This window comes from Carica papaya, chromosome 1 (genome assembly GCF_054855325.1).
Source record: "Carica papaya isolate Zhongbai chromosome 1, ASM5485532v1, whole genome shotgun sequence".
Classification (NCBI taxonomy): domain Eukaryota; kingdom Viridiplantae; phylum Streptophyta; class Magnoliopsida; order Brassicales; family Caricaceae; genus Carica; species Carica papaya.
Window position 1 is genome coordinate 11,470,618 of NC_142309.1, and position 136,108 is coordinate 11,606,725.

The 136,108-nt window shown below is 34.4% G+C and overlaps 4 protein-coding genes across 9 annotated transcripts; 2 read left to right on the top strand and 2 right to left on the bottom strand.

The window, feature by feature from the left end:
• The first annotated feature begins 237 nt into the window (after nucleotides 1-237).
• On the top strand, nucleotides 238-36,096 carry LOC110807142 (cytidine/deoxycytidylate deaminase family protein). Of its 3 annotated transcripts, XM_088219557.1 has the most exons (10): nucleotides 238-660; nucleotides 5,253-5,387; nucleotides 5,989-6,088; nucleotides 6,247-6,372; nucleotides 6,509-6,822; nucleotides 14,184-14,303; nucleotides 16,404-16,649; nucleotides 16,724-16,849; nucleotides 34,716-34,773; nucleotides 35,606-35,738. In XM_088219557.1, the coding sequence occupies exons 1-9, from the start codon at nucleotides 310-312 to the stop codon at nucleotides 34,767-34,769; spliced, it is 1,572 nt and encodes a 523-aa protein (XP_088075683.1). In that variant the 5' UTR covers nucleotides 238-309; the 3' UTR covers nucleotides 34,770-34,773; nucleotides 35,606-35,738. The 3 variants fall into 3 exon arrangements, with proteins under 3 accessions (XP_088075683.1, XP_088075680.1, XP_088075676.1); XM_088219550.1 differs by lacking the exon at nucleotides 34,716-34,773 and having other exon boundaries at nucleotides 239-660; nucleotides 35,606-36,096; XM_088219554.1 differs by lacking the exons at nucleotides 14,184-14,303; nucleotides 34,716-34,773 and having other exon boundaries at nucleotides 35,606-36,096.
• A 12,817-nt stretch (nucleotides 36,097-48,913) lies between these two features.
• LOC110816323 (Protein phosphatase 2C family protein) lies at nucleotides 48,914-55,940 on the top strand. 4 transcript variants are annotated; one of them, XM_088219572.1, is made up of 6 exons: nucleotides 48,916-50,311; nucleotides 51,772-52,161; nucleotides 52,266-52,383; nucleotides 54,058-54,281; nucleotides 54,693-55,184; nucleotides 55,618-55,940. In XM_088219572.1, exons 1-5 carry the CDS (start codon nucleotides 50,057-50,059, stop codon nucleotides 55,176-55,178), a joined length of 1,473 nt encoding a protein of 490 aa, XP_088075698.1. In that variant the 5' UTR covers nucleotides 48,916-50,056; the 3' UTR covers nucleotides 55,179-55,184; nucleotides 55,618-55,940. The 4 variants fall into 4 exon arrangements, with proteins under 4 accessions (XP_088075709.1, XP_088075698.1, XP_088075704.1 ...); XM_088219578.1 differs by having other exon boundaries at nucleotides 55,621-55,940; XM_088219583.1 differs by lacking the exon at nucleotides 55,618-55,940 and having other exon boundaries at nucleotides 48,914-50,311; nucleotides 54,067-54,281; nucleotides 54,693-55,576.
• Nucleotides 55,941-64,151: 8,211 nt separating this feature from the next.
• Nucleotides 64,152-78,460, bottom strand: LOC110816304 (thioredoxin F1, chloroplastic). The gene is made up of 3 exons (XM_022044445.2): nucleotides 78,036-78,460; nucleotides 64,765-64,864; nucleotides 64,152-64,532 (listed from the first exon to the last, which is right to left on the bottom strand). Exons 1-3 carry the CDS (start codon nucleotides 78,320-78,322, stop codon nucleotides 64,398-64,400), a joined length of 522 nt encoding a protein of 173 aa, XP_021900137.1. The 5' UTR covers nucleotides 78,323-78,460; the 3' UTR covers nucleotides 64,152-64,397.
• A 9,013-nt stretch (nucleotides 78,461-87,473) lies between these two features.
• Nucleotides 87,474-115,932, bottom strand: GFAT (putative glucosamine-fructose-6-phosphate aminotransferase). The gene is made up of 11 exons (XM_088219597.1): nucleotides 115,605-115,932; nucleotides 113,946-114,118; nucleotides 110,481-110,589; nucleotides 103,125-103,270; nucleotides 95,721-95,885; nucleotides 90,250-90,607; nucleotides 89,918-90,168; nucleotides 89,719-89,833; nucleotides 88,425-88,680; nucleotides 88,166-88,334; nucleotides 87,474-87,732 (listed from the first exon to the last, which is right to left on the bottom strand). The coding sequence occupies exons 1-11, from the start codon at nucleotides 115,852-115,854 to the stop codon at nucleotides 87,649-87,651; spliced, it is 2,076 nt and encodes a 691-aa protein (XP_088075723.1). The 5' UTR covers nucleotides 115,855-115,932; the 3' UTR covers nucleotides 87,474-87,648.
• Nucleotides 115,933-136,108: the final 20,176 nt, after the last annotated feature.

Consider the following 136,108-nt stretch of genomic DNA (forward strand, 5'->3'; position numbering starts at 1 on the left):
ATACTGTACTTCAATTTTTTTTAAAAATAAATCCTCATAACGCACGATCGTTTGAAAGCGATTAAAACTGTGGATACATAATTGAAAACATTTTATATTATTGCAAAATATTTCTTAACATGGCTTTTATATATAATAGGCCTTTTATTTATTTTAATGTAATTTATATATATATTTATTTATAAACTAATATTTAAATTATTTAAAAAATAAAAAAAATTCCCTTAAAAGTGTTCAAACTCAATCTCCTCTCTTTACGAGCATTTCCTTCCTCCCTAATCTCACTGCAAATTTTCAACAAGTGATCAGATGCTGCCCTCTTTACGAGCATTATCGGCTCCATTTTCTTGCAGGGCCTCGGTTAATGACAACTTTAATTCCCATTCTCATAGCCAGGATGCCGCGTTCATCCGACGCGCAGCACAGATTGCCGACAAATCCGCCGGTTTTACATCTCCTCATCCCAACTTCGGCTGCGTCATAGCCACCAGTGCCGGAAAAGTCGCCGGAGAGGGCTATCTCTATGCGCAGGGAACCAAACCAGCGGAGGTCCTAGCTACTGAGGCCGCCGGTGCGTCTTGCCATGGCGCAACAGCTTATCTTAACATGGAGCCTGGAGACTGCCATGGTGACCACACTGCTGTGTCTGCTCTTGTTCAGGTTTGCTTTTTATTTCTTATCTCTGGTTAATTTATGCCTTTTTTTTTTCTTTTTGTTCTTTCGAGTTTTCTGTCTCACAGGAACAAAATGTTATTTTCAGTTATTGCCTACTTTTGTTGTACTACTTTGGTTTTTTAATCACTCTTCAATTTTTGAAGTCATATTTTGCTCTCGATGTGCGGAGTGTGGAACTTGTATGTGTGTATTTTTCTTTTTATGAATCGTCACTGTTGCAACAAGTTTGTTGTTTTGTTTTTTCTTGAATTTGTTTATATATACTTGGTCAGTTGTTATAGAGAGAACCGGGAACAAAACTCCTGAAGTTACTAAATATATAATAATTATTCTTAAAAGAATAATAATTGTTTTACATTTAAAAGAATCATAATTTTTAATCTATTTAGATATAGCTACTCCATTCTGCATCATTCTCCCATGGTTGGAGAAAACTCAATCGCAAATTTTGAAGTAGTAGTGAATGATATAAAACTTTGATCTTTGAACTTCTCATGAAAACTTGGCAATTTTTTTTATGCATTGTTGTTCTTTTTTATGCCTAAAATAATAGAACTCACAATTGTTTAAGAGTGATCTTGATGGAGGATGAAATTAACATATTAGCCAATTGGTGTGTCAAATTCCTCATTGCATGAAACTTTTTAGAGTTGTCCCTTAAGGAAAGATCTTGACTAATAGAGAACGCTCAATGATTCTTCTTGGTCTTCCACTTTGGAGTTTGATGATATACACCTTAACAAAAGAAAGTTATTCTTCTTTGTGCATTCACAACTCATGTGTCTACTCTGTCCTCATCTAAAGAAAGCAATTTCCTCTCCTTTAGGAGTTTTTGGAATTGATGTTGATCTATTCTTCAGTTCACTTTTTGATTCAAATGTATTCTTAGGAGTGGATTTTTTAATTGGGAACGCAATGCTTCTTATAATTGAATCATTCAAATTTTTGTCCACATCAAGGGCAGCTTGGTAAGTTTGTGCTATGGTCCCAAAGGCTGTCGAATTAATTCTCTTTTTAAATCAACTCTTAACCCTACTTGAATTGAGTTGCTTCTTGCCTATCATCTTCTATTAATTGCTCCAAAATTTTAATTTTTTAAACTTCTGTGCATATTCAACTACTGGCATGTTGAACTAGACTAAAGTATAAGTTTAGTTACAAAGTTTGTCAAAGTAGTTGGGAGGTAAATATTTTTCTCGTAGAATGACTTTCATCTCTTCCTTTCATGTAGAATGACTTTCATCTCTTCACATGTTTCATTTGTTAGTTGCTCCTTGTTATGCTCTCATCAACAGTGTACCAACATATTTTTCATATCCAACGGACTTCATCGTGGCAAATTGAACTCTCTGTGCATCCCACCCGTCATACCAATTGAAGATACCAGTTAAAATATTCTTCAATTGAATTGAGCCAATTGAGGAAGGGATTGGGATCTCTTCTTCCATCAAAATTGGGATCTCTTGTTCCATCAAAATTAAAAGCTTCCACATTTAGCCTCTTGGTAATGTCTCCAACATTAACTTTAATGTTCTTTTATTGGCAGCTTGTGCAACTTGTAAATTTTGGATGGTAGCATGACTTGTGCAGTGCGCAAATATCGAATTGCTTTGTTTGTGTTTTGCATTGTCTTGAATGTTGCATTAACTTCCGCTTCACATGCATCTTGCTTAGCTTTTAGTTCAATGTCAGTTTTCCTTATTGAAGTTGAAATTTCTCTTGAACTAGCATTAGCTTGGTCTGTGTAAGGCAGAATCAATCAAAGGAGTCGGTATTATCAAACTTGAATCTTAGGGAAGTCAAAATAGAACGAGTTAATCGAGTTATACTCATGGATGTGCATGCATGTGGCTCACGTGCCGGCTCCCGATCGCCTGACAACATTAGGCATTTGGCAGTTGATTCAACTAGACGTGATGGTTGCAAATTAGAGGTTGGTGTTAGACATGGTTGTGCAAAAGTATGGGATCACAAGAAGAAGCAACTGGGAGAGCTTGTGTCAGCAAGTGGTATAGTTTTCAGTTGAGTTTTGCAGTGGGGCTTTGGGAGTATGCCAATCGGGGTCTTCTAAATTCAATGGATGGGGTTGTGTCGATCGTGTCACGGGAGGTGTCTGGCGAACGGAATTGGCAGCCGTTTGCAGTGTTTGGATTTTGTGGTTTTGATTTTTTTGGGCAAATTTTCTTTTGTATATGGATTGGGCTTGTTTGGATGTAGAGTTTGAGATTTTTGGAGTATGGCTTTTTTAGCTCTAAACCCTGACTGATGTAGGACAAATAAGATTGATTTGTTCAATTAGGGATTTGGGGATAAAAACTTATGCTTCACACCAAGGATTTCATATACATCATAACTAAACTTATTAAACATCATTTTTAAGAGTTTGATTGTATCATACAACCAAAAAATTTGAGAAACTCTCAGATATTTATGAAATAATTGAATGTTGTTTGAAGAACTGAAACTACAAAAATATTTTGTATTGCTCTGCTTAGTAATCCTTACTAAATAGATATCAGCTAAGAGATGGTAAAACTAATCTTATTAGGAATACCAATTTTAATAAAATAGGAAACTAATACTAATACTATTAAGAATATCAATCTTGATATAAGTAAGAGAATCAAATACTAATAAAAATAAAATCTTAAAGTTACTAAAACTATAATCATAGACTTCTAAGAATTATAGTTATTTTACATTTAAATATTTTTTGAAATATAAAATATAAAAAGTATAGTACTATAGGCAACAAAGGGGTTCCATCCATGTACAAAAAATTTACATGCCAATCAAATTATTCATAAGGTTCTTTAATTCCTCCATAGAATAAAGAGAATGATCGCGTAACAAAAAACTAAGAGTCTGAAACTATCTATTCTTAAATATATAAGAATTATCAACATCCTCAACCCATCAAAAGCTCTCATATTACTCTCATTCCACACCATCCAAAATATGGTTAGAGGAATAATCTTCACCTGCCTCCTTCGATCATTGATACCTCTCCAAGCCCAAATTTCGCCATTCACAGAACATATCATGACCCAACTGATTCCAAACAGACTGTAACCTATAATCCATAACTTGTGAATTACAGGACACCAAAGTAAAAGATGATTACAAGTCTTCTATGCACTCTTGCAAAAATAACATGCGGTGACCAGTATTTTCTCCTATTTCTCAGGAGGGGTAATATCATTAACTTTTGGGAGGATGAGTAGATTGGGAGGGCTAATCTTAAGGACCAATTCCCAAGGATTTATACTTTACCCATTGTGAAGAATGTGGTGGTGGAGGAGGTTTTTAGGGGGTGGATGGGAGGAGTGGTTGGAACATGAATCTTATTAGAAATCTTAACGATTAGGAGATTGATGAATTTACTAGGCTCCTTCAAGTTTTAGCTGATGTGCATTTGGAAACTTATAAGGATAAGACTACGTGGAAGTTCAAAAAAGATGGTAGGTCTTTACAGTTAAGTCCTTCTATGACTATTTGGCCGTTAGTGAGAGCGATGGTGTGAAATTTCCGGATATGCAGATTTGAAAAGTGAAGGCGCTATCGAGAATTGCATTTTTTGCCTGAGAAGTAGGTCAAGAATGCATCCTCACTATTGACAAGTTGGCCACGTTATGGGTAATGGTTGTTATTTTTGCATGGAGGCAGCTGAATCATGCAACCATCTCCTTTTTTGGTGTCCGGTGACTTATTGTTTATGGAATATGCTGTATAATTTACTGGGTATCAATTGGGTGATTGGAGGTTCGGTAAAATGAACTTTGGGCTTGGGATGGGATTAACAAAAAGTCAAAAATTGTCAAACTCGTATTTTTTGGGTGGTGTGGAAAGAGAGAAACAATAGAGCGTTTAATGGTTGTGTAAAAAATATTGGTAGAATTAAAGATAGGTAGTTACATACTTTTAGGACTCTAATTCTGGGTCATGATGTAAATGGGTGGGATGATTTTGGGAAGGTTCTTGATGTTTTAACTGACATGTAAATATTCTGTTTAGGGGCGGCATCCCTTTGGTGCCATATACTTAATATACTTTTTTTGTCTGAAAAAATCTTTCTCCTCTTCCTCAGATTATCAATAGTCAGCAACATTCCCTACAAACCTCCAAAGCAAGTCTTACATTTAAAATGATTATAAATTCTAGTCTATTTAAGTAATCTATAGTTACTTCATTCTACATCAGGCTCTACCATAAGTGTACCTGTTCTACGGGCATGCGTGTCCATGAACCTCTACACTGTGGTAATATTCTCTGTTGGTGACAAAGTGTGAAACTATTGGGATTTGTCTTCAATGTAGCCTATGGGAGCTTTCATTCTTTTTCTGCATGCATTGCCAATACAGCTTTTAAAGGCTTAGTTGTCCTCCCAACTTGTTTTATTCATATCAGAATTGTGATATTTATGATGGTAATATCTCTGAAATCTTTGAAGATAAATTTCATTCTCTCTCTATATCTGCAGTGTTCTATATAACATCTTAAAATGGTGCAACCTTTCCCTAGTTAGGCTAGTTTTACTTCAGTTTCAGCAGATAGGTAATTGACATTCTGTAGATTAGGCAGGAATCAGAAGAGTTGTTGTTGGCATCAGGCACCCTTTGCAGCATCTTAGAGGCACTGCCGTACGTGCATTAAGAAGTCAAGGTCTGCAGGTTGATGTTCTTGGAGAGGATATAAAAAGTAAAGTTCTAGAGGTATGATTTTCTAACTTCATCTGTTTTGTTAAAGTTATAAGTTTCTCGTCTGTTTGTTTCTCTTTTCTTTTTTCCTTTCTTTCTTTTATTTTTATATGGTATAGTTTTACTAAAAAATTAAATATATTTTTCTTACGGGAGGCTGTATTGTTGAGAGGGCTGTACTTGTTGACAAGGGCTCTTTTTTTGTTGGACTCTGGTGGCAACTTATTCAATAAATTATGTGCAACTATACACATGGCACCTTACTGGATAGATGATGATACTGTACATGTGGCATCTCATTGGATGGAACTGCTCCATCAAATAGTGTTACCATAAACTGAATATGTAATTTTTTTGCAGAAAAGTATTTAGAAATTTTCTTAAAAGCCACCAGCATTTTAAATATTCCCAAGAAGATTTTGCACACCAAAAGACACATGCAGAATTCTTTTCTTCTTTTGTATGATATGATTTACGCCTTTTTTCATTCTTTAAAAATTTCTTGTTATCTGTTAAGTCATGCTCTCGGATTATTGTTTTAAGTCTTGGCACATATGCTATCTATGTAAGTGGTCTCTGCTGTATTTATCTAACATTTCTGAATCATATATTATAGGAGGCTCGGAAGTCTTGCCTCCTCGTCAATGCTCCTCTGATTCATAGAGCTATTTGTCGAGTTCCATTCTCTGTTCTCAAGTATGCCATGACCCTTGATGGTTAGTGTTACAACTAAACGGATGTTCCGTTAACTCTCTTTTTTCATTTTATTTCTTCTTGGCGGGGTTGGAGAATAAGATTGAATTAGAATAGACTTCTTCTTAAAGAGCCTCAATCTTTTATGCTTGCTGCTGAAGTCTTTATCGGGTGCTTACAGGTAAAATTGCTGCTAGCAGTGGACATGCAGCATGGATAAGCTGCGAAAAGTCTAGGGATAGAGTGTTTGAATTGCGAGGAAGAAGTGATGCCATTATAGTTGGAGGAAATACTGTGCGCAGAGATAGTAAGTTTGTCCTTTCTTGGCATGTTATGATGTCACTGTTTAAATGTTATGGTTGCCAACTATGGTGAATGCGATCTTATTTATTGTTTCATATATTCTGTTACTATTTACATTAAAAAAAATTCTGTTATTATAGATCCAAAGCTGACTGCAAGACATGGAGGCGGCCATATGCCTATTCGGATTGTAATGACACAAACTCTCAACCTTCCCGAGGAAGCCAGCCTTTGGGATATGTCTGAAGTATCTACTATTGTTGTTACCCAAAGGGGTGCTCGAAAGAGTTTTCAGAAATTTCTTGTGTCTAAAGGAGTTGAAGTAGTGGAGTTCGACATCTTAAACCCTAGAGATATAATGGAATATTTTCATGATCGTGGGTATCTTTCTATTTTGTGGGAGTGTGGAGGGATACTAGCCGCATCTGCTATTTCATCTGGTGTCATACACAAGGTTTACTCTTTCTTATGGTTGTTTGGATTCCTATGTAGGTTACCTCTCTATTGACTATAACTTAAAGAACTGGGTTATATCTATGCTTATTCTTGGAATGACGCTAAAATTTAATTTTGCAATTAATTTTAACCTTCTAACAGACAGAAGTTGCTGATTTTTTTAAAATCATTATACAACATGCAAATGTCTGATAGGCTCTTGGGAGTTCAATTTCAGTACCTTTTTTCTCAGCTCATAAATTATATTTTGAATCTGATGTCCATCATATGTTTAAAACAAGCTTTATGTCTAGAGCTGTTATAACACCATGTTTGCTTATTTGTTTATGCATATGTGCTAGCGAGTGCCATGCACTAAGATTTTGAAATGGTTCTACATGGTTTAGTTTTCAATGAAGTTTATTGTAACTTTCATAGTTCTCTGGTTACGTTTGCCAATGTGTATCTATATATATATATATTATTATTTTTTTTTTGGAGATAAAAGTTAATAGATGTATTAAAAAATGGTACCAAAGGGGTACCGCCCATGTACAAAGTATTACATATTTAGGAGGGTATTGATAACAGCTCTAATGTCATCGAAAGATAATAAGTTACGACCCAAAAGAATGAAGTCAAAACAATGTAACTATTTATCATTAATGTTTACAAAAGTATCTTCATTATCTTTGAAAGTCCTGTTGTTTCTTTCTTTCCAAATGATCCAAAATATAGTAAGGGGAATTAGGCGATTGACGTGATTGCTTGAGTTTAAACCATTTCAAACCAAGAGCTTATCATGAACGGATCTAGCCATTACCCGATTAATACCAATTAAATTAAAGATCATGACCCAAAGTTTAGAAACAAAAGGACATCATAGAAGAATGTGATTGCAGCTTTCGGCGTCACACTTGCAAAGGAAACACCTGTTAACCATAACTTTCCACGCTTCATCAAATTATCTAAAGTCAGAATCTTCTCTTTCCTGGCTTCCCAAGCAAAAAATAATAATTCTAAGAGGAGCGCCGGTTTTCCAGATAGATTTGAAGGGGAAAGGAGAATTGACATTGTTGCACCGGTTACTAGAGTTGGAGAGAATGTTGTAGAAAGACCGGATACTGAAAATGCCATTTTTTTGCCCCTTCCAGATCAAGGTATCAGTTCTGTTCAGAATAATAATACCAGCCATCAGGTTTAAAAACTGCCCATACTCATTCAATTCCTAATCATTTAAGTTTTGGGTAACCAACACGTTACACAAAGCAGAATTGTCAAAAGCGTCACAAACCATCAAATCTTTGTGTTGTGCAATAGAATAAATAGTCGGAAAAACAGATTTAAGGTTGTCATTACTGCACCAACGGTCATTCCAGAAATTCACCCACCCTGCACCCATTGCCAATTTTTCAGTAAGTATTTGACATCATCTTAGCGAACATGGATAAAATTCCCTTCCAAACACTAGTACCGTGAGATCTTTTTGGGAAGATAAAACTGCCATTACTGTCAAAGTTCGTCCACTTGAGGTTCACAATTCTTCTCCATAAACTGTTAACATCATTGAAATATCTCCAAATCCATTTTTTATGAAAAGTCTTGTTGATAGTAGTAATAGACCTTATATGCAGACCACCTATGGTTATCGGAAGCTTGACTTCATCCCAGTTGACCAAATGATATGTTCTTTTATTTTCAGAGATTCCCCAAAGAAACCTATTCTGAATGGTTTTTAATTGTTTAGCCATCCTACTCGAAACTTTGAGAACCGATAGATAATATAAAGGTAAATTAGAGAGGGTACTTTTTATGAGAGTTAATCTTCTACCTTTAGAAAGAAAATCTCTTTTTCATGTCGCAAGTCTTTTTTTAAAAAGATCAATAATTGGTTCCCATCCCTTGTAAACTTTTTTTTTTTTTTTAAGGCCAAGAGGAAAATCAAAGTATTTGATAGGGAGATGTTTTTTTGGCAGCCCAAAACAGTAGCCAATTGGTCCTCTTGATCCATATTTAGACCAATGCCCACCAACTTAGTCTTATTCATGTTTATTTTAAACCCAGAAACAGTCTGGAAATAAAGGAAAATGCATCTCAAGTGTAATAGATATTCGGTTTTAGGCTCACAGAAAATCAAAGAGTCATCAACAAAAAAGATATGTGATAATTCAATTTGCCTATTCTCCTTACCTAGGATGATGCCTTTAATCATATTCAAATCAGTGGCCCTTTGCAACAGCTTACTAAAAGCTTCCATAGCAAAAATGAAGAGTAAAGGGGAGAGCGGATCACCTTGGCGTAAACCTCTATAAGCAGAAAACAAAGAGGAGGGCCTGCCGTTAACCATCACCACAAAACTTGTAGAGGTAATGCAAGCTTTTATCCATTTTCTCCATTTGATACCAAAACCACACCGGAGAAGCATATAATCAATGAAATCTTAGTTGAGGTGATAAAAAGTTTTTTCCATGTCAAGTTTAACGAGAACCCCTTTCTTTTTGTTAGCAATCAGCTCATCAACAAGTTCATTAGCAATCATGAATGCATCAAAAATTTGTTTACCTTTTACAAAGGCATGTTGACTCTCCCTAATAATCAAATGAAGTACTTGAGATAGTCTTTTAGATAGAACTTTGGAAATCAACTTATAGAGGCTGCTAATTAAACTAACAGGCCGGAAATCTTTGAAGTAGTTAGCCCCTTCCTTTTTGGGGATGAGAACAATAAAAAATGGAATTGAAAAATTTTACAAATTCACCATCCCTATGGAACTATTTGAAAACATTAAGAACATCCTCCTTCAAAAGATACCAGAAAGTTTGCATTTATTTAAGGTCGAAACCATCAGGGCCTGGGGACATATCGCCATCACAGCTCTTAAGGGCAGCAACAATTTCATTTTCAGTAAAATCAGTCTCAAGCATCTCTCTGTTAATGCAGTCAAGAGTGTCCAATTGCAAATTATCCAGCAAAGGCCATAGCATGAACTCCTTAGTGTACAAGTTTTGGAAATGCTTTTCGGTTGCTCCTCTAAGGTCTATGTTACCCGAGATCGTCTTCCCCTTAATGCTTAACTCCTCAATATAATTATTTCTCCTCCTGTGATTCACAAGACATTGAAAATATTTGGTGTTTCTGTTACAATTTTTAAACCATTTTTCTCTTGAGGAAATTGCTTCTCTATTCAGTTTTTCAGCCACCTCTTTTTTCAATTGGTCTTTTTTGCAAAACTCATTAGAATTGAGACCGACATCCCCTTCTTTACATTCAATTTTGTTGAGCTCATTCAAAATTTCATTGATTTCAAACTCCTCATTAAGACCAACCTCTTTGGACCAGTGTTTAATCTCATTTTTCAGATTCTTGAATTTGAAAGAAATTTTAAAACTTGCTGTACCTCAGTGGAAGAATTGTTCCAGACATTCTCAACCAACTCTTTAAAGCTATCCAAAGCGAACCATTTGTTTTCAATTCTGAAAGAACAGGACCCCACTGAATCCCATTTTCAGACAAGGAGATCGGATAGTGATCAGACAAGGCCTAGACAATTTAAGCAGAAGAGAAGGATCAACAAGAAATCTGTCAATTCTGGAGAAACTTGGGAAAATTCTGTGATTGCTCCAAGTCTAGGAACCATCAGTCAACAGGATATTAGAAAGTTTTAGTGCCTCAATGTTATCTTTAAACTCCTTAGCAGTAGACACTGAAATGCTCCCCAGAGCGTTCATAACTGTTGAGGATCATGTTGAAATCACCCCCAACAACACCCACTGAACCCCACCTACATTGACAATCGGAGAGTTCTTTCCAGAGAGTGACTCTTTCATCCTTCTTACCCCTGCAATAAACCCCAGTAAAGTACCACTCTAAACCCTGTTGACCCGAAGCAATAGAGCAGAAACAGTGATATTGCCAATGAAAGAACTTTTACAGACCACAGCATCTTTATTCCACAAGAGTAGAATGCGACCGGCTAACCCCCTGGCCGGTCGATGCAGTCAACCAACGTCGCCGATGCATCAAAAGCTTTTAATGAAACAAATATCTATCACTTCCATCTTAGTTTCTTGTAGGCAGATTATGGCCGGATTCCAACGGGTAAGACAACCCATGATGACATTCCTCTTTTTTTTTATTGTTCAGCCCTGCACATTCCATGAAATGATCTTCTCTATCATTGGATTCAGTAGTAACTTCCCCCAACTCCAGCTTCTTCTTGCGTTTGCCATCATAATTTATAGAAGAATGAAGGCGCTTTAGCTCCCTTATCCATGCCTTTTTTTTTTTCGGTGTTCTGGCTGAAACATTTTTATTCATATTCTCACTCATTCTTTTTTCCATCTCTGAAAACAAAAAGTATGCATGCTGTTTCAGCCCCTTCAGTGAAATACCTAATTCAGCACTTATCTATTGGATATTCCGAATAATCCATGAAGAATAAAGTTGTTTTAGAGAGGAGTCGGATGGCTCAAGTCTTCAATTGAGAGTTTTGTACCTGCTTCAGGAACATTCATAATTTCCATACCAAAGTTAGGAATTGACATACCTTGCACCCTCTCACGATGGGCTTCATCCGCGATCACCATGGCAAGCGGAAAGCCTTCGTCTTCTTTGAGCTCGTTATTGTTGGGATTGGGATATTCTGGAGAATCATTTTGGCAAGAGGTGCCACCTCCATATTCGCTGTGCTCTCTGTCCGAGCCCTTAACCAAAAAAATGACCAAATTTTCTCCCTTTTTAGTTTCAGTTTCGTCTTTATATGTAGTGGATGGACCCGACCCCGAATCCACACCTGCAACAACACCGGGTCCACTGAGCTTGATTGGAGAAATTATCTTCTTGGGCCTCCAAAACCGTTTAACTTTTGGACTTCTCTTCTTTTTGATGATTTTACTTGGCCCATGATCAATCCACTTCCCTTTCTCCTCTTTGATGTATTTGAGCTTCCGAGCTGATTCTTGAGGTGGGCCATCTGCAGTAACGTTTGTGCATTTTGAAATTCAAAATTCGCTTTTCGGTTCAAGACCGGGTCGGGTTGTGTCTTCACCACTCGTTTGCGTTTGCTTTTCTTTGACTGAAGCACCTTTGCAAAGGATTTCTTCTTGCCAGATTTCATTTTGATGGTAAAGTCAAACTTGCATTGTGGGCAGCCGAGAGCTGCTGACCAAGTCGGGGCAAATTCTAGTACTGGGGGAACAGAGGCCTGGAAGATAGAGCCTCTTTTATCGGGATGAGCAAGGGGAGTCTCAGGAAGCTCAAAAACGGACTTCATAAACCTCCACCATCCTTCCGCTTGGAAACCTTCTGGAATGAACATCCGTTTGTTGGCCCTATCCTTCTGTTCCGATAACACCAGCACTCTGCCATTCCAGTTCGACACAGGGCCAAAAAAATTGTGCAGTTATAACCCGCAATCTATTTTCCCCAAGTAACACCTCCTTTGTACTAGTAGAAATCGCTGAGTGCATCGATGAGCCATTTTACCTCTGACTTATTCAAAGTAATCGTAACCTTGATCCCTCTGCCGTTCTCACACAGGTATAATCCATCATGATGTTTTCCATTCCAAATCACGTCAAAAGACTTTCTGTCGATGAGGAAATTTTTTCTGTTCGGGTCTGATAACATCGAAACGGAAAACAGTTTTTGCTCGGCCGAAATGTGGTTTTGCTCTTGAGACCCTTGGAGTGTTTACTGAAGGTCGGGTTTAGAAGGGAAAAGGCAATTGGACTGCGGTTAGGGATTCAAGTCGGGGGAGGAAGAGGGAGAGAAGAGAGAACTAGAAGAGATTCTCCCTTGATGTTATTGCAATCACAAAATCTTGACTGGAGAAGTACTTAAACAAGAAGCCATTTTGAACTCTTAAGTGCTCCGTAAGTAATTTTGCAGATCTAAAATCATCTATATTAATCATGGGCCCAGCAAATGGGGTATAGTAAGCTCCGTAAGTATATACATATTTTTAAATAAAAAGTGTAAGGTGCATATTAACATAGTACCAAACGGGGGTATTGCCCATGTGTAGTTTTACGATGTGATTAGAGAGTTAATGACATTCCCAAAATACTTATCATTAACAAAATCATGACCTAACAAATTAATTCCAAAATAATGAAACCATTTATCTCTTAATTTATACAAGTCCAGGTTTATGCTTTCAAAGGTTTTAGCATTCCTCTCTTTCCAAATAACCCAAAAGATGGTCAAAGGAATTAAATTTGCTACTTTTCTGTTGACACCTATCATTTCTCAAGCCCATAACTCCCCACGAACAGTCCTAGAAATTACCCAATTAATTTCCGAAAGTCCATAGATCATGCTCCAAAGTTTGTATGTCACTGGGCACCAAAGAAGTAAGTTGTTATAAGACTCTTCCGCTCTCAAATAGAGGTAACAACAATTTACTATGATTTGACCCTTTTTCCTGAGCTTATCAATGGTGAGTATACTTTCTCTGCAGGCTTCCCACACAAAAAAAATAATTCTCGGGGTCACCCTTGCATTCCAGATCTGTTTAGCCGGGAAGTTATGTAAAACCTCCTCATTGTCACCCACCAGCTGTCTGTAATACGAACTCACAGAAAAATTGTCACTATTTTCCAGCTTCCACACCACCTTATCCTCACAATTTTTTATTTCCTGGGCCTCCAAAAGTGCTAATAATTCAACATACTCATTTATTTCCCAATCATTTAGGTTTCTTGAAACATTAACCAGTCATTCAATATTGTTATTGCTCCTTCAATAAGCTTTATTAACCAGCATCTGTTTTGATTGGGCAATCTCATAAATCCTTCGGAATTTCACCATAAGAGAATCAGTCCCAATCCAAACATAAAGCCAAAAGCAGATTTTGCAACCATTACCAAGTTGCCATTTTATACATTGCCTGAATTTTGGCTACTGCAGCAGGATTTTCTTCCAAAGACCTCTGCTGTGCGGTCTGCTGGTGTGAGTTCTGCTTCTGCCAGAAGGCAAATCTGCAGTAGATAATTCTCCCCATCTTGCAACAACTATGCTCTTCCATAATCGATTACCATCCACCAAAAATTTCCAGAATCATTTCCCTTGTAGGGCGATATTCATGCTAACAATAGATCTTAAGCCCAGACCACCATTTCCCTTTGCCAATGTATATTATCCTACATTTTATTTAATCTTTAAATTCAATTTATCTTGGCTCTTAAGAAACATAATGAATTTATGCATTTAATGTTTTGATGCTTTGTGGTCAAAAGTTTCTTGTGAAACTATGGATTCATCTAAAATTATGCACTGATGATTTGTAGAAAATGTCTATTGATGTAGAGCCACTTTAAGCTTCCATATGTTTTAGAATTCTATCATAATTTGATCTTAGTTGAAATATATGTTCGGCAGGTTTTTGCTTTTGTTGCTCCTAAAATCATTGGGGGAAAGAATGCACCATCTCCTGTGGGTGAACTTGGGATGGTTGAGATGACACAAGCCCTAGATTTAATTGATGTTTGCTATGAACAGGTAGGTCATAATTCTTCAACTTATCCTTTTTGGTGGATTTTTTTTCTTGGTCATAGCTTTACAGGATTCTTCATGGGTGGGTGAAACACTATGTTTTCTGGGGGGGTTCATTTTGAACCTTATTTGAACTAGAAATGTTGGAAATATTACATACTAAGCTTGTTATCATCAGTATGTTTATGTATATGCATGCTATGCGCTTGAGCATCTATAATGTGGAAGCAACAAATGACGTGCCTCTGGATTCTAATGGTGCTGCTATGTGCAAAGTATTTTGTTGTTGCGATGCGGGTTTCATATTATAATGTCACTAAAGTTTTTTTGAGTGAATGAGAAATTTATCGACATGGTGCCAAGGGGGTGCCACCCAAACAAAGAATTACATAGAAGAGGTTGACAAAATATCTATAAGATCACATCAAAATGACCCTTGAACAGAATACAAAAGAGTGATTTTTGAGACAAAATACACAAGATATGGAACCAAAAATCTTGTAAGGAGAGTAGATGCCCTCAAAAGCTCTTTTACCGAGAAGATAGGTGATCTCCTAAAGATTACCCTAGTATGCACACTTGAAACCTTGAATTAGGTGTGCAAATCTTGCCTTCCAAATCAAATGATTAAAAGCTTCCATTGCCAAAATAAGAGGAGAACGAGTATGAAGGGTCACCAATGATCAAAACTATTGAAGGGATTGTGAATTATTTTGTCTTTTCGGTTTGATGAGTCATTATCAGGATGTTTGGTGGATGGCAGATCGCTTAAAATGATCTTCAGGTGTGAAAGCAATATCCATGGTTACTAAAGTGAATGCTTGAAAGTGTTTGACTATGTTATATGGACTTATCGATTGACTTATGTTAAAGAGAGTGTTATCTGGACTTACCGGTTCAGTCAGTTATGATTTTTCAATCAGGTTTTTGAAGCTTTTTAATTGAACTGATCGAACCCGACTGAATGTTCTCCCTTAATTTTTTGCCTAATCTTGTCCTAAATTTGTTGTTTATAATATATTGCAGAAGAAACAAAGACAGTAAGCACAATTTTAAAAAGTTAAATACTTTCTTATGCAAGGATATACTAGCTACTTCCACTTGCCCTCATTGGAATCCTATTACAATCTTGCAAACACCTCTATTTCGTTTGAGAATAGGAATTTGGTAGATACCATAAAGCTTGTTGCTAGTAGCAAAAGATCTATCAAACACCTATTGGATTCCCATCCTCGTCGACGAAGAATCACAAATAGATCCCCAGGAACATCTTACCAATCTCTTATTTTGAGGTAGGTCATTGGAGCCAAAATGAGTGAAAAATTGCAAATCCAACACTACCACAGTTGAGAGTCTACTTTAGTCCTTGTTCATTAAGGATCTATTCCTCCATCTCCGTGAGCAGTGATAGCTAACTCCAAACTTAATCCCGCACCACCATCCACCCTTGAAGAGGTAACCAAAGTATAAGGAAATATGATTCAAATTCCAAAATGTGACATCCACACTAATAAATAATTTCGTAGTGGGTGGATGCTAAAATTCGCAAGTCTTTTAGTTGTTGTAGAGTGCCAAATGAAAATGATTTGAGAGCCCAATATTCTGATTTCCCCTCTTCTCTTATGACCAAAACTGACACCCCTGAGTTTCTAAGGGGAACAATGTAGGAATTGGTCCTTGCTGAATTTCCAAGGGACTTTCAAAACCCTGATGTTTGTAAAGGCATTTAATTGCTTATTATAGCTGATCTTATCGACTCCTTGACTTTGAGAGATATGGAATCCTCTATATTTTGCACATGGTGGCCCCCTTAATACCTGTTTTGTGTGTGTGCATGTTTTCTTTTTTTTTTTTGTTTTCTTTAAAGAAAGTCATTTGTAATTTGTTTTGTTTCTGTACTAGATATTTACATTTGGTCGCCATTTACTGCAATTGATGTTTGTTATTTTTTGTTGTATGGTAAGATTGCTTTTTGAAAGCAACAGATAATCTATTGAGCTGAATAGAGCTCGTCTCTGTTAATTTAGGCAGATTTTGTATTCTAATATTTTTTAAAATGATGATGTTTACCTCTTGATTGGCATTTCACTTCATGTTGAGGTATAGGTTGGACCTGATATGCTTATCAGCGGATTTCTTCAGCCCATACCAGACCTTCTACCTGTTATCCCTTCAGTGGATGAAACTTTTGCTATTGATCCTACTGTTACTCCTTATGAATCTACCATCATATTCTTCTACAAAACATGGGATCCTTATGGTGCTTTCTCAAATTTTTCTCCTCACGCAATTCAAATGCCTGATGACAATGGTGACTATGTGACTTGGTCAAGTGTAGAGCATTATTACCAGGTAAATAACATCTTTGATCTAACTTCTGTTTTCTAACTTTATATTTTGATGCCATAAAACTCTTGATATTTCAGGCACACAAGTTCATTGGAGTTGATGATCCTCTAGCCCAAGATTGTGTGGAAAAAATAAAATTAGTTAGAAGTCCAGAGGAAGCAGCAAGGATAGGAAGATTGCTGCAAAGAAAATTTCCTGATCTGGTTAGATAATCTGATAATTTTGATGGGGTTATAAATTGGTCTCATTTCCATTTTCTTTACCTATTTTTATGAAGCATTAGATTGGTCCTTCCTTGTAATGCAGAATGGAGTATCATGCTTGTGAGAATCTTATCAAAGAAAAATGCGATGCAAATGGAGTAGCTGTAGATTATCTGAATAAATTAAAAATTATAATTCTATTAGATGTAAAACTATTATACTCTCTAGAAGTCTATTATTATATTTTTAATAACTTTAGGATTTTCTTATTAGTATTTTAGTTTTCCTACTTATATTAATAGTATCTTATATTTTTATTGGAGTAGTATTCCTAATCTTATTAATATTTTTTAGTTTAATTCTACTTAGTAAGGTTACTTAGCGAACATTATATTTGACTTCTTGAGATCATTCAATAATTTTAAAAAAAGTACTTTATAAGTTTCTCAATTTTCTAATCGTGTGATACCCTTAAGTGTTATATTTAGACTTATCGTATATGATCTTTAAGAAACTCTCAGTGTAGTGTCTATACTTTTATCCCGAATTCCTAAGTGGACAAATCAACCTTATTTGTCCTGTATTAGTTTGGTACTAGAGATAAAAGACTTCTATATCCAAATTTTCCGAACTCTGCATCCAGAGAACTCTAAATTCATTAAAAAAAGCATACACATAAAATCCTAAAATCACTGTTGGTTCACCCTCTCCCTGCTGTCAGGCGATGATCATTACAGCTGCTGCCACTGGTCCTAGAAGAGGCCGATCGATGATTCATAGAAAACCCATCACGAAACTCCATAAGAAAATGTGTCACTTACTGCTGCAAGATCTTCTGGCCACTGCATGCTGCGATTCTGTACTTCTGCGAGCAGTGTCTCACACTGACCTACAATTTGCAACCTGCTGCCTCCGGTCGAGTATACTAACCAAAGATCATTGTGTTAGGTCCTAGGTTTAACATGTGATTTATCGGATCCAGAACTTAGAAAAAATATTGAAGTTTAAATAATTTTGGATATTTGGAGAAATTTAAAATATTGGAAGCAGAATTAGAATTTAAAGAAATGGTGAGGGCAGAAAAGGAATTTAGAAGAAAAGAGAAGATTCTAGAAAGAAAGAAGAGCAGAAGTTGGGGTGAGAGAAGAAGAGAGTTAGTGAGAGAGAGAGGAAGAAATAGAGAGAAAAAGAGAGAACGCTTTAGAGAGAGACTGTTAGAGAGAGAAGGGGAGAGAAATATAAGGGGAGAGATAAGAGATAGCAAAGAGAAGAGGGAAGAGAGAGATAGAAAGTTAGATAGAGAATAATAAACTGAGATTTTATTTCATAAAATTATATGTCTTGGGTTTAATTTATAACTAATGTTTATAAACATGAAAGGATACATGAGAACTCCTATTAGCAATTTCTACTGTTTGGGTGTATAAGAATCCTTATCAATCATAGCAACTGTTCATGATTTTTTAGGCTCAACAATTCCCTCCCCTTGGACATTAACCTTGTTCCCAAGGTTGAGATTCAGCTTCCAACTTTGATTTCCAAGGATATTACTACTCTTTAATATAATTTTATATATTATTATATATGTAAATATATATATTTCATTCACTATGCTACCGAAGAACTCCATGTGGATCTTTTGCATCTTTTCTTCTTCTCTCGCTTTTTGTTTTGTTTCTCTTCCCCCTTTTTCTTTCTCTGTTTCTTCTTCTGTTTTTTCTTCTTCCACTTCCTCTTCTTCTGCTTCTTCCGTTTCGTTTTCATCAGCAAGAGACCAAGAGAGAACAAACGAATATGAATGACAGAGAGATTGAGTGGTTCGGTTCGGTCAATTGGGGTTTAACCAGTTTGGTTCAATGAACCAATTCAGTATGAACCGGGTTTGGTCTGACCCCATATTGTCTTTGAATCAGTCCGGATGGAACTGGACGACTTTAAGGTTTCTTCAACCAGTTCAGTCATTGAACTGGTTTTAGGATTTTTCTCTTTAAAAACTAATTCACCCCTTTTTTTCATCTTTTTCGTTGTGCTGCAGAGGAAAAAAAAGAGTCTCACTCTGCACTTCGCACACGACTGCAACAACAGCTGTTGGTTTTGCGTCCTCCGGAGAGGTAACATTGCTGCCCAACAATTGGATCATCAGATTGAGTTTTTGCTCTATCCGGTCAAAGAGTTTCGTTGTGCCAGTCATTATCACATCCCATTGGGATTTGGTACACAGTTCTGATACTAAGATTTTAGGATATGGTTTTAATATGTAATTTACCGGACCTAGAATTTGAAAAAAAATATTAAAGTTTTAAATAATTTTGGGTATTTGGAGAAATTTAAAAGATTGGGGAAAGAATTAGAATTTAAAAAAGTAGTGAGGGCAAAAAAGGAAATTAGGATAAAAGAGAGTTCTGGAAAGAGAGAAAAGAGGTAGCTGGGGAGAGAGAAGACGAAAGTTAGTGAGAGAGAGGAGGTTTTAGAGAGAGGAAGAAATAAAGAGAAAAAGAGAGAATGTTTTAGAGAGAGAAGGGGAGAGAAATATAGGGGGAGAGATAAGAGATAACAAAGAGAAGAGAGAAAAGAGAAAAAATTAGAGAGAGAATAATAAACTGAAATATTATTCCATAAAATTACATATCTTAGGTTTGATTTACAACTAATATTTATACACATGAAAGAATACTTAAGAACTTTTATTAACCATTGTAACTGTTCGGGTATATAAGGATCCTTATCAACTATTGAACTGTTCATGATTTTCTAAGATCTCAATACATTGCTGTCTGCTAACCAGAAGCCGGCGCGTGACCCATATGTGTGCCCAACCATGAGAGAGCTCACTAAATTTGCTCTGTTTGGCTTCTTTGAAATCCGAGTTTGATGAGATCAACTCCTTTGATTGGTTCCCGCCTCATATAGACCAGTCTAATGCTAGTTCAAGAGAAATAGCATCAACAATGGTAATTAACATTGAATTAAAAGTTAGGCAAGATGCATAGGAGACCGAAATAAATATAAGATTCAAGACAACAAAAAACATAGTCAATGCAATTTCAAAGCAACCGAGACACTTGTGGCCTGCAAAAGTACTATCAATTTAAAATCTGTAAGCTGTACTAGATATCAGCAAGATGGTAAAGGTTGAAGTTTTTGATTTTGATGGAAGATAAGATCTCGATATCTTCATCAACTGACTTAGTTCAATGGAATAATATTTCAACTGGTATGACATGTCAAGTTCAAGAAGAATTCGATTTGTTCAGATGAAGTTGGTTGGACGCACAAAAATATGGTGGTGTAGCATTGAGGAGAATATAACAAGAAAGAGACAACTAAAAATTGAAACATGGAAAAAGATGGAAGCCAAGTGAAAAATGATATAGGATACAATAGGGTTTATTTGTTCAATTATTGATTCATGGATAAAGAAAACTTAGATATTACAATTAAGGTTTCTTAGACATCACGCTTAAGAAGTCTTAAACACAACACTTAAGGATTTGATTGCATAAATAAGTGAATTAACTATTTTGAGTCTATTTTGGAAATGTTATAAATATACTAATATTATTGTAAATCTTTTGTACATGGGCGGTACCTCCGATTTTGGTACCTTATTAATATATAATTCATACTTTTTATCTAAAAAAAAGGTTTGATTGCATCATACAATCAGAAAACTGAGAAATATTATTAAATAGTTGAATGATCAATAAGTAAAGTTATAAAGCTAGTTATAATAACCTTTAAATGATTTTTCCATCTAGAATTGAATTAGGAAGTAGTAAACTAGTAGAATTAGGAATACTATTCCTAATAAGAATAAAAAACTAATACTAATAGTATTAGGAATGCTAATTCTAGTACTTCTTTTTGAGATAAAAATACTAATTCTAATACTAATAGGGAAATACTAGTAAGGATAGAAATCCTAAATTATGAAAACTATAATAATACTCCTAAATAATATAGATTTTTAAATAGTATAGTAGCTTTACATTTAAAAGAATTATAACTTTGTAACTAACTTTATACTTCAATGCAGAGCGATATGTCAATAATTGAGCACGCACAGAAGTTTAAACAATTAAAAATTCGGAGTCACTAGAATATGATAGGCAAACACATCTGATTCAAGACAGGGTTAAGACTTGATATAAAAAAAGAGTTATTTGACAGTCTCCTGCAACCTCGACACAAACTTACCAAACTCACCTTAGTGTAGAATAATATTTGAAATATCCAACTCCAAGAAACATTTTGTTTTCATCATACAATGCACTCTCAAGAATACCTTTGAATCAAAAGGTGAACTGAAGAATGTATCAAAATCCATTTCTAAAATTTTTCTAAACTTAAGGAAATTGCCCGTTTTAGATGTTGATAAAGTAAATATATGAGTTACACATACCCAAAAAGGAATAACTTGTGGGAATAACACAAAACGAGGAGATGCAAGGAAGAGATGATGATTATCTATCCTTTGAAGATAAATTCCAGAACGTTCAAGATTTATTTTATAGATATCCACTTTTAGAAACATATTATTGTTTCAGGAAGAGGTGAAAACCGGTTAGCACGGATGGGCTGGGTATCAAGTCTCTTGTTGAGATGAATATGGCTCTTCAAGGGAATGGTTGTGGCATTTTCTCACTGAAGAGGATGGGCTGTGGAGAAAAATAATTGTTGCTAGATGGGGGGATGCAAATGGTGAGCTCATTTTTAGTAAACCACTTCGTCCTCACGGTTATGGATTATGGAGAAAAATTATGATTGGTTGGGCCAGATTTAAGGATTGTATTCAGTAGCGTGTTGGCAAAGGTGGCCGAATTAAATTTTGGGAGGATGTGTGGGTGGAGAATACCAGCATTATGAGCAGCTTTCCTAATATCTATGCGATTGCCCATCCAAAAAATATCAAGCTAGAAGAGGCCTATAAGATTATTAATGGCAATGTTACTTGGATGGTCAACGTCAGCAGAAATTTAAATGATTGGGAGGTGAATGAATATGAATCTCTTTTGAACACATTGGAGTCACTGCAGTTCAATACTACTTGTTCTGACAGAATTGAGTGGAAACTGAGTGAGAGGCATGAGTTTCATGTTAAATCATATTATTCTCGCATTATGGGGGCTGACCAGTGCAGGAGTGTCCTCTTCCTGGTGGCCTCTCAAATCTGGAAAAATTCTGCTCCTCCTAGAATGATTTTTTTTTTGCATGGGAAGCTTAAAGAGAAAACATTTTGAATATTGATAATTTGATGAGAAGGGGTATGATTATGGTAAATAGGTGTTATTTATGCATGGCAGATGCAGAATCATGCAACCACATTTTGCTTCGGTGTCCTATTGCTCATAGCCTTTGATGTGTCATTTATGGATTATTAGGCACAAATTGGGTTAGAGCTGGTTCGGTTAGGAATGAGGTGTGAGCTTTTATGTTAAAAAAAAAAAAGTTTGTGTAAATATTATTCCTTTGACTGTTTTTTGGATTTTATGGAAGAAAAGAAATAGTAGGGTCTCTGATGGTAAAAAAGTAGAGAATAGTATGGTTAAAGATTAATAGTTACACTATTTTGGATCTATCTTGTTAGGTCATAACATTGTTAGGATGGAAGATTTCGGGCATGTCATTGACACCTTAATACAATTGTAAATATTTTGTATACGGGTGGTGCCCTTTTTGGTACTTCGTGAATAATATCTTTTTTACCTTTTTATCTCAAAAAAAAAAAGAAACATATTATTGTCTCTTGATATTTATAGTTTCCTTTTATAAAAACCTTGTATAATACATGTAATCAATACAATAATACATGCTGAAACTTATCCTTATCTAGTGTCACAATATGTAATGCCATCATAGTATTGGAGCCTGGTGGGTTTGCTAACACCATTCCGCCTCAGCATGGCGTGTTTTTTGGTTCTAGTTTAGGGGCAGAGAACGTTGAGTGTTTTTTGGTTCTAGTTTCGGGGCAGATAATGTTGATCCTCATTTGCATCTAAGGAGACGACATCCTGGTGATATTCAACAAGTTTGCACAAGTCATCTTCTTTTGTGGACAGAGGCAGTCCAATAATGCCAAGGCCACCTAGGGAATTCTTTTTTGCCTTCTCTTTGGCTGTAAACAGGAAAATAGATGACTGAAGTAGGTGACTAAGGAAGAAGTTGGAGTTGGTAGATTTGGTGCTTTGAAAGAAAATATTTCATTACATATAAGTCTAATGAGCTTGATGGGAAGAAGTATCTTGCTTGGTTGAGATCGTGCTTAATCTTCATTCAAGCCCATGGCTTGTAAAGGTACATTATAGGAATAAACCCAAGCAAGCTGACACCGATCCTATGATAAATAGGAGGGGATCTGAAAATTCATTTGTTGTGTCTTGGTTCATCAATCCTATGCAGCCATACATTTCTTGTAGGTATTTGTTTCTGGATATGGCCCACAATTTTGGGTGCTATGTCTCAGACATATGTTCAGGTTAGCAGTGTTGCACAAATATATAAGCTTCAAAATAAGGTACATGTAACCAGGTAAGGTTAGATGACTATGACCTAGTATTTTGCTGTATTATGTGGTTTATGGTAAGAAATTGACTAACATCAAGATTTTTTTTTTTCGAAATAAAAATGTGGTATGTATTGATATAAGGGTGCTAAGGAAGCACAACCCATTTACAATGTATTTAAACTATTGACGACAAAACTAAGATCATTTAAACAGTCAATGTTATGTCCCAATATAGTGGAACCAAAATATTGAAACCGACTGTCAATGGTTTTGTTAACATCTATTTTTATTCCCTCAAAAGCGTGATTGTTTCTTTCCTTCCAAAAAATCCACATATGGTGAGTGGGATAAGTCTTAAGTTTTTCCTCTTGCTGCAAAAGCCTTCCCATGCAAGAAGTTCAGTTGAAATGATGTTGTTTTCTGCCCAAGACAGTCCCATTAGGCCAAGAATAGTGTTGCAAAGGTGTTGTGAGACTTCACAGCCAAGGAGCAAGTGATTGCAGGTCTCGAAGTTGTTTTTGCACCGGAAACATCTGTTAACAATCGTGGTACCTCTTTTCATTAGGTTGTCAAGGATTAGAATGCGGTTTTTTGTTGCTTCCCAGGCAAAAAAAGAAATTCTTGGGGTTGCACCAGATTTTCAAATTAGCTTGTGAGAAGAAGTGATGTTATTCTGAATGAGATTACTCACCATGGAGTTGTAGAGTGATCTGACAGAGAAGATGCCGTTTTTGGAGGGTACCCATTTAAATTTGTCCTCCCAGTCATGAACCTGAATAGTTGACGGAATCTATAACAAAGCTAGATAGTCCTCTAATTCCCAATCTTATAAATTTCTGGATATAGACACTTGCCAATGACCCGGGCTGTCATGAACTACAGCATCCTTAACCAAAATGTTTTTCTCTTTGGTGGTAGCATGAATAAGGGGGTATCTTGTTTGGAAATTTTTTAAAATAAAAGTAAAGTATTATTATGCACAAGGTATGAAGGGGGTACCGCCCGAATATAAGATAGTTATATGTCAATCAAGTGGTTCATGATAACACCAAAGTTAAACAAGTCTTTAATGTCATGACCCAACAAAATAAAAGTAAAAGTATGAATCCACCTATTTCTAATTTTTGTAAAGGTAGTCTCTATACTCTCAAAAGCTCTCCCATTTATTTCCTTCCACACCACTCAAAATATAGTAAGTGGAATAAAAAACAAATGATGTTTTTTTTTTACAAAAGCCCACCCACACCCACAATTCATTACTTACATTACCAGCCATAACCCAATTTAACCCTAACAGCCCAAAAACAGAGGTCCATACGCTATATGTCACAAGGCAAAATAATAATAAATGGTTGCACGATTCCTCAGCCGCGTGGCATAAGTAGCGTCTATTAACAAGCACATTCTCCTTCCTTTTTAGCATGTCAAAGTCAGAATACATTCATTGGCCGCTTCCCACGCAAAAAAAGTCATTCTAGTGGAGGGGGGGGATTCAGACTTCCATATTTGCTTATAGGGAGCTGACATGCTACAACTATTCTCATTCTTAGTTAAACAATTATACAATGATTTCACTGAGAACCCTTTCTTCTCATCCAGCTTCCATATTCTTTTATCATTTTCTTTATTCAACTTCATGTCATTCAAGGATAAAAGCAGGCTGTTATACTCATCAATTTCCCAATCATGCAGTCTTCTCTTAACCTTTACATTCCACACCCTTCCCACCCCCCGCAATCTCATACATCTCCTCCACCTTTGTGTCCTTATTGCAAGCAATGTCAAAAATTCTTTTGAATCTGTCCTGCAATCTGAAATTCCCCATCCATTCATCATGCCAAAACCTTGCCCCATCACCCTTGCGCACTTGCCAACCCACACAGCCCTCAATGCAGTGGCTGTCAGCCCTCAAAGCCCGTGGGGTTTAAATTTACCCCTTCTCCCATTCTCCCTCTCCAATCACCCCATCTAGCATGCACCACATTCCACTACATTTTTCCCCCCTCCCCAAGATATCTCCACAACCATTTCCCATGGAAAGCACGATTTTAACTCAACGAATGACTTTAAGCTGAGCCCACCCTCCAAAACTGGTTTTTTGACCTTCTCCCATCTAATCAAATGATATTTTCTATTACCATCCTCATCACCCCAAAGAAATCTATTATTGAATATTTTCAAGTCTTTTTGCAATGCTGACCGGAATTGTTCATATGGAGAGATAGTAGATTGATAAGTTAACAAGTGTACTTTTAATTAACAAAAAGTCTCCCTGCTTTAGATAGAAAGTTCCTATTCCATCCCGCCAACCTCCTATTAAACATCTCAATAATAGGCTCTCACGTTCCCACATCTTTATATTTTGCCCCAAGTAGAAGGCTAAGGTACTTTATAGGAGGAGTAGTGACTTTGTAGCCCAAAACCATAGCCAAACTAACTTTATCTCTTCTATCACCAATCCGTACCATTTCCGTATTTTTCAAGTTGATTCTTAGACCGGAGACCATTTGAAAGTATAGTAGGATGCATCTCAAGTGGAGAATGGCATTAACATTTGGTTCACAAAAAATTAAGGCATCATCCGCAAAAATAGGTGAGAAACACTCATTGTCCCCCTCTCACTCCCAATATCCACGCCTTTCAACAAATTCAACTCCATCGCTCTCTCTATCAATCTATTAAATGCCTCCATAACAGTGAGGAAGATACGTGGTGACAAAGGATCCCTTTGGCCAAGGCTTCTAGAAGCCTTGAAGAAAGTTGATGGTCCCCCATTAACAATGACTGCAAAGGACGTAGACGAAATACATTTTCTAATCGATAGTCTCCATTTACTCCCATACCTCATCCTACCAAACATATAGTTCACAAAATCCCAACAAACACATAAGCCTTCTCCATATCGTTTTTGCATATATATCCCTGTTTTTTCTTGTTTGGAAATAGAGGAAACTGATGACTAACATCAAGATTTTTAGGCAGTCATTTCGGTTGATGCCTCCAAAATTAAGAAACTAGTTGAGAAAGAAGGATATATACCCATTACGATCACTTGTCTAACAGGCTTACTCTATGTGTAGTAGTAGGAGAGTGGTAGAAGGAACTAGTTGAGAAAGAAGGATATAGACCCGTTACCATCTCTAAGATAGGCTTACTCTTATGTGTTGTTGCAAGAGAGTGGTAGAGGTGTTATTAATGTAGGACAAAGAGAATTTGAGCATAACTCAATACTTAAATAATAAGGTTGGAGATCTTAGACCTTATTAATCAAATCAGTAACTCATTATTTAGATAATAATTATATGAATAATCTGCTAAATAACTAAGTTACACTCAAATACAATCAAAATAAGAAATTTGTCTACCTAGGAATTCTATTAAATAGAAACTGGATTTTTAGTTAAATAACCTAGAATAGAGAATAGCTGAATAACATCCTAACTAAATAAAAATAGTAAACTTATACAAAAAATAAGCTTATAGCAAGCTTTCCTCATTGGTATTAGCAGCCAAAAAAATTTTTAGGATACTATTTTTGGGTGATGCCTCATTATTCTTAAGATCAACAGGAGTGTTAACATTTTCAACCTCAACAATATTATTGCTTGCAACTAAATCAAGAGATCCATTATTGGGTGACTCAATTTGTGTAATAGAATCTTTTTACAATTACCTCGGTTATCTTAACTATTAACTTGCTAAAAATTAGTTGACTGGTCAATGATGATCTCCTTAATAACCTCATTTATTGATTTGCTCTTACGACTTAGGTCATTAATGATAGTAACTTGATCTTCCTCTATATAAAGAGATAATTTGTGGCATATAGTGGTCAAATTACTATAATTTTGTAGGGGAATGTCTGGCGATTTTATTGTTTGCATCAAGAATAGTTTAAAGCTTAATGGCACAATTTTCCAAATCTCTTCTCACTAACCTATGAGCAATTGGTAAAATTTTTGTATACTGTTGAACACCATGAAGGAGTGGGGAGAGAAACTCTGATGCGGAATCTAGAATCAACCAATATGATAAAAAATCTCAACATACAATTTAACACAAAAACTTTATGTTTAAATAAATCTTCCGTACTTAATCCATAATCAACATGTAATTGCAAACTAAGATAATAAGAATAAATGAATTGTTTAGAACGCCGCAAGAAATATTTTGCTAAGTTAAAATCAACTCAAATGAAATTAATGAGAACATCACAAGTTATCTTAATGAATAGACACCAATTCTCCACTCAAGAAGAAGATTGAAGAGATCTCTTTAAAGAGCAACTTAGCCGATGGCTAACCAAAGCTAAAAAGCTTTAATGTTATTGATCTCAAACATGAACTTGAATTGATGTGTTTACAACTAAAGAAATAAAGCCATTATATAAACATAAATTTTACTAACCCGAGTAGAAATTAAAAACTAAATTTTAGGAGAATTCTAAATACATATTTATCAAGGATTCTAATTAAAAAATTAAATTAAATATTCATAATTAAAGTTGAAGTAAAACTCTTCTCTCTTGAATGGTGTAGGGTTCTTTTAGGGATTGTATCTTGGATTTTGGCTCGGTTTTGGACTCTAATATTTAATGAATTTTTGATGAGGAATATGTGTTGAAGATGGATTAGAATGTATCCAAATTGAAGTAGGAAAACAACTCTTCTTCATGAGAAAGTCTAGGGAGATATTCAGCCATGAGTAGGAATTTCATCTCCTTTGAGCTTCCATTTGTTTAATGTGATTCTAACACCATTTTGGTATGATTTTTTGGAGCAGGAATTCAACTAGGACTCTTGAAAAGATGAAATAGGACTCTTTAACCTTGATTCCCATGAGTCCTACTTGGATTAGGACTCTTGAATGTTCCATCCTGTTTAGGATCACATCAAACTCTATCGAGATATGATCACTGCTTTGTAAAAAGAGTGATCACAACTACTTTCATGTATGAGAGGAACTTCCATTGAGATCTGATAGACTTTAGAAAGTACTTGGATATTTCAATGATTAATTCTTCAAAATCAAGATCTAATATCACTTGATATAGTTTAATTCTTGCAACTATTTTAAGAATTAAGATCTTTGTAACATGTGATTGGCTCATCTAATCACTTAGTAATTTAAATGTACAAAAAATTAGCTCCAGAACCTTTTTGTCTGTGTATCATCATAATATTTTAGTGTTCGAGAAGTTGTTCACTGACTAAGGCTTTTAATAATAGATGAAGTGTATCTTACTTTGACTCAGGTGGCTCTTGATATAATTTTGAGAGACTTAACTTGGTTCAAAAGATGGAGAAGTTTGTTAGCTGAATTAGGAGGCTTAGTAAGCATATAACCGATACCCATAAGATATTATTCAAGTCCTTTACTACATGATGCCATAAAACTACTAAGTTTACGTTCATTTTTTCTTCTATTAATCCAACTAGAATATTTAACATATGTCTTAAATCAAATAATTTTGTTGGAATGTGTGAATAGATATTAACTCACTCATCCAAATTACCAACTTTCCAAAAATGAGTAGAACAGGAATTTGACAAAGCTAACCTCAAAAGTGAATAGCAACCAAAAACCTTAGTAGCAGGTATAGGAATGTTGATAACTGGCATGGAGGTAGCTGAAGTAGACAAATATCTAACTGAATTGGGTCAAGGTGGCTTGAACCGATGGTAGAAGGCTTCAGAATTCTGTAAGAAAAGTGCATTGTGGCATGTAGGAACTGCACGCTGGCTTCTGATGGTCCTTTTGCATTGATTTTTTGGTGAGGGATTTTACTAAAAATCCTGGTTTTTGATATGTTGCTGGTGTCACTCTTCTCAGCTAGGAAGGATGGGTTCTTGAAAGTAGCTGTGGACAACTCAAGCGATGAGCATTGAAACTTGGTGGAGTTGATGAATCCATCTGGAAGCAACAAGAGGGGCAGTGTTGGAAATCTCCCCCTGTGATTGGGTTGAGCTGACAGTGGTTATTCTCACATTGTTGATGGTAGCTGATTTAAGGTTTTTCTTTTCTAATTTTTTGAAGTAGGATTTTATTTTGTGAGGTTGGAATAAGAAAATTAGGATAGTAAATTGAGTTTATGCTTTGATAACAATTAATGTAGGACAAAGAGAACTTGAGCATTAAATTTTGAGAAAATTTGTTAGAAATAAAAAGCAGAGATCTCGGACTGTTACTTTGCAACTAAGATGTACGTAATAGGGAAAAGAGAAGACTTTTTGAAAAGTTGTAAGAATATTCTGTTTATTTTTTCTTGATTTTATTTTATAGAAAAATATTATGTAGAAATATTAGGTAAAGTATGGGTAGTTAGTAGTAAGAAATTAAGGGGTTTAGACAAGGTAGTTATTGAATTCTGAAAATTTAAGTTCCAGATAACTACCATCTAATTGTAATAAAACCGGAATTGCTGTCCTTAAGACATATTATGAGTGAAGAAGAAATTTAAAGTAGAATACTCTTTAACTATAGAGATTGTAGTTCTTCTCTTCTTAACTAACCCTTAATTTCAATTTAAAAGTAGGTAAAGGCAGAAAATCAAACAAGTTTGTTCTTCCTACTGATCTAGGTGTTAATCGTCTCATAACTAAATCCATTATTCAGGATCTTAACAATTTAGTATGAGAATCATTAGTTATGGGGGGATTACAATCCATGTTTGAGAAATTTCTACAGACTTATCAAGAGGATCGAGAACAAGACAAATTAAAGTTTGAATTTTTAGCAGGAAAATTGGAGTTCTTGGGCAGAACTACTCTGAAGGAACCCGATGAAGAAAGCAGCCAGGTGGACCACTAGTAGTCACGCCATCTGGGTGTAGTAGATTCTGCCACGCGCGAATGGATGAGGAAGAAAATTTTCAGTAAGGCCAGAGCCCCTTGCATGCGACAACAGGTGCTGTGTAGGCGTTTCCGCACTTGCAGTGTGATCCTGCCGCCCATGGGTACCACCACCAAATTAGATTTTCCCCAGTTTGATGGTTCTGGAGATGCCTTACCGTGGTTGGATCACTGGGAACATTTTTTCTGGCACCAACTTATGCCAAATGATGCTAAAGTCTCCTTGGCCACCTTTCATCTTGAAGCAGAAGCACAATTTTGGTTTGTGAAACACAACTTACTCTGAGTTTGATATAGAAAGCTAGTAGGGTATGCCTCCTTAATGCAAGACCCTCTCAAATCCTAGTAGCATCTGAGTTGTCAACTTCCTCAATTGGCCTTCTCCGCTAAAGTCTAAGACTAATAAATTTGGCAAGCTCAAATATTATACCTTTCTTGTACATCTAGATCTAGAAATGGATGAGTACAGGGAGTTAAAAGCTGAAGTTGAAAATTTTAAGAGAGGATACTGCAGGATTTTCATGGTATACAACTGTCATCGTGAGTAAAGGGGATGTAGGAAGGATGATAGGCAAGACTCCAAGGATTGGTCTCAGGAGCAATTTAAGCTTCAGCTGGTGGTAGGGGTAATGGACATATGTGGCTGCTTCCTTCACCAACTTTCCGTGTTGGGATGTCACTCTTCCCCAGCAGTTATAAAGCTACTATGGTATGTTACATATTATTCTATGTTGGACTACAAGAAGACTCAGGGTCCCATAATGAGCAATCCACTGTTGTGCAAATTCACTTATACAAGCTGTTCCCTACTTGATTAGGAGTCTAGTAAATTAAATATAAGTTTACTATGATGTATTAGGGACTGATCTAGATTCAATTAAATTTCTAAGATTACCAGGACTTTCACTTCGAAAAATCGACCTTCGTATAAAAAAAATGAAACAGATCTGTAACTCTTTATTTATTAGTTTTGTTGTTATTATATATGGTTTATGACTACATTTATATACATATACACACCCGTTATCTCACTAGTCAAACTAGGTCCTATCTTGACCATTCTTTGGTTGTTATTGTGATGAAGCCATACTAAAAAGGTCTTCCATGGATGCTAGAGACACCAATATCTACTCGATGTCTGGCACCCTCACATGCATCAACACAAATGTCTCATCCCTGCCAAATAGTATTTTTGTTGGTGTCTATTGACTTCCCTCTCAAGGCATTCATTAGACCTTGAATTGACACTATGGCCCTCAAGGCAAAAACTGGGTCTCTTTGCATTGTATTATATGTGTTAAGGCACCTTTACCACAATCGAATGGATATTTGTAGTCCTCTGTTGGGCATAAGATTGGTTTTCATGGGTCATCTTTTCGCCTCTTCAGGTAGCATAGCTTTCCCTTCAACCATTTTGTTTTAGAATGTTCAAACTCAAATAGTGGCTTCAAAGAAAATTACATTAGTTGTATTTCCTGTGTTAGTGAATAGTCTTCTTGCCTAATATTTGGCAACTGTAATTATTACCGCTACTGCAATATTATTGGAAACCTTGCCGCCCGTTTAAAGTCAATATCAGAAAACTCTCGAAAAGTCTGTTATCTCTTCTTTTATATCTTTCTGTTGCTTGGTATACTTTTCCTTCCCAGACATATCTCTAACACTCATTTGAAGAGCTTACACTCAAAGATGGCCCAACAGTTCCCTACTACTGTGTGAGATTTGCTCTACTTCTAGGATCAACCTCTAGATCTTGCCTATCATCATTCCTAGATCCCTTTACTCAAGATAGCATCTAAATGTCATGAGAATACTAAGGGATTCACACTCTTTTGAGGCATAAAAGTAGCCATTAACCAAAGTCCTCCTTCTCATCAAATTGTCTTGCATTAAGATCCTTCCCCAAATTGCTTCTTAGTCACTGAGAGCAATTTAAAGGATAGCCATAGATTTACAGTTTGTTTCCAAAGTAAAAAATTCAATATCAGTTCATTTGCATGAAAAAATATGAAGAAGAAATACTTAATTCAGAAGTTGCAATTCTTTTAGACTTTTAAATAACTCAGTCATCCCTGGGGGGGATGGATTGGAGTTTGACCAGAAAGTGGCCAAAAAAGAAATCCATCCACCAGTCTCCTAGTCATCTAACATTCCACTAGATTCCACCATACACCATAAAACAATCCTTGACCAACGCCTTATTGAACTTAGCAACTGAGAAAGTGAAAGGCAAATGCTACCCACATAATAAGTCACATATGTGACCCACCATGATGGGTCATATCCAGGGTTGCTTTTATGACCTATACTTTTAGGCTACATTTGGTTTGCTCAAAGAATAAGGGTGGGATGGAATAGATATTCAGTTAGAATGGAATAAAGTTGTAACTATAATTGTAATTTGCGTTGTTTGATATATGAGTAAGAATCAAAATTATATTGTTTTGTTGGTAGATTTGAGAAAAGGCAGACCAAGTCATAAGTAACTAAAATATCTTTACATGCTTTATTAATTATAGTTATATTTTTAATTATAAAAATTTATATCTCAATATTTATCATTAAAGATATTTTAAATATTAATAAAATATTAGTTTAGTTAGAAATTGTATAACTATATAATAATTTATGAAATATTAAAGAATATTATAAGATAAGACATTTGATTGCAATTTCTTTAACATAGGATAAGACTTTTCTGCAACAAAAAGAGTCTCTTTTAAAATTGGATAACCTGTTGATTACCGGATACTGATTTTCCTGCCATAGCTTGGGGTGCAGGATGGAGCTTCACAAGAGACCGAACCCCAAAAGCACCCTTGCCTAGAGATTGAGTAACCTTTTTCTAGGTCACCACATGTTACTTCATATAGTCTTCCCAGTTCTGCCACAAGAATTGAATTTGAGAGACTCAATCTTCTTGGCTACACTTGTTTGAATAGAGAACAATAAAGAAAGCAAATTGGGCGATTGGATGCCGCACTCTTGATGAGGAATATCCTGCCTCCTTTTAAAAGGTTTTCGGCCTACTAGCTTCTTTTCATCGTGGACAGAACTTAGTCTCATGTATGTTTCTCCTTTGTATTAGTATTGGGTGACAAACCTAAATATTTGGTAGGCTAAGAAGCAATCCTAGAGCCAAAATTTGCACTATGTCATCAGATATCAATACAAAATTGATTGCCCACTAAGACAAATTTCAATTTCCTCCCAATTCACCTTAATGGGAGGCATCTTTTGGAAGCAAAAAGGATAAATTTAATATTAATGAGGGCCTTCTATCTGGCTGCAAAAGGAGGAGAATGTCATATGCAAACATAAGATGCAACCTCCATTGCAAGGTCCGTCCTGTGCCAATAGTCAACTGTTTTATCTTAGTCAACTTTCCTTCCTTACAGAATAGCCTGTCAAAAGCTGCCATCACTCTAAGTAGAAAGAAAAGACCTCTAAAGAAGAAATCCAAAGGATGTTCTCTTATACACAGGTAATTGTGATCACATCTGTTGGTAAGTGTTTGCGTTTCTGTTACTTTGCTCTTTGTACTCCTATATAAGAAGGGATAATAAAAAGTTTCTTCAGTTGCTTAAATTAGTGGCGGTAGATCTTAAAACATGTGCCATTAAGCTTAAATGATCTACAATCGAGACAATAAAATCTTTGACTGCTCTACTACATGCTTAAGTGATATCAACACTGGCATCTAACAAGAGATATCTCTTTGTATGAAGCAAAATGACATCATTAACATTGATCACGCTTTAAAGGATGTCATGATTCTTGCTGAATAATTTGAGTCATTAAGTGATGGATTGTTTAAGTTTTTCAGTAAGCAAGCATATTCTTAAGGTTGAGGACAATGATAACCAAGTTCATTTGGACTCCATGAAGAAGAAAGAATACCAAATTTTGCTCCTAACAGTGACAAGTAATATTATTTAGCTCTCTATTTTGCATGTCTACTCCTCCAGGATTCAAAATTTTGGAGATATTATATTTTCTCAAGATCATCTAAAGTTTCATGAGTTTTAATTCTTTGGAAGCATTGTCCAATTTTTACATTCTTTCTACTTCCAATGTCTCAAAACAAGAAGTCAAACTAAGTGGAGGAGAATGACTCGAAACAGAATATTCTATAATGTTCATGTCTTAATATTACAAGATATTTATCTAATTATAATCTTTATGTTATTTCTTTGAATGGTTGTGAGCTTACTAGGAATTGTTCAAATAAAGCTATTATTGGTTCTTGTTTAGTTAGAAATCTTATTTTGTATCCATTTTCTTATTTAAGAATTGTAGTCATCAGATCATATGGACATCTTATGAGTACACTAGTGATTCAAGATTATTTATATACTGCATATGAATAAAACTTAGTGATAGTTGAGTGCATTATAATCCTGTGGTTGTAATTGACAACCCAATCTATAGTTGTTGCTAATCCTGGATTCCGTAGATTGGATATTTGTTTCCTTTTTCCAGTGTTCTAAATCCTATTCCACTGTGCTAGATCAATTGTCAAGAGGTGGTAAAGTTCGAAAATAGCCATTTTCTCCCTAGGTGATCAGGTAACTCTTATTCAGTCATGTTTGACTAATGTTTCACTATACTAGTCCCTGTTCAACACCCCTAAGGAAGTGTTAGATAGGATTAAGAAAATTATAAGAGATTTTTTTGTCTCTGAGTTGGTGGAATGTGAGATCACTCGTAAGGTGGAAGGTTTGTGGAAGGCGATCTAGGCCTTGGGAATGTTACCTCAAAGAACATTGATCTTATTGCTAAATGGTTTTGGCCCTTTGCTTGGACATCCTTAACCCGTTGCCCCACACCCCTCAAATTCGAACTTGGCATCTTTAATTACTTTTTAAAGGTAAAGGATATACTTGAGGTTAAAATCTTTGGATGGTGGTATTCAACTGAATTAACAGTAATGATTTGTTACAAACTTAGAGACCAATAGGACTTCTATCTCCTTATCAGTGTGTGATATGTTATTACGTTTAAGCACAGAAGTCATAAATTTCTTTTTTTTTTTTTTTTTCTGATGCAGCATGATTATGGAATACAATTTTTGCTAAACTTGGGGAATCCTTTGTCCCTTTTAGGACTTAAAAAGACTGGTGTGAGGCTTTGCTATTGATGCTTGCAGTTTGTGCTATTCTCTTATTTTGCAATCAAACTGGTAGTTGCTTATACATGTTTAGATAATCTTTCTTTATTATTATTATTATTGTTGTAGTTGTTATTGTTATTTATTCTTCACGGAAGATCTTTGTGTTCTTTTCTCACTAATGCTACCCTCCTAAGTTAATCATATTCTAGGAATAGCATCTCCACTGAAGTGAACTTTTAGAGTTATTCTGAAATTCTTTCTCATCTGATTGGGAGAGTTTGATGCAGGTACGATCTGATTGGGATAACATCAAGATTGATGTCATGTACAGGGCCTTGAAATGCAAGTTCTCAATTTACCCTCATCTGAATTCTTTGCTGCTCTCAACAGCTGGCTCAGTTCTTGTTGAGGCATCACCTCACGATCTCTTCTGGGGTGGAGGCCGAGAAGGAGAAGGCTTGAATTATTTAGGCCGGCTGCTAATGCAGTTACGGTCCGAGTTTCTTGGCGAGAGTGATAGTGCAATCGAGAACAACTGTATAGCCTTATGATAATTTTTCTTTTTTAAATTGTGGTTATTCTTAGATTAGAAATGAACATGATGATATAAAAGAATACAAGGTAATGCTGCACTTGTAAAATGGGTTATACAATTTTGTCTTATCAACTAAAGTTATATCAAAAGCCAAAGTAAATATGTGTAAGAAAACAGTAAAACGATGGTGATAGAAGAGGAAAATGCGATGAGATGTGGATTGACTTTGTGTTTGTCTTTTTCTTTGGTTTTCCTGGTCAAATTTCTCAACAAACAATCTTGACCGAGACACATAATGGCATTAAAATAAAGTGGGCAGGAATTAGATAGGTTGTTAAGAATGACAGAGAAAGTCCACGAGCTCCCAATGTTTTATAAAACAGCAGCAGTTTCAGAGAAAATCCTTTAAAATGAATTTTGAATAAAATACAAAAAAACTGGAATGCTTTCGAGAGCAGAATGTAGGAACGAAGCTTCTTGGAATCCATCGATCCATAACAAGTCGTAAAGAAAGACCGTTCTCTTACTAACTTGAACTCAGGATTTTTCTTTTTAAAGTGATCTAAATATCATGATATCGAGATAGAAAGTCCACGAGGTAAGTAAAATGCTGTATGGTTGATGTATAAAGCAGGAAGTGAACAAAATTTCTCTTTTCATTTGGAATTCAGAATCAGCAGCAGAAAATAAAGCTCCATATCATTACTGTAATTGTCATTTGGCAGATTTTTTGAAATAAAAAAATAAAACTCCACTTGCCAAAAAAAAAATCAGCACAAAACCACAAAGCAAACGTCAACTATCCACCTTGGTCTTTTGAATAAAGATGATAGAGGAGATGAGGTATAGAGAAAATTACACCTAAACTAAATTATTCTTTAATCCAAAAGGTAAGAAGATAATATATATATATATATATAAATATAAATTAAATATATAATAACATTGTTGAATATAGTAAAAAAAAATACATTTAAAAATAACAAATATAAATTGATATTGAATATATTATTGTTTATTTTATTAATCTCAATAACTATTGAGTTTTAGTTTTTATTGGTTTTATTAATTATTTTAATTAAAATATATATTCAAAGAAACAATAAATCAATCCAATTCTGATCAATTTGTTACCTGAAATTAGAGAATAAAAAATTCCCATTACCCTATATCATGCAAGTTCTAAACATTATTATGAAACTGTCATAATATTTGTTAAAAGGGCATTAAAATCAAAATAGAACACAAAATAATGAGTAGTAAATATACTTGTTAGGTTATATACTTAAAATAAACCAACAAAACATGGAGAGAGAGAGAGAGAGAGAGAGAAGGATCTACCTCTAATATTAACAAAAGGGTCTTCATTGTTTTGGAGTTGCACTTGATTTGAACATGACATAATTTTTAGGTTATATTTAAGTCAAGGATTGAAACATATATATTTCGATCCATATTGAACTTTACCCATTTTGATATATTTGGTTTGTTGACATTGTACGAGATCAAATCGAATTACACTTTCTCAATTCTTTTTATATATTTTCTTTAAATTTAAATTAATTTTAATTTATAAATTTTTTTTAGTTATTAAAAATCTAAATAAAAATAAATATTAATAATATTAAATAAAATAACGCATAATTATTTTTATATTATACTTAAAATTAAAATTTCTCAAATTCTAATTTTGCAATTCATTTTTTAATCAATCACCCAAGTTTAGTTTGTACTAGACTAAAATAGAGCCAATGATACAAACACAATACTAAATATTCAGCTATAAGATGTATATTTATATATATATTTTTTAATTTGTTATAAACATGTTTTTAATTTTCTAAAACAGAAATGATTGTCACTAGGAGGAGGATGAAAATAAAGAAAGAGGTTTGAACCTTAAGAGTAAGGTGAAGAACGAAGGACTAAGGGAACACAAAAAACTGTGGATTGAATTTGAAAATGTTCCCAAAAAATAATAATAAAAAAGACTAAGCATATAATTTAATCTTTACCTACTTCGTCCTTTTGTTTAATTAAGGAAGGTGGAAAATGCAAAAACATAGTTAATAAAGTTCATAAATACAAGACAACGAGCAACTTTGTTATGACAATTCTACTAGTTTACATAGTGATGAGATCCCTTAGTTTGATGATATCTCTGGTTCTGGCTAAAGCCAATTAAGATTTTTCTTACAACTTCGAAATACCTTAATAAATACATCTATTTTATTTTTTCTTAATAAAATTAGTCAAATTGATGAATGAAAGACAGAGTAACAAAGAATCTTATAGACAACATCGAAAACAACTAATTTGGTTCCTTGTATTATTATTTGCATACAAAGAATCTCAAATAACACTCAACTAAAATTTCTTATTTGATCGAATCAAATATTACGTTTATCTTTTAATCAATCTCATTAAACTTATTTGATATTAGTAAACTGATAAAATAATGAGATCCTTTGGCACGATGTCTTTAATGGAAGAACATTTAATACGAGAACAATTAACATTAATCAACTCAACTTTGCTTACGGTTCATAATACTTCATAAATACATGAATTGATGCACAAGAGAGAAGAAGTACGCGAAAAATCTCATAGACAAGTCGAAAACAACTCAATTGATTCCCTGTATTATTATTTGCATACAAAGAATCTCAAGTAACACTCAGTTAGAAACTATTATTTGATCAAATCAAATATTACACTTATGTTTTAATTTCATTACAACTTATTTCATCATAGTAAATTAATAAAATGATGACGTACTTTAGTATGACGTACTTTAGTAGAAAAAATCTAATACGAGAACAATTAGCATTAATCAACTTTGACTTTGCTTACGATGCATAATGTAACGGCCCCAGAAATTCAAAATGAAATATGTATATTTAAAAATGTCAAATGCGGAAGCGTAATAAAAATTTGATTAACATCCCTTACACTAAAACCAAAAACGTGCTCAAAGTATAAAAGAACAAACTAACTAAAAGGGAAACTCGAAAATAAAAGCTATAAATATAACTACGGAGTCTTCAGGCGTCCCCTTCGCCGTCTTCCTATGGAACGGGCTCGGGAACAATGTCTTCCTGATCTGAAATGATTAAATAAGGAATGAGCTACACCAGCCCAGTAAAGACATCACACTATCTCACCGTTACGGAGGTAAAGGTGGGTAGAAAACACAAAAAGACCAATGGAGCATAATTTACAACAAATTCTTTTATCAATAATAAAATCCTTTATTATCCACTTACCTCGGTAAAGTTCATAAAACAACATACGAAAGCAATAACATTATTATCATCATGAAATTATATGAACTGTATAACATAATACTTATCACGCCTTTTGCATTTCAATCGTTACACAACATATTTTTCCTCATTTACCAGCCTACTAGTATCCATGGGGATCCATAGGGGTCCCGCTACCCGTGAACCCTTAACACTTGTAATCAGATTCCAGGGCCGTCCCCATACCCCGTCCGGTATGGGCGCCAAAACTATAAACCTCAATACCCCGTCCGGTATGAGGGTGAAACGGGCCGTCCCCATACCCCGTCCGGTATGGGCGCCAAAACACATAAGGTCTCCATACCCCGTCCGGTATGAGAGACTACAATCCCGGTAGGGTTCCCTACGGACCCGGTCCATCTACCATCTCCCAGGATATCTAGTCAGGCTGACCATATTATACAATTATCAATTTACATAACCTTTCATTCCCCTCTTTCCTCAGTCAGCATCATCAAATCACATACAAACAAGCAAACCAGTAATTTATGCCAAACAAGACAACATACAACATCGGGTTCTCAGTCATTCAACCCATAATCAATAAAATAGTGATATATGCACACGAAACTATGAAATGAAAACATCAGACCTCATACTGCATTCAAAAAAACTGTAAAATAGGCCAAACAAACACACTAGACTCGAGCTCCATTAGCGACCTTAAACAATTTCACACATCTATTGATTCATGAAATACCGTTTTATCATTTATGGAACTTTAATACCGTGATAGGAAATAGGGTGAGGGGTCCTTACTTGTTTTTGGGGCCTGAATACGTCTCTACAGTGCGCCTACAAGCTGTCCCTAATTTTTCCTGAATTTTTTCCGGGGAACTGAAACGCACTACTGGTACCTGCACGTGTCCCAAAAAAATCCCAAATTAGACCCGGGGCCCCTTTAAGCCAATATCGCAATTCCGGCACGGCGGCTCCGCTATGCTCCGGCGACGGCGGCTCCGCCGTGCTCCGGCGACGGCGGCTCCGCCGTGCTCCGGCGACGGCGGCTCCGCCGTGCTCCGGCGACGGCGGCTCCGCCGTGCTCCGACGACGGCGGCTCCGCCGTGCTCCGGCGACGGCGGCTCCGCCGTGCTCCGGCGACGGCGGCTCCGCCGTGCTCCGGCGACGGCGGCTCCGCCGTGCTCCGGCGACGGCGGCTCCGCCGTGCTCCGGCGACGGCGGCTCCGCCGTGCTCCGGCGACGGCGGCTCCGCCGTGCTCCGGCGACGGCGCCGCCGCAAGCGGCGGCGATTCACATTGGGTTGGCCGTTTTCGGCTGAATTCGACCACACTTGCATCGGACCCTGCGATAAAACAACCCTAGGGCCCTCGGGGGGCCAAAAAAATTACGAAAAATCGAAGCTTACCGGCGGCGGTGCTCTCGGGTGCGGCGGCTCTTTGGTGAGGTTTGTGTTTTGGTGATTTGGCTCCGATCAACCTGTAGAGAAAAGAATGATGATCACGGTGATATAAAAATTGTATCAAACGGAGGCCGGGAAGGGCCTCATCGGAGGCAAAAATCGAGGAGGGGCGTGGCGGCGTCGCTGAGTTTCGGCCGTGTTTGGCCGGGAGTTTGGCTCCGATTTGGCCACAGGGGAACTCAACATTGAAAAACGAGCCGGGGGTATGAAATTTACTTCGATTGGCGGTCGGAAAACTCTCCGGTGCGGCGGCGGGTGGCGGCAGCTGGCTCCTCCGGCGTCTGGTTCGTCTTCTCCGGTGCGAGCTAGGGTTTTTGTGGTCAGGTGTGGGGGGTTTATTTATACCATTTTCCTTTTAATCACAGCCGTCCATCTTGATTTAATATGGGCCGTTCGATCGTGATTTAATTTGGATTAAATCTGAGCTGTCCATCGCGATTAAATCTGGGCCGTCCGTACTTGATTGAATCTGAGCCGTCCGTGCGCGTGCATCTGGGCCGTCCGTGCGCGTGCATCTGGGCCGTCCGTACACACGCTTGATCTGGGCCGTCCGTGTGCGCGGGGACGCATCTGGGCCGTCCGATCGCGCGCACGCGGATCGCCCACGTGGCCCGTTCCCGGGTCGGCATGGCCTTGCCACGCGGCAGGTTCTAGTTGGCCAGGGCTGCTGACTGGGCCGCTGACGGGGTACAATTTTTCTAAATTACGTTTTGACCCCTAATTTCTGATTTTCTTTTCAAAAATACCCATAGAATCCAAATTTTCACCCATTTTTCTCAAAATCAATTTCAATTAAATCCAAATAATATTTTTACCCAATTTTATCATTATTATTATTTTTATTTTTATTAAATTAAATTAAATAAATCAATTAAAATTCAAAAATTATAAAATAAACTAAATAAAATAAATTAAAAATTAATAATAATAATAATAAAAATGTTAAAATTAGTCGGTGTTACACATAATGCTTTCAAAGTACATATATTTTGTTTTCATTAATAAAACTAGTCAAGTTGATTCATTAATGACAAGTACAAGAGGAAAAATAATTAAAAAGGTAGAAGGTAAGTCAACATGATCCTTGTCATTTGTAAGTACATAGCACCTAGCTCTATGTAATAAAATTTAAAATTTTTTGTCAAATAACATTCAATCATTAAGTAAGATATAAATTTCTTATTTAATCTCATTAGGACTCAAACATATATGTACACTAATACGACCATGCATTTTTTAGATTTGACATATATATAATATAATATTGATAGTGATCGTGATAATTATAATGATAAAATCAATAACAATGATAAAAGTTATAATAACTGTAAAAAAAAAAAAATAACAATAATAATAATAATAGTAACAATAAAAATAGTAATAATATTGACAAAAATAAAATAAATAATAATGATAGTATTATAATTAAGGGATAAAAGTGGATTAGAAATAGAAATAATTATTTAGTTTATATCTCACCCATACACTTTAGCTAAAAATATAGTAGTGAATAGTTTTATTCTTCCTTATTTTACTCTATCCATTATATCAAACATGACCATTAATTCACACTATTTGGTTCAATTTTATTGTATATTCATTATATCTTGGTTGTTCAAAAATTATAAAATTTAAATCATAGTTTATACAACTAATATATAATTAAAGTAATCTTACTTACATCTTTAATTCCACATATGCAGATTTGTATTTCTACCCATCTAATTTGACAATAAATGACTTAAAATTATTAACATTACTTTATTCAAATTTTTGTATGATTTATGTTGTACTTTTATTTTTTTCCCCATAAAATTATATTTTGAACTAAATTTTTTAAATCAAAAATAATTTCTTTAGTTTTATTTAGCAATCACGAAATATTCATACCAACTATAACTAACTTTCTCCAATTCAATTAAATACAGACAACGATAGTACGTGATTTATGAAAAAAAATCATCATAACCTTTATTAGTATGGATTCACGAGAAAAATTATTATAACTTTTAGTAAAATTAAGTTTTAAACCAAATTTCTTAATAAAAAAAGTTTCTTTATTTTTGTTTATCAGTCACGAAATACTCATATAAACTATAATTAACTCTCTTCAATTCAGTCAAATACTGATAATAGAAGTATTAGATTCACGAGAAAAATAATCATAATCTTTGTTAGTATGAATTTACGAGAAAAATTGTAATGGCCCGAAACTTGAAAGAAAATAAATTATAAATTTAGTGCGGAAGCGAAATAATAACATTAGAGTTTATATTCCTTACACAATAATTTAGAATATCCTTTAGGGATACGAGAATGACCATTCTAAAACAATAACTAATAATCAAAAAAATAAATGAAAAGTAAACAAAATGAACGTCCTACTCGTAACTCTCTTGTAGATCGGAATTTGGATTTTGGTCCTCTTGATCTGAAATGTTTAATGAAAGAGTGATCTACACTAACCCAACAAGAATGTCACATTACTCACCGATACAGAAATGAAGGTTGGTAAAAATTATAAAAACAACTAATGGAGCTCTTATTTTAAGTAAATTCATTTATCATAAATAAAATTATTTATTGTACTCTTACTGTAGCGAAATTTTTAAAACTGATCTACAGAGGCAATGACACAAAAAATCTCATAATCTCATGTACAATTAACTAGAACAATAACCTTTCCTTTTTATCTGTCTACTGATATCTACGGAGGTTCATAGGGATGTTCTCACTACACGTGAACCTTTATTCTAAATTTTTCATTAACCAACCGTCCCCATACCTTGTCCGATATAAGTGCCAAAAATATCATCCCTCAATACCCCGTTCGGTATGAGGGTGAAACTAGCCATCTCCATACCCCGTTTGATATGAGCGCCAAAGTATAATCCTCCATACTTTGTCCAGTATGAGGCAACGTTCACGGTAGGATTCTCTATGTACCCGGTCCGTCCACCATCTCCCAAGATATCTAGTAAGGCTATCATTCATTCACTCACTTAATCAAGTAATTTTTTATTTACATTTAATTTTTCATTTCTCAATTTAACTATGAACTATGTAAAATAAGCAATACATACATCAAGGGATACAAACAAATTATCATACCAATTCTAGTATGTTATCATGCGTTCGAAACTGTAAAATTAATCAATCAATTAAAATATGACAATTAGCAATAAATAACCAATTCAGCCTCTATTAGTAATATTTAATTATCGATATTTCTAAATCACAAAAAATACTGTATTGTTTATAATTAGACTTCAATTCCATAATAAAGAATAAGGTGAGAGATTCTTACTCGAATTAATATTCAAAATGCTAAGCTTTCAACTGCGCCTACTGGCAGTCCCCGAGTTCTCTGAATTTTTCTTTAGAGACTAAAATACACTCCAAATATCTAGAAATACCTCTAAAAACTCAAAATCTGTGTAAGAAACCCTTTTTGGCCAATTTTGAAATTCTGGCACGACGACGATTTGCCTTGGACTGGCTGTTTTTGGCAGTTTCGATCGATTTCGATCAGTTTTGCACTCCTCTCTACAAGAAAACACATTAAGAGGTCTCGGTTGGCCGAAAAAAGTAAAAAAATAAAATATAGGCTTACCGGCAGCGGGGTTTCTGGTGCGGCGGTTCCGCCGACTCACCTTCGCGGTTAGGTGTTTTGCTTTGGCCAACCTGTAAAAAAAGGAATGGTGATTACAATAGTGGAAAAATTGCACGAAACGGGAATCAGGAAGGACTTCATCAGATATGATTTTTTAATTTTTCCAGCGGCGCCGCCTTCGAGCTTTACCTACAGTTTCTATATCATCCGCCAGTCTTTTTGCTCTGATTTGGCCATGGAGGTGTTCAAAATCGAATTTTGAGCAAATAAATTTTTTTTGACATCTTTTAGCGGTCGGAGGTGGCTCCAGCACGACGGCGGGAGGCGGTCGGCTCCCTTCCTGACAATAGATTTTTCTTCTCCGGTAGGGGGTTTGGCGGCTAGAGTTAAAGTTTGGTATGAAGTGGGGTATTTATATGCGTCTCCTTTTAATCTGAACTGTCCGTTTGATCTGAACTGTTTGATCGCATTTAAATAAGAAATGAATTTGGACTGTTCATCACGATGTGATCTGGACCATACGATCACGTTTAAAGGGAGAACCGATCCAGACTGTCTATACGCGCGAAAATAAATCCAGATTGTCTGATCGCAGTCATGCAGATTGCCAGCGTGGCCTTTCGCATGGCACCTCACCAGCGTGCTTTACCAAGCGGCGTACTCCGGTTCGCAAGACTGCTGACTGGACGTTATACGTGGCACATTTTTTTTAAATTGCATTTTGACTCTCAGTTTCTGGTGTTTTTTTCAAAAACACCTCCAGAACCTGAATTTTTACCTATTTTTCTCAAAATTATTTTCAATTTCATCCTCCACCTATTTTTCTTTATTTTTACATTGAATAAAAATTCAAAAAATTTAAAAATTATATTTATACGTTAATTTTAAATATATTAAAATTAATTAAGGGTATTATAAAAATTATCATAACTTTCTATAAAATTAAATTTTGAACCAAATTTCTTAAATGAAAAAGAGTTTATTTGTTTTTGTTTATCAATCATAAAATACTCACGCAAACTATAATTAACTGTCTTTAGTTCTGTTCAAATATGAACAAAAAGAGCATGAGATTCACGAAAAAAATTATTATAACTTTTATTAGTATGGATTCGCGAGAAAAGTTATCATATCTTTTCATATAATTAAATTTTAAAACAAATTTATTAAATGAAAAATAGTTTCTTTATTTTTATTTAGCAATCATGAAATACTCAAGTTAGCTATAATTAACTTTCTTTACTTTGGTCAAATACGGACAATGAGATTGTAACGGCCCCGAAAATTTAAAAGGAAATGCATATATAAAATTTAAAGTGTGGAAGCGAAATAAAATATTATGTTTAACATCCCTTACACAATAACCAAAACTTATTAAACGTATGAAAGAATAAGCTAACTAAAGTAAATACTAGAAATAAATACTATAAGAAAAAATATAAAATCTTTTAGGCATCTACTCGCCGTCTTCCTGACCAACGGGCTCGGGAACCAAGTCCTCCTGATATGAAATGGTTAAGTAAGAAATGAGGTACACTAGCCCAGTAAAGATGTCACACTATCTCACTGTCACATAAGTAAAGGTTGGTAGAAATAAAAAACGACCAATGGAGCATAATTTATAACAATTTCATTTATTAATAATAAAACCCTTTTACTGTCCACTTACATCGGTGAGATTCATGAAAACAACTTATGAAAACAATAACATTATAATATCATGAAATCATACGCACCCTGTAATATAATACATGTCATACTTTTAATATGTTAATCATCAGGCAAAAAATTTTCTCTTTTACCAGCCTACTAGTACCTATGGGGATCCATAGGGGTTCCCACCACACGTGAACCATTTATGTTAAAAACTTAATTAGGGCTGTCCCCATATCCCGTTCGGTATGGGCGCCTAAATAATGAACCTCAATACCCCGTCCGGTATGAGGGTGAAGCGAATCGTCCTCATACCCCGTCCGGTATGAGGGTGAAGCGAATCGTCCCCATACCCCGTCCGGTATGAGCGCCAAAACATTTAAAGTCTCCATACCTCGTCCGGTATGAGAGACAATGTTCCCGGTAGGGTTCCCTATGGACCCGGTCCATTCACCATCTCCTAGGATGTCTAGTGAGGCTGTTAACCTATCCATTTATCAACTCAATCCCATTCCTATTTGTTCTTGGTCTCAATTACCTAATCAAATATGAATACGTAAACTAGTAACGAATACCAAACAAGGCAAACATAACATCGGGTTCACAATAATCAAACCTTAATAAATTAAACAGTGAATCATGCATACGAAGCCACAGAATGAACAAATCAGATACTACACTGCATTTAGACTGTAAAATATATCAAATAGGAACTGACCGAAAAATATATAAGATTCGGGCTCCATTAGCAACCTTAATTAATTATACATATCCATGAATTCATAAAATACCGTTTTATCATTTATTAGACTTGAATACCGTGATAGGAAATAGGGTGAGAGATCCTTACTTGATTCGAAGTCTAAGACCGATTTTTTACTGCGCCTACGGGCAGTCCCTAGATTCCCTGAATTTTTTTTCGAGAATTGAAACACATTTTTGGTACCTGCACATGTCTCAAAAAACTCCAAATCAGACCCAGGGCCTCCTCGGCCAATTTCGAAATTCCGGCACGGTAGCTTCGCAATGCTCCGGTGATGGCACCGCCGCCCATGGCAGCGATCTGCCTCGGGTTGGCTATTTTCGGCCGTTTCAGGCCGAATTTAGCCAAACTAGCACCAGTTCCTATGAGAACACACACGCAAGGCCCTCGGTGGGCTTAAAAAACTCAAAAAATTGAGACTTACCGGCAGCAGAGCTCTCGGGTACGGCGGCTCCTCTGGTGCGAGTCGCGATTCGGTGTTTTGTTTCGGTCAACCTGTAGAGGAAAAGACGGTGGTCACAGTGGCATAAAAATTACATCGAACGGGAATCGGGAAGGGCCTCATCGGAGGCAAAAGCTGAGAAAATTCGCAGCAGTGCTGCTGGGCTTTGGCGGTATTTTTCGGCCAATTGGCCGGTGGTTTGGCTCCAATTTGGCGACATGGGGGTTCAGCATCGAAATCCGAGCTAAGGGGAGAAATTTTACCTCGTTTGGCGACCGAAAAGTGCTCTGGTGCGGCGGCGGGTGGCGGCGGTCGGTTCCTCCGGTGGCTGGGCTGTCTTCTCCGACGAGGGCTCTGGTGGCTAGGGTTTGGGGTTGGGTGTGGATGAGATTATTTATAACATTCTCCTTTTAATCTGAGCCGTCCATCACGATTTAATCTGAGCCATCCGATCGCGATTAAATTGAAAATGAATCTAGACCGTCCATCGCGATGTGATCTGGGCCGTCCGTGAGTGATTCAATCTGGACCGTCCGCACGTGTTCAATCTGGACCGTCTGTGCGCGCGTTTGATCTGGGCCGTCCGTGCGTACGTGAACGGATCTCAGTCGTCCGATCGCGCGCACGCGGATCGCTCAAATGGTCCGTTCCGCGTGGCCTTCTCGCATCAGCGTCTCTGTCATGCGGTGTGTCCTGGTTGGCCGGAACTGCTGGCCGGGCTGCTAACGTGACACAATTTTTTTAAATTACATTTTGACCCCCAGTTTCCGATTTTCTTTTCAAAAACACTCACAGAATCTGAATTTTCACCTCTTTTTTCCAAAATTATTTTCAATTAAACCCCAAAAATAATTTCACCCATTTTTATCATTATTATTATTTTTATTTCCCATTAAAATAATTATATTATTACTTAAATAAATAAATAAAAGAAAAATTAAAATAAAATAAAATTATAATAATTCCAATAATAATAATATATTAGGGTGTTAAAGAGATTGCAGGATTTATGAAAAAAAGCATCATAACATTCTTTAATATGGATTTACGAGAAAAATTATCATAAAATTAAGTTTTAAACTAAATTTCTTAGATAAAAAAGAGTTCCTTCGTTTTTATTTAATAGTCACAAAATACTCATGCCAACTATAATTAACTCTTCAATTTAGTCAAATATGGATAGAGGAATTACGAGATTCACAAAAAAAAATTATCATAACTTTTATTAGTATGGATTCATGATAAAAATCATCATAACTTTACTTAAAATTAAGTTTTAAACCAAAATTTTTAAACAGAAAAGAATCTTTTTATTTTTGTTTAGCAGCCACAAAATAATCAAGCCAACTAACATAACGTTTTAAATTGAATTTCAAAACTAACATAGTATTTTTAAAATAATTTTTAATTATATAAATTAAGATATAAGATTTACGATAAAAATTATCATAATGTGAATTCACAAGAAAAATTATCATAATGTTTACGCAAAAAAAATTAAATTCTAAAACTGACGGAATTTTAAAATAATTTTTAGTGATATAATTTTAACATAAAAAAATTATTATAACTTTTATTAATATGAGTTTATGAAAAAAATTATCATAACTCTCGTATGAAGAAATAAAATTTCAAAATTGATATATTATTTTAAAAATAATTTTTATTAATATTATTTGAACATAAATCAATATAAAACTATTTTTTTTATTTAAAAAATAATTTTTAAATAAAAAAAAAAAAAAAAGAGTTGACAAAAAAGTATTATCTGTCTTCTGTGATTAAAAATAAGGAATGCAGGAAAATTAAAATATAAAAAAAGGAAATTTATCATAACTACGTTATTTAATACCCACAAATTTATCCAAATCTTGCTCTGAAGCTCTCTCTCTCTCTCTCGTTGTCGAAAGTGACCGGTTCCCATTCTACAGCAATCAATTTCCTCTCTCCCTCGTTAACCCACGCACTTCTTCCAATCTCTGAAGAGTGTGTTTCTCTGTAGGATATTAGAGAGAGAAAATCAAAGAGCGGGTTTGTTGTTGGTGGTTGCGGTTATTTCTCGAAGCAATTCGGATTTTGAACAACCCGTCTCTTCATTTTCTCTCTCTTGATTGTCCAATCACTCGACATTTCTTTCTTCTTCTTCTTCTTCTTCTTCTTCTTCTTCTTCTTTTCCCCAACTTTGTTTTCTTCTTCCTCGTGCCCACTTCTCCAACACTGTCGCTTTCTGCTGCGTGATTGGCTGAGGATTTTTGGTGCCTTCTTTCCTGCTCAGTTTTGATTTGATCTGATAGGAATTTGCAACTTCAATTTCTTTGTCGAAGATTCGGACTCTCTTCGGTTCCGGTGGCTATCTTGTTATTTGGTGATGAATAATCGTGGCCTGGTGGTGCCTTTTTAGGTTTCTTCCTTTTTGGGTATTTAGGACTTCGCCTCTGTAGAAAAGGGGCTTTGTGCGAAGGAGAATTGGATATAATTGTTTTATGCAATAGATTGTTCTGCGTAGATCTGCTTTCTTTTTGCTCTGCGTACATCCCCTTTTAGCTTTTATTTTTAATTATTTATTTACATTAAAGAAAAAAAAAAAAGAAGACTAAAGATTGTTATCATCTGGAATAGCCAAAAGGGTCAGCAAAAAAACTGTCACCTTTTTCTTTCTTGGTTGGTTTGGAAGCTGTAGAAATCGAAATCTGATTCTTCTTCTGGTGGATTCTGTTTGCTTTGTGAGGAACTTTACAGGGGAATTGTTTTCATCAATCTGATAAAGTAGGCTTTGAGTTCAAAAGGGTAGGATTAAGAGCTGGAGGCAAATTAAGCTATTGATCCGAAAATTAGGTGCATATATTTGTGGATTGAAGAAGAAATTCGGCGGATTCTGGCAACTGTAATAATTGGGGATTTGTGGGTATCCGCTAGATCATTTCTGACGGATCCATCACCGGAAAGCCGTGGGTGTGACTGTGTGGCTGGTCTGGAGTGCCTGTTAAACATTATCAGGGCCCTCAGAATGGGGTCCTGCTTATCTGCAGAAAGCAGGAGCCCTCTCCCTGGTTCGCCAGCCTCTCCTGGCCTTGGGGTCAGGAAGAGGAAGAATTCCAAAAGAAGACAGGGGTCACGTAATTCTTCTTTTGATTACAGGAGAGAAGAGCCGTTGCATAGAATCCCTGGGAGGATGTTCTTGAATGGGTCTAGTGATGTTGCTTCTCTCTTTACTCAGCAAGGAAAGAAGGGAACCAATCAGGATGCCATGATTGTCTGGGAGGTTAGTTTCTTTCTCGTTTTTGTTTTACTTTTCATTTTGGTCACGCTTCTATTAAAGTCATTTATGTTTGTATTTGTTTCTTCTATTCCTCAAGCATCTACGCAAATAAGCAACTTTTATAGGCTAACATATCTGCGGAAACAAGCAACTTTTATGCAGTGGCAATTTTATTAAACTATAGAATAAGATCCCTTTCGAGTCATCCCCTTATTTACTTTGTTGAGGTGTGTACTCATTTATGATTGATCGAAACTTGAACTCACAGCACTTGACTCACTCTCAAAGGGGGAAAGGGGAGTGACCATTGGGACTCACCTTTAATTTTCTGCTGTTTCTCTTGTGACATTGCATGAGGCACTAGTCAACGTGTTCTCTAGTGTTTGAAAACTAGAAGGCTTCAAATTTCGATCTCAATCTCCTCAGTTTGTTCTAGGTGGTCAACTGGTCACTTAAGAGGAGGAATTTATGAGTGCGGAATCCCCATTAACAAGCAGAGGGAAAAATTATGTATATCCTGTCCCTCTTTCTATTCTGTGTCTCTTGGAAGGAAGAGGACTGTAGAGCTTTTGAAAATATTTCCTCTTCGTTTGTTTTTACCATGGATGATTGGATTAGGACCTTGTGTATTTTGTTCAAATCTTTTCTGGATGAGGTGTACATTGTAGGTCTTTTTTATCTCTAACCTCTAAGTGTAATGTCTTCTCCAGTGAATGAGCAGCACCCTTGTGTTGTCTTTTAAATATTAATCCCTTATCATTTTCCTCCAATAAAACATAAATAGTTGCCTGCAGTTCCTTGACTTTCTTCTGTGATAGTCGTCTATTAACAAGTTGAACCATCTTGCTTGGTGGCAGTTCATTTATTTATGTTTCCGATGATATTTGTTATTGTGACTATTTTTCAAAAAGAAATGAGATGCTTCTCACCTTTGTTCTCATATCCTACGAAACAAGCTTTGTACTTTTATTCTCATATCCTATTAAATAAGATCAATTGCTTCTTGCTGTAAATTAATCATAATATTTTCAATTCCCTTTGCCTGTTATCTCGTTGGATAAGAATGCCTTATGATATGTGTTAGAGTATGCTTGTATTCTTGTCATAAAACCATAAACATTAGTTCTGGAAGTTGGAGAGCAAGTCACGTTTGCCTTCCATATAGGCAGAGATGTGCTTGCTGCAATACTAAGGCTAAGATCTCCCTGGGATATACTGATTTTCTTCTTCCCATTCATACACGTTCTCTTGATTGTGAGAAGATGATGAACATGATATGAATTTAAACTTTCAAATCGAACCTGCTATCTGTTCATGGTCACTGATCCGCACATCTAGATATTTTGGTCCGCTCATGCTCTTTCCTTTTTACTTATTACAAAACTATCTATTTTCTGTCAGCTTCTAATTGCTTTGTTGCTTTAAACGGTTTTTGCTCACTTTATATAAGTTTGGTCTTTCAGAATTTTGGTTCAAGGACAGATACAATCTTCTGTGGTGTTTTTGATGGCCATGGGCCCTACGGTCATATGGTGGCAAAAAGAGTGAGGGACCTGCTTCCCCTTAAATTGACTGCTCAATGGCAAGTGAATTTAACTGGTGATGATGTTCTCAGAGAGATCAGCATTAACACCGCAACAAGCATTAACTCCGAAGATACTCCTTTTGTATCTGCTGATGAAGAATCTAGGGACTCGACTGACTTTGATGAAATAGACAAGCATTCGGAGGTGTTTCAGACACTAAAAGACTCATTTCTGAAGGCATTCAAAGTCATGGACAGGGAACTGAGAATGTATGCAAACATTGATTGTTTCTGTAGCGGGACAACAGCTGTAACTTTGGTCAAGCAGGTATTGACTGGGAACTACTATGAACTTGATTTTGATGACACTTAAGATCTTATAATACTCTGTTCTTTAGTTATTGATCATTACTGCCTTGGTCTTCTGTATAGGGTCAGTATCTCGTAATTGGAAATGTTGGAGACTCAAGAGCTGTCCTTGGTACTAGAGATAAAGACAACACTCTTCTTGCAGTTCAGTTGACTGTGGATCTCAAACCAAATCTTCCAGGTCTCTCTCTCTCTTGCTCAATTGCATTCCCATGCACTTGTTTGTGCCGCATTCGCATACATGGTTGTTCACAGGCTTGTACATCCACTGGTATACAAAATGAGCTGATAAACCCATTTTATCTTCAATATATTTTTTTTTTTGTTTTCCTTGATTGAAAATTACAACAATAAGGCTGAGGAGTATTTCTAGACTTGTGTCATGCATATCTATTCATCTATAGCACATGCATGCCTTTCTTGCCAAATGTAAAAAGCATGGAAAAAAAGAAAATTGGTCACTCTTGGGAGGAAGCCAAGTAGATTACATGTTAATTAGTTCGTTGGAGAACGAACTAATAAGTTGATTCTAAAGCCACTGTTGCAAGCCATGTACTAAGTTTTCAATTATTGATGTAGAACAATTAGGATTGATTTGTCAAACTAGGAATTTGGGGATAAAAAAAAACCTAGACATGACACCTACGTTTGTTAAATATCACATCAAGGAAGTCTTAAGTATCACACTTAAAGGTTTGATTGCATTACGCAATAAAAAAAAGAGAGAAATGCTCAAAATAGGTTATTTAATACTTGAATGCCCCAATTAGTGAAATTACAAACTATTTGTAATAATCTCTAAGCAAACTTTCCTAAATAAATTAAAATAAGAATTAGTAAAGTAGTCGAATTAGGAACACTAATCCTAATAAGAATAAGAAACCAATATCAATAATATTATGAAACTAGAAATCCTAAATTACTAAAACTATAATACTACTACTAAATAATATATAAGTAGGTTCCTAAATAGTATAGTTGTTTGACATATAATGTAATGTACAATTTCTAATTTATTTAGGAAATCTAGCTCTAACCCATTCTGCATCATTCTCCCTTGGTTGGAGAAAGCTCGTTTTCGAGTTTTGAAGTGGTGAATAATGTAAAACCTTATACTCGAGTTAAGAGTGTAGTAAGTTTTTGCTTGGTCATTCTTTTCAACAGCAAACATTATAGACATCTGTGGGGTAACTAAATAGTGTGCTTGTTTATAATAATCTCTTTGAACGCAACGCATCCCCAACCTTATAGACATCACACATAAGAAGTCTAAAACATCACATTTAAGTGTTTGATTGCATCACATAACCCAAAAAATAATAAAGTCTTAAAATATATTATTGAATACTTGAATGCCCCAATAAGTGAAATTACAAACTATTTAGAATAATCTGTAAGCAACATTTTCTAAATAGAATTAAAATAAGAAATAGTAAACTATTATAATTAAAAATACTAATCTTAATGAGAATAAAAAACTAATACTAATATATTATGGATACCAATAAACATAGACATCCTAAATCACTAAAACTATAATAATAGTCCTCAATAATATAATATTAGACTCCTAAATAGTATATTTTTACATTTGATATAATTACAATTTTTAATTTATTTAGAAAATCTAGTGCTAATCCATTCTGCATCAATTATGAAATGAAAATAAGCGGTTACTTCAATGGTCAAATTGTCGCATGTTTATATATTGTAGTTGCTCTTTTCTCCCTCCTTTCCATAGAAGGGGACTTCCTTTGGCAATATTTGTATTAGAAAATAATTCTTAGGCAAATGCAGAAGCTAGAAAAATAGAGTATGAATTAGAATACATTCTTACTAATTTTCCCATTTACAGCTGAAGCAGAGAGAATTCGCAAATGTAAAGGACGTGTATTTGCTCTTCAGGATGAGCCTGAGGTTGCTCGTGTTTGGCTGCCAAATAATGACTCACCAGGACTTGCTATGGCTCGTGCTTTTGGAGATTTTTGCCTCAAGGACTTTGGCCTGATCTCTGTTCCTGAAATATCCTATCGATGCCTGACAGAGAAGGATGAATTTGTTGTTTTAGCCACAGATGGGGTATGAGATCTACAAATTCTTTAAGGATATGTCTGGAACAAATTAAGAAATTTTTTAAAAATTCATTTGCAAATCCAAACTCAGATAAAAATTCTATTAGCAGATAAAGATGAATCCTATATAGAATAACATATGGAATTGATAAAATGCCTTGCAAAGTTCATGTATCAGAGTGCGTGTCGAAATTCACTTGAAATGCCATATGAAGTGAAATTTTAATATTTTGAAGAGAATCTTTAAGCATGAATTTTGCAAATGAATTAAAAACGTTTTGAATATGTTCCGGACATTGTCTACCGCTGTTATTATAAAATTAGATTCTTGCTATGAATAGATTTATATTGATATTTTTTGTTATCATTTTGTTTCTTTTCACTTTCTGAATCTAAAAGAACTTACATTTCTCCATAGATTTGGGATGTTCTCTCAAATAAAGAGGTCATAGACATTGTAGCCTCAGCTCCAGCACGTTCCTCCGCAGCTCGAGCGTTAGTTGAGTCTGCAGTACGAGCCTGGAGATACAAGTACCCAACTTCTAAAGTTGATGACTGTGCTGTAGTATGCCTATTTCTGGATTCCAACAAAAACAACGTATCTACTGCCTCCAATTTAAAGCCCAAAGAAGATCAATTTTCAGTGGAGCAGGTTAATATTGGTAACAACAAAGATGACCTTTCTGAACCAGCGAGTCTGGAACGTTCAGGCACTGTAAGAAATGATGAAGAAATACTCCCAGAAGCAAGTGAAGAAGACGGCTTAATGCCTACAGAACTAGGAACAGAGTGGTCTGCTCTTGAAGGAGTTGCTCGAGTCAACACCCTTTTAACTCTACCAAGATTTGTGCCTGGAAAAGAGGATCTGAAGAAAACTGCCGGAGATGCAAGGGCACGGAAATGATGGGAGGTTTGCCCCTGAAATTATCTGTCAAGTGGTATTCTTTTTTTACTTGTTTTATGCCTCTTCAGCTTTCTTGTGGAAGGAGGGGAAGGGGGTGAATTGAAAACTTGAAAAACAATTGTAGAATCGTGTTTGTTAAATTTGGACAGTAGAGGTTGGCCTGGGCTATATTAGGATGTCTGGGAAATTGTCCTCTTTCTAGCGTGGGTAGAATTGGAATTTTGTAAAATCCAACTCTCCATCTTTTTTTTCTTTTTTTTTTTTTTTACTGGGTTCCCATTTTTGTTAATGTGTGATGTGTTTCTTATGTTGATAATAATTTTGTGATAATGAGATTCGTTTCAATCAATTTGTAAGAGAAGATTTTTTGCATAATCAAATACAATTGTTTTGTTGGATGTGATCGTGAAGTGAGAAGCTCCTTTTTTTTTTTGGCCAGTAGAACCAAATGTTGACATTATATGCAGTGGAATTTTTCCTCTCTACTCTTACTCTGTTGCAAGTTCCAACTACAAGAGAGTGTGGACCTTGCAAGCTTTCAACAATCAACTGAATCAAGGAGGTAAAGTTTAGTTTTAATTTTTAAGTTTATAGTAATGTTGATGTGTATAATTATAAAATAATTTTTTTCTAGTGTTGAGTTACTCTTATCTCACTCTTATTTTTATCTTGAATTCAATGGCTGAGTTTGATGAAGGTGCGGATAATTCAAATATATTATATTCAATGATTGAATTCAAATATTACTAACTATATTACTCCTGCCTCACTCTTATCTCTACTCCTAATCACTCTTATTTTTATATATCCTTATAGTATATTCAAAATGAGCCATAGAGTAACTAAAGCAGTGAAGATAAAATGAGAGCCCACTGCTGAATGAAGTGAAGCCTCTTATATTCCTTTTTACATATATATATATATATATATATATATATTGGCTAATAAAGACCTAGAGCTTTTAGACGTGCAAAAATATCCCCAAAACCCTTGAGATTAGCTTAAAACAGCTCAAAAGCATGCCAGGTGAAGAGAGAAGCGTACAGGGATTAAGCTGCTTGGAGTATAATGCAGCAAAAAGTAGTGTCTCGATCTACTGCAGAAGCACAAATAATACTTGAAACCTTCTCTTTCTTCAAAAAAGTTACACGAATCACATGCATGCTGGTAGAGACTCAACATTTTTGTTAATGTAAAATGTTGTTTTATACATATTTTTGGCTATGTACATGATGTCTGCTTTTCTGAGAATATGCATGTATTGATTTATCCAATAATAGAAATAATTCACTATAACAGTAGCCTAGTTAAAGATTTTCGTGTAGATTTGTGCATCAGGCCTTGATTTGGTAGAAGATACATAACACATTTATATCTGTAATTAAAAGTAGGTGCTAGCTTGATGTTCCATGTAGAAAGCATACCGTGGAAGTCTACCTAAAAGACATTCTATGAGCATATATTGTAATGTAACTGATTCCAATAACTCATAGAATCTATATTCAGAAACATCGACGAAATATTAGTGTAACCATACCTAGTAACTCTTATGAACGATAAGCCACCACAAGAGTTTATGCTTGGATAGAATGTGAGGCCTTCGTAGGAGCTTTCAATGTTGAAAGATACTATGGGAATTTGAAGGGTTGGAGTGAGATTGACTCAAACAATATGCTAAGATAAAGTATATTCTAACATGAGAATGTACTTCTAATACCCTAAATGGAGAATTGGATCTGTTATAATATGTTACATTTATGAATAAAAAAAATTCATGAACACAAGATTTAAAATAAATCTTAGACTAAACTAAAACTGAGCCTCAAATGTTAAATAATTGATGACTCTTCCAAATTCTTCAAAGTTCAAGGAATTAAACTTCTTAAATAAAATATTTTCCAAATTTCAATTAAATCCAAACTGAAGTTAATATGTTTTACATCTTTACGTCATGATCCTTAGTCACTTATACGTCTTAAGTTTTTGCGTGCAATTTATTCTTCAAAATGTATAAGAAAAAAAAATAATATAACTTCACAACTTAAAAAATAATTTAAAAACTTAAACTGGTTGAGTTATGTAGATTTACATAATTATAAAAAAATAAATTTATATACTGAAAAAGTATAACAATAAACAAATTCCAAAACATTTTCAATTGACAACTATAATTTAGTATATTAAACTTTAACAAAATTCAAATAAAAGTAAATCATCAACAAATAGCACATGATTAACTGAGTGAATATTAAAGTTGAGTTAAAGTTCATGTAGTAGTTTTTATATTTATGCTTGAGTTAGTTAATGAAGGAGAGCATCAGTACAAAGAATAAATAAGTAGAAAAAAAGAGGATCTCCTTGCCTAAGACTTCTTTGAGAGTAGTTACCTCAAATAATTATGTCATTGATAACAAGTTGGTAAGAAACTATAGTATAAATAGGGAAAGTAGTTATACTACTTTGGTGAAAAAAAAACAATATAATGGGGAACCTGGGTAAGAAAACCCCACTCAATTTTATCAAAACCCGTACTCATATCACATATAATAAAAAATAAGCCCTTTTTTCATTTTTATGTCCCATAGAATGGAGAAGTTCCTATGCTACTAGCAAATTATCTTAAATGTGTCTATTTTTTTTATAAGCATATTGGTGTAGTGAAATTAGGTGATTTGTTAGTAATATAACTTGGTTAGTAAGAATTTTTCCTATAATTTTATAGTTATATTGCATAACGGGAGGGGTCTATAGTGTTAGACTCTCTTAGGTGAATTAAGTTTAGGGATAATAGCAATATTAGTTTTGATTAAGTCCTTTTAAGTGATACATCGAATGAAAGAAGGATTTAACATAAGCTATGATATATAGGTGAAGAAGTTTCTAATAAGTTTTATAGAATGCGGAAGAAAGCCCTGGGGCTCTCTTGGAGCTAATGCTTTTGAGTGTTTTATACATTTCCATATCTTGAGTGATAGCACTAAGGTGTTCATTTTCAATTTTTGTGATAGAATTCAAGTATAGGGATGAGAGTAGGCTAGAATGAGAAGGTGAGGAAGAAGTGTAGATCTTATTATATTGTTATTTCAAGTATGAGCTAATCTCCTAAGGATCTTGTAACAGTTACTTTGTTTTGCTTCAATGGTAGTAGTAAACTTTTTCTTTTTTCTAGTTGTTGTTTTAAGATATTTTGATCTCCTGCTTGTATCTAATGGTCTTTAGAATGTTGTTTTCAATAGGTTCCCTAATCCTCAAGCAATGTTTGAAGTTGGAGAGATAATTCTTTAGCTTGATTAGTAGCTATTAATAAGAGTTATTGTATTTGGTCAATTTGTGGTTGAATGTTTATTAATGATTCTTTTAATCCATCATAGTAGCAATGAGACCATTATCCTAAAAATATAGGAACTTTTTTAATAAAAGATTTTGACAAAACTAGTAATTTTTTTTACCCCAATGTGCATGTTGTCCATGCTTTATGAACGATCGAGATACAGACAGAGTTTTGTAACCGGACATGTTCAATTTAAAAAGTAAGTGTTTAACAAGAAAAGTATAAGAGTCATTCATATTAATTAAAAGATAATTATGGCCTAAAAAGACTGCAAGATAATGTATGACAATTGTATTAAGATATAAAAGTTGTCATAATGAGTTAACTAGTATTTTATCAAGTATGGCTTATTAAACTAAATATAGAGATTACTTTTATAACCTAGATTAGTAATTGCTAGTTTTTTTACTATTTCTTGAAATTTTTTTAACAGAAAGAACCATGGAACAATTTGTGATTACCGTTTTAAAAGAATTCATTTCAATTAGATAGGAAGATACATAGACTTTTATACAAAACTACACATGTTATGTAACAAGATGTTGTAGAAAAATACTAAATACCTAATAATTTAATGAGGAGTCCCATTCTGTGCAAAATCCTCCTTGAGCTCCATTGAAAGGTATCGAAAACATAGTGAAACATTTTTACTTTTGTATAGAAAATGTAGGTTTAGGAATTTAATAGCTTAGTTTTAGAAATGAATAAAATATTGGGGTGGGGTGAAAGAGTTATGTTGAACGTTATGCAATAAATTGTCTATCGTGCCTTAACTTAACTCTTGATAGTTTACAACAAATAGTTTTATTTAGGAGAAATGAGAGATTGACTCATCGGCAAGACCATACAATAATATGTAATGGATCGAAGGATCAGATGGTTATTTAATTAGTGAGACAAAGTTCTATTAGTTTTGATTTAATTTTTTAATTTTTTAAGGGAGAAAAAAAACCATTGATCTTATTAAACTAATTATCACACAAATTTTTTTTTTTATATATATAAAATTTTAGAATAAAAAGGTATTTAATATATATATATATTTTTTTTTTATGTGGACTTAACTTCTTAATTATAATTTACACAAAATTTTCCTTCACTCTTTTTTTCCCTCTCATCCTCTGTTTTTCTGGCTTCATCATCATCTTTGCAGCAACTTGCTTCGCCCTTTTCGGCGCCGAAATTCCCTCATCTTTTCTCTTTCTCAGTTCACACTCTTCCTCTGTCATCGCTGAGAAACAAAATTAGCCTCCCCAAAATGACGTCGTTTTAAAAGCTAATGGACTGTTTGGGTTTTAAAATAAAAAGTCTTGGGGTTAATTAGGAATTTGGAAGGACTTTCACAAATAATTTGGACTTTCAAGCTTCAAAATAGATAATAATAGTAATAGTAAGTTAATAGTAATTTTTTTAAATTTGAAAAAATAATAAATTAGTGTGGAAGAAAATTACTTCATTACAAAGACTAGTAGTAATGATGGGTTGGTGGAGGAAATGTATAAATGGGCTGGTAAGGGTGTAAGTTGGGATCTTTTGTGAGAAGGGCCTAGTCTTTTTGGGATATATATATATATATATATATATATATATACACACACACACTCACAATTCTTACATGCATCGAGACCAATATAAAAATTAAAATTGTGAATTAAGTAGATATCAACCAAACTTGAATGAAATTTGAAATTTAAATAAATAATAATAATTGAATTATATTTAAAATAATATACTTCATTATACTAAAATCAATATGAAAAAAGAAAAAAAAAAATTAAGAAACTACAAGAACATTTTATTACCTACTTAACAAAGAAAAGTAAACAATTAGAAAAGAAAGATCCCAAGAATAAAAAAAATTTAAATGCAATCACCAATGAGAAATAAATCATTATTATTATTTTTAATATAAAAACTTGTTTTAAAATCTTTTTCAATTGGTCATGATTAAGTATTCAATTTCTTTTCTTTTGATCTTAAAGCAATGTTACAGTGCATTTCAAGTTGCATTGCCACAAATCTTTTAATTTGATAAAAATTTATTTTTCGTAAGCAACGAAACCGTAATTAGTAAATTCATGAATCAACCAAATTTAATAATACAAAAAATTGAAGCTCACGAATTTAAACCTCATTGTAGTGTATTATGAGTTGATGATTATCTATGTATAATGTTTCATTTAAAAAATTAAGAGATTAATTCATTACTATGTTGATGGAGTTGCAGTTACCAAATTCTCAATTCCAGCTAGTCTCGACGCATCTGGGTGAAAGACCTAACCTAATTGTTAGATTCTCTTAGTTGTGATAACTTATTTTTTGTTCCGAAATAAAATCTCAATCTAACACTTTAATTTAATTGTAGAGATAGATATATTCTTTTTCAATTTGGCAATCAACCATTTAATTCGAACAACAATAAATCATTATGTTCATATCATCCTTTTAAGGAAAAAATACATCATTAATTAATATTCAAATGATGAAGCAAAAAATAAGAAATAATACAACAAAATTAGTTAGCAAGCTTTTGGGTTTGTCTTCAACATGGATTTAAGGATGCAATCTAATAGTTATATATATTCTTATAATAAAATGAAAATTTTCCTATACAATGTTTGAGTTAGAATGCGCCTCACATTATTGGACATTTTTACTTTTTATACCTCAAACTTAAATGATTATATGTATTGGTATTTAAACATATTTATATCATCCTTTGGTGAGTGAAAAAAACTATACTAATTAATTGAGCAATATGGGAACAAAGGAAAAAAAGTAAGCAACCACAAGATCATTTTATTGCATACTTATGAAGCAAATATCAGAAAAGCTGCCAATCAATTAGAAAAAACAGACTCCAAGAATGAAAAGAAATCACTATCATCCTCTGTTATTAAAGAATTAACGTCGTCACCATAAAAAAAGTAAGTCACTATCAGTTATTGCTTCACAATTTCTACAAATGATGAAAGATCACTATCTTTGAAATCTGATTCACGAAGATTATATGTGTTGGCATCTCTATCGTTGAAGGAAAATGATGGAGCTAATCCAATAGTGTTATTTTGGAGAGATGAAGGGTTAAAATTTCTAAACTCCCATTCACAACTAACAATATTCTGATGAATAAAAGTTGACAGATGACTATTATTTTTGAAATTTGATTCAGAAAGATTATATGTATTGGCATCTCTTTTGTCGAAGGAGAATGATGGAGCTAATCCACTAGTGCTATTTTGAAGAAATGAATGGTTGTCATTTCTAATCTCCCATCCACAGCTAGTAACATTATGATCAATAAAAGTTGATAGAAGATTACTATTTTTGAAATCTGATTTAAGAAAATTATACGTGTTGGCATCTTTATTATCTAAGGAGAACGATTGAGATAATTTAGTAGTACTATTTTGAAGAAATAAAGGATTGTCGTTTCTGAACTCCCATTCATAACTAGTGATATTCTGATCAGTAAAAGTTGATAATTCGTGAAGCTTGTAGGCCACATTTTCTCTCAACTTTTCCAACTTACCAATAACTAATGTCAGCTCCTCAAATGTTTGATATGCATCAATGATAATATTATCCCACTAAGACTCTTCAAATTTTCTCTTTCTCCTTTTCGTCTTAGACACCTCATCATTTTTTGGAGTTAGTTGCTCTGTGTTTTGTGAGGACAAAAAAGTAGAAAGATTGTTACAATTGTGGTTAGGATAAGGCACATGGTTATTAAGAAATGAATCAAGAAGAAGATTGATGCTAGGGTGCGCAAAAGTGTAGAACTTTTCTCGTTTGGATAAAGAAGCAGAAACTAACATAACAATATGAGTATTGCAAAGAACACACAACTCTGCTACTTTGTTAAAAAAGACTAGTTCATCTTTTACTAAAAGTAACAGTTCTCTACTCTTTTGTTTCATGTTTTTGCATTGGAGAAGAATGATAAAGGTTGTTTGAATATATAGAGTAGTGACCTTATCATCCATCTAATAAAAATTATTATTATCAATACGAAGAGGCTTAGTATATCTCTTGACGCCATTAAAAGAGAATTGTGGAACTTCAGATATGGTACCCATACCATATTGAACTTAATCATCACTCTTGTTAAATTTTATTTTATCTTCAATAAGGCATTTTATTTGTGTTAATTCTTTAGTAGTATTCTGATAAGTAAAGGTTGATAATTTTTAAATTTTGTGGGCCACATTTTTCTTCAAATTTTCTAACTTGCCTATAGTCAATGGCAACTTTTCAAATATTTGATATACATCAAAGTCAATATTATACTATATTATTTTTAGGAGATAACTCCATGTTTTGACATGACAAAGAAGTAAAAAAATTATTATAATTTTGGACGAGATAAGACACATGATTATTGAAGAATGCATCGAGAAGAAGATCGATGTTAGGATACATAAAAATATAAAACTTTTCTCCTTTGTCTAAGAAAAAATAAACCAAGATGACAATTTGAGTATTGCAAAAAATATACAACTCAGCTACTTTCTAAATAAGCCAATTCGTCTTTTAGCTATTTTGTTTCACGTTTTTGTATTGACACTCATTTTCTCCAATCACATTGTAGGCGAACCTTTTCAATAAACAAACATTATATAATCAGCTTCTATGTTATTAAAAAATCACTCATTGTAATTTTGAATGTAATTCGGTAAATTATTATTTTCTAACAAACTAATATACTGTAATTGTTTTATACAAAACTAGCATATTATAGCTCCGTATCAATGAAAATAACATACACTTAAAATTTGGGTTGGTCCTAAACTAAAAAATCAAATCATAATTTGTGCTCAGCCCATAACTTTTTTTTAAAAATAATAATAATAATAATAATAATACAACTCAATAGGCTTAAAGCCTATAAATATTATACGAAAAAATAATAAATTCTCTAAGAAAAGTTAATGAAAAATCTGAAGAAAGAAAAGAAAGAAATTTGTTCTCTTGCTTCTTGCAAATTAAGCCTCCCCCAAAACGACGTAGGAGGCAATTTAGTATGGGTTGGGGGAGGAAGGACAAAAAGTTAAGCGTATTTAGAAGTGGAATCATAAACTAATTATTACACCAGTCTTTCTATCAGAAACATAGAATAAAACTGTAAAGAATGTGACATATAAAATATAGTATTAATGATATAAACAATTTATAATACAGTTTAAGTTACTACTCTCAGTGATTGATACAGAACCCAATTAAATGGAAAACAGAAAAGCTTAAGGTCCAAAATTAACAGTCACTCAACCACCAAGATTTTAACAGTAAAAATTAAGATACGTATAATAATCTTTTAGATAGGCACCCAACCATCAAGATCTTAACACTACAATGATAAAGAGACAAACTACATATAACGACTTTGTTATACACAAAAATATATATATATATATATGAAAAAAGAATACACAGTTACTAGAAGTTGGAAAGAAAAATTCAAACCATAAGGTATAAACTGAAATTTTACAAACAGGGTTCTAAACATAATGCATTTACCAATGACGCACTCTTACCACTGAGCTAATAGGCCACTTGGTCAATCCAAAATGAAATTGCAGATATAAAGAACCTAATCCTCTGAAAATTATAAGACATGCAGTAGTTTCACAAAAGAAAGACCCTATAAGAAACGCGATGGCTTAGTTTTCCATAATTACATTGTTTCTATTGTCAATTCTCTTTCCTGAAAGGTGAAGGAATTTGACAAATAACAGACCAAATGCTTATTGAAATTTCACCATCCAATTACAGCTGTCATAAGATACATATTGCTTTCCATGAATACATACAACAATCATTTTAACAGAAGTCTGTGCATCATGAATACTTACAAAAAGGGGGAAGGGAGGCAGGCCCGAGAGGGGAATTCAGCTAGATCTGACAGTCTCAATGGCAAGAACTAAGTCATCAAACTTGGCCCCGGTGACTTCTTTTACAATTTTGTTGTGCTTTAGAATCTTGAAAGTAGGAACCACCCTTATCCCAAGCTCTTTTGCCAAAGGCTGCCAACAAAAATTGCAATTGTAACATCAGAAAGGGTTTCTGCTGTTTGTGCACCGCGAGTATTGTACAACTGTGCAGGAAAGCACATTTATATGCACGCAGTTGCCTACAGAGTCAAGGACATGGAAAGTACCGACCAAGAGCCTCTGGTAGGTGATGTTGAGTGGGAACAATTCCGAGTTATTAAAAGGGTATTAGCCCATTAACCAAAAAGGGAATGGAAAAGCAAACCTTGTTTTCTTGGTTACAATCAAGCTTTAGGAAAACAACATCAAGGTACTTCTCAGACAATTCTTGAAATTTTGGAGCCATCACTTTGCAAGGACCACACCTGAAGGATTTGAGAACTGATTAAATTCAACATTGATTTATTGTTAACAATCTCAAAATATTGACAAGTCTGAACATTAAGAGAATAAAATACAATTCAGCAGTTGAAGTATGTGATCTTTCCAGATCGCAGCCACCTAATAATAAATTCATGTTTTTTCCTATGAACCACCGTCCACATAAAAGCCAATGACAATACAGCACGAAACCATTAAGTTAGAAAATGATCACATTCGGTGTTTTTCCTTTTAAAAGAATAGAAGTATTCTAGAAGAAGAGAACAGAAGATTATAATGGAGGATAAGAATCCTCCTAAAAGCAGAAAACCAAAAAGGAAAGAAAAAACAGAAAATCAATGCAACATAGTTTCCCAAAGACGTTATTGCCTGTGATAAGGGTATTATGGTGGAGAAGGTGTTTGGGACAGATGGAGGGGGTTAGGGGCTGGTTTGTGCGGGTAAAAAGAAATTTGCAAGATTGGGAAGTGAATGAATACAGCAACTTGCTCCTCTGTTTGGCTGACATTAACCTGGCTGATCATAAAGACGGAAGGATATGGAAACTGAATAAGCAGAGGGGTTTTTTTGTGAAATCATATTATAAATATTTAACCAAGAGAGATGGAGAAGGAATGACAGTGCTTTTTAAGTAGATTTGGAAGTCCAAAGCTCCCCCTAGAGTGGTTTTCTTTGCTTGGGAAGCCTCAAAAGAATGTATTTTGACTCTTGACATGTTGCGGAGAAGAGGTAACATTTTGGTAAATAGATGATATTTGTGTAAAGCTGATGAGGATTCTTGTAACCACATTTTACTTGGGTGCCCGGCGGTGTACAGCATTTGGTCTACTGTTTATTGGCTAATGGGGGTTGAATTGGGCTATAGTGGGTATAGTGAGTAAAGAGTTGTGGGCATGGGCAGGTCTGCGTAAACAGAAAAGGCATTTATTCCTTATTCTGCTTACAATTTTTTGGATAGTGTAGAAGGAAAAAAATACGAGAGCTTTTGAGAGAATAGAAACTGATTGTGATAATATTATACATAGATGAATTCACACTTTTAGTTCTATATTATTGGATTATGACATTAAAGATTTCGAAGATGTTGGTCAATATTGTCATTGACCACCTGATTGATCTGTAATTATTTTGCATACCGGTGGTACTCCTTTGGTACCTATGTTTATAATAATACCATAACTCACTTTTATTTATTTTTAAAAAACGCAACATAGCTTCCCAATCTGACTGCAAACAGCCAAAGAAACATTGCCTAAAGACTCATGAACCTTGGGCCAAGATGCAAAAAAGAAATATATTTTTGAAATAACAAAAATATATATCCTGAAGAAAAGACTGAGGTAAAGAATAATCCCTGAACTGTCTAGCATTACATTCCAGCCAAAGCACCCATAGACCAGTGAAGAGAGCAGCCCTCTGATGCACCCTAGCTTCCTTCTTTCAAACTATCTTCCTTTTTTTTTGAAGCAAAAATATAATGTGATTCATTTACAAACACCAAGGGGGTGTCAACCCATGTACAAAAATATTTACATGTCAATCAAAGTATCAATAAGATCTCCAAAATTTTCTATTGAGAATGATCCACAAACAAAAAACCCAAAGTCTGAAACGATCTACCTATAACTCTATCAAAGTCATCTTCCATCCCCTCAAAATATCTCCTGTTTTTCTCTTTCTACACCACACCAAAAAATTGCAAAAGGAATAAAGTAACTTTCGAACTATCTTCCTTAAGGTTCATAGAAAGGAAACTTTCAAGAGAAGAGAGAATAATCCTTGTGTAGCCAAAAGTAGCCAATTATCTATAGACCAAAGCCTCCAAGCCACCTCACAAGGCAAAAAGAAAAAAATGCTGATGTGACTCAGCCTTCCTATAACATATAAGACATATATCTAGAGAAATAGCACGCTTAGGTTTTGCGAACTTGCAACAGATCACTAGTCTATCCAACAACACTCCAGAGACAAAAACCTTAATGTTCCAGGAAAACTTGGCTTTCTAAAAGATGTTAAAGGTTTCCATCGTGGCAGCTAGGATTGTGAGTAATAGACATTTATTTAAGAAGACATACTTTCTTGATAAATATTAAGCTGTAGAAGATTCTCTTGCTTTATGATGACACCAACAAACAGACCAAATATTTAAATGTACCAATGCTACAGCATGACTGGTAGAAAACATAATAAACTCCTCTCCTTTACATCCCTTTCTTTTCCAAGATTTGCCCATAATTCAATAAAATATGATAAACCCCTTTACATCTTATCTTTCTAAGCTCCATTTTTTGCAAGCTATAATGATCACAGAGGATGACTATTAGATATTCTTTTGCTCTCAGCTTTTGAAACTCAATGTGTTAGAAAGTTATCAGCTGTAAAGTTATTTACTCGCAATCAGTCATCAACGATTAACCAATCAAGCTTGAACTTCTAATAAATTATATCTATCCTGCCTTTGGTTCAAGTCTTATTCAATTCCTCAACAATTCCCAGTTCTAATTTCCATATTAGTCTTATTATGTAAAATTGCAAAATATTGTGTTCTATTGTAAATAGAATCACTCACCTTGAATTCCTTGACATTGAGAATCAATTCCTATCTTTCACGTTAGGGGTGAATCCAAACAATAAAAAATTTAAAACAAGGTTTATGATAAGCCAAATGCCACAAATTATGTTCTAATTATGGACATGAAGACTAACATGAGAACGAACACTAGAAGTTGATAGGAAATAAAAGGGAAATTGAACCAAATGCAACCTAAGTATGTGTAAGCCTAGCTGGTAAAGCCTTTGTGGCTGATTTTGGATCATATTTTGTTAACACCAAGATTCACTAGGGTTAAAGTTACATCCTAGTGGGCTTTATAATAAAAAATAAAATACTATATAAAGATTGACTGTCTTACATTGGCATAACACAATGTTTTTATGAGTGTAACCAACTTCTTCTTAGCAAATCAAACTCTTTATACGTCGGATATGTTTTTTTTTTAAATAAAATGTGTAAATATATATTAACAGGTTACCAACAAGTACCATCCATTTACAAAAGAATTTACAAGGTTGTTATGCTATCAATAACATCCCCAAAATTCACATCCCTAATGATATCATGACCCAACACAAGAGATCCAAAATAATTAAACCAATCTATTTCTTAATCTATACTTTCCAATCTCTAACCCCTCAAAAGCTCTTCTATTCCTTTCTTTCTAAATAACCCAAAAAATAGTTAAGGGAATTAACTTTACAATGTTCTTATTCAAACCAACACCACTCCACGCCCAGATCTCATCGATAACTGAACACGTAGAAGCCCAATTAAGGCCTAACAGACTGTATATCATACACCAAAGTTCATAAACAGCAGGGCATCTAAGGAGCAGATGACAGCACGATTCCACCGTCCAATTACACATAAAACAGCCATTAACCACAACCCGGCCCGTAGCCTTCAACTTATCAAGAGTCAGTATACTCTCTCTGCAAACCTCCCAAGCAAAGAAAGCAATTCTGGGTGGCACAGTAGATTTCCAGATCTGGGAGAAAGGGAACATGGGTGTGCTGTCCTGCTCAATCCCAACAATGTGCCTATAAAAAGAAATCACAGAGAACTCTCCTTTCTTAGTAAGCTTCCACCAAACTTGATCAGAACTCTCTCTGCAATCTGATATGTTATACCAGTTAAAATATTCTTCCATTGAGTTCAGCCAATTGATGACAAAATTAAGATCTCTTCTTCCATCAAAATTACAAGCTTTGACCTTTACCTTATTGGTAACATCTCTAGCATTATTTTTAACACGTCTTCTATTAGCACCTTGTGCAGCTTACAAATTTTCAATTGGTGGAGTTATTAATTGCACAGTGCACAAGCCTTATATCTTTGAAAACTGCATAAATAATTTTTCCCATTATCTCATATATGGTATTAATTTCTGCCTCATATGCATCTTGCCTGGCATTTGATGCAGCATTAGTTATTGTTATTGTAGCTGAAATCTATCTTGAACTAGCATCAGACTACTCGGTTTAGGGCGAGAACGATCAGGGAGTTAGTCTCGTGAAACTCAAATCTTAGGCAAGTCAAACAGAGTGGATCAAGTGAGCTATACTTGTGGCTGGGCGTGTGTGTCGCTCACGCACAGGCTTCCAATCAGGGAACGGCTACGATTTTCAGTCAATCAACCTGTCTGCAGGTGGGAGTTGCAGGTCAGAGGTTCGTGTAAGACATGGTTGGGCAGGAGTACAGGTTGAGAGAGAGATAACAACTAGGAAGATTTGCACCTGACAGAATTTATGGATGGAGTTTCACAGAGGGGTTTCAAGGGTCTACTGATTGGAGTCTTTTGATACAGGTGGTAGACAGCTGAGTCGATCACCTCTTGACGATGACCAGTGAATGAGCTGGTGGCTGTTTGAAGTGTTTAGGAATCACAATTTGGATTCTTTTTTTAGATGGGTTCGGGATTGTTTGAGTATAGAGTTTTAAGATTTTGGCTAGAGGATTTTTTAAAGATAATTTACTTAGAATTTAAGGATGAAAACCAAATTATTACACATAGGGTTTTTTATTTTTTATTTTTTATTTTTTGAAAGAAAAAGTTAGAATAAAGTTAGGATGGCACCAAAGGGGGTACTGCCTACATACAAAGAAATTTCCAGAGACGTAAGAGTATCAATGACATTCCCAAAAGCTTCATCCCTAATAATGTCATGCCCCAATATACAAGACCCAAAATATTTAAACTACCTATCTCTAAGTTTGTATCTATCAACTTCTACACCCTCAAAAGCTCTATAATTTCTTTCTTTTTCTTTTCAAATGACCCAAAAAATAGTCAAAGGAATAATTTTTACAATATTCTTTGTGGTGTGAAACCTACCCCATGCCCAAACTTCTTTCATCACCGAACCCAAAGAGAGCCAAACAATACCCAGTAAGTTATAAATCATACACCACAACTCATACACCACCGGGCAGCTAAGGAGAAGGTGGCAGCAGGACTCCTCTTCCTCCCTGCACATAAAACACCCCTTTTTTGTAATCTGTCAAGAGTCAGAATGCATTCCCAGCAAGCCTCCCAGCCAAAAAAAGCAATTCTCGGAGGAAGATTGGCTTTCCAAATCAGATTGTGAGAGAAAGAGTACCCTCAGCTGGTATCCTTATCAATAATCCATTTATAATATGAGACAGAGAACTCTCCCTTTTTGTTCAGCCTCCAAATAGCATGGTCCAATTTATCATTGATTTGATATTGTGCAATTAAACCCAATAACTCCAGATAATCCCCAACTTACCAGTCATTCAGATTACGTTTAACGTTAACTAACCAAGAGCAGCTGCCATTCACCCAAGAATACGCACCCTCAACCTGCATATATTTATCCTGTGCAATTGCATACAGACTTGGGAATCTATCTTTTAGGCAATCCCCATCCAAATATTTATCTTGCCAAAATCTGATGATATTGCCTCTGCCTAACTGCCACTTGATACATTCTTTGAAAGCAGGCCACCCCTTCTTTATGTTTTTCCACAGACCCAGACCATGACCCCTTCTGTCTAACCTCCCTACCCCTTCAAGAGCAGCCCCACTCCACCTAGCATCGATAACCTTTTTCCAAAGCTTTCTATCATCCTTCATGTACCTCCATAACCACTTACCTTTAAGCGCCATATTCATGTCAACACGAGAGCGAATACCCGAACCTCCCTCCGTTTTCGGTTTCTTAATTTCAAACCTTCCTCCCACTTGATACAGACATAGGGTTTTTAAGATATTACATCTAAAATGTCAAAAACACCACACTTAAAGATTTGATTGCAAGAGCAACCAAAAAAATTGTGTAGAATGTATATATATTTACATATATAGATATATAAGGGGTAACTTACTCTTTTCCAGTTTTTTTTTTCCTTTTTTTGGTTGTTATGACAGCTGGGTATGGCCTCCACCTTAACAACCAATTGTTCTCTTCTTCCACTTGTTAGAATATTTTGTAACCTCTTTTGTCAGGATTGGTGCCTATATAATAACACTTCTTGTGCCCAAGAAAATCAAGGAAAATAGTGAAAGGAATTCTCCTCTTCACTTTGTTCAAATTCTTCTTCCTTCATTTCCTCATAGTATCAGGCAGTCCTGATCCAAAATCATCATCCAAATCACGCCAGATGGCCACGGATGAGCAGACCTCTTCTCCACCCGAAGTTCTTTCGAGTTCCTACCTTCCCATGCCGGTCAACCACTCACTCATTGATCAAACACCCTCATTCGTTACTGGACACAGGTTGAATGGAAGCAATTATCTCCAATGGTCATCATTAATCTTGATGTTCATCCGAGGAAAGGGCAGAGAAGAATACCTCACTGGAGAACTCGTTTCACCTCCAGCCAATGATCCAGGAGCTCGTGCGTGGAAAGTCGAAAATAATCTCGTTATGTCATAGCTGGTAAACTCCATGACAAATGAGATTGGAGAAAATTTTTTATTGTATGAAACCGCGTATGACATTTGGGTTGCTGTGCGCGAATTCCACTCCAGCTGTGATAACACATCAACAATCTTCGAAATAGAGACTTATCTTCACGATCTGCAACAGGGGGAGCTTTGTGTAACTCAGTACTACAACGCCCTTACCCGCAACCGACAACAGCTCGATGTCTTTGAAGAACACTAGTGGAGTTGCCCCAATGACGCAAAAATGTTCAAATCCATCATCGAATGCAAACGAATCTTCAAATTCTTAATGTGTCTCAATAAGAATTTAGATGAAGTCCGTGGACGCGTTCTAAGCACCAAACCGCTGACAAGCTTCAGAGAAACGTTTTCAGAAATCCGTCGTGAAGAGAGCAGGAAGAAAATCATGATGGGTGAATCTCTCTTTGGCCCAACTCAGCAGAGACTGGTTCGGCTCTTGCTGCCCAGAAGAAAACCCTACTAGGCGAATCCCAATTTGGTGCTCATGCTTCCGAGACTACCTATGTCCTCACCAGTCGTGCTTCGGAAGCTCAAGGAAGAAAGGGTAGACTGTGGTGTGAATTTTGTAAAAAACCCGGTCATATCCGCGATAAATGCTAGAAGCTGCATGGTAAGCCTGGTGAGAAGAAAAACCTGAGAACAGAGACACATCATGGAAATTTGGTGATTAATGAGGAATCATCCTCTACTCCTACACCCACCGAAAATGCTTGCTACAGTCCAGCTCAAATGGAGGCTCTCTTGCAAATATTTTCACAAAAGGATCTTCTTGGTAATACTTCCGTTGCTCAGAGAGATAATTGCTTACTTAGTGTATCTACCTATTCCATAAAAAGGCAAGTGTGGATTCTTGATTCAGGGGCATCCGATCATATGACTGAAAATATTTCACTCTTTCGTCAATACAGTGAATGTAAGGAAGTATCCTCCATTAAGATTGCTGATGAAACGAGTTATAGGGTGGCAGGAGTTGGTTGAACCTATATATCACCGTGCTTTATACTACATTCCGTCCTTTATGTGCCCAATTTGAATTGCAATCTGTTATCAATAAGCAAATTGTGTAAAGACGTGAATTGTGTGGTTAAATTTGATAATGATTTCTATATTTTTTAAGACTTGACCTCGGGGAAGATGATTGGCAGTGCTAGAAAGGACTCAGGACTATACTTTCTACCAGTTGCAACTTCTCTTTCAAATGAACAAACTTCTAGTGCAGTATATGCTTAATTCAGTTTCTGTAAAATGTTCTAATATTGACCACTTTATTATGTTGTCATTATAGATTAAGACATGCAAACATTATGTACTTGAAACAACTATTTCTATCTTTATTCATAAATAAAAATTTGAGTTCATTTCAGTGTGAAATATGTCAGTTTTCTAAACATACTCGCAATTCATATCCCATTGTTACATATAAACCTTCAAAACCTTTTGCATTAATCCATAGTGATGTATGGGGACCAGCACAGGTAAAAAATATTACTAGTACAAAATGGTTTGTTTTCTTTATTGATGATCACACTAAAATAATCTGGGTCTACCTTATAAAACAAAAATCTGAGGTTGGCCAAATCTTTCATAAATTCAACACTATAATTCAAACTCAATTTCAGACAACAATACAAGTGTTGAAAACTGACAATGCATGTAAATACTTTGAGTCCAACCTGGGAAAATACCTCACTGATCAAAGCATTGTACATAAAAGTTCTTGTGTGCACACCCCACAACAAAATAGTGTAGTTGAAAGAAAAAATAAACATATCATTGAAGTGTCTCAATCACTTATATTTACCACAAATGTTTCCAAATTTCTTTGGAGAAAGGCTATTCTCACTGCTACCTACCTGATCAATAGGATGCCCTCTTATATTGTTAAATTCAGAACATCCTATGATTCCTTTATTTAAGCCTTCCCAAACTCTCACATCTTACACACAATCCCATTTAAAGTCTTTGGCTGCTCTGCTTATGTACACATTCATACCCATCTCAGGGAAAAACTAGACCCAAAAGCCCTTAAATATATTTTTGTTATCTATTCCTCTAATAAAAAAAGTTACAAATACTTTTGTCCAGCTACCCCTCAATTCTTTAACACTATGGATGTCACATTATTTGAAAACCAACTATTTTATCCCACTCTTGAGATTCAAAGGGAAAATTTTACTTAGAAATATCAATTGTGGGATGTGAACATCCCTCCACTACATATTCCATTGACAATATCAAAAAAAAAAAACCTACATCAGAAAAAGAACCTGTCCCTAAAACTACCAAAGAGTCTAAACTTGTCACAGAAACTGATAGCACATTACCTACAGTGAGTAAGTTACGCGTCTATATCAGGAGGAACAAGACTCAAGGTGGTGGTAAAGTATCTGAGCCAACTATGCACTGTCATGAATCAACTTCTGTACCAAGCACCCAGAATACCACAGGTAATGAAATCTCTTACTCAACTATTGATATTGAATTGCCTATTACTTTACGAAAAGATGTTCGTTCTTGCACAATGCATCCCATACAGGATTATGTTTCATATGACAAACTGTTTTCAAAATATCATACTCTTATGAGTAAGTTTGACAGTAGTTCCTCAGAACCAAGAACGATTCATGAAGCTCTCAAAATTCCTGAGTGGAATGCTGCTATCCAAGAAGAAATTACAACATTTGAAAAGAATGAGACATGGGAGTTAGCTGATCTGCTTTCAGGAAAAATTCCAGTAAGATGCAAGTGGATTTTCACCACTAAATACAATCCTGATGATAGTGTGAATCGGTACAAAGCACGACTTGTTGCTAAAGGTTTCACTCAGTCATATGGAATTGATTATCAATAGACATTTGCTCCAGTTGCCAAACATAATATTATCCGGGTATTATTCTCATTAGTCTCTAATCTTGACTGGCCTCTTTATCAACTAGATGTGAAAAATATTTTTTCCAATGGAGATCTAAAAGAAGAAGTGTATATGAAAGTCCCACTTGGACTTGAAATGAACCTACAAAAGGTATGTAAACTAAAGAAGGTACTTTATGGACTCAAACAGTCACTGAGGCCATGATTTGACAGATTCACCAGGGCAGTGAAGCATATAGGATATGAACAGTGTCAGTCCGATCACACATTATTTGTCAAGCACTGTATCATAGGAAAGAGAGCTATATTGATTGTATTTGTTGATAATATTATCCTGACAGGTGATCATAATGAAGAGATTCAGAAACTAAAAGACTTCCTAATCAAAGAGTTTGAAATCAAAGACCTTGGGATACTCAAGTATTTTCTTGAAATGGAAACAGGTCGATCCAAGAAAGGAATTTCTATATCTCAGCGGAAATATGTCTTAAACCTTCTGAACGAGACTATTATGCTTGGTTGTAAATCCGCAGAAACTCCTATGGAGTCAAATGCTAAACTTAGTTTCAAAAATGATAGTAAACCTGTTGATAAAGAAATGTATCAGAGACTTGTAGGCAAGCTTATCTACTTGGCTCACACAAGACCTGACATCTACTTTGTAGTAAGCACTATGAGTCAGTTCATGTCTCAACCTACTGAGGAGCATAAAAGCGTTATTTATCAAATTTTGAGATATCTAAAGATGACATCTGGACAAGAATTATTTTTTCAGAAGACTATGGCTAGAGGAATTGAGATCTTTACTAATGTAGATTGGGCAGGATCTGATAGGAGATCCACATCCGGTTATTGCTCATATGTATGGGGTAATTTAGTCACTTGGCGTAGCAAGAAATAATCTGTTGGAAGCAGTGCTGAATCAGAGTTACGTTCACTTGAGTGAATGAGTGTGGCTGAAAAAGATATTACTATAACTAAGATTTTCTGCTCCCACTACTATGAGAATTTGGTGTGACAATCAATCGACTATTAACATGGCCAAAAATCCTATGCACCATGACAAAACTAAACATGTCGAGATTGACCGACACTTCATCAGAGAGAAAATTGAAAGACAGGATGTATCACTATTATACATCCCAACCAGTCAACAAACAGCAAACATAGCACTACCAAAAATTTAATAATCTTGTATCTAATCTAGTATTACTCAACATTTATGTAACCTATATTTGAGGAGGAGTGTAGAATGTATTATATTTACATATATAGATATATAAGGGGTAACTTATTCTTTTCTAGTTTTTTTTTCCTTTCTTTGGTTGTTGTGGCAGCTGGGTATGCCCTCCACCTTAACAACCAATTATTACTCAATATTTATGTAACTTAGATTGAGGGGGAGTGTAGAATGTATATATATTTACATATATAGATATATAAGGGGTAACTTATTCTTTTCCATTTTTTTTTCCTTTCTTTGGTTGTTATGACAGCTGGGTATGCCCTCTACTTTAACAACCAATTTTTCTCCTTTTCCACTTGTTAGAATATTTTGTAACCTCTTTTGTCAGGGTTGGTGCTTATATAATAGCACTTCTTGTGCCCGAGAAAATCAAGGAAAATAGTGAAAGGAATTCTCCTTTTCACTTTGTTCAAATTCTTCTTCCTTCATTTCTTCATTAAAAAATTCTCAAAATATTTTATTAAAGAACTAAAGTGTCTCTTATTTCAAAAAAAAAAAAAAAGAACTAAAGTTTCTCAAGAAGTGAAATTACAGATATCTTTATAATGCTTCATAAATAACATTTACTAAATAGGATTAAACTAAAATATATTAAAACTAATAAGATTAGAAATACTCCTAAGATATGAAACTAATACTAAGAAGATTAAGAAAATTACTCCTCATAAGATAGCAAATTAATACTAATAAAATTAGGAATACTACTCCCAATAAAATAGGAAATACTACTAATACAATTAGAAAAATTAAATACTAATAAAAACAAAATCCTAAAGTTATTCAAACTAGAAAACTAGATTCTTAAGTAATATAGTAATTTTATGTTCAATAGTATTATGATTTCTAATCTACTTAAACAATATACAGCTAAACCCATTCCGCATCCTTCTCTCCAATTCCAAAAACCAAAGTTGTGCACTCTTTCCAAGAGGAAGGAAGCGAGCCCTACGTTTTCCTCATTGGAATTGTTTGATGGCAAAAAAATGATCATATATTCAACCAGCCTAATTAACCTACTTTCCAATTAAAAAAATAAAGGAAAATTTAGCTTTAAAAAAATCTTGGCGTGGTCCCTCCAACAATGCATTCTGGTCCTAAATGGCCATTTGTCTAGATGCTAGTTGCTAGTTGCTAGTAGTCGAGACAGTGCTTGATCCATCATTTTTTACCCATAGAGAGGTCCTCAAACTGGATCATCAGCTTGCATTTCCATTCATAAAGTGGACCTATTGTTCACTCTTCATCCTATCTTGTGCATGATCCTCCTTATGTAATTTCAGAAATGATCTCAAACTGCTTCTGGAAACAACCGAAGATCACTCATGACCTCATGCTCTGGGACCAATATGTTACAGTCCCATGGTTGGGATTTGGTCACAAGTCTGTATACAACAAAATCTTGCAGCACGCGTGAAGTTTGTTTGTTAGAACTTTTGCCTTGATGGCCTATGGTTGGGCTTGCTAGAGGTAACCCAAAATCTCAAGAGAATCACTGTAAATCTCAAGAAAAGCACTGTAAGTTTCTGTAAATAGTTTATTTCAAGAAACAAAGTTTGTGCAAATAGCCAACTGCTTATTCATAATCTGAATTTCATACTTATAGGAATCTACAGCAACTAGCATTCTCTTTTCCTAGAACCCAAAGAACCACATTCCTATACAAATTTAATGTGCTTTTAAATTCTAATCCAAATCCAAGAATAAATTCTAAAGATTAAATGCAAACTTTTACATTTAACTAACTAGAGTGCATGGTGGAACTCATTTTCAAATTTTCAGATTTCCCACTCTGTTTTCTGGAGTCCATGGGTCTCAGGAGACACACCAGACCGGTAAACTGATTAATTTTCCACGGTTTTTTCAAAAACGTGTATAACAGCTCCATGTTCCCAGATTGCTAACGGGCATAAGCCTTGTGGCCGTACAACATAAGCAGAGAGATGAATTTATGTGATCGTGTATTCTAATTCTTTTCACCACTTCAACACCCTTGCAGCAAATACTCTTGACTATAAATACTGTTTCCTAAAGGTTATAACCAAAAGTTCTCAAACAGATAAACAAGTACTACAACTTTTTTTAACAGGAGACATTTGCCACAATGGTTAGCACCTGCATTTGACGCGGTTCATATAATGAGTTCCAAACCTAGTTTATAGCATTTTCACTGACTTACCAAATTTAATGATAGAACTGGCTAAATGGAAAAATTTCACCAGTGAAATAAGCAATTGTTAGAAAGGGCAGGTTAACAAAAGCATCAAAAGTAACCAATAAGACATGATGGGGAACCATTGCAGCCGGAGAATTTAAAAGCTTCATTTTCTGATTTTATAATTATGAGTTGCTTCTCTAGTTGGTTATGCTTCATTTATGAGTTAAATTTTTATTTAGATTTATTGTTCTATTGGAGTAGAATTAGAATTCCTTTAAGTCATAATATTCTTACAGAAACAAAATCACAATCTGCAGCTTATTACTCTTCATCACAGGGTAAATAAAACACACAAATTAGCAAAACATATATAAATAAAGAAAACTGAGCATACCATTGAGTGTACATATCGACGACCACGGTTTTCTCGCCGGCGGCTTCAACGATGGGCCAGAAGGTATCCTTGTTGACCTCGATGACCTGACCGACAGTGGGGCCTACAACGTCCAAACTACAGCACACTGCACGGGATCTCTTCCTACTACTGGCATGAAGAGATTTGGAGCACAGGCGCGTTGTTGGAAGACCGGAGAAGAAGATGAGGTGGTTAACGGCGGACGCCGGAGAAGGAGGGCAGCAAATGGCAGAAGGAGAGGACGACAAGTGGAGAGAGAGAGGCATTTTTCTCTGAAAACCTGTGACTGATTCGCAGGAGAAAATCAAACTTTTACAGCAAAAAATTAAATTACAAAGAAAATGTGTAAGGCGAAGAGAGAGAGAGGAATGGAGTTGTGTTAGTGCAGGGAGCAAGCATGGGAGAGAGACGGGAAATCTTGTGGAGTAATTTGATTTGTGGAGACATGAAAAGACAATATTGCCCTCACAGAGAAAAAGAGAGTGAGGGTTATTTTAGGAAATTTGGAGATTGTTTTGTGGAGGACGATTTTAGCCTGTCGATTTTATAATTTCTGTTAACGGGTTGGTATTTTACTCGTTATGTTTGAGATTTAGATGGGAAGATTTTGGTCCACGTATAAATGCAAGAATTGCATTTGATTTTTTTTTTTTTTTAATAAGTCGAAATTGTTTTCAATGAATTTTGGTGAATATAGACGAGTGTATTTAAGATAGTTAAGTATTTTAAGTTTTTTACAGTAAATAATTTGTTATTTAAAAAAAATAATTATGCATTTAAGATTATAAAAAATAATAAGAAGTGTTTTATTTTTTTTTATTAAATATAAAAATATCTGTCAAATCAATAATTTTTCATATTTTGGAAAAGATTTTAATATTCATTTTATACAATGAATGAGTCAAATTATGAAAAATTTCTTCATACTTATATTATATAAAAAAATGTCATTGTTTTTACAAAAATACTCTATTTTTAATGTATTATATAGAATTTCTTCTTTCTTTAGAAAAAAAAAAATATATGAATGGTTACATAAAGCAATTGCCAACAAGAGAAAATGGAAAAAAAAAAATGTGTATCCTCAAAATAAATAAAGTTATTGGACGCCCGGTTAAAAAAATCATGGGGTATTACAATAAATAATTTGATTAGAAATCTAAGACTCTAAAAAAAATAAATAATCTTTAGATTCTGATCTAATAATTTAATATTTTTTAAAACTAAATTTATATTAAACATGTAAAAAAGATATAATTAAAATTGATTAAAAAATCTTGAAATATAATTTTTGACTACTAAATTGTCATTATCCATAACTAACTACTTCTAAGTTATACATGATCATTAATGTCTTCGCTAGCTCTATCAAATCTAATTTTAAAATTTTTCGCAAAGATCGTTGTCCTCATCTAATTTTTTTAAACACTTTCTAGTCTAATTTGAACTTGATAAAAAAAAAATTAATATTGATGTTAATGTTATAGATATAAAATTTGAGACAACTTATTTTTGGACTACCATTTTTCTCTACTTATCAACAGATAATCCTATCTTATTAGAAAAAAAAAAAAAAACCAAACTATTTGTGCAATATTTTTAGTGAAATAAATAGATTTGTCCATTGTTTTCATAAATCTTTCAAATTTTCATATTTGGTTGGATGTGAATACATTAAAGTAACATTCTAGCATATCTCTGTTTATTTCTTGAAAGACATAACAAAGTCAAGCGATCAACTAACTCTTCCTTGTTACCATATATAGGACAAATAATATCTACATATATACCATTTCGGCTAATCTGACTCAAAGAATGAGAATATTCATAACAAATTTATCCCTGAGGAATTTATTGTGACAAAATTATTTCAATTAAGCAATGATATATTGAAATCAATATAGCTGGATATAAAGCATTTATTCTTCTAGAAGTATAAATGACCAAACTTCACAACATAATGGCTATTTTTGTCCATGTCCGGCTCAACTTATCTGAAGTTAATCATTGATGATAAGAATATGGAGAATCTGTTCAGCTTCAAAAGGGAGGAACAAATTTGTTACAAGAGTATGATTCTAAGTTGTAACATGATGAGTTCAAACCATATCAGACACAAGACTTGAAAAAAATGACTTTAGAGAGCAAAGCTAGTTGCCAAGCCATATTGTTTTCTATAATATGTAGCTTTTTTAATGACATTTAAAGAATGATCTTATCTTTAATTTTATGAGCCCACCAAACCTTTACAATCATCTTTCCATACGATTACAAATATTTTCATAAATTAGAAAAATACTTATAAAGTAGGATAATATCACTTAAGCAATAGCATTAATCATGATTTTCTTACTTGTTTCTAATAATATTATAACACTTGAACCATCTAACTAGTTTGTTATTATTTTCACAATAAAACATCTCAGATCTTATAATAGTGGATAGCATATTCAGGGACTTAACATGAGAATCAATAACATTAATCCCAATGTATTTTTAATCGAGTCCTAATAACCCTGAATAGTCATTTAACAAAGTAATAACTGGTTCCCTAAAATTGATGGCTTAACCCAAAGCTCTTTCATATTTCTGCAAGTATGCAATAATGTATTTATCGTATTAGCAAATAATAAATGAGATTTGTTTAAAATTTTTTATAGATCTAAACCCTATTAAGAGTATTAATTTTTTCTACATGTCTAATCATAACCGAGAAATCTACACACATAAAGTAAATAGATGAAGAGAAAAAAGATCACCTTAGAGAATACTCCTCCCTTGATGGAAAACTTGTGAAGGTTTTCCATTAATAAACACCAAGTATGAAATGGTTGTAATATATTTCAAAATTAATTAAGTAAAAATTTCATAAATATGCAATTTCACCATTATTTGATGTGGGAGTATTCCTTAATAGGTCTTACTAATATTTAGTTTGAAAGTAAATGATACGTTATAGAGACTTTTATTATAATCTAAGTAATAAAATAGTTATTATGTAATAAAGGCATTGCCAATGATCAATTTGGTTAATATAAGAGCTTAATGGGAAGCATGTATAACATCAAGAAGAACTAATTTCAACTTATTAAGCAATGCAATTTTTAATAATCCTTATGATGGCATGATAAAGGCTAATAGGTCTTTAATTGGAATGAAAATTTAGTTCTATAACATTTATAATTGAAGTGAAAAATATATGATTAATAAATTTCATGTGGCCCAAAGTATCTAAACATTATAGCACAAAAGAAACTATATCATTTTTGGTAGTTGACCAAAATTTTTTATTAAAAAAAAGAGGAAGCATGCAATTTTTTTTACCTGAAGCTTTTGATGAGGGAATTTGCTTCAAGTCAGTATAAACATCCTCGAGAAAACAAGGTTCATGGAGGCAAGTATTCATATCAAGAGCTACCCAGGTCTCCACATAATCAAGCACAAGTTGCATGCAAGTCAACCATCCTCATATATGCAAACATCCCTTCAAAATATTCTAAGAAAGTATTCTTTATCTGAGTCCTTCATCTAACTAATCACCATGTTGATCTTTAATTTTGCCAGAAATATTCCTCTTTCTTTCTCTTTTCTCTTGGCATTTGCTTTAGTATGGAAAAATATTGCATTTTATTTCCAAATTTAACCAATAAACCGTTGGTCAGTAATGTCACATCAATTCCCCTTTCTTTAACAATGAATTCAACTCCCATTTTTTCTTTTTTCCTTTTTTTTTTTAATTATAGCTACATTATTGTCACTTGGCTCTTTCCTCTGCAACTTCATTAACTCAACTTTAACATATGAAATTTGAGACACTATATGCCCCTATTCAGCTAGCTCCCATTCTTTAAGAGAGGTAATGAACTTTTCGACCTTATCTCAAAATGTCGTCATTTGGTCTGACCATCTATTTGTTATAACTCTCTCATAATTCTCATCCGACCATTTGCCTAAAGCTTGAGCAACTTTCCAACCATTTAACTGTCACGGAATTGCATATATAGAAAAACTTCTAATGGCTCATGATATGCTGTAGTAAATGACGAACCAATGTTTCAAAAAGTAAGCTCTTCTACTCGATCATAGCAATAAGATAATCCAATATCGCCTGAATATTAACCCTCCCAACTCTCAAGTTGCTCCGAATATAACAATATCTCTAAGTGAAGATAAATTATTGTTCTATCTTATATTTAAGATTTGATTTACACTAACAACAAATCCTTGTAAGCCTTCATTTTTCCTTCTCCACACCTTCCACTATTAGATTGATATAATATAAATTTTATTCTAGATCTACTGTAAGTATTATTATTTTATTATTTTCTTTTCTAGTTCAAGTTTAAGATTTATTTTAGTTTCTAATTTCTTTGGCATTTTCTATTTCTAGTTTAGATTCTTAGTTTTTTATGATTTCTAATTCCTAAGTACTATACATTTGATCTTTTCAAATAAAACTTCCACTACACCAAAATTGGTTTTAGAATAAAGATTTTCACCTCAATCTAATGACTAAAGATAGCTCTAGTGGACAAGAAAGATAGCTCTAGTGGACAAAAAGCCACCAACAATGAATAAAGGTTCGAACGTATCGAGTAAAGACTCAATAGAATCAACAAAACTCTTCAGCAGGTAACTCAGATGTTAGCTGCGTTATCTACCCAAGGAAGATGCGAACCTGAACAACAGCGACCAAATTTGTGCAATGAATAACATGACTCTGACAGCTTCGACTCCACTGACATCGAGACAAAAAATGGCCAGTCATTCTTGTGTGGGGCTAACAGGTTCGTGTGAAACCCTAGGGAAACAAATCATTTTTTTTCGATTGAATTATATTGTTGAAAATTTATTTGATTATTTGAATATTGCATAGAAAAATCAAGTAAAGCTTATGGCATACAAATTGAAAGGTGGCTCCTCTGCTTGGTGTAAACAACTTCAATCTAATCGTCAACACCACAGGGGAAAAAATGTGTTCGGAGATGAAGTAGTTATTGCAAATGCAATTTTATCTTCATATTATAAGCAATTTTTGTGTCAATAATATTAAAATTATAGGCAAGCTACTTGTATTGTGAATGAATGCACGGAAAAATTTTCTCATTTAAGTACCTGTGTTAGTTTATTAGAAACAGAGAATCAATTAATTGCTAACTATATTAGAGGCTTAAAGCTTGCGAGTCAAGATTGTTTGCTCTTAAAAGTGTTTGAATCTTGCCAGATGCAGTTAATTTGACATGCAGGTGGAAAATCAAATTAATAGGTCTTTGGGATGACCTTACAACACAGTTTTAGACGACCAAGTCAAGAAGAATCTTTCGGTTCAAAGGGTTCAATTGTTTCTGGTAGTAGTGATTACACTGTGAAAGATGTTTCTTCATGCCAGAATTCAACACAAACATGAGGCGGAACTTTGGCCACATGCGTCCTAGTACTCAAGGTATAAATCAACTGCAACAATGAACCAATAATGATCCTTATGTACAGTCTTAATCTCGAGAAATGTTTCAATTACAACCAAACAGGTCATCTTTCGATCAATTGCCTAAATAGGTGAACCATTAACTCTGCTAAAGAAGGTCGTATAGAAGAATAAATGTTTGAAGAATATATTTATGAAGGTGTTGAAATTAAAAGAGAGATGTCAGATAAGATGTGGTATCCATTGTTCAATAGATATTACTTGTTCTGAAGAAGCCAGATGATTCTCAACAACACAAAATATTTTTAACTAGGTGTACTATTTGAAATAAAGTATGTAATGTGATTATTGCTAGTGGCAGTAGAGAGAATGTGGTTTCAAAAGCTTTGGTGAAAGCTTTAAACTTGACAAATGAGAAACATCTTTCTCTATACAAGATCATATGGATTATGAAAGGATTAGAAATTCAAATAGAGGAAATTTGCAAAGTCTCTTTCTCGATCAAGAAGTACTATAATGATGAAATTGTTTGTGACGTGGTAGATATGGACGTTAGTCATGTTCTCCTAGGAAAACCATAACAATATGCTGTTGACATTACTTATAATGGCTAAGATAACACTTTTATCTTTTGGTAGCATGATAAGAAGTTTGTTTTAGCACTATAGTTTCCAACCAAGGATGGTAATCCTGTTAGAAAATAAGATAGTCTATTTTTCACTACTATATGGGTTTGGGATTCTATGAGCAGATCAAAGAGTCAAATTTTATGGTACCCTTAGTTGTTAAAAGTCAACTAGACATCAACTGAAGAAATTCCCATTAGAGTTCGGGAACTAATTTCTGATTTTGCTTTTATGTCTACCAAGTTACTTAATGAATGTCTCGTATGAGAAATATTCAGCACCGCATCAATTTGATGCCTGGAGCAAGTTTATCTCATCTGCCACACTGCCTTACATGTCCTTCTAAGCATGAAGAATTATAGAGAAGTTAATGAGTTGTTAGATAAAGGATTGATTCGTGAGAATATCTGTTCCTGGGCAATTCATACGTTACTAACTCCTAAAAAAGATTGTAGTTGACGAATGTGTAGATAGTCGTGCCATCAACAAAATAACAATCAAGTATCGCTTCTTTATTCCACACCTTGATGATATGCTTGACAGGTTATAAGGTGTTATAGTGTCCACGAAACTTGAATTAAGAAGTGGATATCACCAAATCCGTATCAGTCCTTCCTGGTAATGAGTGGAAGATAGCTTTCAATACCAAAGATGGCCTCTATGAGTGACTAGTAATATTATTCGGGTAATCTAACGCACCAAATATGTTAATGCAACATGAATCAAGTTCTCGACCTATTTATTGGCAAATTTGTGGTGATTTATTTCGATAATATCTTTATCTAATAAAAAGATGCAAATAAGCATTTGGAACATCTCAGGGAAGTCTTTATTGTTTTACTGGCTAATAAACTATATATCAATCTTAAGAAGTATAGCTCTATGACTTATCATCTCTTATTTATCATGTTATTGTGGGAAAAAAAATGATAAACAGGTAGATGAGGCCAAGGTGAAGATAATTTAGGAATGACCAACCCCTAAAACAATAGTGAGAGGTGCAAAGTTTCCATAACTTAACTACCTTTTAAAGGCAGTTTATTAGAGGTTTTAGCACTATTATGGCACTTGTCACCAATTGTTTGGAAAAAAGGACTAGTTTCAAAGGGGAAAGGCTCAAGAAGACAGTTTTGATTTGATTAAAGTAAAATTGTATAATGCACCTTTATTCACAAATCCAAGTTTTCTGAAGGTATATCAAGTTGATGGTAATGCATCAACATCCAGAATTGGAGCTGCTTTGCCTCAAGAAGGTCACCTAGTGGAATACTTTAGCAAAAAGGTTAGTAAACCCCGTCAAAAGTGGACAACCTATGAACTTGAGTTTTATCTAGTAGTTCGAGCTCTAAAGTATTGGGAGCATTGTTTGGTCCAACTAGGATATGTACTCGTTGGATTACTTCCTTACAGAAATTTACTTTTGTTATTAAGCATAAATTTGGTCAATAGAATGAAGTACTTGGGGCATTAAGTCGACGAGCCTCTTTATTAGCTACAATTAGTACTAAGATCATGGGATTCGATTACTTGAAGGATATTTATGTTGATGGTGAGGACTTTGGTAATATTCTGGGCACGAGGCAATAATAATGAGTTTGTTGTTAATTTCATGATTCAGGGTGAAATTTTTGTTCAAAGCTATGCAATTATGTATTCCTCGCTCTTATTTACATGAATATTTAGTCCATAAGGAATTGCATGCTAGGCATGCAGGTAGAGATAAAACAATTACCTTGGTGGAAGAAAGATTTTACTGGCCTTAACTTGAAAGGGATATAGGAAGTTATGTTCAATGATGCCCTATCTGTCAAAATCACAAATGACAAGCTCAAAATACCACTCTTTATACACCTCTACCTATTTCTGAGACAATATGACAAGATTTGACTATGATCTTTGTTCTTGACTTGCCATGGATTCAACAAGGTATTGGTTTGGTATTTGTTATAGTTGATCGTTTCTCTAAAATGGTTTGCGTCCTTGTAAGAAAACTGCAGATGCTTCTTACGGAGTTTACTTGTTCTTTGGAAAAATTGTTGTTCGGATGGTGTTCCCCGTCCCATTACTTTTGACCGAGATGTGGAATTTTTAAGTTATTTTTAGAGGATTTTGTGGAGATTATTTGATACTTCTTTGAAGTATAGTAATACTAGTTATCCGTAGACTGATGGGCAAATTGAATTAGCTAATCACAACCTTGGCTGATAGTTTTGCGGTGACAAGCCAAAGAAATGAGATACTGTCCTTCCACATATTGAGTCTGCCTTCAACAGCATGCCCAACCATTCTATCAACAAGCCTCCTTTTGAAGTTTTCTACACTAATGCTCTAAAACATACAGTTGATTTCATTTGACCTCCTCTTTTTACTGATACCAATCCTAATGTAGAGGAATTTGCTAAGCCATGTACAACAGGTTCACCAGGAAGTCAAACAAAATTCGAAAGATGCGAAGTTATATTATAAGACTATTGCAAATCGACACAAGCATCAAAGGTGTTCAAAGTAAGGTGAGTTGGTGATGGTTTATCATCACAAACATCATTTCCAATAAGTTCTTACAACAACCTTAAGTATAAAAAGACTAGTCCCTTTTGGATTCTTCAGAAAACTAGGGATAATACTTATAAGATTGATCTTTCTGCCAATATGAATATCTCCAATACTTCTAATGATGCTGATATTTTCGACTACTATCCTCTTGATGAGTTTTCTTTGCAAACCATAAAACTTGGGAATAAATTTTCTTTAAAAGGAGAGGATTGACGCAACACACTTTTTCTAGTTCAATTCTAAGTGTTATCCCTAGTTCAATTTTAAGTGTTATTATTTCATTATTTTTGGTCTAGTTCAAGTTTAAGATTTATTTTAGTTTTTTAATTTTTTTAATATTTTCCATTTCTTATTCTTATCTTCTTATAATTCTATATTTCTAGTTGTGCTCTTATTACAAACTTTATAAAAGAACTTATTTGTAACAGTTTTATATATAACTTAATATAATTCAATGTTATTATTTGAAATTTTAGCCTTTGTTTTGAATAACCTAATGACTCTACGTCTGATCCTTTCAACAAACTTTCCGCTACAACACAAAGCACTCTCCTCTTACCCTCACCCTCATAACTAACTACAACTCCGTTCTTAGGACTAAATTTTTTCTCAAAACATCTTCCGTTTTCTCTTATTCATTTTTATAAGAAAGAGAAGCTCTTAGTATTTGATTCCCATTTCTATTTGGACTTCCCATTTCTATTCATTTGTATTTGATTCAATACTCAATCAACCCAAAATCCTGCCAAAGTAACAGCATGAGCGAGGGGGAGAGAGAAAGACATTCTGTGTGTGTGTGTGTGAAGAGAGAGATCAGTTAAAATAAGTATTTTAACTACTTTTAATAATTTACAGAGGATGAATTCTACAATATCTCATATGTAAGAATACCAGGTGAAAACCAAAGGGATGAAACAATCCCAATGATTCTGCACTTGAGTTTTCTACGCCACTATTAGAGTTCGAGTTTTGGCAATCAACCTTTCATCTACTGGGTTGTCACACTCTTTGCAAGATTCCGCGGCTGGTCAACATTATAACCCCTTAGAACTGTGAGATGGTATGCCAGCAACTGCCATCAAACAAAAGGAAAGTCAATTACAAACAAAAAGTAACCTAATGTACGTCTATGATAAACTGATGGAAGTATTAGATTGTTACTTTCAAAAGTTAATGGACTTAGTTATAGTCATACCAAATAAAAAATAACCCTATATAATTTAACCAATCCTAAATGTCATAACTGTGTAACATTTGATGCACCTAGAGTTAAGTGGTGTGCATGTCCCATGTGCTAAGAAAAGTTACTGCACCAATATCTAAAGTAATCATCTGGTTTATTTAACTATTCCCTCTATAGATTGTGTTAAAAAATTTTGATAGGAAAAAGAAAAACAAGAGAGGTGAGAAAAGTAAGACAAGCATCCAAAATATATCATTGTTATACAGTGTACAAGACTACACCAGTATCTAAATAAATTCAGTGAACGTTCCTTTAAAAATACCTGCAATGGAACTATATTGACTACAGGTTGAAGGCAATCCTCGACCTGAGGAACTTCAATCACTCGACCAGATCCACCAGGGCATGCAGATGCAGTATCCCCCTTGGAACACATTACTATTAGACGACCCTTGCGAGCATGAAGCTGCTGAATAACTGACTGCTGTTTGCTGTAGCAACAATAAGTCAGTACAAAGTTATGGAAAAACAGAAGTACAGTGCGAAGGTGTTTTAATAACAGGTTTTACAGCAGCACCAACCTAAAGCATGCATCACGAGTAGCAATCACAACAATAGGGAGATTTTCATCAACTAGTGCCAAAGGACCATGTTTCATTTCACCAGCTAGTATTCCTTCACTATGCATAAGTGCAACTTCCTTTACTTTTAGAGCTCCCTCTAGAGCAGTTGCATAATTGTATCCTCTTCCAAACACAAGAAGTGACTGCTCAGCAATCAATAATTTTGCAAGATCCTTCATCTCCTCATCAAGCTTTAGTACTTCTCTGACTTTATCTGCAAAAAAATAAAAAGATATGGACGTGAAGTACTTCAAAAAATCAATATTAGCACTAAAAAACTTGGCTATATTTGCCACATAAAGATGATTTTCAATTTTCAATTTTTACATCCATATGTGGGTATTGAGTGCCAATACGCATGTCTGCACAAGTATATGCACACACTCATATATCTATATGTATGTATAGTTATATATATAACAGCTATATATGCATGTAAATGTACTGCGTGATATGTATCTCTATTTATTTATGCATATGGATATGCAGTCTTTTGTAAAAGGAAATACTAGTAAAAGAAACAGAAACAGAAGTTCATAATAGGAGGACATATATCCCGTTTGCAGCATAGGAAATAGAAAACCCAAAAGTAACCTAAATATAACACAAGATAACTACTGACCCTTTCGCCAAATAGCTAAAGGGACCTAAAAACCTGAATCTTAAACCAAACTAAAGCCCAAAAGAAAAACAAAAAGCAAAAAAACGAAAAAAAAACAGCAACAACAACGTCACGGTATCAGGAGATATTAAAAAAATGATATTTGAAGACCTTGGCAATACTTTCGAGCTGTAGTACCCTAAAAACCAGCAAAAACAAACTTTCCAAAGCATTGTCTGCATCTTAATACTACTGCAATATACACAAAGAGATAACAGGAACTTCAATCCACCTAAGTGCTTGTAAAGAACAAATTAAATAGAGGGGTGATGACTAAGGCACTGAAAGAAAAATTTGCAGGTGTAGGTCCCACCTGAGTAGAATGCCCACACTCTCATATATATGCAAGCAGAACTCCATCATAAATTTTCTAGAAAAACATTCTAAGATAACATTATTATTTTCAGGCCCATTCCATTTTTTTTTATTTTTATAATTCTGTTTTTTTTTTTTTGTTTTTAGATACCACATATATTTTATGGTATCATATTTGTATAAGAAATGAAAATTAGAAAATTAGATGGATTCCTAGTCCTTGCATGGAATAAACATAAAGCACATACATATATATGTAAGAGGACTGGAACTTACTGGGCAAATCAAATAGGCCATCTATTATGGCCTCCCTTCTTTTCTGATTAGAAATTGTATCACCCCCAATAGCTAGAGCTAACATAGCCATCACTACTATTTGACTTGTATAGGCCTGGTAAATAACAAGATCGACATTATGAAACAACAAAACAAAATTTAAAAGAAAAAGGAAGATTTTATGGGCACAATTTCCTACCTTGGTGCTTGCTACACCTATTTCTGCTCCAGCATTTATATGTACACCACAATGTGTGTTCCTAGCTATTTCACTGCCAACCGTGTTTGTTATGCCAACACATAATGCACCATTTTCCAGAGCATATTCCAGAGCACGTAATGTATCTGCAGTTTCACCTGATTGACTAACAAAAACTGCAGTATCTTCTCTGTATATAGGACCTTGCCGATCCAACAGATCACTAGCAATTTCCATAGTAACAGGAACGCCTAATAAAAAGGCAAACTACGTTAATAAAGAAAATGTTAAACCATTCAAAACGTATTTGCCACTAGAAAAGCAGTAATTACCAGATAGCTCTTCCAAGATGGGTCGTGCAGCTAGTGCAGCATTGTAACTTGTACCACAACCAATGAAAACAATCCGTCGGCTCCGCCTTATTGTTTTTAGGTGATCTTTCAGTCCACCCAAAAGGACAGTCTTTGCTTTGCTGGAACCGCCACGTATAAGCCTCCCCCTCATAGTGGTTTTCAAAGATTCCGGCTGTTCATGAATTTCTTTTTGCATGTAATGTTCATACTTTCCCTTATTAATTTGCTCAACCTCCATCTCAAGAACAGATAATGCACGTTGTACTGATGCTGGTCTAGAAAGACCACCATGTCTTCCCTTATCATTATCAAACTTGAGTATTGACACAGCTCCATCCTGAACAGATAAACTAAGATTACTAGCAAAGGAAGTGATAAGCTTGAGGATTGAAACATAATCCTGAAATAATCAACTAAGCTTAGAAGCTGAAATATTTTAATCACTGCAGCAAGCTATCTGTTGATTCAGCATTCAATTAACTACGCTCAGACTGTTGTTTGCTACACACTACTTCCAAAAATTTGAATAAAACAAATAAATAAACTGAACCTGAGATTTTGTCTTCAAATAGGAAGTAGTTGGAAAAACAAGGAAAAAAATAGCCATATAGAACCTTTATCTTGTGTAAAAAGCTTGAAAAACGTTATTATTAGTCATTCAAAAGGAAGTCTGAAATGTATCGAGAAGAAGAAGCTACATTTCAAGAATTTTAGTATTAAGAAATATCTCTGTATACCTTATGCAATTTAAATATTTCTTTTTGTAACTAGCATTAGTTAGGAAATGTTAGTAGTTTTCAGAAATTTAGGCACAACTTATTTTTTTTTTAAATAGAAATTTAAGCACAACTTATGGATTTTATTAATTCCAACTGGAAATTTTTATTTGATCTCCTCTTGAGGATTTGTTTTCTGGTATATCTCATATTTAATCTATACATATATTTTATCTTGATTTAGTTCCCTGTGTTGTTTAGGATCAATTTCTACTCAATATACATCTGATATCCATATAAGAGAGGCTCTGTTAAAGCATAAAAGTAGCCAAGACTGTAACATAGTGAGTTGGGATATGAGATCCCTTTACTTCTGTTTACTCCTCATTAATGTTCATTAGAAGATTTCCAAGATCCATGTAATTGTGTAGTGTATTCTGTAATAATGGAGTGTATTCTATGATAGAGGTTTTAGGAATCAGTAGTTATTTTCTTCTTAATTTGGAATATTTATTTCCTCTTTTGTACCCTATAAGGGATCTATAAATCTTTTAACTTTTGTGTAATATTCGTTTAACCAATTCTATATTTTCTCTCTACCTTTATGGTATCCGAGCAGAAAAAGTTATAGGGTTTGAATTGCCTCTTGGTCCTAGAAATGTCTGAAATCACGTGTGACACCTTTTAGCCACCATCATCTCAGATCCTCCTCAAATCACCCTAAAGCCATCTAAATCTCATTGTTTTCAGGTCCACAATGGGACTAAATGGCAAAACTTCCTCTACATGGTCAAATCTGTCTGCACGTAAATCAACAGAAGAGGCCAGATCGGATACCTTGAGGGAGATGCTGTGAAGTCAGACGTGAAGGACCCAGCTTATGTCATTTGGGGCGCTGAAAACTCAATGTTGATGACATGGCTAGCCAATTCCGTGGCTGAGGACATTGGAGCCAACTACCTTTATTACTCCATAGACCTCTGGGACAATGTTTCACACATGTATTCTGACCTTAGAAATCTATCCCAATTATATGAGTTAACAGTGACCTGGAGAAATTTGCCAAGTTGAGGATTCTATGACAAAACATTTTAATTCCCAAAAAAAATTGGCAGGACCATGAATTATTCAATGATTACAAATGGAAATCATCGGAGGACTGCAACCATTATAAAAAGATGGTGGATGCCAGTCAAATCTTCAAGTTCCTTACTGGTTTGAATATTGGGTTGAAAATGTCAGCCAAATCTTCAAGTTCCTTACAGGTTTGAATGTCGAGTTTGACTAGGTGCGTGGCTGATTATAGGAAGCAATCTTCTGCCTCCAATAGGCGAGCTATTTGCTGAAGTACGCAGAGAAAAAACTGCAGACATGTGATGCTGGGAAAAAAAGCTACTAATGCAACCAGTTCTGTGAAAGGATCAGCCTTAGCAATTCTTGAAGCCCAAATCAATCATAGGATGCCTCAAAACCAAGGTGGAGGAGAAGAAAACAATCTGCAGTCTTGACTACTACGGCAAATCACACCATACCCAAGAGAATTGCTAGAAACTGCATGGTAGACCACCTAATGATAAGGGAAACAAGTCCTTGAACAAGGCAATCATGCAGAAAATGAGGCCTAAGCCTCTCCCTTTAGCAAAGATAATTAGATCATCTTCTTAAATTGCTAAAATTATGCTCTTCACCTACTGCTCCTGTTGGTTTTCTCACACATTTACATAGTAATCCTGTAGTACTTTCGGTTCTTACAAGAGTCAGTCCTTGGATCATTTATTTAGAGGCTTCTAGTTACATGACAAGCTGCTCTAGCATGTTTTGTTCATACTATCCATGTTCTGGTATTGAAAAAGTTAGAATAGCTGATGGTAGATTTTCACCCATTGCAGGCAAAAGTTATATTAAATTTTCTGGAAAAATCAAATTCAAATCAGTTTTGCATGTTCCAAAACTTGCCGGCAATCTTCTCTTTGTCAGAAAATTGTCAAGACTCTGAATGTTCCATTCTTTTTCTTCCTTCTCATAGTGATTTTCAGGACATAAGCTCAGGGAAACCAATTGGAATTGCTAGATAAATAAATGGACTGTGCTACTTTGATGAAATTAGCTTCCGGGAATAAAACAGCTCAGATACTAGGTAGTAATCATTCAACCTTTGTTTACGATGAGTTATGTTATGATATAGGAGATTAGGATAACCTAACTTTCCATATCTTGAACAGTTAGTTCCTAAATTTTTTAAAGGGATTAGATTGTTCAAAAATTTTCCTTGTGAGGATTGTCATTTGGCTAAAGATCATTGTGTTTCATTTCTCGTAAAACCATATTTTGCTTCAAAACCATTTTATTTGTTTTACAATGATGTTTCGTCCCCATATAAGGTTAACACTTTCCCGAAAAAAAAAATGATTGGAATTGCTAGAGAAATAAATGGACTGCACTACTTTGATGAAATTAGCTTCTGGGAATAAAACAGCTCGGATACTGGGTAGTAATCATTCAACTTTTGTTTATGATGAGTTATGTTATGGCATATGAGATTAGGATATTGTAACTTTCCATATCTCAAACATTTGTTTCCTAAATTGTTTAAATGGATTAGATTGTTCAAAAATTTTCCTTGTGAGGCTTGTCATTTGGCTAAAGATCATCGTGTTTCATTTCCCCTAAAACCATATTTTGTGTCAAAACCATTTTATTCGTTTCACAATGATGTTTCATCCCCATATAAGTTAACACACTTTCTGGAAAAAAAAATGATTAGAATTTCTAGAGAAATAAATGAACCATACTACATTGATGAAATTAACTTCCGGAAATAAAACAGCTTGGATACTAGGTAGTAATCATTCGGCCTTTGTTTATGATGAGTTATGTTATGGTATAGGAGATTAGGATATCCCAACTTCCATATCTCAAACATTTATTCCCTAAATTGTTTAAGGGGATTGCTTTGTTCAAAAATTTTCCTTGTGAGGCTTGTCTTTGGCTAAAGATCATCGTGTTTCATTTCCCCTAAAAGCATATTCTGCATCAAAACGATTTTATTTGTTACACAATGATGTTTTGTCCCCATATAAGGTTAACACATTTTCTGAAAAAAAAAAAAACAAAAATGCTTGGAATTTCTAGAAAAATAAATGGACTGTACAACATTGATGAAATTAGCTTCCGGGAATAAAACAGCACAGACACTAGGTAGTAATCATTTGGCCTTTGTTTATCATGAGTTATGTTATGATATAGGAGATTGGGATATCCTAACTTCCATATCTCAAACATTTATTTCCTAAATTGTTTAACGGGATTGGTTTGTTCAAAAATTTTCCTTGCGAGTCTTGTCATTTGGCTAAAGATCATCATGTTTTATTTCCCCTAAAACCATATTTTGCATCAAAACCATTATATTTGTTTCACAATGATGTTTCATCCCTATATAAGGTTAAAACACTTTCCGAAAAAATAGTTTACGATTTTTATTGATGACCACATAAGAATATGTTAGATTTATTTGTTGGAAAAGAAATCTGAAGTTGAACAATGGTTTGAAGAATTTTTACTTATGATTGAAGATCAATTCGAAACTAAAATTGCTATCCTAAGAATAGATAATGGAACTCAATGTTTGAACAAATCTTTGAAAAATTTTCTTTTAAAAAAGGACGTTATTCATCATTCAATTTTCTGTGACATACCACAACAAAATGAAATTGCCAAGAGAAAATACATACTTGAAGTTACCTGAGCAAAATGTTCTCGGTGAATGTTCCTAAATACATCTCAGGTAATGCCCTTTTAACTGCTTGTTACTCGATAAAACAGAATGTCATCTCAAGTTTTGAAACTTCAAACACATTTACAATGTTTGAAAAAAAAAAAATCCTACAACCTGGCTACTTGCAATTCTTCCATTGATAGTTTTTGGTTGTACACTGTATGTCTGTGTATGCAATAACTTTCGATCCAAACTGAATCTAAAAGCTAAAAGATGTGTTTTCATTGGTTTCATTGACTTGATTATTTTTATATTACAAATTATCTAAAACAAAGGTAATTTTAAATTACATTCTTATACAATTCTTTTGGTAATTTCAGCCTAAACAAATGGAAACACTGAATTTCCCTTCAATGATTTGAGCTTCCTTAAACAGAATTTTCGCCATATATGATACAGGTAACTTAAAGATTTATCTCTTTGAGACAGAAAACAGATATCAATCACTATCTTCCCTTTACCATAAAACCGGCAAATTTCAGGAACCAACCGAGCCCCTAGACCTGAACTCACAATAGATAAACACCAATCCTTTATGGTTATTGATCGACTCTCGCTTTCTATCATCCCAAAACAGAAACTTTACCAGTTCCAACCACTGGAAGATTAAACAATTCCACATCTCTGCCACCTCAAAGGCTAACCACTTTATTTTTCATGCTCTCAATTTCTGGTTCTTGGAAATACACCAAATACACTCCACAACCTTTGATAGACCCTTTAATAGTGGCTCTGTCATTCGAAGGTTTATGCCTCTCGTATTTGAAGATTGCAGTGTATTAATCATCATATCAAAGAAGCCCTATCCTCACCCCTGGTAAGGTGTTCTTTGCCTCTGTTGACTAAGAACTCAAGGCACGTGATTTTGTTTTTTAGTTTCTTTGGAAGGAAGTGGGGGTTCTTAAGAAAATAAATACTTTTTCTTATTAGAAGATATACATATCAAGTTAAATAAGTACCTTAATATGAGCTACTTCACCATCTTCAATCACCAAAACTCTTTTGGTATGTTCAATGAGAGCATTTGCATCACTTGATAAAAAAAGTTCCTTAGGATGTGAATTCTTGTAGAGGAACTTAGCATCTTGAAATGTAGATCCATTACTTTTTTCATCGTTTAACTCCTGAAATTATAGTCAGGCAATAACTATATTAACACAAGTACAAAATAGAGAAAAAGAATAATGTAATCAATCGATATCAGACAAGAGAAATTCATTTGCACAATGTATGATTTAGTATAACATGAAAAATAGATGGTCTAGCAATAAGCTCATACTTCTATGAAAGATTTCATAGGTGATAAATTTATGTTTTATAGAGATTCATTTTTCTAAGTAAATTTACAAATTTATTAATTAGGTAAGATACAAACACCAATCATAATAAAATAAAAATTACTTATAAATAAAAACACATACGGGATTACAATCCGATTCAAACTTATGACGCCTTGTAAAGAAAGAATGTTTACCTTTTCGAAAGGCAATTGTAAATTAGAGTTATTTGCGGAAAGATTGGGAGATGATAGCATATTTATGCAGAATGTGAATTTTCATGACTCTCTACTATCAGTTGAAAGCATCAAGTATAAACTTGCTAAGTGGGACAATCAAACCTACTAGTTAGGCCAATGTTAAAAGCTTCGGTAACAGTAGAGATTTCTCTTCCAAAAGAAATAATGAGGATTAGTCATGCTATTTAACTCAATGAAGAAAGGAGTTGTTTGACTCAAAAAGGTGACATCACCACATTTAAAGAATCAACACAATTCATCACTAAAATGTCATAATTTTATGGAATGTGGGGTATCTAAAACGTGAGGAGGTAATGTTGGGGGAGTTCTATATCATATCTATTCAAAAATTGTAGAAGTGAGAGGAAATGGGTATTCACAAGGGTCTATAGCAGAAGGGCAGGAGAGAAGCTCACTTTGTGAAGATTTTGACAACTGTAAACGAAAACGGGGTCTTCCATGGATTGTGGGAGGAGACTTTAACATGGTGCTGAGTAGATTTGAAGGGTCCAGGGAACACTTTTCGAGAGCATGTGCAAATGAATTCAAAGAGACTCTTGATTGACTAGATTTAATGGATTTATCTCTCATTAGAGGTAAATGAACTTGATCTAACTAGAGACTGAACCTGGCATGTATGGATTGACAAGTTCAAGGCGTCAGTTTCATGGCAAATGCAAACAAAAGGGTATATGCCAAAAGTTTTTGCAACGAACTATATTGGACCATTTCCCCAAATGTCTTGAAGCAGAGGGAATTAAGTAGAGTCCAAAAACCCATTCAAATTTGAGAATAAATGGTTGAAAGATATGCTTTCTGTGATAAGATTGGTAACTGGTGGAGGGGATCTATGGTGGATGGTAACGTCAGCTTTAGATTGCTCACAAGTTGAAGACTATGTGAACTGCAATCAAATTCTAGTGCAAGGAGGAGGTGCAGAGAGAAGATATACACACGCAGTTTTATTAGAGGACATTGAGGCAATTCATGGAAATGATGGCAAAAATATTTTGTCATCTGAATATTAGGCCCTAGGGACATTGAAGTTTGAATTGGGAAATAGATTGTAAATCAAGGAGATTTCTTGGAGTTAGAAATCAAGAGCCAAGTGGATTAAGGAGGGGGGTAGAAATATTAAGTTTATCCACAATATGGCAAATCACAATAGTAGTATCAACTATGTGGAGAAGATGGATATTGATGAGCAGGTCATGTAGGCCAATGAAGAGTTGAGACAAGGTGTCAGGGAGTTTTTTGTAAGTTGAGCAGCAAGGAGTTTAGCTAGCAACCATTGTCCAAGACCAAAGTTGGATGATCTTAGTTAGCGACCAAGCAAAGCAGTTATCTCATGCCATTTAATTAAACTGATTAAGAGAGAAAGAGTATCGTTAAAGGATCCAACAGTTTTGCTACCACCACGTTCATCTTTGGGAATCGACTTCTCTGTCTCAACATGTCCGGTAGGCAGGAGAGGAAACTACAAAAAATTTATGGCAACATTGCTGTAATGTGAGGCTCAAAACCCTAGAGGATGCAACTCATAAAAACTAGGAGATGATGCTCTTATATGATGAAGGTTTTGGAGATTAGATACTCTTTCCTACACCCATGTATAGGCCAATAAACATCTATTGCAGTTTGCTGTCCTTTAAAAAATTGCCTCAAATAGATCTTTTTATAGAAAAAGTGGATAGTTTAGAGAAAGAAAATACTAAGAGAGAGGAGAAGGTATCTTTCTACCATGTTAAAGACAAAATGCAAGATATCAATATATGATAGCCTCCAATTACTTTTGCCTAGTTGACAATGACAACCTCCAAACAGATATCTTTGCCTTAGAACAGAAAGTGATCATGCAAATCATTCTACCCTAATAAAGGAGCAGATTCAATTTGAATTTGCTAAAGTTGTTAAGTTGGTCCTTTCATTTTTTGGAGAAAGGATGAGAAAGGAAATCATTGCACATTTGATAACTAACAGATAGTTTTTTTCGTCAAAACAAACCTTTGTTTTAATTTTTCTAAAACTACAAGAAAGTTCAGTTATGTCTAAATCAATGCACATGTGAGAAAGTAGAACAATGAATCTGGAAGTGGAACCTCCGATAAGTATCTTCTTTGCAAGAAGAATAATAGGAGTTGTCTTTCTAGAGTTAAAGAAATTTGCAAATATCTTCAAATTCTTAAATTATCCAGAAAGATATAGACACATGATTGTCTATAATATAGAAAAATTTACCCTTAAAAAGTACAAGATGATATATGACTGAATTGTACTTCAATCTTCCAATAATAGATATGGACATTAGATTAAAACCCTACAAGCACCATCAATCATGCACAACTCATGATTATCAAATCTGTGTACTAAATTTCACAAGATTTTATGCGTACATATAGCAAAAATTTCATGAGGAAATTCTAAGAGAGAAAGAAGAACAAGAACAGAAAGAACATTGTTAAAGAGATGGTAAATTAGGTTAAAGGTAAGGATAAATTACACTCTCGTAATTAATTGCTTATATCTTTTTCTGTCCTAGAAAACCTATATATATAGAATTGTAAAATCAAACTATTCTTAACATGTCAAACTTTAGGTTAAGAAATCTTAGACTTTTTTACGAACTCTATTCAGTTTTCATTGTCAAAACAAAAAAGCTCTAGAGGGGCCAACCTCCATTGCCAACCACCACAGACCAGCCACCTCTACCACAAGCTGACATTGTAGCTGGCCATCTCCATCAAGATCACCCGTCATTATTAGATCTAATTCGCCACAGCCACCGCACACAGTTCTCTTGCTTGCCTTAATTGCAATCAGATGCAAGCAACTTCACAATCGCTCTAGTCAAGCCGCACATAATCCTCTCGGTCGTTTTCATCAAACACAAGTGAACTTGACAAGCCATACTGAGTTGTGACCAAACGCGACCCATAGACATGACACCTTCTAAACATTCCAAAGCAAATGAAGACAAAGCTCTAACTCGTTTCTGTCGCGATCCTCTATGCACAAATGCGTGCATGCTGGCCACTAATCTATTTGCCACAATCCTAGCTCGTGCCTTTTGTCTAGAACCCTAGCTTGTCTCCGGCGCAACTCACACCTAATAAAACATTTACGTACACTTTCTTTTTCACACAGTTTGAATGCATTAAAAAAACTTTTGAAAATTCATGAATTTTAAGCTCAAAAATAACTAATCATATATCAATACTTCTAAGTTTTTTCATATATATGTTACCTATTCAAGTAATAAGAAAATTGTCACTGTAGATAGTTTTTTAAATACTGTTACAGACAATGGGAACATGAAACTTAGTCATATTCTTCTCCTAAAAAATATGTTACATGTTCCCAGATTGTGCATTATTCTTATGTCAATAACTAAATTATCACACGACTTTAATTGTGAAGTAACACTTAACTCTTCTCATGATGACTTTCAAGATTAGAATTTGAAGAAGATAATTAGATATGCTGAAGTTAGACACGAACTCTACTACTTGAATACACCTAAGAGAGTCATCTCTGTTATTACCACGGTCTCATACACAAGATTTGACTCCACCATAAGAGGCTTGGGCAGCCTTCCTTCTCCATTTTAAAGGTTATATTTCTCTTGTTGTTAAAAAATACAAAATATGAAAATTCACATTGTGATATTTGTGAATTTGCAAAATATAAGCATGTAACATTCCCTTTATATTTCTGAACCATCTCACACTTAATATTTTTGGAGCTCAGTGGTTGGTGTCACTTCTTGACAATTGCACTAAAATCACCTAACTATTTTTACTTAAAGCCAAATTTAAGGTTACTTATATCACATCCTAATTTTGCAATATGATAAAAAAAACTCAATTTAAAACATCCGTAAAAAAAATTTGTACCTATAATGTAAAATATTTTTTCAATCACAAACTTTTGTCATTGATCAGGAAGAAATTTTTCATGAATCATCTTGCGTTCAAGCTCCACAACAAAACAGAATAGCGGAACGCAAGACTAGTTACTTTTTAACTACTACCAAAGTTTTTCATTTCTAAAGTAACTTCCTAGAACAATATTAGGGCAAAATCATTCTTACTGCCACATACGTTATTAATCAATGGCCTACAAATGTTCTTAATTTCAAAAATTTTCTTGAAACACTTCAACAGTTTTACTTATCAATAAGTGTCACAAACCATCTGATCTCTCGGATATTAAAGTATGTTGCTTTTGATAATATGTGTTTCCACCAAAGAAGAAAACTTGATTTCTGTGCTTTGAAATGTTTATTTCTGGAGTACTATTCGCCAACTTAAAAATTTTATATGTCTGCGGACGTCACATTTATTTAACAAAAATCTCATATTATCTATATCCTTATCTTCAAGGGAGCCTATATTAAAAGATAAAGATATAGAATTCTTAATAAATTTTAATCTACCACCTTTGTCATGCACCTCAAAAACATCACTGCAAGAGAATACCTGGAACCTATCAAAAACTCGTAATCACAAAAAAATTCATCATCTCAAGAGATCACACCATTCTTTAGATTTTTCAGGTGTATACAAGGAAGAAGATGTCAGGTACCAAGTTAAGACTGGTTAAGAATCTGACTTTGATCCTGCAATTGAGGTAAGTCCCTGAAAACTTACACAATCATCTAATAATGATATGTTTATCACACTTTGTAAAGGTAAAGAATGCACTAAATATCCTCTGCATTTTATTTCGCAATTTGTGTCATTTGATAAGTGTTCATGAACCCATAAAACTTTTCTCACAAATTTAAACAATTAATATGTTCCTAACACAATACCTGAGACATTATCCAATAAAAAATAAAAAAATATTATCAATATAAAGATGAAAGTACTTGAAAAAAATAGACTTCAGAAATGGTGGATCTACCTAAAGGTCCTCACAAATTTAAATAATTAATATGTCCCTAACACAATATCTGAGACATTATCCAACAAAAAATAGAAAAATGTTATCAATATAGAGATGAAGGCACTTAAAAAAAAGTAAACTTGAGCAATGGTGGATATACTCAAAGGCAAAAAAACCAGTAGAATGTAAACAAATTTTTAAATGTAAACTAAATGAGATAATCGGGAGGTATAAAGTGAGATTGATAGCAAAAAACTATAAACAGACATGTAGAATAGACTATCAAGAGATATTTGTACTAATAGTCGAGATTGGCACTCTGCGAATCTTATTATCATTAGCTGTCAACTTTAACTAGCAATTATAAATGCCTGATGTAAAATATATCTTCCTGCATGAAGATTTAGAAGAAAAAATCTACATAAATATTCCACTAGACTTTGACAGAAAAGCATGAGTAAATAAGGTACGTAAACTAAAGAAAACATTATATGCACTAAAATAGTAGCCAAGGGTATGATTTAGCAGATTCACAAGGGCGGTAATAGATTTAGAATTCAAATAGATTCAAGTAAATCACACTTTGTTCATCAAACACTCAAAGATAGGGTGAGTTACAGCTCTCCTAATATACGTTGATAAATATCATTATAACAGGAAATAATGAAAAACATCAATTATACTAAGAAAATGTTGAATAAAAGAATTCACAATTAAGACACTAAGCAAGCTGAAATATTTTCTGAGAATTGATGTAGCATGTTCTAAATTAGAAATTTTTATTTCTTAATAGAAATATATTCGTGACTTGTTAAAAGACACTGCCAAGCCAATACGCAAACCAACTAGCAATTTTGTTGATCCTAATCATAAACTAAGAATAGTAAAAGAAGATACATCAGTAAATGAGAAAATGTATGAGAGATTACTTGGGAGATTAATCTACCTATCTCACATGAGACCAAAAATCAACTATGCAATAAATGTTATAAGTTAATTCATGCATAATTCGAAAGAAATGCATCTATAAATAGCTTATAGAATATTACAATACTTAAAATAGTCATTAAGAAAAAGAATTATATTCAAAAAGAATGAAAAATTGCTCCTAGAAGGACAAATTCCTCTTAAAAGTCTATATTGATAAAAATTGTACGCAATTGTTTGTAAACAGAAGATTTACTACATGCTATTATACCTTCTTTCAAGGCAACATAGCCACTTAGAGAAGTAAGAGAAACAAAATGTAGTTGTGAGATCATGCAGAACCAAAGTTTTTGAAAATAGTACAAAGATTATGTGAATTATTATGAATTAAAAAAAATTAGAAAATTTTAGAATTAAGTAAGAAAATACTAAACACCTATATTATGACCACAAGTCAGCCATAAAATTGCTTATAATCCAATGCAAACATGATCAGACCAAGTACATCAAGAGTGACAGACAATTTTATCAAAAAAAAAAAACTTGACAAAAGCATAATATCTCATATATGTCCACCAATTCTCAATTAACAAGTTAACTAAAGGTGTAAACAATCCAACATTCCGAACTCTTATTAGTAACCTGGAGGTGGACAACATTTTTTCTCCAATTTGAGAAAAAATGTTAAAAAGATGATAATTAGATTTTTTGTAATTAATTGTTCATTTCTTTTTTCGTCCTAAAAAACCTGTATATATAGAACTGTAATGTTCTATAGAATATAATTAAATAATTCTTAACAAATACAAAGCACAAAGAGATGCAAAGCCAATAATACTGATTAGACGAAGCTTAAAGATGAAAAATAACTTGAATACTGATCAATTTCATATGCTCATACTGAAATGATATTTTCCTCCAGTATATAGTTAAATGGCTATCATGAGAAAGTACTCAAGAAATCAAACCACTGTTGAATAAAACTGCAAATTCTTTACTTGAAATTGTTAGTGTACTAGTTTATGCAACTTACCTTGACACCTAAGAGCAATGGACTGCCACGTTTGCATGCAATTAACTCATTTGGATAATGTAGGCTTTTGAAGATGAGAGCATAGGCCCCCTCAAGATGCCTCATAACTTCAAGCACAACTTGACTAAATGTGACAGTCTGGTCACCTGCAATAATGTAATTTCCAGGTTAGCATTATCGATCACATTTAAAGATATTGAGTTTTATGTGAAGAGGACAACATTCAAGTGCAATGACCTTAATTATATAAAATGGTAACATAAATACCCTTTAAACTAGACCCCGACTAAAAGAAAATATCATTTTATTTTCGAAAATTGTATAATTCCCTTGTTTTTTAACAGATTATAAACCGTGCTAAACAAGCAATGTTGATAAACAAAGTTAAAGTTAATTATACTCTCATATATTTAATACATGCCTATGAAATACATGTTTCCTGCAATTCGTTCATTCCAATTCTGTTTATAGAGTTCCATCTCTTTACAATTTTCTAATTTTCTCTATTAACAGCTGTACTCTGTATTCTAGAATTTTGATTTTGAACAAGTATTAAGTGCAAGATATAGAATTGAATAAGTAATAGAGACAAAATATAGGAGATATTTTTCGAGCAAATTTTTGCTGTAGTTAGTTCGAATATTTTAGCAAATTAGTCTTTGCTGTTTGATGTTGCAGCAATATGAGAGACACTACTTGAACTTATTAAAGTCATATGTAAAAAGATATAGATCCCACAAGCAATAGAAAAAGCATTTTGGTTCCAGAACATTGTCACAGCATCATAAGGTTTCAGGTTGCCTTATTTCAGCCTATCATGCCACTTAAATTATATATTTGTTACTGTATTTAAATTCTGAAAAAAATAAAACTAAGAAAGAAGCGAAGGCCATTATTTCTTTTTATAAAGAACGGAAAATAAGACATCAATCACCAATGTGAATAAGAACGGAAAGAGATGATCACTCTGTCTCACTCCTCTCTCACCTATAAACCATTCTTTTAGTTCTTCAGTAACAATAACCGAGAACATAGCAGAAGATAAACATCTCCAAATCCACCCTCTCTATCTAACCTGAAACATTTTCTGCCGATAAACTTATCCAAGAAGCTCCAATTAACCATAGTACATGCTTTCTCTAAATCTAATTTAAGAATGAGACTTTTTTGCTTCTGCCTAGTCATCTCTTTGACCACCTCATGAGTGATGAGAGAAGAATCAAGGATCTTTTCCAGCAACAGAGTGATCAAATTAGCAAAACCAGTGTTTCCAAACGCCTTGCCTAACCACAGAGGAAATCCTGGTAATAATTTTATAAATACTGGTCATAATGCTAATAGAACAAAAATCAAAAACACTAATGAACCAGGCCTTTTTAGAAATAACAGTTACAATGGTAGACTTCATGTTAATCCTTATCATCCCATCCATATAGAATTCTTGAAAAACTTTGAATAAATCCTTTTTCACAGACTCCCAACAGTTTTGTAGGAATGATATATAAAAATCATTAGGACTTGGTGTTGTATCTGTCCCTATTAAAATATTATAGAACATTCTCTGTACATAATAATATAATTATCTTCGCAAATATGTAAGCATAATTAGGAAGAAAATTATTAAAAGACTTTATGTTGGTTATCATATATGAATCCGTTTACAAGTATATATATCTCTACTTTTATTTCAATAAAACATAAGTAAATATTCAGTATTCATTTTCCTAATTCTTACATGATATCAGAACTAATGTTAGGGTTAGGATTAGGGTTAGGGTTTTAGGGGTCAAATTAAATCAAGCCAAAAAAAATGTTGAATAACTCATTCCCGGCACCGGAGAAAGACAATCACATATCTCTGGCCAATTCAGAGTGTGGCCAATATGGTAGTATGCGTGAGAGAAGCCGAGGAAGCGGTTTGCGCGGCCGTTTGAGGCTGCGTGCAGTGAGATTGCCGGAAGAGAGCATTCCCAGGCGTGTTGGGTTCCCATTCGAGGATAGAAGCAACAAAGGAGTTCGGTCATCTAGTTCTATGCACGAAACCAAAAGGCCAAAGAGGAAAAAGGCGCGATCAGAGCAGACCACGCGACAACAAACGATTCTCTGCTCTCCGGCGCGATTTGGGGCTTTTCTGCAAGTGTCATTCTGGATTAGAGCTGACATTGGAGTTCTGTGGTGATTTCCAACCGAAAGAAGGTTATTTGATGGTTTCAAGCAGCAGCACGTGTAACTCTAACTGCAGCGCGTGTAACTCCAGCGGCGGCGCGTGGCTCTCTGGTTGCTGTGCATGCAACAGTCCAGAAGCTCCAATGGTTGGTAGTAAGATTCTGGTAGGGTTGTTGATAGCCGTGCGTGAAGAGTTACTCTTTTTTTTTCAAATTTGCTAGTATATTTGCAGTGTTTTTAGTGTGTTTTTAACTGCTGTGTTTGGGTATTTTTGAGTGATAATTTGTGGATATTCTTGAGTTAAAAATGAGTGATAACAAACTTTCGATGAGTGAGATAATTTCGGTCATGTCAAATATCACTGAGCATAAATTAAATGATACAAATTATCTGGAGTAGAGCAAAACTATTAAGGTTTATCTACACAGTATTGATAAGTATGATCACTTGACTAAAGACTTTCTCACTTATGGAACTAGACAAATCTGACTAAGAGATGATGCACAGTTATTTCCGCATATTAGAAATTCGATCGATAGTGAAGTAATTGGCTTAACTAATCACTATGAGTTTGTTAGAAACTAATGAATTATTTAGAGTTTCTCTATTTAGCCAAATGAAATGTGTTCTGCATGTATGATATTTTTAAGGTTTTCTATCGTGTTGAGAATGAGGTCATTTATAAAATTTAAAAGGACATGTGAGAAGTTTAATGTACTTTTCCCGTTGAAATTTAAAAAGATATGTGAGAAGTTTAATGTACTTTTTTCGTTCATTACTGACATCAAGGTACAACAAATACAGAGAGAGCAGATTGTCATAATGAGTTTCTTGGCTAGTTTTCTATCTGAATTTAAGAATGCTAAATCTCAAATCCTATTTGGTTCCGAGATCACATCTCTTAGAGAAATTTTCAGTAGAGTGTTATGTACAGAGACTGCTACACTTAATAAACATACTAATGTTCTTGCTACTAGAGGAAGAAGAAGAAATAATAACAGAGGAGAAAACAGAGTAATGGATAGTTGGTATAATGATTCAAGTAATATTATTTGTTATTCATGTCATCAGCAAGGACATACGAAGCAGTAATGCAAAAAATTATAGAATTAGAATTAGAGAACACAAATTGTGAATATTACTACTACTAGCTCCTCTTCTGAGAAAACTATTATGGTTTCAGCTGACTAATATGCAAGATTCTCTCACTTTCAAGAATTTTTGAAAGAATGCACACCAGCCACTACTTTTGCTGAATCAGGTAAAAGATGTCTTATTTTTTCATTAAACAAATGAATGACTGATTCTAGTGTTACAGATCACATACAGGTAATCTTAATATCTTCTCTAGTTTTCGATCACATAAAATGCCTTTTCTTGTAATTATTGTTGATTGGTCAACCTATAATATTGAGGGTTTTAGGACCCAAACTTGATTTTAATTTAATTTATGTAAGTAGACTGACCAAAAATTTTAATTGTTCTCTCTCATTCTTTCCTGATCATTTTCTTTTTTAGGATCTTATGACGAAACAGATTACTGGTAAATAATATGTATCAGAAGGCTTCTACATTCTTGATAGTTGGGTGTCTCAATCAATTGTCTACTCTAGTATTGTCTCTCCATTTGAAGCACATTGTCAGTTGGGACATCCATCTCTCACTATATTGAAAAAGTTGTGTCTTCAGTTTTATGATGTATCTTCATTAAATTATGAGTCATGTCAGTTTGCAAAATATCATCGTAACTCATTAAGTTCAAGAATTAATAAACGAGCTAAGTTTACTTGTGAATTAGTTCATTCTGATATTTGGAGTCTGTCCTGTTATGTTTAAAACAAAATTTAAGTATTTTGTTACTTTTATTGATGATTTTTCTTGAATGACTTGGATATATTTTATGAAAAATTATTTTTAAGTGTTTATTCATTTTTGTACTTTTCATGCGGAAATCAAAACTTACTTTAATATTTCTGTGCATGTACTAAAAAGTGATAATGCTAAATAATATATATCGAACTCATTTCAGAATTATATGACTCAATATGAGATTCTTCATTAGTCTTCTTGTATTGATATACTATCTCAAAATAGGATTGTTGAGAGAAAGAATAGACATTTACTTGAAACTATTCGAGCCCTCTTGTTTCAGACATAAGTTCCTAAGCAATTCTGGAATAATATTGTATCCACTGCCTATTTTCTTATTAATCGTCACCATCTGCAGTACTCAAATGTGATATTCCTTACAATATTTTTTTTCCAAATAAGTTATTATTTCTGGTGCAACCGCGAGTATTTGATAGTACTTGTTATGTTCGAGATGTACGATTCAGTATTATTAAACTGGATCCCAAAGCCTTGAAGTGTGTCTTTTTGGGATATTCTCACTTGCAAAAAGTATATCGGTGCTACTCTTCATATCTCAATAAATATTTAGTGTCAACCAATGTAGTCTTTTTAGAGAATATACCATTTTTCTCTTCACAGTCCAGTTCTACAAATCATGTGAAGGACAATGAGTGGCTTATTTATATATTTTAGAACAGTACCTCTACGGAGTAACCAAATAATAGTATTTCTTCTTATGTGCCTTATAAGCAAACTGATGATAGTATGCCTTCAACTCAAGAACAACCGCCCATTATTCATGTTTATTCCAGAAGACAAGAGACTAATGATACATGTCTTGTACCAGCTTATTCGTCATCTGATCTTTCCACCCCATGATCTTGATCTTCCCATCAGTCTTCGTAAAGATACATGTCAATGCATCCTTCCTCATTCTACTCATCCTATTGCTAATTTCATTTCATATGATCATTAGTTTCCTTTGTCTATCTCTTTAATTACTTGTCTATATTTTACTTCCATACGCAAGATAGTTAAAAATGCTCTGAATCATCCTGTTTGGCGTAATGTTATGCTTGAAGAAATAAATGTTCTTGATGATAATCATACCTGCGACCTGATAGATTTATCCAAAGAAAAAAAGGCTATAGGGTGCAAATAGGTATTTGCAGTTAAAGTGAATTTAGATGACTATGTGGCGAGACTTAAAGCTCAATTAGTAACAAAAGATTATGTTCAAACTTATAGGGTGGACTATTCTGATACAATCTCTCCAGTAACCAAATTTACTTCGGTCCGTTTATTCATATCTATTACAGCCTTCAGAGACTAACCATTACGCCAGCTGGACATTAAAAATGCATTTCTCCATAGTGATCTCTTAGAAGAAATGTATATGGAGCAATCACCTGGGTTTGTTCCTCAGGAAGAGTACAAAAAAGTTTGTTATCTAAATAAATCTTATATGGTTTGGAGCAGAGTCCCCGAGCGTGGTTTGGCAAGTTTAGTGAGGTAATTTATGAATTCGCATTAAAAAAGAGTAAGTGTGATCATTCAGTTATCTATAGAAAATCAACAGTTAGTATTATACTTCTTATTGTTTATGTTGATGATATTGTGATTATAGGAGATGACCATGCAGGAAAATCCTCTCTCAAGTCATTCCTGCATATCAAGTTCAATACCAAAGAATTGAGACAACTAAACTATTTCTTAGGAGTTGAAGTAACAAAAAGTAAGGAAATGATTTTGTTATTTTAAAAGAAGTATGTACTTAATCTACTTGCAGAAACAGGAAAGCTGTGAGCTAAGCCATGCAATACTCCTATGGTACCAAATGTACATCTTACAAAAGATGATGGTGATCCCCTTAATGATCCAGAAAAATATAGGTAACTAGTTAGAAATTTGAATTATCTTATTGTAACTCGTCCAGATATTACATATCTTGTCAATATTGCAAGTCAATTTATGTTTGCACCTATAGTTAAACATTGGGAGGTTTTAAAACAGATTGTATGCTACTTAAAAGGTGCTCCGATACTTGGCATAATGTTTAAAAATTATGCACATACTCACATTGAATGTTTTACAAATGTTGATTGGAGTAGATCTAAAATTAATAGAAGATCTACTACAAGCTATTGTGTTTTTGTTGGTGAGAATTTCGTATCATGAAAAAGTAAAAAGCAAATAATTGTATCTCGCCCAAGCGCAAATTTTGAATATAGAGCTATGCCCCAATTCATACATGTGAAGTCTTATAAATACATCATTTTTTAGATGAAGTAAGTTTGAATCCCACATCTCTTACAAAACTTTGGTGCAATAATCAGACTACTCTTCATATTGTTTCAAATCCTGTGTATCATGAGAAAACCAAATATATCGAGATTGATTGTCACTTCATCCGAGAGAAGATTTAGAAAAACTTTATATCTACTGGTTACATGAAAATAGGAGAACAACTTGCTGATATATTACAAAACCTCTTAATAGAACACAGATTGAGTATTTTCGGAACAAGCTGAACATGATTAATATTTATAGTTCAGTATGAGGGAGAGTGTTAGAACATTAAAAAATATTTTTTATACATAATAGTATGATTATCATTTCAAATATGTAAGTGTAATTAGAAAAAAAATTATTAGAATAATTTATATTGGTTACCATATATTTTATTGAAATAAAATATAAGTAAATATTCAGTATTCATTTTCCTAATTCTTACAGTCCCAAAGTCCCAAACAGCCTTCTTCCTCATGTTTCTCCAACTATCTAGATCTAACTTCATCAATTGGACCCAACTCTAACCCTTAAAGAAAACGTCTAGTTAACCAAATAACATAATGAAAATTAGCAAATTTGGTGACCAGAGGACTTTGTCCTTTCCTTTCGCTGGTCTGATGTAATAAGATCAAGAGTCTAGGTTCTATAGGGGCATTACCTCATAAATTGTTACTCAAGACTAGGTCAAATTAAAATTTATACACCTAACTTGACTTCAGCGGTGGTAAAACTGACAGAACGTAGCTTAAACAAGTATTTTTATGCTATTTCTTTTCTCCAGCCTATAAATCAAAATTTTTATTTATTATTACTTACAATATCATACTGCAATAGTATTTTAAGTTGATATTTCCAGCACAACTGAAACAAATGACAAAAATCATCTATTATTGCCAATTATAGGAAGATAGTATAGACAATTGCATTGCTTGGGAAACAGTATTCCAGCTTTGATTCATGTGTAGGACTTCACATGTAGTCTTTGATTAGAATATTATAAGACTAGATATGAGTATATAGAACTTAAAAGTTCGCAATAGAATGTACCTTCTTCATTTGCTTTGTCAAAAACAAATTTAGCAAGCTTGGGAATTACTTCTGTGTCTGTTTCTGATTCAAAGGTGAACCCATGTCGAACTAAAGTTTCCTTTAACACCTGATATGTAAACAAAATAGGTAAATGAAGTACTGATTAACACCATATCATAATTTTGAATATGGTTCATACATTGATGTTAACTCCAGAATAAATGCAATTGCAGTAAGAAAGGTAAGAAACAGGAAGCGAAACAAGAGAAACAATCAATACAACAGAGTATATATGAGATCTATCTAGGATAGGAGGCCATATACCCAGCAACAAATTATCAGAGGTAGAATGGCAGGGTTTAATTTTGCAACACTGTCTTCCAAATATTGCAATGTTAGATATCACGAACTTCAGACAGAAGTTATAGCACTTGTACAGCCTAGCTTATCCTAGCCATGAAGGAGGAAAAGTGGCAGAAATGTTAATTAAAAAAACTTGTCTTGTAATTCCTTCCGATTTTTTAATTGGTCCCATCCAGTTCCTGTCGAGTTAATTTAACCTCACAGAAAACTGCACAACGAAGCCCTTCTCTCAAATATTGGCTTCAGAACATAGTAAAAGCATTGTTCTTTTATGAAAAAAGAAGCTTTATTAGGGAAAGAAGTATCAAAATAAAAAGAAACCCAATCCCTTTGCAAGATAGCAAACAAGACATCCTAAAAGAACCATGAGCCTAAGCCTGCAACAGAGAAAAAAAGGTCATTCTGCACAAAAGGAAGGATAGCCAGTGCAATCCTTGAAAATCCAAGCACTATGCTCCAACCATAACACCCATAGACCAACAAAATAGCTATGCTAACATGCCACAAATTACCAATCTCCTTCTTCTTGCCTCCCTCAAGTAAAGTAGCGAGAAAACAGTCAATGGAGGAACAACATGGCTATCACCAAACATCTCAAAACGAATAGTTCAAAGTCTCCAAGCCACTTAGACGCAAGAAAAGGTGACTATAATTTTCTGCTACCTTAAGACAAGCAATACCACATAGAGAAGAGACACAATTAGGTCTGTGGATTTGCAACAGATCATTTGCGTTGAGCCTGTTCAGTACAGATCCTAGTGAAAACCTTAATTGTAGAGGAATTTCAGCCTTTCAAGATACTCTAGTTAGAGTCACAATAAGGTTAGAGGGATGCTGTCTGAGATGACAAAAACAGAGACTTACAAAAGGGTATAGTTGGAGAATGAGAAAAACGAGTGGGCTCAAGAATGTGCATCAAAGAAATCATTTGTTCATATTCTCCATCATAGATATTTTTAAAGAAGAAGGTCCCAAAGATTTTCCCAATGATTCAAGTAAGAAAATGGCACACGGGGCATAACAGCGAGAAGAAAGGCTACATAATTGAAGGAAAAGAGTAGCAAGAGAATTGCCCTAGTCGGCCTCCCAAGAGCTCCTATGAGTGGAGATACTTTTAGCTAAAGAGTCCAACCATTACTATGCAATTCTTACTAACTCTTTATCACATTGTGCCACAACAAAGAGACAAAGTTCTAGATAAGAGATTCTCAATGCTTACTCCTCCATCATCGCTATTACGACAACACATATCACCTTACCAGTGCCCACCCTTGACCATAAGAGGTATAACCCACTTTCCCTCAAGAAAGACCCCCTTAGGGATTCTAAATAAAGACAGATATAGATGGGAATCCTAGATAGACAAGCATTGACAAGGGCAACCCTGCCACCATGAGAAAACAAACCACCCTTCCAATACTCAAGTCTCCTAGATATCCTACTCGCCACTTAGTCCGAGAAAGACTCAACATAAGGATTACCACCAAGAGGAACTACTAGGTAATTAAATGCCCAAAATAACATATCACAAACAATGTACCCTGCTAACCTAGACATGGTGGTCTCCTCACCAAAATTAATCCCTGCAAGCGAACTTTTGGCTAGATTGACAAGCCTTGATAATCTTTGGAAGACTTGAAGAATGGTGAATATATTATTGATCACACTAGCGCTAGCTGAAAGAAAGAGGATTGTCATCTGTAATAAGTAGATGGTATATCTCTAAGTTATCCCTACCAACACCTAAACCTTTCATCCTCCCTCTATCACGACCACAAGTAAGCATGCAACTAAGGACATCTATCATGATAGTTCAAAGAAAATGCGAGATGAATCCCCCTATCTCACCCCCTTTTCCTTAAACCAACACTTTTGGCTCCCCATTATGAGTTTCATGTTTGATAACAACCATAAAAGGGAAACCAACAAAAATGATTAGCAAAGCACCTATCTTCTGCAATTGCAGCCCACCATAAATGTGGATTCAGACAGCTCAGTATTTCACTGCAACTGGTCTTCATTGAGAGAATCAGTTTTGTTTCTTTATATTTCAGGAGAGTTTAATAAAGAGAAGAAAATTTGCAGGATAAAAAAAATAAAAAATAAAAAAAAAGGTAATCAGATTGCCAATCTCACTGCTTTTTTTCCTTTTTCCTTTTCACTAGGCAGCAAAGCCACTTTCTTCGCAAGTTGTGATTGAAACCAAGAGCTGACCCTTGCCCATTCTAGTGTTATCTATTTGAATTACAGCATAAAGATCAAGCTTTGATTTGAATTTTCGTGATTAGCGTCCCTTTTCCATTCACTACAAAGTGCGAGTGTTCTATTGGCTCATTTTCATTCCTTATAATATTTTCTCCACCCTGTTGTCAATGCCATAATAGCTTAATCAGGCTTTGACACCACGTCTCGTATGACAATCACATGATGCTCTAGTTACTACACTAGCTATCAATACCTACATTTTTTTTGGAGAAATAATACCAAGAAATATTTTAGGAAAAATTGAGAGAAACCTTTACAAATATTATTGATGCTAAAATGATTACAATAGATTGATTTCTAAGGTATTATGGACTCCCTAGAACTAGGAGCACCTACTCATGTAAAAGAGAAATAAAAGGCCGAATACTACAAGGAAGAACATATTTAAAGAACTAGAAATAGGAAAGCCAACCAAAATAAATTAAAGAAAATCTAAGCTTACGTTACTCTTACTGAATCTATGAAAATCTATATGCATATCGTCTATGCCTCAACTCCTATATCAATAAGAAAAACTTGTAACTAAAGACTTCAGAATCCTGCAGATTTCTGCATACATAGATCAGGAAAGCGGTGTGAAAAATGCCAATACACCTTATAATCCAAGAATATTGATTCTTACAAAGTGAAATCTACAAAGTGCAAAAGCCAGGAACAAACAACAAAGAACAAAAAGAGCAATCACAGCCCTTTTCCTCACAACCAAAAAGGTAACATCCTGAAATAATATTCCCACAGTTTCACACAAGAAAAGAGATGGTCAAAAACGATGACATTAGATATATGCACATCAAGTAACAGCAACGCAAAAATCCACATAAGAAAAAGAAAAATAAAACTATAGAAATTACAGACCTCATAGTTAGTGATAACTCCATTGTGAACAACCAAAAACTCATTTCTAGTGCCAGAAGATTGAGGATGACTGTTCCTCGGAGCTGGTTCCCCATGAGTAGCCCATCTTGTGTGTGCTATCCCGGCATGTGTAGGAAAAGATTCCTCCAAATTTAAATCAATAGCAGCAACCTCTGAAATAGCAGGTTACATTAATTCAATCCAAATCATCCTACAGGAAATTATAACAAAATAAACTAGATCGATAGACATGAGATTCAACCTCCAAGTTATCGTATTGCCAATCAAATCCTATCTCAACCACACAGGCAACATATTATGCCAAACAGTATATATCACTTTTAGCACTTTCCGATGATAAGTGCAAGTACTGGCTTGACACACTCAAGAATGGAGTTCAATCCCTACAGCCTTGGGGTAGCTAGCCAGATTGCTTCCTCAGCTAAAGACACACCACATAATTCCCAATCCAATTTGTCATCTACATTGAGAAGAAAGGCCTGACACATCTAAGCACTAGGCTCAATCCCCACACCCTAGGCAAAGCAAACCATAGTGCTACCTTAGCCAAGGGAACATCAAATTATACTCAATACATTTCCAAAGATGGGGCTTAATCAGAGGAATTGCAACCAAATCCAGTTTGACTTAGACCAGGACTGTTGGTGAAGCATGCATATGTACATCAAGTGGCAAATGAAAGCTTAACTTCATATTAATAATGAAAAAAGTTTGCCAAAGAAGTAGGAGGCAGCCAAGCCACCCTCCAACAAATCGAGGGAGAACTATGACACTCTCTATGTAAAACTTTTTTGAATAGTAATATAAGCTAGAAAATGCTAGCAAATTCTCGTTGGTATTATATGCTGATTTGAAGGGATACTATAACACCTTCTCAAACCCAATACACAATATCTAGCTTCAGAACCTATCAAACTCCCCTTGAAAACTAATAAAAGGAGAACAAACATGGCAAAGAATGAATAGTGAAAAACCTTTTGAAGAGAGGAAAATGGAAGAGAGAATGGAAAAAGAAGTGCATAAAACAACACGAAGCTCCATTCGTCATAACTATGAAATAACTTGTGGTGAGTGAATGCAACAAATCCGTATGCACGCACATGCAGAACAATTCGCCTAGTTTAGAAATTACAACAATTACAATAAATTCCAGCAAGCCAATGGCCCAATGCAGCTAGTCTTTCCATCGTTTCCCCATAGAAAACCACAGAGAATATACCAACCGAATTTAGTTATCAGGAGAAAAAAAACTAGAAGTTAAGAAAGAAACTAACTATTCTGATTGTGACAGTACTTAAACTGAAGTATTAGATTTTTCTTCTCGAGGGGGAGAGCAACCCAATTTTTTTACATAAAATAGACGAAACTAAAAATGAAGATTTCGTCTCTTGTCCGCCAATTTCTTTTACCTCCGAGACAAACGCCAGTTGGAAACCAGAGAAAAGTCTGGAGCCTATAAGAACTTGCAGACATAGACACGGTATTCGACTGACAAAACTGTCATGCAAATTAGCAGTCTGCATTTTCACAGACCTGATCAGACACACAAATAAGCATTCGGATTTGGCCATACAGACCTTTCTTTTTCTATCTCATTTTCGAGCAAAAATCCAAAGAAAGAAAGCAATGACGACTAACCTTCATAGACTGACTTGACAAGAGACTCGATGTTTCCCTCCTGGCGAAACACGAGAATAGGAGAAGGTAGAGCATGAGAGTTAGAGGCCTCGGGGGCATTTGAATCGCGAGAAACTGAATCGTCGATAGAAATTCCTGCTGAATCGTAGCCCCTGTACTCGAGGCGCCTAAGGCCATTGAAGAGAACTTGGAGGATGTAACGCCTCTCCCTGTTCACATTGTAATTCAAATAGGCAAATATTCCACACATCTCTTCTTCTCTTTTTCTCTTTCCTTCTGATCAATGAAAGGGAGATGTCGAATAGAGGGAAGAGATAGGTGACGGTTTGGACTCTGACTTCCATATATAACTGACTGACAATCATAGGCGACCAAGAACTTGGGCATGATTGTAATTTGGTGGGAAGGTGCAGGATGTTTTTGTCTTTCAGGGCTGTGTCAAGGATGCTGACGTGGCTCCCTCTAATTGGCTATCAGGTTAATTCAAAATGCATCTGGTGATTTGTTTAAGAGGACTAGTGAGTTGTACTGTCACTTCGTTTAATGGCAGACTGGCTGACTCGTTTGAATTCGCACAGGTTAGTTTTTTATTTAAGAATTTTCGATTTGAAAAAAACGTGTAGAATTTAAATCATTTTTTTTTGCTTTTTGTCTGTTAAGGTATGTGATTAATGTAATAATATTTATTTTATTTTAATTTTAGATTTTTGAAGTAAATTATAAAAAAACTCTAATAAAAATTAGTAAATATTGTATTTATAAATATGAATTATATAAATTATTCACCGATATTTGTGTTGTTATTAATAATTTATATAGTTTTCTATTATATATAATTAAAATAACATTAATTATAACATACAATAAGCAAAAATATTATATATAGTGTATACATTAATAATTATAATAAAATGTGGGTTCAAGATTAAAAAAGGTCTTAACTTCACCAGCTTGAGGGGATATATATTATATTATTTAATAATTATTAATATAATATAAATGAAAATATCATATATAGTGTATATATTAACAATTATTAATATAATATATATTATATTATAATACAATATATATCCATAATTATATCATATATATCCACCACTACGCAACTTGTCTAAGTATTGATTAAAAATTTGAGCAATCCAAGATTATTAAAAAATCTTTCCAAACCAAAAATGAATAATTATTTATTCACCAACTTGAAAGAGACTCTTAAGAGATATATATTTAGTAGAGTTACATATTAAATAGATGTGTATATTACGTGAGTAGTTGGTATATTAGTAATGTATCCTTTTAATAGTTATATTTACTTTACTACTCATACAGAACTATATATAGGGTTATAATATTCAATAAAAATAATAACATAATAATTTATTCTTATATAAATTTAACTTTTTTGTTAATAATACCTCCAAGAATGTGTTACATGCTCTAGCATTGGAAGTGTTGGGGTGCGAAAGAAAGCACGATCATTATGGCTAAGAACATTATTCATGGACCTATAAATCATTTAGTTGGAAAGAAATCTTTGAATTTTTTATAATGGATCATTTCTGGCTGATGTATTATAGAAGAAAATGACTTAGTTGGCTTCCCTATAGGCCAAGACACATGAGCAACTACATGATATTTCTCTTATTATTATATGTAGGATTTGGGAAACAATAGTCACACGATCACTCGTGGTTCCTTTTTGGTTTTGGTTTTGTCCTTTATGTTTCTTTATGTTACATAGTTTTTTTTTTTTCAATTTGATATCTTATTTATTATTTTTTTTATCACTTCCCCCATTTTTTAATAATATTTATTTTTCTATAAAAAAAAAAACTTATCCTTAAGAATAACTCTCTAAGTCTAAAACTCATTTTTCATAGAACCAGTCATTGCCCAAATCATCCCCTACTTAACCAAAATCCATAAATCAAAGTCAGTAAGATAAAAGATATCAAAGTTAAAGGTGATTGCCACTCTTTGTAGCTCTCTTGCATAAATATCTTTCAGGAAGTGTGTCTAGTAATGTACAACTTTATGTTGCAATATCTAAAGTAACAAGCAAAAGAGGATTGAGATATTAATATGTGATACATAAATTTATTGTTATTGTTGTTTTGAAGAGTTATTTCAAAATATTTTTTGACTAGATAAGTAAGTCTTATATCTTTAAAATGATCGTAAGATCATGTTCTCTTCAGTTATATTATAAATAATATAAGATAATCCACTCAAAAATATAATAGACATATTATTATTTAATTAATCATTAAATAAAAATCCTTCATTGAGTTCAAATTTACAAACATGTAATCCACTACAATTGACTCATTATTATAGATATATATATATATATATATATATTCTCATTCAATATTTTTTTATTAATTATAACCATGTAGCACAAATACGAGATTAATTCTAAAATATAATTATAATTTCTTTAAAATTCAATAGATAATAAGTAATTAGACAATATTAAACTATTAGTTAAATATTAGTTATGGACAAACAATCCGGATAATTTCTTTACTGTTCTTAAAAGAAATTTATTCTTAAAACAAAAAAAAAAATCTTACTTCTTTGCTCTTCATTTTTTATCAACATTCATTTTATTCTTTTTAAGTGCACATTTTAAGTAAATGATGTTAGTTTTTTATGCAAAAAACATAACCTGAAATTTAAAATGTGAAAGCTATCTGGTTTAAACAAAAATCCAAAACCATCTCAAAACTTTATAAACATAAATTATGAAATCTTTTTTTTCTATTTATTTTTTAAGCAACCCAACACCCTAGTAGCTTAAAAAAAAAGAAAGGCACATAAAAAAAAAGAATTTAGGCTAATAACTATTTAATGATGATAAAAGAAATGACAAATTGATAACCTCTTAAGTGAATAGGAAGAAGATGACAAAGTCATTATGTGTTAGTAAAAGAGCTCACTCAATAACACTTATAAGTCTCAATCATGATAGATAGCCATTGGGAAGAAGGTGATGGAAAATAAGAGCACGCGAAGGGCAAGCCCAATGCTATAAAGAGGAGAAAATTTATTACAATATAAAAGGAGATAAAGAGAGCATAAAAAAAGAATAAAGATAGATAGCGAGAAAAATTTTCTAACTTTATAAAAGAGATTATTCTAAGAGCTTATTTTAGGCTCTTTAATTGTAGAAAAGTATAGGAAGAAATAGCTGATGACTGTAGTTACTCTCCTATAGCTTTGGCTACACCTTTGGTTACTCCCACCTTAATGTTGTCCTTGAAACTTTCCTCTAGAGTCGTACTCTCCTTCCTATGGTGTTAAAGCTTGAAATCATCCATAAATTAAGAGAAAATTGGTGAAAATTTTCTTTATAAATATGAAGAAATTTGATAGACAGGGAGTGCAAAAGAGAGGACAAATATCGAGAATTTGAAAAATGAATAACATATTTTAATTAATGAGAAATTGAGTATTTATGTACAGAGTCTAATCTCAATTAATTATTCTAATACTGATTACTTAAAAACTAATCTAAATAAACTCAACCAACTAATTACAAGAACTTAAATAGCTGGTGACTATTCATATTTGACCCAAGGTTTGACTTCCTATTAGCCCCTCCTCAAGCTGGAGCATATATATTTTATACACCCAACTTGATGATAACATTTTGGAATGTTGAAATAGGAAGAGCCTTTGTAAAACAATCAGCTAATTGAAGACTTGAAGAGACATATGCCAAATGAATAAGCCCATCAGAAAGTTTTTATTGAATTAAATAATAATCAATTTCTATGTGCTTCGTACGCTCATAGAAGATAGGTGATGCGGAACCAAAGATTTCTCAACCAACGTGAATAGGAACTCACACAATTTCATTTAAAGGCATCAAGGGAATTGATCCTATATAAATTATTTCTACTTAACCCACATCAAGAATGATAGGAACTAAGGTCACTGAAAATGAAAGAAACATAATAGAAAAACGCCACAAGGTTGTACCTTGATAAGTAGATCAACTGTTTACTCAACAAGATGGTAAAAGAACTTCTCTTGAAAAGAAATACTCTTAATATTACTGAAATAATTTCTGAATCTCTTACAATGAAGACTTGGTGGCCTATTTAAAGGTTAAGTCAAGTAAATAAAAAGGAAAATAAATCGCTTAATTTAATTTACAATTACATAGGAAATAAATTACAAGTTAAAAATTAAAGACTAATTTTTTAAATAAGATAGATTTAATCTTCCCTTTTAATTAAAAAAGATTGTGGCCAAATTAAGAGGGGAGACATATAGAAATAAATTAAAAATTAAAAGCTAATTTTCTAACTAAGATAAATTTTGTCTTCTCATTTAATTAAAAGAAATTGTGTCAAATTAATGGAGAGACATATGAAAATTTAAGGACAGCCATAAGATATCCTTTTTGGCCTCTTTCCTCCTCTTTCTTTGAATTGAGTTGTAACGCCCCAATTATTATTATTTTTATTAGTATTATTTTATTTTGATTTTTTGTAATTTTATATGAATATATGAATTTTATATGGTTTTAATTTAGTTTAATTTAATTAAATAGAAATAATAATAATAATAATAATAATAAGGGATAAAATTATTTTAAGGATTTAATTGAAAGCAATTATGGAAAAAATGAGTGAAAATTTGGGTTCTGATGGTATTTTTGAAAGAAAATTTGAAAATTAGAGGGTCAAAACGCAATTTAGAAAAATTATTTCACGTCAACTGCCCGGTCAGCAGCCCGGGCCAACCAGAACGCGTTGCGTGGCAGAGACGCTAACGCGGGAGGCCACGCGGAAGGGAGCCACGAGGGTGATCCGCGTGGGGGCGATCGAACGGCTGAGATCCGTTCCGCGCGCACGGACGGCCCAGATCAAAAGCGCGCATGGACGGCCCAGATTGCACGCGCACGGACAGCACAGATTGAATCGCGCACAGACAGCCAAGATTGCATCGCGATGAACGGCCCAGATTCATTTCTTTTTTAATCGCGATCGAACAACCCAGCTTAAATCGCGATGGACGGCTCAGATTAAAAGCGGAATGTTATAAATAATCTCATCCACACCCAAACCCTAACCCTAGCTGTCAGAGCCCTCGCCGGAGAAGACAGCCCAGCCGTCGGAGAGCCGACCGCCGCTACCTGCCGCAGCACCGGAGCACTTTTCCACCGCCAAACGAGGTAAAAATTCTCCCATTGGCTCAGAATTCGATTCTAAACCCACTTGTGGCCAAATCGGAGCCAAAACATCGGCCAATTGACCGAAAAATGTCGTCGAAACCCAGCGACACCGTCGCAGATTTTCTCAATTTTTGCTTCCGATAAGGCCCTTTTCGATTCCCGTTCGATGTAATTTTTGCACCATTGTGACCACCGTTCCTTACTCTACAGGTTGACCGGAGCAAAATACCAAATCACGACTCGAGCTGGAGGAGCCGCCGCACCAGAGAGCCTTGCTGCTAGTAACTTTCAGTTTTTGGTGTTTTTTGGCTCACCGAGGGCCCTAGGATATTTTCTTACAGGAACCAATGCAAGTTTGGCTGAATTCAGCCAAAAACGGCCAGAAACAGCCAACCCTATGCGGATCACTACTGCAAGCGGCGGCGCTGTCGCCGGAGCACGACGGAGCCACCGTGCCGAAATTTTAAAATTTACCGAATAGGCCTCAGGTCTGATTTTTGAGTTATTTGGGATATATGTAGGTACCGTAAGCGCGTTTTAGTTTCTGAGAGAAAATTCAGGTAACCTAGAGACTGCCCGTAGGCGTAGTAAAAAAAATCCAGTTTTCGACTTCGACTCAAGTAAGGACCCCTCACCCTATTTCCTTTCACGGGGTTAAAGTCTAATAAATAATAAAACTGTATTTGTATGAATTAAATAGATATACATAATTATTACTATATTCTAATGGAGCCCGAACCAGACATATTTTTCTGTCAGTTTCTGTTTGATTTATTTTATAGTCTAAATGCAGTATGGTATCTAAATTATTTATTCTATGATTTTGAATGCATGAATCACTGTTTACTTCATTATGACTTGATTTTGTGAATTCGATGATATGCTTGCCTTGTTGGATGCTCATTACTTATTTAAGTATTCATGTTTATGTAGAAAATGAAAAACTAAAGAAAAAATAAAAAAGGTATTTGAATTGATAAATGGATAAGTTGACAGCCTCACTAGATATACTAGGAGATGGTGGATGGATCGGGTCCATAGGGAATGCTACCGGGAACGTTGTCTCATACCGGACGGAGTATGGAGACTTTCAATATTTTGGTGCTCATACCGGATAGGGTATGGGGACGACCCGCTTCACCCTCATACCGGACGGGGTATTGAGGTTTTATTATTTGGCGCCCATACCGGATGGCGTATGGGGACGGCCTTGGAAATTAAGTTTGTTAAAGGAATGGTTCACGTGTAGTGGAGACCCTTATGGATCCCCACGGATACTAGTAGGCTGATAAAAAGGGGATAACTGTTGTTTGATGATTGAAATATAAAAGTATGACATGTACTATGATACAGATTATGTATGAATTCATGATATTTATGATGTTACTGTTTTCATGAGTCATTTTTATAAATCCTACTAAGGTAAGTGGACGGTAAATTGTTTGATTATTGATAAATAAATTTTCTTGAAACTTGTGCTCCATTGGTTGTCTTTGGTTTTCTACCAACCTTTACTTCTGTGGTAGTGATATAGTGTGATGTCTTTACTGGGTTAGTGTAGCTCATTCCTTACTTAACCATTTCTGATTAGAAAGACTTGGTTCCTGAGCCCGATCTACAAGAAGACGGCGAATAGATACCTAGATGTTTATTAGTTTCTTTTATAGTCTTTCACTTCCAGTATTTTCTTTTAGCGAACTTATTTTTGATGTTGTTAGTACGTTTAAGTTATTGTGTAAGGGATATTAACTAGAACCTTTTATTTCGTTTCCGCACTTATATTCTTTATATACATTTCCTTTTTAAATTTTCGGGGCCGTTATATGAGTTTTCTCAATTTGGTCCATGTCCATGCTCACATCAATAGGGTTTTTGGCAATTCAATTTGTTGATTGATTTTCACAATATAATGTTAATGTTTTGTAAGGAATTTATAAGTCTTGAAGTATATACTGAAACTATTGAAGTCCACATATCACTGTTGTCATAGCACGATATTTAGCTTCTAACGAAGATATGAAAATCATTTGTTGTTTTTTCATCTTCCAAGATATCAACGCATCACCTAAAAACACATAAAATTCAGTTATAGACTTCATTGGATCAATGAGAGAAGTCCAATCAAAATAAGTAAAAGTTTTTTTATGTAAAAAATGTTGAGAATGATAGAATAATCCTTGTTCTGGTGCGCTCTTCAAATAACACAAGATTCGATGTGCTGCTTGTAGATGTTGTGTTGGTGAATCTAAAAATAAAGACAGTTATTGAACTATAAAAGATATATCTAGTCTAGTGTTAGTAAGATATATAAGTTTATCAATAAGGTATCTATAAGAAGTATAATCAACTAAAGATGAACCATCCTATTTACATAATTTGATTGAGATATTCATAGGTGTAGATGTGGGTTTGCAACCCGAAAACCCAGTATCATACAGTAAGTACAATGTATATTTGCATTGACATATGTTGATCCCTGTAGTAGAACGAACTACCTCCAAACCTAAAAAGAATTTGAGCTCATCAATATCTTTAATTTTGAATCTATCATGCAAATAGTTTTTAACAAGTTGAATTTGGTGCATATCATTACTGGCAAGAATAACATTATCAACGTATATGATAAGAGCAATGAAATGTGAATCTATATTTTTTAAAAATAAAGAATAGTTATAATGTGCTTGCTTGAATTGAGTTTTCAAGGCTTCAGTAAGTTTGAGTGTCATTATCAGTTTGCCTGTTTAAGCCCATAAAGGCTTTCTTTAATCTAAATACTTGGTTGACTTCAATTGCTTTATAATTTTATTCACGAAGATCGTCATGGAGAAATATATTTTTAATATCTAATTGATGTAAAAACTAATTTTTGGAAAGATCCATTATAAGTAATGTTCTTATTATTGTCAGATTTACTACTGGGGAAAAAGTATCGAGATAATCAACACTTGATTGTTGTGTATAACATTTTGCAACTAATCAGATTTTATACCTCTCAATGGACCCATAAGCTTTTCTCTTTATTTTATAAACCGATCTACATCTGATTGATTATTTATTAGAAGGTAAACTTGTTAGTTCCCATATATTATTTTGTTCTAATACTTGGATTTCAGCAAACATAGTATCTTTCTAACAAGGATGCACGATGGCTTCATTGTATGATTTGGGTTCTTTTTCTTGATGTATGGTAAAGATGAATAATTTATGAGAGTCATTTATATGGTTATAGGTAAGTACATTTGAAATTTTATGTGGTGTAGATGACTTGAATTTGACTTGGGACTATAGACCATACAAATAGTAGTCCTTCAAATATGATCGTTGCTTTAAAGACCTATTATTATTTGATGGTTGCTTTAGAGACCTATTAGAATGTCTATATGCTAGAAGATTATGCATGGAGTATTGGTATGAAAATGACTGTGTATTAGAATGTTGTTCAGTATGGTTATCTACAAGTATATAATTGTTTGTAGGTTGTATAACAGGATGCTCAGGTATATCATGTTATATAGGTTCAGGTATGTCTAATGTAGGTTGTTGTGTGACATGAATATTGTGTCTAGTTGTTGGTAAGTGTATAAAGTCATGATAAAATGTAAGAGAGTGATCAGAAACATTATCAAAAGTGATTGATTGAACATAATTATCATGAACTCTATTTTATGAAGACATGGACCCGAACCTGCTATTGTTAACATCTATAAAATAAGAATCAATATATGGTATATTTGTAAGTCTGAGATTTACTGTTTCAGGGGAGGCAAAGAAAAAAGAATTTTCAACAAATTTTATATGTTGGGATACAAAAATTTTTTAAGATTCAAGATCATAGACTCTACATCCCTTTATGTTCGAGGGGTAACCAAGAAAAATACATTTGGTGGCTCGACAATTGAACTTAGATAATTGAACATTATGGGTTGATACATAGTAAGGACAACCAAAGACTCTCAAATGATTGAATTTTGGTGGAACATCATATAGTATGTCAAAAAGTGTTCTATTATTAATGGTTGGAGAAGGTATACGGTTAATGAGATAAATCGCAAAGGACACAATCTACCCAAAATGTTGTTGGTAGATGAGCTTGAAACCATAAAGTTCTTGTTACATTCCGGATGTGTTGATGCTTTTTTTTCACCACACTATTTTGTTGTTGTGTATAGGAGCATAAATTTTGATGAATAATCCTTTTTTCAGCATAAAATTCAGCCATGTCAAATTCTTTATCATTATCTAATCTTATGCACTTGATTCTCTTATTGAATTGTACTTCTACGTATGTAAAAATATTGATGATGCTGTTTCTTGTAACTTCTTTTGTCTTTATGAGAAATAGCCAAGTATATCTACTCTTATCATCAACAATAGTGAAAAAATAATAATGTCCACATAAGGAAGAAATAAAAATTGGACCCTATATATCAAGATGTATCAAATCAAATTAGCATGTAGTTTTGGAATTACTAACTGAAAAAGAAAGTTTTTTCTGTCTTGCATTATGACAACTATAAAGAACAAAGTTCAAACTAGGTATGATGGAATTATCAAGTTATGTGGTACATGAAGTCTTGGCAAAGAAGGGTGTCTAAGACGAAAATGTCATAAGATTTCATTATTGACAACATGAGAAAGTTTGCTAGATTTATTCTTATAAACATTATTCACAGCATCAATGCTCTCGGTCCTCAAAAATTGTAGATGGTATAGTCCACTCCAATGTTCAACTATACCAATCATCTTCCGAGTTAGAGCATCCTGAATCAAATAATTGTTACTATTAAAAGTTAAGCACAAAGAAGAATTCTGTAATGATTTGCTAACAGAAATAAGATTAAGCGAACAAGTAGGTATAAAAAGGGCATCATGTAAAGTAAGGTTAAGTGTAAGAAGCATATCTCCAACATATATTGCACTTATAGTTTGTGCATTTGGTAGTTTAATATGGGTGCTACGTATAGGTCTAAAGTAAGTGAAAAATTCAATGACACTTACTATAATGTCTGTAGCCCCAGAGTCACCAATCCAGTCACCTTTTTTGTTGTATTTACTTGTGGTAAAGTGAGGAAATTATTACCTTGTTTTACACATGGATTAAGAGTGGCAAAAAGATTATTCATTTGTGGCATAGCTGCATTACTGTAGGTGAAATTAGAAGGCTGAATCATGACCAATATTTTTTGATATTACTCCTTTGTAAATGAAAGAGGCTGTGTTTTTGATATCTTACATTGAGTATTGAATTTGGCACAGGAACCAACATTGTTGTTACTTCTATCCACATCTAAATCAGATGCATATGTGCTTACTTAATTTATACTGGAGACTTTTTGCTTTGGTTTGTAACTGGATGGGTAACCATGCTTTTTATAGCACTTGTCGATTGTATGTCCATTGAGACTACAATATGTACACGTTGGCTTTTTTGTATTTTCTTCTCTAGCATTATTAAACCTTTTACTATTCTCTAATCCATTAAAATTTTCATATCTTGCCCCACCTAAATTTCCAGATCCTGACCCACCAAAGTCACCAAATGTGTTTCTTGGTTATTGATTGGTAGTTCCTCCTTTATTAGTATATAGAATATCAAGCTCAAAATGGTATGAAATTGTTTCAACACTTATACTCCTATAGTGTTGTATCACTAAAGAGAATACCTCGGTCAAATTTGGAAGAGGTTCTATTAACAAAATATGAGATTTAACCACACTAAATATTTCATTCACCCTTTTAAAAACCTTATAATTTTGTCTTCTTCTTGGTACTTCCTGAAAATTGAATTAACATCACAAGTGCACTTAACAGACAGTTGTAAACTAGTGGCGGATGAAGATGATGCAATTCATCCCATAGTACCTTCATGTGTGTAAAATATTATGTTATAGAGTAATTTATTTGTTTTAAATTATTTAACATGTTCTACAAATCTAAAACCCTTATTAAATCCCCTTGAGCAAAATGACCATGCAGGCCCTTCCATAGGTCCTTAGCATGATCAATTAAAATAACACTCTATGCAATCCAAGGTGACAAAGATGATATCCAAGTCAAACAATCAATTGTAATGATGTCATCAAAGTCAAACAATCACCAATCGCCTATAAACAATTCATTTTATATTCACATATCAATCAAATGGCATGTACGCAAACAATACATTTTTTTATACCTTAACAATTAAGAAATATAATTAGGGTCTCTATTTCAAATCAATCAATCAGATAAAAATCACAATTAGTCAATCAATAACGAGGAAGCAATTAAATGTAAAAATTTAAATCATACGGCGAAACGATAAACAATTTAGGCAGTATAGAAAATTAAATAGACACGTAGACGAGCTTAGGGCAATCGTACACTGACCAATTTTTTGACTCCACTAATGACCTATAATTTTTGTTATGGTATTATTAGTTTTTATAAAACACAAGATTATCGGTTTATTAAACCTCCATCTGGCTCGTTTTACACGTATCTCTACAAAAAAAATACGTTAGGAAGCCTCGATTAGCCATGAAAATTAAAAAACCGAACCTATAGGCTAGGGGGGAGGGGGTCTCTGGGTGCGGCGGCTCTGTCGATTCTCCTTCGCGGCTAGGATTTTTTCTTTGGCTAACCTGCAAAGAAATAGATGGTGAATACAATAGTCAAAGAATCATGTAAAACGAAAAACGAGAAGGAGCTCATTGGAGAGGGTTTAGGGTTTTGGTCGTGGCAGCTCTACCGGACTTTGTTCTACAATTTTCGACTCACTCACCGTCCTTTTTTCTCTAATATGGCCACAGGAAGGATCGGAATTGAATTTCAAGAGGGGAGGGGAAAATTTTTAGCTCTTTTGGCGATCGACAGTGGCTCTAGTGCTACAGCGGCTGGTGGTCAGTCTCCTTATCAAGCGTCTGGCTCTTCTTCTTCAACGAGGGTAGGTGCGACTACGGTTAAAGTTCCCTAGAATGTGATGTTTAAATACTCATCCAGTGTCGATCTAGGCCATTTGTTCGGGAATACGTGGCCCTCTTTCGCCCATTAGATATATCTTATTCAGAGAATAAATCTAGACCGCACGATCAGACTGAATCTGACCGTTTGGTCGCGCCTAAAGAGGAACGCATATGAGCCATTCACGCGCGCGAGATGAGATTTGGATCGTCAGATCATTAGGCACGCGGATCGCTCGCGTGGCTTCCTGCGTGGTACTGATGTCAGCGAGGTTTCCACGCGGCATGTTCTTGTTTTTTAGGTGCTGACCAGACCGTCCCACGTTGTCAAACTTTCTCTTTTTACATTTTAAACCTATATTTTTAAATTTTCTTTTAATAACACCCTCCGAATTAAAAATTTTATCCATTTTTTCCAAAATTATTTTTAATTTTGTCCCTAATTTATTTTTTTTCAAAAATTCAATAAAATTAAATTAAAAAAATAAATTAATTATTTTTATCACTTTTTTATAAATAATAAAATTGAAAAATTCATCTCGAACCAATTTTCAGCTTCAGGTATTACAACTCTCTTCCCCTTAAGAAAAATTTTGTCCATCAAATTCGTCACCCTCTCACTTAGTTAAACAATTGGGGGTACTGTGCTTTGAGATCCGATTCTAGCACCCAAGTGGCCTCTTGTTGTGTGTGATTCTACCATAGGACTTTGACGAAGGGAATCTCTCTCTTGCGAAGCACTCTGCTCTTCCGGTGCACAATGCTTACTAGTATATTCTCATAGGATAGATCCTCCTTGAGTGAAAGGTGTTCGTGGGATAGAATGTGTGAGGGGTCTAGGTTGTACTTTTGTAGTATGGACACATGAAACATATTATAGACCCTGAATATCTTTAGAAGTAGTACTAGTTTGTAGGTGGACGTACCAATCCTGTTTAATATTTCAAATGACCTAATGAACTGGGGATTTGATTTTTCTCTCTTGCCAAACTTACTGATTCCCTTAAAATAGGTGACCTTAAAAAACACTCGATTGCATTTTTTAAATTCTAAATTCCTTATCCGGGTGTCCGCATAACTCTTCTTCCTACTTTGAGCTGTTTGAATATTCATTCTGATTTTAACTACCTTAGCTGTAGTCTCCTCTACAAGATTCGAGCAAAATAATTTTCTATCATCCACCTCTTCCCAGCAAATCGGTGACGCATAGGGTCTGTCATATAATGCCTCATACGTGACTATACTGATGTTTGCTTGATAGTTGTTATTGTAGGCGAACTCTATCAAAAATAGGTGATCATCCCAATGGTCCCCGAGGTCTAGACCACAAGCTTAGAGCATATCCTCCAATGTGCGGATCGTCCTCTCTGATTGTCCATCAGTTTGAGGGTGGAATGCGGTGCTAAGGGACAATTTCATTCCCATGGTTCACTAAAAACTAGACCAAAATCGAGAAATGAACAAGGGGTCTCTATCAAATATCACTGTCATTGGGACTCCATGTAACCTGACTATCTTCCAGATATAAATCTTACTAGTTTATCCAAGGGGTTGGTCATCTTGATAGCCAAGAAGTGAGAGGACTTGATGAGCTGATCAACAATTATCCAGATAGCATCATGTCCTGAGGGTGTCATAGGCAACCCTGTCACGAAATCCATGGTGATATGTTCTCATTTTTACTCCGAGATTGGTAATAATTGAAGTAGTATGTCTGGGCGTTGATGCTCAGTTTAACCTGTTGACATACCAGACACTTGGAGATAAAGTCGGGTATCTTTCTTTTCATTATGCTATATCAAAACTGAGGTCGCATACTTTGATATGTCTTAGTACTTCCATGATGTATGGCGAACCTTGAGTTATGAGCCTCTGTTATGATGTCTCTTTTCACTTTACTGTCATCTAGAACACACCCCCTATCTTGAAATCTGAGCAACCCGTCAGTAGAGACCCTGAATTCTTGATTTACCCTTGTTCTGTATCCTTTCTGAGAGCTACTAGGGTAGAATAAGTCAATTAGGCTTCCTTTATTCTTTGAATCAGTTCGAGTTGAAATGTTAGATGGGCTAAGTATGTAACCATTTTAAAGTCCCGAAGCCGTATTTGTTGTGCAGCTTCTATTATCCTGCATTCAGAAATAATTATGTGAGTCAACATACCTGCACTTTTTCTGCTAAACGCGTTAACTACCACATTTTTCTTTCCCAAGTGATACAAAATCCTACAATCATAGTTCTTGAAGAGTTTTATCCAATGCATCTGACGCATGTTGAGATCTTTTTAAGTGAATATATGCTTCAAGCTCTTATGACCTATGTAAATTTAAAAAGTTTTTCCACAAAAGTAATGGCGCCAAGTTTTCAAGGCGTGGATAATGGCAGCCAATTTCAAGTCGTGAATAGAGTAATTCTTTTCATGATTCTTTAATTGTCTGACCTATAGGTTATGACTTTGCCATGCTGCATTAGAACATAACTCAATCCCATATATAAGGCATCACTATGCACTGTGTATCCACCTATCCCACTCAGTAGAGCTAAAATGGGTGCGGTAGTGAACTACTTCTTGAGTTTTGTAAAACTTCTTTTGCAATTCTTGTTCCATTCAAAGTTAATATTCTTCTTTATGAATCTGGTCAAAGGAGAGGCTAGGCAAGAAAACTCTTTCACAAATCTGCGGTAATAACATATCGTTCTCAAAAAGTTACGAATCTCCTTAATTAAAGTCAATTTCTCCCAACCAAGTACTGCCTCACCTTTCTCAATGTTCACTGACACTTCATCTTTTAATATGATGTGCCCTAGAAAGATAGTCTGCTCGAGGCAGAACCCACACTTACTCAATTTTATAAATAATTTTTTTTTGAGAACTTGTGGAACCTGAGCAAGGTGGTGGGCATGTTTCTCTATGCTATTTGAATAGATCAGGATATCATCGATAAACACAATGACGAACTGATCTAGAAATTTTCTGAAAATCCTGTTCATCAAGTCCATAAATATAATCGACGCATTGGTTAGCTCAAAAGATATAACCAGGAACTCATAGTGTCCGTACTGAGTTCTGAAGGTTGTTTTGAGAATATCTTCTGCCCTGATCTTTACCTAATAGTAACTTGAACGCAAGTCTATCTTGGAGAAAACCTATGCACCCTGTAACTGGTCAAAAAAGTCATCAATTATGGGGATGGGATACTTGTTTTTGATTGTGACTCTGTTCAATTCCCTATAGTCGATGCATAGTATTAGGGTCTCATCCCCTTTCTTTGCAAACGTGACTCCAGCACCCTAAAAAGATACACTATGCCGGATGAACCCACTATTATACAATTCCTTGATATGTTTCCTTAACTCTTCTATTTCTACACGACTCATGCGATAAAGGCCAACTAGGATAGGCTGGGTATTAGACTGAAGGTCTATGGTGAACTCAACTTCCATGTCCACTAGCAGTCTGGGTAGTTAATCAGGGAACACATTTAAGAATTCTCTGACCACAGAAATTTCTTGAATACAAACTTATCTTTTAAGTTTGCCTATTATAGAAAAGACAAACGAGTAAAAGTGTCACACCAACGAGGTAATTGACGTGAGGAAATAATACTTAAAACTTCTATTAATTTGTAAATGACTCTTCATTAGGAGGGTTGAATACAAGTTTCTTGTGGAAACAATCTATGTTGGTGTGATACGCCATTAACCAGTTCATTCCCAAAATTACATCAAAATCTATCGTGTCTATTTCTATTAGGCCTACACTTAGTTTCTTATCTGTTATGTTTATGATTCAAGCTTTATATATAATCTCCCCTAGTAGTGTACTACTCTCAAGAGTAGACACAAATAGCACAGAATCAAGTTTTTCGAGTAATACATTCAAGTTTTTTTACAAAAGTATATAAGACAAACGAGCGTGAAACATTAAAATCAATTAAAACATACGCAATATGATTATAAAGAGTGTATGTATCCTGTATCATGTCCGACTTGGTTTCAACATCCTACTGAGTAAGGTTGTAAACTCTGGCCTGATTCTGATTTCGCGAGTACTCTCTCGTGTAGTGTTGGGCACTCCCACATATGTGGCAAGTATTGTTGAGATGATAGCAGGGTCGGTCCCCATGATCTTTACCGCAGTATTGGTAAGTTCTACCGTATCCTGTTGTCAACCTTGAGAAGGAGCTTAAATCACTTGCCTATGCCTCTTGTTTTGCTAAACTGGTGCAATGGGTGCTGGCCTGCAGTGTGGAACCGGGGGTCTGAAATTTTTAACTGCTGGAGGAAAGATACGAAGGTTCTACTATACTAGATGTACCTTGGCCAGAACGACTTAGTAGGTATTGAGCTCAAATGCGTACAGCTGCTGTCTAATATTAGGACGGAGGCCCCACTCGAACTTCTTTACCTTCCTAATTTCATCCATCATACTCTCAGGTGAATACTGGCCCAACTCTAAAAACCTTCAGGCATACTTTGACACTGTCATATCACCATGTACCAGGTGTGCAAACTCCATCTCCTTCAAATGTCGAAGGTGCTTTGGAAGGTACTCTGAATTGAAGGCCATCAGAAATTGTTCCCAAGTGACTAAAATGGGCAGAGTGACCTACTTGAGCTACTACCAATGACCTGCCTCTCCTACGAACATGTACGTGGTAAGTATCACCTTCTGCTTAGGAACCATCCCAAGAGTTGTAAAGACCTTCTCTATCTAAGCTAACCAATACTCAGTCTCTTCGAAAGAGGATGCCCCTATAAAGGTAGATGAGTTTAGTCTTTTATACTTTTTAATATAGTTAGGGTCCATCATAGGTAGAATCGGGTCCTATTGAAGAGAGACTAAATTGTGCTGAGGAGGGATCGGGTGGCTCTGTAGTGGTACCTAATTGTATGGTGGGTGTACCGGATTGTACTATGGCGGTGCTGAATGATACAGTGGAGGAGTAGAGTTGTACCAGGATGGCTCCGAACCTTCCCGCTGCAAGGGTTGCTCAAATTATGGCAGCGGGGGAGGGTCAAGCAGCTCGCTCCTTTCTTCCCAGGCTTGCTGGGCAGAGATGTGTCTCTCCAGCATCTTAAAGAGTCAATCAACATCTTCTTGAAATGACTCATCCCGGACTGTTCAGTTTAATGGGGTCTTCCTTTTTTCATATTCTTATACCTACATTTCATAAAGAACGGTTAAGCGATAGTTTGTATTTGATGTTTTTAAGTCTTTGTGTAATAAATAATTTCGAGGAATGCAGCTCTGATACCAACTGTAAAAGTCTAAACTAAAAGAAAAGGACTTATTAGTTAAAGGAGGAAGCAAATAATAAAATTAGAGTTTACATTCCTTACACAGTAAATTAGAATGTTCAATAGGGTTACAAAATGTCCCTATTACAGCAGCTCGTAAAAAGAAGTAAATAAATAATTTAAAACAAATAGATAAATATTATAGGAGTTAACCTCCACTACCTTTTGAAAGGGTCTGAGAGATAAATTACTCACAATCTTCTTACTGATTGAGATCTGGATATTAATCCTCTTGATCTGAAATGGTTAATGGAAGAGTAAGCTACACTAGTCTAGTAACAATATCACGCTAATCACTAACACATAAAATAAAAATTGGTAAAAATCACAAAACAACTAATGGAACCCTTAATTTAAATAAATTCATTTAATATTAAAATATTATTTATATACTTACTTTTACAAATTTTCCAAAATCAAATTATAAGACAAATACCCATACAACATTTATAATTTCATGTACAAGTGAGTAAAATCGATCATTCACCCTTTTTACCTGCTTACTAGGACTCTTTGGGGTCCATAGGGATATCCTCTTACTCGCGAACCCAATGTCTAGATTTGTCAATCTACTCAACCGTCCCCATACTCCATCCGATAATGAACGCCAAATACACTATCGTCTCGATACCCTGTCCGATATGAAAGTGAACCATATCTCCCAACTTTCTAGTATGGGCCTCCACAGCCCCGTCCAACTGAGGTATTGTCCACAGTAGGATTTTTCTTATGTACCGGGTCTGTCCACCCTTTCCCAAGATACCCATTAGGCCTTTCATATATAGATCTCCATCAACAAACAATCACTAATCGTCTACTAATATCTCATTTTATGAATGCATATCAATCAAACGACATTTAAGCAAACAATATATTTTTTTATACCTTAACAATTAAGAAACGTAATTAGAGTATTTATTTCAAATCAGCAATCAGATAAAAATTACAATCAGACAATCAATAATGAAGAAACAATTAAATGTAATAATTTAAATAATACGACAGAACAATAAGCAATTTAGGTAGTATAGGAAAATAAATAAACACATAAATGAGCTTACAGCAATCGTACATTGACCAGTTTTTGACTCCACTAGTGAACTGTAATTTTTGTTAAGGTTTTTTTAATTTTTATAAAACACAATATTACCAATTTATTAAACCTCCATTTACTGTAACAGGAAATAGAGTGAAGGATCATTACCCAGATCAGTATTTGGACGCGCTGTGTTGCCCATTACGCCTCTTGACGAGCCCCAGATTTCCTGAATTTTTTTTGCAAAAATTGAAATACTCATCACGTCCCCAAAAGTACTCTAAAACCCTAAAATTGGTGTTGAAAACCTTTTTCGACCAATTTTAAGATTCGGCACAGTAGTGCTACTGTGCTCCAATGCCGGCTTTGCCGCCCATAATGGCAGTTTACCTCAGTCGGTTGGTTTTAACTGGTTTTATACGTATCTCTGCGAAAAAATACGTTAGGAAGCTTCGATTGCCCAGAAAAATAAAAAAATCGAGCCTACCAGTGGAGGGTCTCCGGGTGCGGCAACTCCGCCGGTTCTCTTTTGTTACTAGGATTTCTTCTTCGAGTAACCTGCATAGAAAGAGACGGTGAATACAATGGTCAAAGAATCGTGTGAAACGAAAAATGAAAAAGGGGTCATCGAAGAGGGTTTAAGGTTTTGGCCGCGGTGGCTCTGCAGGGCTTTCCCTGTAATTTTTGACTCACCTGCCGTTCTTTTTACTTCAATATGGCCATAAAGAGGCTCATAATTGAATTTCAAGTGTGGAGAGAAAAATTTTACCATTTTTTGATGGTCGGTAGTGGCTCTGGTGTGGCCGCGGCTAGTGGTCGATCTTCTTCTCCAGCGAAGATAGGTATGGCTAAAGTTAGGGTTCATTGGAACACAATGTCTAAATACTCATCTCGTGTCGATCTGGGTCATCCGTTCGGGGATACGTGATCCTCTCTCGTCTATCAGATCTATCTTATTCAAGAAATGAATATGGGCCACACAATCAGATGGAATTTGATCGTTTGATCGCGCCTAAAGAGAGAACGCATCTGGGCCATTCACGCACGCGAGATGAGATCTGGATCGTTGGCCTGCCGGGTATGCAGATCGCTCGTGTGGCTTCCTTCGTGGTGCCGATGTCAATGAGGTTGCCATGCAGCGTGCTCTGGGTCGTTGAGGCCGCTTACTGGGCCATCCCACATGACCAAACTTTCTCTTTTTGTGTTTTAACTCACTGTTTTCAAATTTTCTTTCAAAAATATCATATGAATTTAAATTTTCACTATTTTTCTCCAAAATTATTTTTAATTTCGTCCCTAATTTATTTTTTTCTCAAAAATTCAATAAAATAAAATAAAATAAATTATTTTTATAATTTTTTTATAAATAAAAAAATAAAAAAATTCATCTCTGACTGATTTTCGAGCCTGGGTATTACAGTTATAGTCATGAGTTGAAGGGACGGGTTTTCGCTTAGATGAAGGTAGAATGGACTAGCAAGAAACTCCTCCATTATTGCCAATTCAGTTGTGGTATTCATTCTGAAATACTTTGTGTAAGTTACTCAAACACAAATCTCCTTTCTTCTCCCTAATGCTTGACAGACATCAGATTTAGGGCTCATTTCTATTTATTAATTTAGAGAAAAATGGTGAGAAATAGCGCAGTTAAAATGCATGATATTGCTCTGATACCATGTTAAAGCTTAAAATCATCCAAAAATTGAAAAAAAAAATGGAGAATGATTTCCTCTATAAATATGAAGAAATTTGATAAATATGGAGCGCAAGAGAAAAGATAAATATCGGGGGTTTGAGAAATGAACAACATATTTTTATTAATGAGAAATTAGGTATTTATATACAGAGTCTAATATCAATTAACTACTCTAATATTGATTAATTAAAAACTAATATAAACAAACTCAACCAACTAATAACAACCACTTTAATAGCTACTAACTATGCATGTCTAACCCGAGATTTGACTTCCTATTATATGGCGAATGATACTCTCAGCATGCTCCTTTCTTCCACTACAACCTTTACATGTTCCTTCT

Bases quoted from the DNA above. Each gene is read 5' to 3' on its own strand.
- LOC110807142 (XM_088219550.1), top strand. From the start codon at position 310: ATGCTGCCCTCTTTACGAGCATTATCGGCTCCATTTTCTTGCAGGGCC. The intron at 6,373-6,508 runs GTAAGTTTGTCC...CTGTTATTATAG, and splicing joins AAATACTGTGCGCAGAGATA to ATCCAAAGCTGACTGCAAGA. The intron at 16,850-35,605 runs GTTAGATAATCT...AGTTTGATGCAG, and splicing joins AAAGAAAATTTCCTGATCTG to GTACGATCTGATTGGGATAA.
- LOC110816323 (XM_088219572.1), top strand. From the start codon at position 50,057: ATGGGGTCCTGCTTATCTGCAGAAAGCAGGAGCCCTCTCCCTGGTTCG. The intron at 50,312-51,771 runs GTTAGTTTCTTT...TTGGTCTTTCAG, and splicing joins ATGCCATGATTGTCTGGGAG to AATTTTGGTTCAAGGACAGA. The intron at 52,162-52,265 runs GTATTGACTGGG...TCTTCTGTATAG, and splicing joins CTGTAACTTTGGTCAAGCAG to GGTCAGTATCTCGTAATTGG.
- LOC110816304 (XM_022044445.2), bottom strand. From the start codon at position 78,322: ATGCCTCTCTCTCTCCACTTGTCGTCCTCTCCTTCTGCCATTTGCTGC. The intron at 64,865-78,035 runs GTATGCTCAGTT...CAAATCCTTCAG, and splicing joins GTCGATATGTACACTCAATG to GTGTGGTCCTTGCAAAGTGA. The intron at 64,533-64,764 runs GTTTGCTTTTCC...TTTTGTTGGCAG, and splicing joins ATTGTAACCAAGAAAACAAG to CCTTTGGCAAAAGAGCTTGG.
- GFAT (XM_088219597.1), bottom strand. From the start codon at position 115,854: ATGTGTGGAATATTTGCCTATTTGAATTACAATGTGAACAGGGAGAGG. The intron at 90,608-95,720 runs GTACTTATTTAA...TTATCTGTTCAG, and splicing joins GTGAAGTAGCTCATATTAAG to GATGGAGCTGTGTCAATACT. The intron at 88,335-88,424 runs GTTGGTGCTGCT...TTGTTGCTACAG, and splicing joins ACTCGTGATGCATGCTTTAG to CAAACAGCAGTCAGTTATTC.